Source organism: Ranitomeya imitator, chromosome 3, assembly GCF_032444005.1.
Source record: "Ranitomeya imitator isolate aRanImi1 chromosome 3, aRanImi1.pri, whole genome shotgun sequence".
Taxonomy (NCBI): Eukaryota; Metazoa; Chordata; class Amphibia; order Anura; family Dendrobatidae; genus Ranitomeya; species Ranitomeya imitator.
Genome location: NC_091284.1, coordinates 744,752,678 through 744,896,856, shown reverse-complemented (window position 1 = coordinate 744,896,856; position 144,179 = coordinate 744,752,678). Strand labels below are relative to the sequence as shown.

At 44.5% G+C, this 144,179-nt stretch overlaps 1 protein-coding gene across 1 annotated transcript; it reads right to left on the bottom strand.

Annotated features, from left to right (window-relative positions):
• Positions 1-56,440: 56,440 nt before the first annotated feature.
• Positions 56,441-136,944, bottom strand: FOXO1 (forkhead box O1). Its single transcript, XM_069758912.1, has 3 exons — positions 136,218-136,944; positions 66,537-67,858; positions 56,441-63,591 (listed from the first exon to the last, which is right to left on the bottom strand). The coding sequence occupies exons 1-2, from the start codon at positions 136,758-136,760 to the stop codon at positions 66,548-66,550; spliced, it is 1,854 nt and encodes a 617-aa protein (XP_069615013.1). The 5' UTR covers positions 136,761-136,944; the 3' UTR covers positions 56,441-63,591; positions 66,537-66,547.
• Positions 136,945-144,179: the final 7,235 nt, after the last annotated feature.

The window sequence follows — 144,179 nt, the reverse complement described above, 5'->3', positions numbered from 1 at the left end:
TGTACATTAATGATAAAAATGAACTTTTTTGAATTTACCAAATGGCTGCAATGAAACAAAGAGTGAAAAATTTAAAGGGGTCTCTATACTTTCCGTACCTACTGTATGTCATGTCTGAGCTTCTATGAAGGACTGCTTATAGCATAAATTGCTAAATTTCCAAAATACTACCTAACAATAAGCATTGAAGTGAATCGTACAAGTGACCAAGTCATCTAAAGAGACTAAATACCAATGTAAACTTTAATTTGAAAAGATTTTGAAAAGTAAATACCGTATTTCCCGGCATATAAGATGACTTTTGACCCCTAAAAATTGTCCCAAAAGTCGGGGGTCGTCTTATACGCCAGGTACGGCGTGTGCAGGGAGCGATCCCGCATGTCGGCGTGTGGTTCCCAGGGTCTGGAGGAGAGGAAACTCTCCTTCAGGCCCTGGGATCCATATTCATGTAAAAAATAAAGAATAAAAATAAAAAACATGGATATACTCACCCTCAGACGGCCCCTGGCTCACAGCGCTGCAAGTGTCTGCCTCTGTTCCTTAGGAATGCAGTGAGTGAAGGACCTTTGATGACGTCGCGGTCAGGTGACCGCTCATGTGACCGCGACGTCATTGAAAGTCCTTCACTCACTGCATTCCTAAGGAACAGAGGCAGACGCCAGCAGCGCTGTGAGCCAGGGGCCGTCCGAGGGTGAGTATATCCATGTTTTTTATTTTTATTCTTTATTTTTTACATGAATATGGATCCCAGGGCCTGAAGGAGAGTCTCCTCTCCTCCAGACCCTGGGAACCACACGCCGTATAAGATGACTGGGTGTATAAGATGACCCCCGTCTTATACGGCGGGTATATCCCAAATTCCATATTTTATATGGAAAAGTTGGGGGTCGTCTTATACGCCCAGTCGCCTTATACACCAGAAAATACGGTACATTTAAAAAAAATGTGAGTCACCCAACTTTTTCTATTTGGAGAATAAAAAAAGCAACCAAACTAAAAAAATGAAGCCTATTTGGTATCGCTGACTCCATAGTAGTTGGAAAATATAATATTATTTATCCCACAAAGAGAACTGTGTAAAAAGAAGTACTCCAACTGTGAACTGTATTTTGTAGTTGGGCTTATAGTGTAATAATTCACAGGTTTACATAATCTGGTATGGTGATCATCCCATGCCTTTCCAGGAATTCTGAACCTTCAGAAATTAATAATTTATTTCCTTCTGCTTGACTAATGCAAACTAAGCAAGGTTATTCATTGCTGACTCTCTTTCATGCAGTATTGCTAGAAGAGAGTGTAGATGAACAGACACAGGTGGAAGACCAAGGGAATAAAGGGTCAAATAATTTGTATAATGGGATATCTCCTTATGACAAGATACCATCTCTATGAAATTACATATATAATTATAATTTTACAAGAAAATTATGATTTATATATATAGCATCAAAGATGTTAGCACTTAAGGCTAAGTTCACACTTGTGTGTGGCTGGTCTGCATATGGCTGCGTAGTTCCTCCCTTAAGCTCCACCTACGCTCCACCTACTTCCGCATGCATCCTGCGTACCTATCTTTAACATTGGGTACGCAGGGACATGCGTTGTATGCGGATGCGTTCGCATGCTGCGTTTTGACGTGCCCGCCGACCACACGGGAACGCAACTTTTTGCCATACGCAGACCAGCCACATGCAAGCGTGAAACCAGCCTTAAATATAGGGAGTCAGTTTTGATTGCTGTCTCAACATGCCATATATACAGTTGTGTGAAAAAGTGTTTGCCCCCTTCCTGATTTCCTATTCTTTTGCATGTTTGTCACACTTAAATGTTTCAGATCCCCGAACAAATTTAAATATTAGACAAAAATAACACTAGTAAATATAAAATGTATTTTTTAACCCCTTAACGACCGCCAATATGCCTTCTCACGGCAGCAATTAAGGGTACTTAAACCACAGCACCGCGTTTTAACGGCGCTGTGGAAAAAGTGTATAGATCCCCCAGAGTCAGAACTTCTCCAGTGTCTCGGCTGCTGGGGGTAGTCAAGACCCCAGAGAACATGATTCAGGTCGGTTTTTACTGACCCCCGATGATGCGACTGCCACTATTAACGCTATAACGGCGACCGCAAAAAAAGGTCAGATTTTCCATTTAATTTCTTTCCTCTGATGTGATCTTACATCAGATGAGAGAGAAAAAGGGTTCCCCGATAGCCCCCCTGTAGCTCTGGAGTCCAGGAATCCCCTCGTGATGTCCCTCGGGCTGCCGGTGTTCTTTTCTGGGAGAAAATGGGGAAGCATGTGAGTCTCCCGCCAGGGCAGTGGGGTACCCGTTACCGAGTCCGGTGTTCACAGGGGGATGTCACGGTGGCGACCCGGCCCGTGGCCCTGGTTGCCCATGTAAAAAGGGGAAATTGAATAAAGTTTATGATCGTGACACCACCTGTGGTATTCGGTCAGTAGGGACCGATGCTAAGTCTTAGAGTTCCTTACCCTTACAACCTCGGTGTACTGGCTACCGATTGTCTGCGTTTGGCCAGGGAGACAGTCTGCTCGCTGCTGTCCTCCCCTGGTGTCCTCGCCTGTGCCTCTCTCTCCTACACGCTCACTGCAATATGTCCTGCTTTCGGTGCTGTCTCTGTCCAGGAGTGCAGTTATCCTTCCTCGCCTACCAGTGTGACATCACTCTCCCCGTGAAGAAAGCAATGCCACTGTGACGACCAGGACCCTGGGGCATCATACATACGCAGTGGGCCCGCCAAGATCTGCCGGCCGGCACCCGGCAACAATAGGAAAATTTTCCTATTGGTTCATTTTGATCACTGTGATAGATATTATCACAGTGATCAAAATTAAAAAAATAGTAAATAAAACCCCCTTTTGTCACCCCCTTAGATAGGGAAATATAATGAAATAAAAAAATTAAATTTATTTCCATTTTTTCATTAGGTTTAGAGTTGGGCTAAAGTGAGTTGGGCTAAAGTTAGGGTTAGGTTTAGGGCTAGGGTTAGGGCTAGGGTTAAGGTTATGGTTAGGATTGGGATTAGGGTTAGGGGTGTGTTAGGGTTAGGTTTGTGGTTAGGGTTATGGATAGGGTTGGGATTAGGGTTAGGGTTGTGTTGTGGTTAGGGTTGTGGTTAGGGTTGGGATTAGGGTTAGGGGTGTGTTGTGGTTAAGGTTGGCATTAAAGTTAGGGGTGTGTTGGGGTTAGGGTTGGAGTTAGAATTGGGGGGTTTCCACTGTTTAGGTACATTAGGGGTTCACCAAACGCGACATAGCGCCACCATTGATTCCAGCCAATTTTCAGTTCAAAAAGTCAAATGGTGCTCCCTCCCTTCTGAGCCCTGCAATGCACCCAAACAGTGGCTTTCCCCCACATATGGGGTATCGGCGTACTCAGGAGAAATTGCACAACAAATTTTGTGGTCCATTTTCTTCTGTGAAAATAAAAAAAAAAATTTAAATTGTTCCAAAGTAAATTTTTTGTGAAAAAATTAAAATGTTAATTTTTATCTTCCACATTGCTTTAGTTCTTGTGAAGCACCTGAAGGGTTAATACACTTCTTGAATGTGGATTTGTGCACCTTGAGAGTTTCAGTTTTTATAATGTTGTCACTTTTGGGTATTTTCTGTTATATTGACCCCCCCAAATTCACTTCAAATGTGAGGTGGTACCTAAAAAAATGGTTTTGTAAATTTTGTTGGAAAAATGAGAAATCGCAGAACCCTTGTAACGTCCTAACAAAAAAAAATTGTTTCCAAAGGTGTGCTGATGTAGGTTATACATGTGGGAAATGTTATTTATTAAGTATTTTTTGTGACACCACTTTCTGATTTAAGGGCATAAAAATTCAAAGTTTGAAAATTGCAAACATTTTCAACATTTTCGTCATATTTCCATTTTTTTCATACATAAACGCAAGTCATATCAAATAAATTTTACCACTATCATGATGTACAATATGTCCCGAAAAAACAGTCTCAGAATCACTGGGATTTGTTGAAAGCATTCCAGAGTTATAGCCACAAAATGACAGTGGTCAGAATTGTAAAAATTGGCTTAGTCATTAAGCAGCAAATTGGCTCTGTCACTAAGGGGTTAAATGAAGGTCTTTATTATTAAGGGAAAAAGAAATCCAAACCTCTGGGGTCATGTGTGAAAATGTGATTGCCCCCTAAACCTAATAGCTGGTTGGGTCATTCTTAGCAGCAACAACTGCATTTGCGATAATTGGCAATGAGTCTTTTAAATCGTTCTGGAGGAATTTTGGCCCATTCATCTTTGCAAAATTGTTGTACTTCAGCCACAATGGAGGGTTTCTGAGCATGACGGACCTTTTTAAAATAGGATTAAGGTCAGAACTTTGACTAGGCCATGCCAAAGTCTTAATTTTGCTTGTCTTAAGTACTGATAAGCAAATTTGTTCGGAAAACGATCGCCAAGTATAAATACGGCACAAATATGGCACATTCGGATTCGTGATCGGAAACACGAGCAAAATTTTATAAAATCGGGAAAAATCGGTAACATTCGGTAAAAAGTGCAGGAAAATATTTGTGTTGCCACAGAGTATTTTCAGCAATTTTGAAACAATAATGGTGGTGTATCATGAGCATTTGGCACTTTTGATGAGGGAAGGGGGTTTGCAGAGCTCAGAGGCATGGCGTTCTTGTAAACAGTAATTTTTTTTTCTTTTGCTAACTTTGTGTGCACATTACGGCTAGCCAATCAGGGTGCAGGAAACATCCACAATGTCCTGACACAGCGGTTTGTGTCATTGGCTGCTGAAATCACATGTCCCTCTCCATATAATAATCTTTATTTTTATATAGCGCTAACATATTCCGCAGCGCTTTACATACATTATTATCGCTGTCCCTGATGGGACTCACAATCTAAATTGCCTATCAGTATGTTTTTGGAATGTGTGAGAAAACAGGAGTGCCCAGAGGAAACCCACGCAAACACGGGGAGAACATACAAACTCCTTGCAGATGTTGTCCTTGGTGGGATTTGAACCCAGGACTCCACAGCTGCAAGGCTGCAGTGCAAACCACTGAGACATATAAAGAGCAGATATCTTGTTTTAGTGCAATTTTGACACTGTAGCTGAACAGAGAGGCTGCTCCTGAATGCTGGCAGTGTTAGAAACTATATTCTAGCTAGTCAGCTAGGCAGTTGTTTCTTACTTAGATAGTTTAGCTAGGTAGTGTCCTGTGTGGCTGTGAAATTGACTTTCCAGCATATTTTTTTCTGCCATTACTGAGGTCCACAGACAAAGACAGCAGTGCGCATGTCATACAAGTGTGTTCCATGCACGAGTATAGCGTTATAAATCTTATGTTTTCACTAGCTAAATGTGAAACGGCATGCGATATCCCACTTTGTCATTTAGTGCTGTGGTGACATAATTCTGTGATTTATTGGAGGTGAAATTCCACAGTGTGCATAGTTCATGCACATTAAAAAATATATATAATTTTTTTCTGTTGCTAAACATGATACAGGCCACCATATCCCACATTGTAATTTTGTGGCGATTAAATTGTTGTGTGAGCAGAGCTGTTGCACATAGTGTAGTGGAATATGTATATGTACAGATGTGTGAGCAGCAGTAAAATAGCATTTATCTTAGACTGCAGCTCTCACAAAGGTCATGACCTATGTTATCCTGAGCAGGCAGTCTCCTGGTCTCCAGTCATCCCAGGGGGATGTCCAGAACACACACAGAATTGGAAACACTTCACACCTCCTAGTGCCTTTGATGGGAAGACACCAAATTGCAGTCTGACACTGTATATTTACTCTGAGACAGAAAGATTACATGAAAAATAATGTATTCATTGGTAAAAATAGCCTAAATCCAGTCACACACCAAGGATTAGAATATTAACCTGAAAGGCTGGTCTAGAAATCTGACTTACAAGTTATCTCTATAAATTAGGCATTTACACATAGGAAGATGTTCACAGATAGAGGGGCAGCCAAGCTGATGTGAGCTTTTCCATATTTATCCCCCCCTCAGGGAGCAGAATGCCGGATTGCAAAGTTTAGCTATTTCTATAAGTTTTTTCCCTTTATTTTACTAACTGTTTTGCATACTTTTAGGTCACTTTTTATTTCCATTTTTATACTTTTTATTGCACTGTACCTTTTCTATTAAAGCTTAAAACTTTAATAAGTCTGAACCTTGTATGCTCTAAAGAATCCATAGCCTTATAGTGTGTGATCCTGATGATTGGCAGACAGTTGTAGTATTCCCGGGACTCATCGCCCCTGTGTTCGGTGAGTGGTGGCAGCGTATACTAGTGGGGTGCATGGTCTGTGTCAGGGGTGATTTATGCTCCCATTGCAGTATAGGACAGAGGGTGAATGCTGGACTGAGTGAGAGGAGATAGATTAACCCTTGCAGGCGCAACACAGAGTCACGTGCTGAGAAGCGAGTACGTGACAAATTTGTGGCAGATCGGTGGGATAGAATTATTTCTAATAGAGCATTAGCGCATGGTTTAAGCAATTATTCCCTGTACTAAAGAATTGGGATCCTTGCGAGGTGTGCATCAGTTCTACGAGGTTCAACTCAGTGCTTACTTTGACATAGTTGCAAACAGTTTCCCTTCCTCATTTTTCTTTTCTATCTTTTATTTGGCAAAGGCTGTTCATTGATATGGCAGCCCTGTAGAAGAAGCAGAGCAAAAAGGCTCTGATCGACCTCTGTGAGCAGAGAGGAATAGAGACGGCCGACAAATCCAAGGAACTGCTGATACGCGCCTTGGTCAAGCATGACATAGAGCAAAGTACTGAAGCATCTGGGCAAGAAGAGAGTTCGCCTCAGAGAGACCCAGCTATGCCAGCTCTTGCACCAGAGATACCTGATGGATGTGACAGTAATGCCAGTGCTGGAGAACCTATGGACTTCACTTTACAAATGGCTTTACAACAGCTGGGAATAAGTGATGCCAATCTGCGCCTGCAGCTTATTCTACAGTACTGAGAGGCTGCTGCTGCAGCAGAACGCCGGGAGGAAAGAGCTTTCAAGCTTCAGATGGTTCAAATAGAAAGGGGTAACCTGCAGGCAATACCATCTACCCCATGAGCAGTGGGTACAGTATCCAACCCCAGAGTTGAGAGGCAAAGCCCTGGAAGTTTTTGCTGGCCTCCCACCAGAGCTAGATGTGAACTTTAAGGCAGTAAAAGAGGCCCTGATCTGGAACTACAACTGTTAGGTGTCGAGTTCCCACCGCTGCAAAGGGGGAATCTTGAACCATGTCCGCTGCGGTCTCCCATTCTCCTCCAGCCGCAGTGGAGCCTGCTCAGCGGAGACGTCGGTCCCAGCATCTGGCTCAAGATGATACTGTGCGCTTGGTTACTGCTGCCTTTCCATGTCCTGCCTTTGTAGCCAGCACTGATCAGCAGTGAGCAGGCATTTCAGGAACTAAGTCCTCCTTTTCCCATACTGAGCATGCCCACGGGTTGACCTCCCATTGGAGGTAGGGGGTCACATGCTCAGGTCCTGTTGCGACTCCTATTGGACCATCAGAAAGGACCCGGAGCGCTACTCCTATAAAAGGTTCGCATGGCCGCTCAGCCATGCGCTAGTATAAACTGGCAAACGTTTGTGTGGATGTATGCTTGTCGATGGATGAAAGCTCCGAATCATTCCCATCCCTAGAGTTGTTGACTGATCGTGAATGGTGGAAGCTACCTAGCACCTGACAGTGCTTCCCGCACATCTAGCACACAATACTGCATCTGTTAGCAGTGCCGCCAGTGCGGCGCCATGCGCAATCAGTGCGCTTTCCTAGCCCTAGTTAGGGTGGTTAGTGGCGTCCGCCAGAGCGCCGCTGTACGCACTCTGTGCAGTAATCTTTAATCTGTCCTGACTACCGGTCAGTGTAGGGTGGGAACCCGCTTGATCTCAGCATCTGACTCAGGGCGTCCTCAGGCGTGGGCTCAAAAGCCACCGAGGGTCATAGCGAGATAAATCACCAGTGTGGTGGAGGTGAGTTTCAGGGATCCCACTAGTATCCATCTGCTGCACCCTGTGACTGCAACAGAGTTCGCATTAGTTCATGCCGGGTGACGGAACCCATATCTATTCTGGTGTAGTACCGCCATATAGTGCCGCCATTACCTAGCAGCAGGTTCCATCTGTGCACGGTGGACCCCAGGCTGCGAACGCACCTTATTACTATCTTTATATTTATTTGGTGCATTCTGCCAGCCCTAACAACAACCTAACCCCAGAAGTGTATCGGAGAAGGTTCCGGTACCTACAACGTGGATCAACTGACAACTATGCCAATTTTGTGAGTACCTTGAGGACCATGTTCCACCAATGGATCAGGGGATGTTCTGTTAACAGTTTTGAGGACTTAACGGATCTGATGGTCAAGGATCAAATCCTTCACATGTGCCCCATGGATGTACGATAAGTTGTGAGTGATCGAGAGCCACAAACTGTGGAGGCAAAGATTGCTGACTGTTATGTGGCTAACAGGATGCCTGACCTGCGCAAGCCATCAGGATTCAGCTGGAAGAGAGGTAAGCCAAACAGGGACCCTTCTCCCTCTGCTGGCCGATCACTAGTGCTGTCTAAGCCCACCTCCTTTGGGGTTTCGGGGACTAGACATTCTCTAGGCGATGTATGACGATGCTTCTCCTGCAACAAAGTGGGACACGTCAGCGCAGTTTGCCCTGATAGGGAGAAACGCCCAACTACAACCACAAAGCGTCTGGGCCCCCACCTTCTGTCTTCTTTGTGGCTAGCTCTGATACGAGGACTAATGAGAACTATCATGTCACTGTTGGCAATAAAGTCACCATTGGTCTCAGAGACACCAGGGTAGAGGTGACTCTGGTGCGCCCAGCAAAAGTAAACCTTGCCAATATCATACCAGGAATGACTATGTCTATAACTGGGATTGGAGTGGTCAGCCCTGCCATGCCCATGGCCCGTGTGTACCTGGATTGGGGAGGAGGGAAAGGGCTGAGAGAGGCGGGAGTATCTGAGGCTATTTCCACCAATTTGCTGCTAGGCACAGACTTGGGGAGGATGGTGTCCCACTTTGTCCCTCCTTTGCAAGTAAATGCTACAGAGAAGGTGGAAGCAAGTGACCCACCTGAAATCCTGTGCGAGCAGGGAAAATGTACCAATGCACAGGAATGTACGTGTGTGGCAGCTGTGACCCGGAGCCAAGCTGTGGCGCAGACAAAACCCCAGAGATTAGAGGATGAGTCTCAGATAGACCTGACTGAATCGGAGGACCATATTATGACCTGGGCACTTCCTCGCATGGCAGACCCCCCAAGATCCCTGATAACCGACACTGAAGAGTCAGCTTCAGAGCAGAGACAGGCATTCCCACTAGGCCAGGGCCTCTAGACTAACAGTCAGAGCTTCCAGGAGGCCCTGCTGACAAATGTCAGTCTGGAGAAGCTCAGATGTCTTGCAGACCAATCCCGTACTGCTTTTGACAAAGAGAATATTCTGGTACAAGGGCAGACTGTATAAAGAGATTCTCCCCACTTATACTATAGAACCTTGGGACTGTGAAAAGCAGCTGGTCGTTCCTTATCTATTCAGGGAGAAATTATTGAGAATTGCTCATGAAATTCCTCTGGCTGGAGACCTTGGAGTACAAAAGACTGACACATAACTTCTATTGGCCCAAGATGGGGACAGATATTGCCAATTACTCTCAATCCTGTGTAGTTTGTCAGAGACTTGGAAAGTCTGGGAATATACAGAAAGCACCCTTAATACCACTGCCAGTGATTGATGATCCTTTCCAACGAGTGGCTGTGGATATCGTAGGGCCACTGGCAATACTTAGTAGCTCTGGCAAAAAGTTCATCCTCACAGTGGTGGACTATGCTACACGATACCTGGAAGCTGTGGCACTGTCCTCCATCTGAGCAGACAAAGTGGCGGATGCTTTACTGACTGTTTTCTCGTGTGGGATTCCCCAGGGAAATGTTAAACGATCAGGTAACCCAATTCATGTCCAATCTGATGGAAAGCCTCTGCGAAGAGATACAAGTACAGCATTATGTGGCCAGTGCCTATTATCCCCAAACCAACGGACTCTGAGAGCGTTTTAACGGAACATTAAAACAAATACTCAAAATGCTGGTGGAGAGTGAAGGGAGAGACTGGAAGTGGTACCTCCCCATCAGTTTGCGTACAGAGAAGTACCCCAGGCATCTACAGGATTCTCCCCCTTTGAACTGGTTTATGGGAGGAGGGTCAGGGGGCCACTTGATTTGATTAAGGACTCTTGGGAGGGTGACCCAAGAACTACGGGAGTCTAAGTGGTCAAATATGTACTGCGACTCAGAGAAAGAATGCAAAAACTGAGCAACCTGGCCCATGAGAACATGACCCAGGCCCAAATCAACCAGAAAGTCTGGTATGAGCGTAATGCCAGACTGAGGGCCTAGGAGGAGGGGCAGAAGGTTTGGGTGTTGGTCCTTATGTTGCAGAATAAATTACAGGCTGCGTGGGAGGGACCATACACTGTACACAAGCGGCTAAATGATGTTAATTATGTGGTGACCCTAGATGAACATGCGAAGCATCAGAAAGTCTTCCATGTAAATATGTTGAAGGCTCATCATGACAGGGAGACCTGTGTCTTACCTGTCTGTAGCATGCCTGAAGAGGGGGAGGCTAATCTGTTACTAGATGTGGGGGCTGGGACTCAGTATATGGAGTCCCTGGAGTCAACAAAGTTTAACCCTGAGCTATCCCACAGTGAGAGGTCTGAGCTCATGGGGGTGCTCAGCGGTTTCACAGAAGTCTTCACAGGGAAGCCAGGGAGGTGTTGTGAATTCTGTGGCAGAACTCCCTCCTGTGGTCACAAGTGGTACTTCGGCTAATTCTCTCTATGAGCTTCCGTTGGTGGAGGAGAGTGGTACTGCGGCTTCTGAGTTTCCTTCCTCAGGTGATGTGGTGAAGTCGTTAGGTGCTGCTCTATTTAACTCCACCTAGTGCTTTGATCCTGGCCTCCAGTCAATGTTCTAGTATAGGACTTGCTTCCTCCTGGATCGTTCCTGTGGCCTGCTGTTCTGCATAGCTAAGTTCCGCTTTTGTTATTTTTGTTTGCTGTTTTTTTCTGTCCAGCTTGCTTGTTTGATTTTTCTTGCTTGCTGGAAGCTCTGGGACGCAGAGGGTGTACCTCCGTGCCGTTAGTCAGTACGGAGGGTCTTTTTGCCCCTTTGCGTGGTTATTTGTAGGGTTTTGTGTTGACCGCAAAGTTACCTTTCCTATCCTCGCTCTGTTCAGAAAGTCGGGCCTCACTTTGCTAAATCTATTTCATCTCTACGTTTGTCTTTTCATCTTATCTCACAGTCATTATATGTGGGGGGCTGCCTTTTCCTTTGGGGTATTTCTCTGAGGCAAGGTAGGCTTATTTTCTATCTTCAGGCTAGCTAGTTTCTCAGGCTGTGCCGAGTTGCATAGGGAGCGTTAGGCGCAATCCACGGCTGCTTCTAGTGTGGTTGGAGAGGATTAGGGATTGCGGTCAGCAGAGTTCCCACGTCTCAGAGCTCGTTCTATGTTTTTGGGTTATTGTCAGGTCACTGTATGTGCTCTGACTTCTATGTCCATTGTGGTGCTGAATTGCCTGATCATAACAGGGAGGACTCACTTAGCAACTCACCATGTGAACATTGGTTCTAATCCCCCAGTATGGCAGTTTGAATACCGGGTGTCAGCAGAGGTGAAGACACACATGAGGGAACAGGTAGAGGAGATGATAAACCATCAAGGTGAAGAGCACCCAATTCTAGGAGACTTCTACACAGAAAAGTGGTTTATGAAAAGGAATGTTTAGCATTTGTGTGGGCACTGCATAAACTGCACCCATACCTCAATGGGTGCAACTTTTCCGTGATAACAGATCATAATCCATTGAGTTGGCTCAACAAGGTAGTTGGGGAAAATGAGTAATTGCTTAGATGGAACCTGATATTACAGCAATATGATTTTAACATTCAACATAAGAAAGGAATCGATCATGGCAATGCCGATGGCCTATCTCGCCAAGGTGGGGCAGAACCAGATATGTGCTCGGGAACTGACCTGTAAGTCAACCCCCACGCATGTTTATAAGGAGGGAGGGGTAGTGGAATATGTATATGTACGGATGTGTGACCAGCAGTAAATTAACATCTGTCTTAGACTGCAGCTCTCACAAAGGTCATGACCTATGTTATCCTCAGCAGGCAGTCTCCTGGTCTCCAGTCACCCCAGGGGGGATGTCCAGAACACACACATAATTGGAACCACTTCACACTTCCTAGTGCCTTTGATGGGAAGACATCAAATTGCAGCCTGACACTGTATATTTACTCTGAGAAAGAAAGATTCCATGAATAGTGTTCAAATAAAAATAATGTATTCATTGGTAAAATAGCCAGGATCCAGTCACAAACCAAGGATTAGAATATTAACCCGAGAGTCTGGTCTAGAAATCTGACCCCCAAGTTAACTCTATAAGTTAGGCCTTTACACATAGGAAGGTGATCACAGATTGGGGGCAGTCAAGCTGATGTGAGCCATTCATTCCATATTCATCTCCCCCTCAGGGAGCAGCATGCCAGACTGCAAAGTTTCGATTTTTCTGTAAGTTTTCTCCCTTTATTTTTATAACTGTTTTGCATATTTGTATGTCACTTTTTTTTAAAATTTTTATGTCTATTAAAGCTTAAAAATTTAAGAAGTCCGAATCTTGTATGCTCTAAAGAATCCATAGCCTTAAAGTGTGTGATCCTGATGATTGGCAGTCAGTTGTAGTCGTATTCCTGGGACTCATCGCCCGTGTGTTTGGTGAGTGGTGGCAGCGTTTATGAGCGGGGTGCATGGTCTGTGTCAGGGGTGATGTATGCTCCCATTGCAGTATAGGACAGAGGCTGAATGCTGGACTGAGTGAGAGGAGATAGATTAACCCTTGCAGGCGCAACTCCAAGTCACATGCTGAGAAGAGGGTATGTGACACATTGTAAAACCCCCAAAATGTTGTTTTTTTACTAACATGATACAGCAAGCTAAATGTGAATTTGAAATTGCTTGGAGCATATCTTCTAGTTTATACAGGTGCCACCCACACTACAAAAAAAATGTTTTGTTACTAACGCCATACAGTAGGGGACATCTTACTTTGAAATTGTTTGTAGAATCTAGTCTGTTATAGAGACCTAATCCAAAGCCTCAAAACAATTCTTCTGTCACTAACATCATACAGTAGGGGACATCTCACTTTCAAATTGTTTATACACATTCTATGCCATGGTCATCAGAAGTGTACTCAAAAGCTTCACAGAGTCAGGAGGAGATCTGCACTGATGCCCCAAATTTTTAAGCATGGTTAACCCCTTCATAACCCAACCTATTTTGACCTTAATGACTTGGCCGTTTTTTGCAATTCTGACCAGTGTCCCTAGCGGTTCTGAGAATGTTTTTTCGTGACATATTGGGCTTCATGTTAGTGGTAAATTTAGGTCGATAATTTTTGTGTTTATTTGTGAAAAAAATGGAAATTTGGTGAAAATTTTGAAAATTTAGCAATTTTCAAATTTTGAAATTTTATTCTGTTAAACGAGAGAGTTATGTGACACAAAATAGTTAATACATAACATTATCCACATGTCTACTTTACATCAGCACAATTTTAAAAACAAAATTTTTTTTGTTAGGAAGTTATAAAGGTTAAAATTTGACCAGCGATTTCTCATTTTTACAACGAAATTTACAAAACGATTTTTTTTAGGGACCCGCTCACATTTGAAGTCAGTTTAAGGGGTCTATATGGCTGAAAATACCCAAAAGTGACACCATTCTAAAAACTCCACCCCTCAAGGTGCTCAAAACCACATTCAAGAAGTGTATTAATTCAGGTGCTTCACAGCAGCAGAAGCAACATGGAAGGAAAAAATGAACATTTAACTTTTTAGTCACAAAAATGATCTTTTAGCAACAATTTTTTTATTTTCCCAAGGGTAAAAGAAGAAACTGGAACCCAAAAGCTATTGTACAATTTGTCCTGAGTACGTTTATACCCCATATGTGGGGGGGAACCACTGTTTGAGCGCACAACAGGGCTCGGAAGGGAAGGAGCGCCATTTGACTTTTTCAATGAAAAATTGTCTCCAATCTTTAGCGGACACCATATCGCGTTTGGAGAGCCCCTGTGTGCTTAAGGATTGGAGCTCCCCCACAAGTGACCCCATTTTGGAAACTATACCCCACAAGGAGCTTATCTAGATGTATAGTGAGCACTTTGAACCCCCAGGTGCTTTACAAATTGATCCGTAAGAATGAAAAAGTACTTTTTCTCACAAAAAAATTCTTTTAACCTCAATTTTTTCATTTTCACATGGGCAACTGGATAAAATGGATCCTAAATTTGTTGGGCAATTTCTCCTGAGTACACCGATACCTCATATGTGGTCACAAACCACTGTTTGTGCACACGGCAAGGCTCGGAAGGGAAGGAGCGCCATTTGGCTTTTGAATGCAAAATTAGCTCCAATCGTTAGTGGACACCATGTCGCATTTGAAGAGCCCCTGTGTGCCTAAACAATGGAGATCCCCCACAAGTGACCCCATTTTAGAAACTAGACCCCCCAAGGAGCTTATCTAGATGCATAGTGAGCACTTTTAACAGGGCCGGCTCCAGGTTTTCATGGGCCCTGGGCGAAAGAGTCCTGGTGGGCCCCTTTAACACATACCACAATTCATAATGCACCGATACGGCAGAGAAATATAGGTATAGTACAATGCCAAAGATTTCACTTACTTCTTACATTACATGAGTGATATCTATTGTGCATTATACATTAGCTCAGAAACCGGACAGTATAGTCCTCTATACAGAATAATGAGCCCCATATATTGCTCCAAACAGAATAATGAGCCCATATATTGCCCCATACAGTATAATGGCCCCATATAGTGCTCCATACAGTATAATTGGCACCACATAGTCCTCTATACAGAATAATGAGCCCCATATATTGCTCCAAACAGAATAATGAGCCCAATATTATGCTCCATACAGAATAATGAGCCTCATATAATGCTCCATACAGTATAATGGGCACCACAGAGTGCTCCATACAGAATGAGCCGCATATATTGCTCAATACGGAATTGACCCCATATAATGCTCCATACAGTATAGTGAGCCACATATAATTCTCCATACAGTATATGATGGGCCCCATCTGTTATGATTAGGTAATTCAGAACCACAATGGACCTTGAAGTTCAGAGCACACAAAGTGACCTGACAATAACCAAAAGACATAGGACGAGCTCTGAGACGTGGGAACTCTGCTGACCGCAATCCCTAATCCTATCCAACCACACTAGAGGCAGCCGTGGATTGCGCCTAACGCTCCCTATGCAACTCGGCACAGCCTGAGAAACTAGCTAGGCCTAAGATAGAAAAATAAGCCTACCTTGCCTCAGAGAAATACCCCAAAGGAAAAGGCAGCCCCCCACATATAATGACTGTGAGTAGAGATGAAAATACAAACGCAGAGATGAAATAGATTTAGCAAAGTGAGGCCCAACTTACTGAACAGATCGAAGATAGGAAAGATAACTTTGCGGTCAACACAAAACCCTATAAACAACCACGCAGAGGGGGCAAAAAGACCCTCCGCACCGACTAACGGTACGGAGGTGCTCCCTCTGCGTCCCAGAGCTTCCAGCAAGCCAGAAAAACCAATTAAGCAAGCTGGACAGAAAAAATAGCAAACAAAAATAACACAAGCAAAACTTAGCTTATGCAGAGCAGACAGGCCACAGGAACGATCCAGGAGGAAGCAAGACCAATACTAGAACATTGACTGGAGGCCAGGAGCAAAGCACTAGGTGGAGTTAAATAGAGCAGCACCTAACGACTTCACCACATCACCTGAGGAAGGAAACTCAGAAGCCGCAGTACCACTCACCTCCACCAACGGAAGCTCATAGACAGAATCAGCCGAAGTACCACTTGTGACCACAGGAGGGAGCTCTGCCACAGAATTCACAACACCCATCTATTGCTCCATATATAATGGGCCTCATATAATGCTCCATACAGTATATGATTGGCCCCACACAGTATGCTAAGTCCCATATATTGCTCCATACAGACTGGGCCCCACATGATGCTCCATACAGAATGGGCCCCATATAATGCTCCTTACAGAATGGGCCCCATATGATGCTCCATACAGAATAGGCCCCATATAATGCTCCAAAAATAATTGTCCCAATAAGATGCTCCATGTATAATGGGCCCCATATAATGCTCCATATATAATTAGTCCCATGAGATGCTTCATATATTATTGGCCCCATATACTGCTCCATATTGAATTGGCCCCATAAGATGCTCCATATTAAATTGGCTCCATATTAAATTGGCCCCATATAATGCTCCCTGTAGAATTGGCTTCATACGATGCTCCCTATATTATTAGCCCCATAAGATATTCCATATAGAATTAGCCCCATATACTGATCAATATATGAGACCCTTCTGATGGTTCCCATATATTGCTCCAAATATTAAAAAAAATAAAAATGAAATACTCACCTTTCGTTGCTTGACGCTGCTCTGCTCTGGACTCCTCACCGTTGGCATCTTCCTGCTCTCTGTGCTGCGACTGCTCAGGCAGAGGGCGCGCACTGGTGACGTCATCGCGCCCTCTGACTTGAACGTCACAGTCAGTCAGAGGATGGAAGACGTTGCAGCGCTGGAACCGAGAGAGGTAAGTATCGCAAGTGTCGGAGTCTGGAGCAGGCGGGGGGTCCACTATAGAGCGCCAGTGTCCCCGACGGCAAGTGGGCCCCCTGCCTGCTCAGGGTCCCGGCACTTGCCCAGGTGCTGGCGCCGGCACTGACTTTTAACCCCCAGGTGCTTCACAAATTGATCCATAAGAATGAAAAAGTATTTTTTTTTCACAAAAAATTTATTTTAGCCTCAATTTGTTCATTTCCACATGGGCAACAGGATAAAATGGATCCTAAAATTTATTGGGCAATTTCTCCTGAGTACACCAATACCTCACATGTGGGGGTAAACCACTGTTTGGGCACACGGCAGGGCTCGGAAGGGAAGGAGCGCCATTTGACTTTTTCAATGAAAAATTAGCTCCAATCCTTAGCGGACACCATGTCGCATTTGGAGAGCCCCTGTGTGCCTAAACATTGGAGCTCCCCCACAAGTGACCCCATTTTTGAAACTAGACCTCCCATGGAACTAATCTAGATGTGTGGTGAGCACTTTAAATCCCCAAGTAACATGCAATTTTACCAACAATAGAGGTTAGACTTACTGGCCTATAATTTCCAGGTTCACTTTTAGAGCCCTTTTTGAATATTGGCACCACATTTGCTATGCGCCAGTCCTGCGGAACAGACCCTGTCGCTATAGAGTCACTAAAAATAAGAAATAATGGTTTATCTATTACATTACTTAGTTCTCTTAGTACTCGTGGGTGTATGCCATCCGGACCCGGAGATTTATCTATTTTAATCTTATTTAGCCGGTTTCGCACCTCTTCTTGGGTTAGATTGGTGACCCTTAATATAGGGTTTTCATTGTTTCTTGGGATTTCACCTAGCATTTCATTTTCCACCGTGAATACCGTGGAGAAGAAGGTGTTTAATATGTTAGCTTTTTCCTCGTCATCTACAACCATTCTTTCCTCACTATTTTTTAAGGGGCCTACATTTTCAGTTTTTATTCTTTTACTATTGATATAGTTGAAGAACAGTTTGGGATTAGTTTTACTCTCCTTAGCAATGTGCTTCTCTGTTTCCTTTTTGGCAGCTTTAATTAGTTTTTTAGATAAAGTATTTTTCTCCCTATAGTTTTTTAGAGCTTCAATGGTGCCATCCTGCTTTAGTAGTGCAAATGCTTTCTTTTTACTGTTAATTGCCTGTCTTACTTCTTTGTTTAGCCACATTGGGTTTTTCCTATTTCTAGTCCTTTTATTCCCACAAGGTATAAACCGCTTACACTGCCTATTTAGGATGTTCTTAAACATTTCCCATTTATTATCTGTATTCTCATTTCTGAGGATATTGTCCCAGTCTACCAGATTAAGGGCATCTCTAAGCTGTTCAAACTTTGCCTTCCTAAAGTTCAATGTTTTTGTGACTCCCTGACAAGTCCCCCTAGTGAAAGACAGGTGAAACTGCACAATATTGTGGTCGCTATTTCCTAAATGCCCAACCACCTGCAGATTTGTTATTCTGTCAGGTCTATTAGATAGTATTAGGTCTAAAAGTGCTGCTCCTCTGGTTGGATTCTGCACCAATTGTGAAAGATAATTTTTCTTGGTTATTAGCAGAAACCTGTTGCCTTTATGGGTTTCACAGGTTTCTGTTTCCCAGTTAATATCCGGGTAGTTAAAGTCCCCCATAACCAGGACCTCATTATGGGTTGCAGCTTCATCTATCTGCTTTAGAAGTAGACTTTCCATGCTTTCTGTTATATTTGGGCTTCACAGTGCTTCACAGAAGTTTAGAACGCAGAGCCGTGAAAATAAAAAATCATTTTTCTTTCCTCAAAAATTATTTTTTAGGAAGCAATTTTCTATTTTCACAAGAGTAACATGAGAAATTGGACACCAAAAGTTATTGTCCAGTTGGTCCTGTGTACGCTGATACCCCATATGTGGGGGGAACCACTGTTTGGGCACACGTCGGGACTCAGAAGGGAAGTAGTGGCCGATGATATTGCAGCATCGGCCATGGCTGGATTGTAATATTTCACCTCTTTTCATAGGTGAAATATTACAAATTGCTCTGATTGGCTGTTTCACTTTCAACAGCCAATCAGAGCGGTCGTAGCCACGAGAGGGCGAAGCCACAACCCCTGAGCTGAAGTACCACTCCCCCTGTCCCTGTAGGTCAGGTGAAATTGGAGTTAATATCAAACAGAAAACCTACCCCTAAAACCATAAATCTTTATTAATAATCCCAGATAATACAATCAATCATAGTAACATAGTAACATAGTTAGTAAGGCCGAAAAAAGACATTTGTCCATCCAGTTCAGCCTATATTCCATCATAATAAATACCCAGATCTACGTCCTTCTACAGAACCTAATAATTGTATGATACAATATTGTTCTGCTCCAGGAAGACATCCAGGCCTCTCTTGAACCCCTCGACTGAGTTCGCCATCACCACCTCCTCAGGCAAGCAATTCCAGATTCTCACTGCCCTAACAGTAAAGAATCCTCTTCTATGTTGGTGGAAAAACCTTCTCTCCTCCAGACGCAAAGAATGCCCCCTTGTGCCCGTCACCTTCCTTGGTATAAACAGATCCTCAGCGAGATATTTGTATTGTCCCCTTATATACTTATACATGGTTATTAGATCGCCCCTCAGTCGTCTTTTTTCTAGACTAAATAATCCTAATTTCGCTAATCTATCTGGGTATTGTAGTTCTCCCATCCCCTTTATTAATTTTGTTGCCCTCCTTTGTACTCTCTCTAGTTCCATTATATCCTTCCTGAGCACCGGTGCCCAAAACTGGACACAGTACTCCATGTGCGGTCTAACTAGGGATTTGTACAGAGGCAGTATAATGCTCTCATCATGTGTATCCAGACCTCTTTTAATGCACCCCATGATCCTGTTTGCCTTGGCAGCTGCTGCCTGGCACTGGCTGCTCCAGGTAAGTTTATCATTAACTAGGATCCCCAAGTCCTTCTCCCTGTCAGATTTACCCAGTGGTTTCCCGTTCAGTGTGTAATGGTGATATTGATTCCCTCTTCCCATGTGTATAACCTTACATTTATCATTGTTAAACCTCATCTGCCACCTTTCAGCCCAAGTTTCCAACTTATCCAGATCCATCTGTAGCAGAATACTATCTTCTCTTGTATTAACTGCTTTACATAGTTTTGTATCATCTGCAAATATCGATATTTTACTGTGTAAACCTTCTACCAGATCATTAATGAATATGTTGAAGAGAACAGGTCCCAATACTGACCCCTGCGGTACCCCACTGGTCACAGCGACCCAGTTAGAGACTATACCATTTATAACCACCCTCTGCTTTCTATCACTAAGCCAGTTACTAACCCATTTACACACATTTTCCCCCAGACCAAGCATTCTCATTTTGTGTACCAACCTCTTGTGCGGCACGGTATCAAACGCTTTGGAAAAATCGAGATATACCACGTCCAATGACTCACCGTGGTCCAGTCTATAGCTTACCTCTTCATAAAAACTGATTAGATTGGTTTGACAGGAGCGATTTCTCATAAACCCATGCTGATATGGAGTTAAACAGTTATTCTCATTGAGATAATCCAGAATAACATCCCTCAGAAACCCTTCAAATATTTTACCAACAATAGAGGTTAGACTTACTGGCCTATAATTTCCAGGTTCACTTTTAGAGCCCTTTTTGAATATTGGCACCACATTTGCTATGCGCCAGTCCTGCGGAACAGACCCTGTCGCTATAGAGTCACTAAAAATAAGAAATAATGGTTTATCTATTACATTACTTAGTTCTCTTAGTACTCGTGGGTGTATGCCATCCGGACCCGGAGATTTATCTATTTTAATCTTATTTAGCCGGTTTCGCACCTCTTCTTGGGTTAGATTGGTGACCCTTAATATAGGGTTTTCATTGTTTCTTGGGATTTCACCTAGCATTTCATTTTCCACCGTGAATACCGTGGAGAAGAAGGTGTTTAATATGTTAGCTTTTTCCTTGTCATCTACAACCATTCTTTCCTCACTATTTTTTAAGGGGCCTACATTTTCAGTTTTTATTCTTTTACTATTGATATAGTTGAAGAACAGTTTGGGATTAGTTTTACTCTCCTTAGCAATGTGCTTCTCTGTTTCCTTTTTGGCAGCTTTAATTAGTTTTTTAGATAAAGTATTTTTCTCCCTATAGTTTTTTAGAGCTTCAATGGTGCCATCCTGCTTTAGTAGTGCAAATGCTTTCTTTTTACTGTTAATTGCCTGTCTTACTTCTTTGTTTAGCCACATTGGGTTTTTCCTATTTCTAGTCCTTTTATTCCCACAAGGTATAAACCGCTTACACTGCCTATTTAGGATGTTCTTAAACATTTCCCATTTATTATCTGTATTCTCATTTCTGAGGATATTGTCCCAGTCTACCAGATTAAGGGCATCTCTAAGCTGTTCAAACTTTGCCTTCCTAAAGTTCAATGTTTTTGTGACTCCCTGACAAGTCCCCCTAGTGAAAGACAGGTGAAACTGCACAATCCTTAAACTAGATAAAAAATATCTTGATAGGGAATCATATACCAGGAATTAGGGATACAGCCTATATATAGAATCGTATATTAAAAAAAAAATGTAACCAAAAAATTGTGATGTCAAAAAAACACAAATGAAAAATAAAAAAATAATGAAAAAAACGGTGTGCAGGATATAATATGCCTTTCCTATCCCTAATAGGCCCTAGATTCTGATATCCTTCCTGTCAGCGGATGTTGGCACCCTAAATATGCGATGTGGCGCCCCCGCTCCACGACGGCTGCCCCTTAACTCCCTGGATGATCCCTGTATCTATAGCAGTCACAGACAAAATGTGCGTATTGGAGAGCATCTTGGCGACATACACAATAAGAGAGAAACACCGTTGGCGCGTCACGTGAATATGCATCATGAGGGTGACCTGGGGTCTATTACTTTTAGGACAATTGAAGTGGTGGAACTATCGGTTCATCAAGGAGACTGGGATAAAAAAAATCTTGCAGAGAGAAACAAGGTGGATCTTTTGGATGGACACTGTCCACCCTAAGGGGCTTAATGAGCAGTTGACGTTTTCAAGCTTCATCTAGCTATAATGGTGAGAGTATTCCCCATGCGAGGAAACAATATAGCCTGGTATATATATTTATATTTTGCTATCTATATAGGTTCCGGGGGGAGAGGTACCCCTGGATCACAACATCCTTAAAAGTAGTGGGAGATTAGTATATGTATTTATTGGCTATTAAGTCATAACATATCTTTATTGTTATTATTTTTGTTTTAAATATTCGGCACATGGTGCAGTTATGCTTCCACTACGTTATACATGATCTATAATCCCGCTCTACTCCCTATATTACTTGTACTTACAGAACATATATTATGCTAGCGATAGACACGCTGAAATAACAGCAAAAAAATAAATTGTTACATATTTAGGGATGTTTATATTTTAGGACCTAATATGGGAGTCTATCAAGTATAATATACTGCCTATATCATTTTGCTGTATCCAATGAGTGTGATGGCAGCATATAGGTTAGTTGTATTGAATGAGCGGGAATGAGAATACGCCTGCGCAGCAGAGAGGCGGGCATAATGCACATTGAGTATACCAGAGTTCCGGGAGCAGAATGATTGTTCTGCGGCTGCGCCGGTCAAAAAATATATGGTGGAGCGCATATGCGTTCCACGGAGCACATTTGACATCATCAATAAGCGCAGAGTCATTTCCGGACCAAGCACAGCACATGCATCATGGAGCCCGTATGGAAGGACGCTAAAGCTTGCTAATTAAGGTGGGTGGAGATTAAAATACCCCACTATATAAGGGAATGGATATAGGATCACGGTAGCACAGATTTTGGTAGACAGGACAATGATTCCTGCCTATAGCTCAACAACCTATTAAGGACAATTGATCTCTAAGTCCCCTGATGAACCCCCTAAGGAAAGATTACGGGGGAGAAACGCGTCGGGAGAGTGTGAGCTAATGTTTCGACATGGCCACTTTAAGGGATTGCCTGAGGAGTAATAAGGGAACGGATTTTATGAGCTATGGTTTCGTATCATGATTTGCACATTTAGCACTTTATAAAAAGAGGCATCAGTTATGCATGATATAAATAAGGGTATATTTCTCTGATGAAAAACTATGGAGTTGTTAATGTATGTTTAACTAATTTTTCTATGATACCCATAAGGGCAGCTTAGATTCAGCATAGCTCCCCTCTTTTTGCCTCTTGTGACTCTATAGTCTGACCACACATATGTAGGTGACTATGTGGAGAAAAGAATAGAGGTAGTTATAGTTAGACTGGCCTAGAAGCCATATAGCAGTGCTTATGTGTGTCTACTATGGCTATGGATCTAAATTGATCCATATTTTTTATGTTTTGTCTGTGACTGTTATAGATACAGAGATCATCCAGGGATTTAAGGGGCAGCCGTCGTGGAGCGGGGGCACCACATCGCATATTTAGGGTGCCAACCTCCGCTGACAGGAAGGATATCAGAATCTAGGGCCTATTAGGGATAGGAAAGGCATATTCTATCCTGCGCACACCCTTTTTTTCATTTTTTTCACTATTTTTGTATTTTTCATTTGTGTTTTTTTAACATCACAATTTTTTGGTTAAATTTTTTTTGGGATATACGATTCTATATATAGGCTGTATCCCTAATTCCTGGTATATGATTCCCTAGCGGGATGTTTTTTTATCTAGTTTGTGGATTGATGGTATTATCTGGGATTATTAATAAATATTTATGGTTTTAGGGGTAGGTTTTCTGTTTGGTATTACGGTTATATACTTTCCTGTAATAATTTGTTTGGACAGTTGTACTGTTGAAATTGGAGTTAACCCTTTCACCTGACCTGCAGGGACGTGATCATTCTGTGACACAGTATATGCGTCACAGGTCGGATTGGCACCGACTTTCATGATGCATATGCTGTGTCACAGGTCGGGAAGGGGTTAAAGGGCAGGACGAAGTAGGGTCCAAACAGCATCCTGACCCTCATCATCAGACAATAATCCCCCCGGGGGGTGATCCTGATGAGACTCAAGATATCTGGGGTTCACACAGACTGTACTGTGCTGTCAGGGCAGGAAGAGGATGAGGGCAACTCCAAAGGCGAAGAATGTGATAACACAGAGGATGATGATGAGGTGGTGATAGTTCCCAGTTGGCATGAACAAAGAGGCACACAGCTGAGTAAGTCAAGTGAGGAGGAAGAAGAGGAGGTTACGTTGCACCGAACGTCGCAGACACGTAGTGATGCAGCCACGACAAGCAATGCATCCTCAGCCACAACTGTGGCTGTGACCAGCAGTGTCAGCGGGTCTGCAGCTAGCAGGGGTGGCAAAGGTTGCCTAGCCTGGGCCTTTTCTGACACTGCAAAGGATGAGCCAACTCACATAATCTGCCAGCATTGCAAAAAAAACTGAGTAGAGGTAAAACGTGCAATAATTTGACTACTACATGCATGAGGCCGGCGTCACACTGGCGTTTAAAATGGCCGAGTGCAATGCGATAAAAAAATCGCATTGCACTCGGACCAATGATAACTTATGGGGCAGCTCCCAGCAGCCGACTTTTTGTCGGCCGTTTTCTTCGGTCCGAGACAATCGCAGCATGCTGCGATTGTCTCGGACCGAGGAAAACTCTCAGCTCACTCGAACCCATATAAGCCTATGGGTGCAAGTGAGACAGCGCACACCACTCGGATAACATCCGAGTGATGTGCGCTATAAGCGGACCCCAGCAATGGAGGAGATGGAGAAATTAATTTCTCCGCCTCCTCCGCAGCTGTGCTCCGATCCTCCCTGTGCGAGAGAATCGGAGCACAGACGCATGACACTTGGCTCCTGCTCTGCTGCGAGCAGGAGCCGAGTGTCATTAGCATATCGCATCCGATGCTCTTGGATCGGATGCAATACGCTAGTGTGACCCCGGCCTGAACCTTCACATGCGCATTCAACATGCTTTACTCTGGGAATCCCACTGCTCTAAAATGCGGACCAGCGGACCTCAACAACCATCAGCTGCCCCATCACTCGCATCTGCTGCTTCTTCCTCCTCCTCTGTTACTGTGCCAACTATTGAGATGCAGGTCTTTGAAAGCAGAACCTTGGGTTCTTTACCCGCTCCAGTCATGCTGACTGAGAGCCCACCGTCAGCTGTAACAGAAGCGGACATGCCTGCTGTTTTTGACCGATCTCAGAGAATGAGCACACCATAACTTTCTCAATCCACCATAACATCTCTGCCTGCACCTCTCTCATGGTCCAGCAGTTTGTTCGGTTCACCGTACTCCGCCCTCTATCAGCACTGCAGCCAGCCCATGGTAATATTTAAATTTGTTTGGTGATCTGAAACATTTAAATGTGACAAACATGCAAAAGATTAGGAAATTAGGAAGGGGCAAATACTTTTTCACACAACTGTAGATGTAATCAAAATGATTCAATCCCCATTGGAAATTAGGTTTAATACCAACATTTTTAAACGTTTTTCTGTTTGCAATAAACAAACAAAACAATTTAATTAGGTCAATGCATCAAGCTGCCAACCATCTAGAAATTTACGGACAGTCCGTAAGAACTCAATGCTTTTGTCTGCCATCTTTAGCGTCCGGCAGAAAAAAGCACCGTCCGTAATTTTTGCAATTTTCTCTGAAGTTTATACTGCGCTTGGCATGACAGATTTTACCAGATGACATTACTATATATTTATCAGAAGAAGAATGACAATGGAAGGAGACACAGTTATACTCACCAGCCAAGGGCGTAGTTATCTGTGTGTCTGTCTTTGTTTACTCATACAAAGTACCATACTGTATAAAAAGGTCCACTCTATATCCTGTATACAATATGTCTGTATACAGTGGCATGTAAAAAGTGTTGGCACCATGGTCAAAATTACTATTATTTTGATCAGTTAAGCAAGTTGAAGATAAAATGATCTCTGAAAGGCCTAGTTAAAGAATACACATTTCAATTGAGTTTTAGGGGAAAAAAGTATATATGTTTTCATCTTTTACATTTTAAAAATTACCAAAAAGAATATGGGTGATGTAAAAGTTTGGGCACCCTGCATAGTAACACGCAGTAGCACCCTCCTTTGAAAATATCACAGCTTGTTAACACTTTTTGCCGCCAGCCAAGAGATTTTCATCTATTCTTCCTTGGAAAATTCCCCAAAGCATGATTGATCCACTTCCATGTTGAAGGCTATGTGCACTTGTTGCGGATTTAGATGCAGATCCGCAGCATTTTTGGACACACGGAATTGCATCAAATCTGCAGTGTAGTTCACAAGCAATGTTAGTCAATGGGAAATTGAGATCTTTTGTGCACATGCTGCGGAAAAAAATGTGCAGATTTTCAGCGTTTTTTTTCCACAGCATGTCAATTATTTTTGCGTATCTGCAGCATTTCTACACCCATTGACTTCCATTGTGTCAGGCCAATCCACAACAAAACCGAAGATTTAAAAAAGATCTGCGGATTTGCTGCGGATGTGGGCGGATACTGTGTGTGTGGGTGGAGACTGTGTGTGTGCGAAGAAGATGTGCGTGTCTGTGTGTGAGTGTTTGTCTGTCTGCAGGGCTGTATGTGTGTGTGTGCGGGGCTGTGTGTGTAGGCAGGCATCGTCCAATGCGACTACTAGTCCCATCCGGCTGTGCCTGCTATAGTGACAGCTAGCCGGATAATGAGAAAATTGTAGTCCCATCATGTGGCTACTGTGTTCAAGTGTTAAAAAAATACACATACACACATATATGGTATGTGGCACCCCAGGAGTTCGGGTACCACAGTAGTGCTGTCTTCCTCACGGGGAAGATAGTGCTATGTCTGGAGACAAGTGAGATTTCCTTTGGTAGGTTTACACACATACAACACCTTCCACTTCCAGGCCAGAAGGGGGAGTTCCAAGCCCCGTTTTAGGGCAGCTTCTCTCAACAAAGATCCTGGTTTGGAGGCAGAGACAGCTCAGTTTGTAGCAGGAGTCTGTGTACAAGGACAGACAGGAGTGGAGTACAGAGGGAAGTGAAAGCTCCAGGAGGCCACGAGCAGGCCTCTGAAGAGTATCAGCGCAAGAATACGGGTACTGGGAGCCCGAGGCTTTTGTGGATTATAAAAGACAGAGCAGAACCGGAGGGTATTGTTCTACAAGGACTTTGCCTATAATTACCTGTGGTGCAGCAGCACCTAGGAGCCTGGAGTCACCGAGAACAGACCCCAGTTCACACAGCCCGAGCTGCCTGCCATACAGGTACCTGTCCTAGGACAGCAGAACGATTAAAGACCTTGTTGAGACACTTAGTGGCAGCAGAGACATAGAGACAGAAAGCACAGAGTTGTAGGCTCCCACCTGACTTACCCAGGCGAACTGGCTTGCCTCTGGACTGCCCGGACTTCTCTGCCTGCCCTGTGGTCTGGTGCCCTGGATTGTGGATGCTGAGGTCTTCAGTAAAGGTAAAGAGACTGCAATCTTGTGTCCTCATTCTTCTCTGCACCTCTCACTATATCACTATCCACACACGGGATCCCTGGGGATATACTTCACCTGTGGGAAGATATACCATCTAGCTGCCCTAACATCCTCCAGCAGACCCCCTAAAGCAGCATTGGTCATCCTGACCAAATACCACAGGTGGCGACACAAACATAAACTCTATCCCTTTAAAGACCTTTCCCTTTTACATGGGTGCCCTGGGCCACAGACCGGGTCGCAGCCACCGTGACATTCCCCTGTGAACAGCAGGACTTGGTACCGAGTAACCCCCTAGCCTAGCCTGACTCAGGTACATACATATAGATATAAAGTACATACAACATACAGTATATACTCACCATACAGCTAATCCCCGAAGCCCTCGATCATCTGTAAAAAAAATTAAAAATAATAACCAACAGTATACTCCCTGATCCGATGTAATCTATTTAATAACGAGTGTCCCACGACAATCTCCCATGGAGAGCTGTCACATCAGCAGATGCGACCGCACTCCAATGGCTCTGGTGATACAATGACGGAAGGTACCCTTCTGCACTGTATCCCTTCAAAATTGTGAGTGCAGAGTTCATACTGTCATTTGCGGCACCACTGCATGGGGAAATTCTCAAGCAGCAGTGCCGTAAAGTGAGAGGCCTTTAAACCCTCAGTGATAACACTACAGGAGCCATTGTCTCCTGTCACTTTGTCACTCGAGGCCTATAGGTGATATTGCCATGTGACACTGCATCGGATCAGGGAGTATTTGTGTTGTTTTTTTTTTCATGTTTTCCAGGAGATCGAGGGCATTGCATGGATTACCAGTATAATAAAGATGGCAAAACTGTGTGGTGTTTTATTTCATTAAAATACTTTATTCTGCATATGTGTGTTTATTTAACCCATTATCAACTATAGGATTAGTAATGGAAAGGCGTCTATTTGACGCCTCTCCATTACTAAGCCGGCTTGATGTCACCTTACAATTCAAAGGTGACATTAACCCACTATTACCCCATAAGCCACTGCTACAGGGCAGTGGGAAAAGAGAGGCTAAGTGCTGGAATTGCCGCATCTTACAGATGCCCCATTTCTGGGGTGGCTGTGAGCTGGTATTTGCAGCCGCGGGGGCCAATATCCATGGTCCCTTCCTAGGCTATGAATATCAGCCCGCAGCTGTCTGCATAGCCTTTTCTAGATAATAATTATAGAGGAACCCACATCGTTTTTTTGGGGGTCCCGCTATTTTATTAGCCAGTAAAGGCTAAATATACAGCTGCGGGCTTATATTCATAGCCTGGGAAGTCCCATGGGTATTAACCCCTTCCCAGGCTATAAACATGGGCCCTAATCATTGGCTTTCCCTCTCTGGGGCAGAAAATTGCTCGGGAGTCCACGCCATTTTTTTCCTTTTTTTTTTTACAAATTAAACAGATACTGTGTTTAAGGCCGGGGCCTGGGTCACACCTGTGAGAAACTTGCATGAGTCTCTCGCATCAATACCCGGCACTGTAGCCTTCAGCTGCATAGAAATACATGCAGTCGCACGCTCCAGTCCCGAGTGCCAGTGGCCTTGCTTGGTATTGATGCGATAGACTCATGCGAGTTTCTCACAAGTGTGACCCTGGCCTAACTCGTTATGCACCATTTTATTATGTTTATTACTAAACATCGGGTTTGGTTTTATCTATCTACGGTATCTATAGATAGATAGATCTATAGATAGATAGATCTATAGATCTATCTATTATCTATCTTTTTGTATTTAAACATTATTCTTCAATGGAGTATGTAAATGAAGAGGTTGGATATGAAATAACATCACAATTATTATTTTTTTTAATAATAGATCTTTATTTAGCTTTCAAAAACGCATACAAATCCGCATGAAAATCCGCCTCAAAAATGCATCAAATCCGCACAGATTTTTACCTGTGTTTTCTGCCAAGAGATGCAGAATCTGCGCAGAAAATTCCACAGGCAAATCTGCAACGTGTGCACAAACCCTAATGGCTGGTGAGATGTTCTTTTCCTGAAATTCTGTGCCCTTTTTTCTCCACACATACCGCTTTGGCCCTAATGATCAAAGGTATTTTAACCTCATCATTTCACGGGACTTGTTTCCAAAATGCATCAGGCTTCTCGATGTTCTTTTGCATACCTCTGATGCTGAATTTTATGGTAAAGGTGCAGGAGAGGTTTACTTCTGATGACTCTTTCACAAAGGGCATATGTAAGCAGATATCTCTGAACAGTAGACCAATGTACCACAACTCCAGAGTCTACAAAATCTTTCAGAAGCTCTCTTGCAGTCAAGTTGGGGGTTCTGATTTGCCTCTCTAGCAATCCTACAAGCAGCTCTCACTGAAATTTTGCTGTCTCGTATACTCTAGTGGCCAAAATTGTGAATACACTTGAAGTTTTTAATAATTTTTGAGGCTTCTGGAAGTTTCCTCCATAGAATATACTGCACCTCATAGTCCCCCATATAGTATGAAGCATTCCCCATAGTCCTCCATATAGTATAATGCTCTCCCCATAGTCATCCATATATTATAATGCACAGCCCATAGTCTTCCATACAGTATAATGCACTCCCCATAGTTCTCCATATAGTATAATACGCCTCATAAGTCCTCCTTAAAGTATAATGCATCTCAAGTCTTCCATATAGTATAATGCACCTCATTGTCCTCAATATAGTATTCTGCACTCCCCATAGTCCTCCATATAGTATAATGCACCCCAAAGTCCTCATATAATAACCGAACTTTCCTTTACTCCCTATATCCGATCACTCACTCACTCCTGTCACCTGTATCTTAAAAACATCTCCAGAATCCGACCTTTTCTCACCTTGGAAACTGCTAAGACTCTTACTGTCGCTCTCATTCATTCCCGTCTGGACTACTGCAACTCTCTTCTGATCGGTCTCCCTTTTTCCAAACTTTCTCCTCTCCAATCCATCTTAAATGCGGCAGCCAGGGTCATATTTCTGTCCAGCCGCTTCACTGATGCCTCCATCTTGTGCCAGTCATTACACTGGCTACCCATTCGCTGCAGGGTCCAGTATAAACTCATCTCTCTCACCCACAAAGCTCTCCACAGTTTTGCACCGCCTTATATCTCCTCTCTCATTTCAGTCTATCGCCCTACACATGCCCTCCGTTCTACAAATGACCTAAGACTAACATCCCCCATTATCCGAACCTCGCACCTCCGTCTTCAAGATTTTTCTCGTGCTGCGCCAGCTCTCTGGAATGCACTTCCCCAGACGATCAGACTGATACCTAGCCCCGACCTATTCAAGCGCGCTTTAAAAACCCATCTCTTCAAACAAGCCTACCAAATCAACTACTCTGTAAACTAACTTTGTCCTGTTCCCTCCTTCCAAATATTATCTGCATGTGAATCTGCACCCTACTATTCATCTGTCTCCACACCCTCCATGCACATGATAACTGCACTTGATGCTTGACTATTGCACTTAAACACACGGGCTGATGACCGGATCATGCAGCTTTATATGAAAATCCCTATTTATTATAATTGCCAGACCTGAAATAACACGCACTTTTCACCTATTGTGTCCCCCCATTTCCTTGTAGATTGTAAGCTTGCGAGCAGGGACCTCACCCCTAATGTCACTGTTTAAATTGTCTTAACTTGTACTGAATTTGTCTGTACATGCCCCCGCTTAATTGTAAAGTGCTGCGGAATTTGTTGGCGCTATATAAATAAAAATTATTATTATTATTATTATTATAATGCACCCCATAGTCCTCCATATTGTATAAGATACTCCCCATAGTCCTCCATACAGTATTATGACAATCACAATATACTCATTGATTAAAAAAAACAAATACTCACCTTTTCTTAGTGTTCCCCATATAGTAACATAATTGGGCCTGTGGCGCTGAGATGTCAGATGCCAAAAAACAACGATGGAGGAGGAAGCGCCAGCAGATGCTCCCTCTTTCATCATTTCTGTCAACTGTACCTGCATCCAACATGCTGATACAGTTAAATGTGCAATGACGAGCAGGGAGGGTCTGTTGATGGCGCTAGAACCGGATCCCTCCGACTCACGAGTCCCATAGCAGCTGCGTGGCCTGCCCCCATTGGTGGTATGCAACTTGGATAGATGTTAATAATATCTAAATAATGTATATAAGGAAACATTTTCTAAAGCTCTTTATTTCTTCAGTCTGGAGCCTGAGCCTTGTGCAGATATCTAAGCACATCCAGTCTCAGATGTTATTAATGGTCGTCTGAGGAAGGTTCTGCCGCTGAATGCACTTGCTCGCAGCTCCTGTCATTCCAGATGTGCTCGATTGGAGGCAAGTCCTTAGACTCTGCAAGCCATAGTAGCATGTTAGGCCGTTAAAGGGGTTGTCCATTCTACGGTACAGGCACCAGGAATGGGCAGGTGTGTGATTTACATACATGCGGTCACGTGCATAGCCTCACTCAATACAAGTAAATTGAGCAAGGATGGACAAGTCTAGTCAGAATGTGGCCGGAAATTTGTAAATTGCATACTGGTGGTCATATGACCACTTGCTCCCAGCATCGGAGAATCCTTACAGCACGTGCTATGAGGATTCAGAAGTCTGCAGTCACAAAGATTGACAGCAGACTTGCACTCCAAGCCTGGAAAACCTCTTTATGGCAGTTCACAGTCGGACAAGCAACATAAGGGCTTGCGGAGTCATGTGGCAAAATGGATCCTGGTACACTTTTGAGAAGTGGCAGCACCACTAATTTCACCATTGATCCATTCCAAAATGCAAGTAAAATTGTTTGATGTATGCAACATCCAGTCTCATATACACACCATTAGAAGTTCTTTGCCTAACATTGTGCTACAAGCCAGAAGTCCAGTTACAGGTGTCCATTGACCTCATGCCACTATCCTAAAGGCTGTCATGGTGCAGAGCAAGATGGCATTGGAGGCTAGAATAGAGGTCTTTTCTTTTCAGCGATGATTTCTAATTTTTTTCAAAATGCAATGATAGCCAGAAATTGGCCTGGAGACCATCGAGCCAACGCATGAAGAGACCTCCATGATGGATATCACATTACAGTAATCATACTCCTGGGATTATGGTGTTGGTGGAATAATGTTTGGTAGCCAGACCCCTCTAGTCTTCATACCAGGTCATTAACAGCTTAGCAATACTTTGATTTGATTTGGCCATAGAACCAGTGGTTTAGCCATTTATCCAAAGTGTCCAATTATTATAGCATTATTGAAGCGATCATTTAACATGGCACTGTCAGTCCGCACATTGCTCATGATACTGCAAGCAGTCTGCTTCACCTAAACATGCTACCATGGCATGCAGTGTCTCTGGACTTGTCTCCATGTAGAAGTCATTGGTTGGTGATTACGCAAAAGATACCAGCAGCACAAACGAACATTAATAACCTCAGTGATAGCAGCCGAAGCCGAAATTGCCGGGATTTCTGCACATAGCTCATGCTACAATCTTATACAATTGAAATGTTTCCATATTTTCCTCATTTGCAGATCAGTAATGTCTCTTTCCTGTGATTTACATAACTGAAGTTTTCAATTTTGGTGTTGCAATTTTAATATTGTGGAGCATAGTAAAGTTTATAAACGTATATATAATACACTAGCTATTGAACCCGTTCTACGCCCGGGTGGCGAGCATTTATATTGGTATATGGTCTCCATCCTGGTATGTGCTGCTCCCATCCTGCGTCCCCATCCTGTCATGTGCTGCTCCATCCTGCGTCCCCATCCTGCCATGTGCTGCACCCATCCTGCGCCCCCATCCTGTCATGTGCTGCACCCATCCTTCACCCCGTTCTGTCATGTGCTGCTCCCATCCTGCGCCACCATTCTTTAATTTGCTTCTCCCATCCATATGCCCCATACACTGCTCCATAAAGGTTTATGGCCCCCATAAGATGCTCCATAGTATATGCCCCTGTACACTGCTCCATAAAGGTTTATGGCCCCCATAAGATGCTCCATAGTATATGCCCCCGTACACTGCTCCATTATGGTTGATGGCCCCCATAAGATGCTCCATAGTGTATGTCCCCGTACACTGCTCCATTATGGTTTATGGCCCCCATAAGATGCTCCATAGTGTATGTCCCCGTACACTGCTCCATTATGGTTGATGGCCCCCATAAGATGCTCCATAGTATATGCCCCCGTACACTGCTCCATTATGGTTGATGGCCCCATAAGATGCTCCATAGTGTATGCCCCCGTACACTGCTCCATTATGGTTTATGGACCCCAGAAGATGCTCCATAGTGTATGCCCCCGTACACTGCTCCATTATGGTTTATGGCCCCCATAAGATGCTCCATAGTGTATGCCCCCGTACACTGCTCCATTATGGTTTATGGCCCTATAAGATGCTCCATAGTGTATGCCCCGTACACTGCTCCATTATGGTTGATGGCCCCCATAAGATGCTCCATAGTGTATGCCCCGGTACACTGCTCCATTATAGTTTATGGCCCCCATAAGATGCTCCATAGTATATGCCCCCGTACACTGCTCCATTATGGTTGATGGCCCCCATAAGATGCTCCATAGTGTATGCCCCGTACAGTGCTCCATAAAGGTTTATGGCCCCCATAAGATGCTCCATAGTGTATGCCCCCGTACACTGCTCCATTATGGTTTATGGCCCCATAAGATACTCCAGTGTGTATGCCCCCGTATGCTGCAGCGATATATAAAAAAAAAATACCATACTCACCTATGGTCGCTGGGCGCCGAGTGCTGGGGGACCTGAGCAGGCAGGGACACCGGCGCGCTGTGGGGGTCAGGTGCCAGTATCGCCGCTAGCTCAGGCCCCCCAGCACTTGCTATATTCACCTGTCCCCCGTTCCAGCGCTGCGTCTGCTCCGTGTTCCGGCTCCTCTGGCTGTGACTGTTCAGTCAGAGGGCGGCGCCGGCGCGCATTAAGCGCGTCATCGCATCCTCTGAACTGTGAACGTCACAGCAGAGGACTGGGACACGGAGCCACACGCAGCGCTGGAACGGGGGACAGGTGAATATAATACTCACCCTCCTGGCGCGTCCATGGTCCCTGACTCTCCGGTGGAGATCGCGGTGTGCGTTCAGTGTTTACGCATACCGCGATCTCCTGGGAGCGTCACTCTGTGGGGTCCAGACTGCGCCGGCGCTTGCGCTTGCGCAGTCTATAAAGGCTTCGGACAGAGTGACGCTCCCAGCATTATATTATAGATAGTGTGAACTCCACACCATAAATTATATACATAGACAGATGCTTCACACCATAAAATATATGCATAGCTCTACATTATATACCTCATATACTGTATACACAGCTTCATAAAATATACTATAATAAAGTGTGGACTATATTACTCTGATGCTGAGTCACTCACACGGCCAAGCCATGAGTCGGGATGGTCAAGGATTATGAGATCAAAAGCCAGGAGGGCAAGTCATAAACAGAGGGAAGAGAAAGAGGCCTAGTCAGGTAACAGTCCAAGGTCAAAGTACCAGGAAGATAGTGCATCAGAACAAAGGGGTTAAACAGATGGACAATCAGAATGAGGTCCAAGATCAGGCAAGGAACGATAATCAAAACATTAGGCACAGACAAAACCAACCACAGTTAACTGAAGCTACATCTGGCAAAGGTTTGGGACTAACAGAACAGTTAAGTTGCTGTGCAATCACCTGGAATAATGAAAACCTGAAGACAGCCAGCACCTCACAATCTCAGATTGCACAGACAAGCTGTAAAGCAAAACACTGACAGCTCATCATGCCCCTGCACCAGACTGGATACTGAGCTGTCAATCAAAGCACTGACAGCTTAAGCATTCCCTTGTACCAGATTGTACATCTGAGCCATCAGTACTGGAATCCCAGACACACTGAGGGGTAGAATAATGACATTACCCCCTCTTCTAGGTTGGCCACCAGACTCCCAAATTTTTGAAGGAAGGCCCTGACTAATCGCTCGGCCTTCACATCTCGAGCTGGGATACAGGATCTTTCCTCTGAACCGTATCCTAGCCAATAGATGAGGAATTTGGAAAGATTTTTGGACCAAAGAGAATCGACAATCCTCTGAACCACATACTTCAAGCCACCGTTGAGAGAAACCGGAGGAGGCGGGGCTGAGGGTGACACTGCCAAAAGGGACAAACGCCTTTCATAGGGATTTATGGAACACATTAGGGATGCGAAGTGATGAAGGAAGCTTTAATCTGACTGCCACCAAATTGACCACTTCAGGATCTCATATGAACCAATAAACATTAGGATCAACTTTGCCCACAGCATTTTAAGCTTAATATTCTTAGATCACAACCAAACCTTATTCCTAATCTTAAAAAAAAAAGACCTACCAACCGTCTTCTATCGACCTTCTGTTTTTGGCGAATCTGAGCATTCCCAATATTCTTTTGAACCTCCCTCCAGAGAGATGTCATCAAGTCTCTGCATTGCGACCTCCACCCCAGGACATTCAGAACTAATTCTAGAAAATTCACCAAAATGTGGATGAAAACCATAATTACAGAAAAATGGTGAGTTTCCAGAAGACTCCACTGTTCAAGGCAAACTCAGCGAAAGGTAGTAACAAAGAACAGTCCTCCTGTCGAGCTGCCACAAAGCACCTACAAAATTGCTCCAAAAGATTGATTTGTCCTCTTCGTCTGACTATTGGTTTCAGGGTGGTAAGCAAATGAAAATGACAAGTTAATCCTGAGTTTACCACAAAAATCTCTCCAGAATTTAGACAAATTGTACTCCCCTATCAGACACAATATTAAAGGGAACCTGTCACCCCGTTTTTTGAGATTGAGATATAAATACTGTTAAATAGGGCCTGTGCTGTGCGTTACTATGGTGTATGTAGTGTACCCTGATTCCCCATGTATGCCGAGAAATACATTACCAAAGTCGGCGTTTTCGCCTGTCAATCAGGCTGGTCTGGTCAGGTGGGCGTGTTCACAGCGTTCTTTTCTTCCCCAGGTTTCCGTTGGTGGCGTAGTGGTGTGCGCATGTCCAAGGTCCGGATTCCCTGTGCCCACGTGAAGACACAGCGCGCGATCTGCGCTGTCATTCCTTTCATCGGTGCGGGCGGCCATCTTCCTGGGGCCGCGCGTGCGCAGATGTAGTGCTCTGCTGCACGGGGCTTCAGGAAAATGGCCGCGGGATGCCGCGCGTGCGCAGAAGAGATCGCGGCGGCCATTTTCCCAAAGCCGAGTTTGCATCTCGGCTTTGGGAAAATGGCCGCCGCGATCTCTTCTGCGCACGCGCGGCATCCCGCGGCCATTTTCCTGAAGCCCCGTGCAGCAGAGCACTACATCTGCGCACGCGCGGCCCCAGGAAGATGGCCGCCCGCACCGATGAAAGGAATGACAGCGCAGATCGCGCGCTGTGTCTTCACGTGGGCACAGGGAATCCGGACCTTGGACATGCGCACACCACTACGCCACCAACGGAAACCTGGGGAAGAAAAGAACGCTGTGAACACGCCCACCTGACCAGACCAGCCTGATTGACAGGCGAAAACGGCGACTTTGGTAATGTATTTCTCGGCATACATGGGGAATCAGGGTACACTACATACACTATAGTAACGCACAGCGCAGGCCCTATTTAACAGTATTTATAGCTCAATCTCAAAAAACGGGGTGACAGGTTCCCTTTAAGGGGGATCCCAGGTAACCTTACCATATGAGAAATAAACAAACTGGAGAGTATCTCTGCATTAGATAATCCTGACAAAGGAACAAAATGAGCTTATTTGCCAAATCGGTGAACTACCACCCAGATAGCAGTTTTCCCCCCACAGGCAAATCAGTAATAAAATCCATGAACAAACGAGTCCATGGTCTTTCTGGAATTGGCAATGGAGCCAATTCCTCAGCCAGTTATGACAGACTTTAGAGCGTGCGGCAGACTTCACAAACAGATACAAAACCTATAACTTACAAACACAAAACTAATATCATTATGCATGGATGCTCACCAAAAAAAGTCTAGCAATGGCTTTCCATGTAGTAGTAACCCCAGGATAACCACTGAAGACGAAATCATGAAACTGCTGTAACAGAAGCAATCTTAGGTACACAAGCACAAATAATTTGGACTATGGAGTAACAGAAGGAGCCAACGATTGCACTTTAGGGATCACCTCTTCCAACTGCGAGGTTACCATAGAAACCAAAATATCCTGACGAATAATGGAGGATGGAGGTTCTGGAGGAGAAACTGAGTCGCGACTACGAGATAACGTGCCAGCTTTCCCTTCTTAGACCTTGGCCTCAATGTAAAATAAAAATTAAACTTAGAGAAAAACAAAAACTATGTGGCCTGTCTATAAGTTAGCCGTTCATCTGATTCAATGTAAAACATAGTAGTGTTGAAAATAATAGCAGTGTGTTCAAAAACATGAATTAATCACAAAATCTTTATACTAGTTTTATTTTCATGCATTGGGAACATTGTTCATGGTTTTCTAATTCAAAACCTGAAGAGAAAAGGTATATCATATTTTATCTACTTTACAGAAAACAACAAAAAATGAACATTGGGCCATTCTAAAAAAAAAATAGCACTGTATTTGTCTTTACTAGTGTTGAGCGATACCTTCCGATATCCAGAAGTATCGGTATCGGATAGGATCGGCCGATATCCAAAAAAGATCGGATATCGCCGATACCAATACCCGATACCAATGCAAGTCAATGGGACACAAATATCGGAATGTAAATAAGCCCTTTCTTTCCTTCTACATCCTGTTCCGGACGGGGAAAGAGTGTGGGCGGTGCGTGGGCAGACACTGTGCGTGTCTGTGTGGGCGGGGTCTGTGCGGGCCTGCCGGGGCTCTGTACGGGCCTGCCGGGGCTCTGTGCGGGCTGCCGGGGGTCTGTGCGGGCTGCCAGGGGTCTGTGCAGGCTTGACGGGGCTCTGTGCGGGCTGCCGGCGCTCTGTGCGGGCTGCCGGGGCTCTGTGCGGCGTGCCAGCGCGCTATGCAGGCTGCCGGGGCTCTGTGCGGGCTGCCCGGGCTCTGTGCGGCGTGACGGGGCTCTGTGCGGCGTGCCAGGGCTCTGTGCAGGCTGCCGGGGCTCTGTGCGGGCCTGCCGGGGCTCTGTGCGGGGCTGCCGGGGCTCTGTGCAGCTGCCGGGGCTCTGTGTGGGCCTGCCGGGGCTCTGTGCGGGCCTGCTGGGGCTCTGTGCAGGCCTGCCGGGGCTCTGTGCGGGGCTGCCGGGGCTCTGTGCGGGGCTGCCGGGGCTCTGTGTGGGCTTGCCGGGGCTCTGTGCGGGCTGCCGAAACTCTGTGCGGGCTGCCGGGGGTCTGTGTGGGCATCGTCCAATGGGACTACAAGTCCCATCGGACGATGCCTGCTACAGTGACAGTGATTGACACATTAGCCAATGATGTGACAGTAGTAGTCCCATCATCCGGCTAATGTGTTGAATGAAAAAAAAAAAAAACATACATACATACATACTGCATACAATACATACATACAGACATACAGTACATATAACAGAGTACATACTCACCATTACTTGTCACTTTGTTCACAAGAACACAATGATGGGAGGAAGGTATCCTTCCGCACTGTATTCCTCCGCCGCTGTAAAAAAAACAGTCCCTAGTCTCACTTTTGGCATTGCTGTGTGAGAAATTTTCCTATGCAGCAATTGCCATGAAGTGAGACTTTGAACTATTGTAACCTCTCAGTGATGCACTGCAGGAGCCATTGTCTCCTGTCATTGTGTCACTGAAGGTCCTATAGAGCAGTGACATCACCCGATGTCACTGTTCTATAGGGGAGATCGTCATGGGACACTTGTTATTGATTGGACTACGGCGGACAGGTAGTATTCGGTTTATTATTTTACGTTTTTTGCAGGTGCTGAAGTATGGTAAGTATGGTTAAATGAAGAATATTAAAATACTTATGTGTATGTGTTTTATTAACCCTTTATTACTTTTGGATTAATAATGGATAGGAGTCTTATTGACGCCTCTCCGTTATTAACCCGGCTTAATGTCACCTTACAATAGCAAGGTGACATTAACCCCTTATTACCCCATATCCAATGCTACACGGGAGTGGGAAGAGAGGGGCTAAGTGCCGGAATTGGTGCATCTTACAGATGCGCCATTTATGGGGCAGCTGCGGACTTGTATTTGAAGCCAGGGGGGCAATATCCATGGCCCCTCACTAGGCTATGAATATCAGCCTGCAGCTGTCTGCGTAGCCTTTCTGGCTATAAAATATAGGGGGACCTGTTATGACCTGGTGGTAAGGACAATAATGGACCTGGTGGTTAAGAGCACACGGAATGACCTGATAGTTACTAATAATATAGGACGAGCTCTGAGACGTGGGAACTCTGCTGACCGCAATCCCTAATCCTATCACACACACTAGAAATAGCCGGGGATTGCTCCTAACGCTCCCTATGCAACTTGACACAGCCTAAGAAACTAGCTAGCCCTAGAGATAGAAAAATAAAGCCTACCTTGCCTCAGAGAAATTCCCCAAAGGAAAAGGCAGCCCCCCACATATAATGACTGTGAGTAAAGATGAAAATTACAAACACAGAGATGAAATAGATTTAGCAAAGTGAGGCCCGACTTACTGAACAGACAGAGGATAGGAAAGGTAACTTTGCGGTCAGCACAAAAAACTACAAAAAGACCACGCAGAGGGCGCAAAAAAGACCCTCCGCACCGACTCACGGTGCGGAGGCGCTCCCTCTGCGTCCCAGAGCTTCCAGCAAGCAAGACAAAAATCAAAATAGCCAGCTGGACAGAAAAATAGCAAACCAGAGAAAAACAAGCAGGAACTTAGCTGCTGCTGGGAAGACAGGTCACAAGAACGATCCAGGAGAGAACTAGACCAATACTGGAACATTGACAGGTGGCATGGAGCAATGATCTAAGTGGAGTTAAATAGAGCAGCCAGCTAACGAATTAACCTCGTCACCTGTGGAAGGAAACTCAGAAGCCGCAGCTCCACTCACAACCACCAGAGGAAGCCCATGGACAGAACCAGCCGAAGTACCATTCATGACCACAGGAGGGAGCTTGACAACAGAATTCACAACAGTACCCCCCCCCCCTTGAGGAGGGGTCACCGAACCTTCACCAGAGCCCCCCGGCTGACCAGGACAAGCCAAATGAAAGGCACGAACCAGATTGGCAGCATGGACATCGGAGGCAAAGACCCAGGAATTATCTTCCTGACCATAACCCTTCCACTTGACCAGGTACTGGAGTTTCCGTCTCGAAATACGAGAATCCAAAATCTTCTCCACCACATACTCCTACTCCCCCTCAACCAACACCGGGGCAGGAGGATCAACGGATGGAACCACAGGCGCCACGTATCTCCGCAACAATGACCTATGGAATACATTATGGATGGCAAAAGAAACTGGAAGGGTCAAACGAAACGACACAGGATTGAGAACCTCAGAAATCTTATACGGACCAATGAAACGAGGCTTAAACTTAGGAGAGGAAACCTTCATAGGAACATAACGAGACGACAACCAAACCAAATCCACAACACGAAGTTGGGGACCCACACAGCGCCGGCGGTTAGCGAAAAGTTGAGCCTTCTCCTGGGACAATGTCAAATTGTCCACCACATGAGTCCAAATCTGCTGCAACCTATCCACCACAGTATCTACACCAGGACAGTCCGAAGACTCAACCTGCCCTGAAGAGAAACGAGGATGGAAACCAGAATTGCAGAAAAACGGCGAAACCAAAGTAGCCGAGCTGGCCCGATTATTAAGGGCGAACTCAGCCAAAGGCAAAAAGGACACCCAATCATCCTGATCAGCAGAAACAAAGCATCTCAGATATGTTTCCAAAGTCTGATTAGTTCGTTCGGTTTGGCCATTTGTCTGAGGATGGAAAGCTGAGGAAAAAGACAAATCAATGCCCATCCTAGCACAAAAGGCTCGCCAAAACCTCGAAACAAACTGGGAACCTCTGTCCGAAACGATGTTCTCCGGAATGCCATGTAAACGAACCACATGCTGGAAAAACAATGGCACCAAATCAGAGGAGGAAGGCAATTTAGACAAGGGTACCAAATGGACCATCTTAGAGAAGCGATCACAAACCACCCAAATGACCAACATCTTTTGAGAGACAGGGAGATCCGAAATAAAATCCATAGAGATATGCGTCCAGGGCCTCTTCGGGAACGGCAAGGGCAAAAGCAACCCACTGGCACGAGAACAGCAGGGCTTAGCCCGAGCACAAGTCCCACAGGACAGCACAAAAGAACGCACATCCCGCGACAAAGACGGCCACCAAAAGGATCTAGCCACCAAATCTCTGGTACCAAAGATTCCAGGATGACCAGCCAACACCGAACAATGAACCTCAGAGATAACTCTACTAGTCCATTTATCAGGGACAAACACTTTCTCCGCTGGGCAATGGTCAGGTCTATCCGCCTGAAATTTTTGCAGCACCCGCCGCAAATCAGGGGAGATGGCAGACAAAATTACCCCCTCTTTGAGAATACCCGTCGGCTCAGGAACACCCGGAGAGTCGGGCACAAAACTCCTTGACAGGGCATCAGCCTTCACATTCTTAGAGCCTGGAAGGTACGAAACCACAAAATCAAAATGGGAGAAAAATAGCGACAAACGAGTCTGTCTAGGATTCAACCGTTTGGCAGACTCGAGATAAGTAAAATTTTTGTGATCCGTCAAGACCACCACGCGATGCTTGGCTCCTTCAAGCCAATGACGCCACTCCTCGAATGCCCACTTCATGGCCAACAACTCTCGATTGCCAACATCATAATTGCGCTCAGCAGGCGAAAACTTTCTAGAAAAGAAGGCAAATGGTTTCATCACCGAGCCATCAGAACTTCTTTGCGACAAAACAGCCCCTGCTCCAATCTCAGAAGCATCAACCTCGACCTGAAACGGAAGCGAAACATCTGGCTGGCACAACACAGGGGCAGAAGAAAAATGACGCTTCAACTCCTGAAAAGCTTCCACAGCCGCAGAAGACCAATTGACCACATCAGCACCCTTCTTGGTCAAATCAGTCAATGGTTTAGCAACACTAGAAAAATTACTGATGAAGCGACGATAAAAATGAGCAAAGCCCAGGAACTTTTGCAGACTCTTCACAGATGTCGGCTGAGTCCAATCATAAATGGCCTGGACTTTAACAGGGTCCATCTCGATAGTAGAAGGGGAAAAAATGAAACCCAAAAATGAAATCTTCTGAACTCCAAAGAGACACTTTGACCCCTTCACAAACAAAGAATTCGCACGAAGGACCTGGAACACCATTCTAACCTGCTTCACGTGAGACTCCCAATAATCCGAGAAGACCAAAATATCATCCAAATATACAATCAGGAATTTATCCAGGTACTCTCGGAAGATGTCATGCATAAAGGACTGAAATACTGATAGAGCATTGGAAAGCCCGAATGGCATAACCAGGTACTCAAAATGGCCCTCGGGCGTATTAAATGCTGTTTTCCATTCATCGCCCTGTTTAATACGCACAAGATTATACGCACCACGAAGATCTATCTTGGTGAACCAACTAGCCCCCTTAATCCGAGCAAATAAATCCAACAGCAGCGGCAAAGGGTACTGAAATTTGACTGTGATCTTATTAAGAAGGCGGTAATCAATACAAGGTCTCAAAGAACCATCCTTCTTGGCCACAAAAAAGAACCCTGCTCCCAATGGTGACGACGACGGGCGAATATGACCCTTCTCCAAGGATTCCTTTACAAAACTCCGCATAGCGGTGTGCTCTGGCACAGATAAATTGAACAGTCGGCCCTTAGAAAACTTACTACCAGGAATCAAATTGATAGCACAATCGCAATCCCTATGAGGAGGTAGGGCACTGGACTTGGGCTCATCAAATACATCCCGGTAATCCGACAAAAACTCCGGGACTTCAGAAGGGGTGGATGACGAAATAGGCAAAAATGGAACATCACCATGTACCCCCTGACAACCCCAGCTGGACACAGACATAGATTTCCAATCCAATACTGGATTATGGACCTGCAGCCATGGCAACCCCAAAACGACCACATCATGCAGATTATGCAACACCAAAAAGCGAATATCCTCCTGATGTGCAGTAGCCATGCACATGGTCAATTGGGTCCAGTACTGAGGCTTATTCTTGGCCAAAGGCGTAGCATCAATTCCTCTCAATGGAATAGGATACTGCAAGGGCTCCAAGAAAAAACCACAGCGCCTAGCAAACTCCAAGTCCATCAAATTCAGGGCAGCGCCTGAATCCACAAATGCCATAACAGAATAGGATGACAAAGAGCAAATCAGAGTAATGGACAAAAGAAATTTCGACTGTACTGTACCAATGGTAGCAGACCTAGCGAAACGCTTAGTGCGCTTAGGACAATCGGAAATAGCATGAGTGGAATCACCACAGTAAAAACACAGCCCATTCCGACGTCTGTGTTCTTGCCGTTCAGCTCTGGTCAAAGTCCTATCACATTGCTTAGGCTCAGGTCTATGCTCAGATAATACCGCCAAATGGTGCACAACTTTACGCTCACGCAAGCGTCGATCGATCTGAATGGCCAAAGACATAGACTCATTCAGACCAGCATGCATGGGAAATCCCACCATGACATCCTTAAGGGCTTCAGAGAGACCCTTTCTGAAAATTGCTGCCAGGGCACATTCATTCCACTGAGTGAATACAGACCACTTCCTAAACTTCTGACAATATACTTCTACCTCATCCTGACCCTGACACAGAGCCAGCAAGATTTTCTCTGCCTGATCCACTGAATTAGGTTCATCATAAAGCAATCCGTGCGCCAGAAAAAACGCATCAACATCACGCAATGCCGGATCTCCTGGCACAAGGGAAAATGCCCAGTCTTGAGGGTCGCCACGTAACAAAGAAATAATGATTTTCACTTGTTGAACAGGGTCACCTGAGGAGCGAGGTTTCAAAGCAAGAAACAATTTACAATTATTTTTGAAATTCAGAAACTTAGATCTATCCCCAAAAAACAAATCAGGAATTGGAATCCTAGGCTCTAACATCGGATTCTGAACCACAAAATCTTGAATGTTTTGTACCCTTGCAGTGAGATTATCCATACAAGAGAACAGACCTTGAATGTCCATATCTACACCTGTATCCTGAACCACCCAGAGGTAAAGGGGAAAAGAGAGACAAAACACACTGCAAAGAAAAAAAAATGGTCTCAGAACTTCTCTTATCCCTCTATTTAGATGCATTAATACTTCTGGCCACCTGTACTGTTATGACCTGGTGGTAAGGACAATAATGGACCTGGTGGTTAAGAGCACACGGAATGACCTGATAGTTACTAATAATATAGGACGAGCTCTGAGACGTGGGAACTCTGCTGACCGCAATCCCTAATCCTATCACACACACTAGAAATAGCCGGGGATTGCTCCTAACGCTCCCTATGCAACTCGACACAGCCTAAGAAACTAGCTAGCCCTAGAGATAGAAAAATAAAGCCTACCTTGCCTCAGAGAAATTCCCCAAAGGAAAAGGCAGCCCCCCACATATAATGACTGTGAGTAAAGATGAAAATTACAAACACAGAGATGAAATAGATTTAGCAAAGTGAGGCCCGACTTACTGAACAGACAGAGGATAGGAAAGGTAAATTTGCGGTCAGCACAAAAACCTACAAAAAAACCACGCAGAGGGCGCAAAAAAGACCCTCCGCACCGACTCACGGTGCGGAGGCACTCCCTCTGCGTCCCAGAGCTTCCAGCAAGCAAGACAAAAATCAAAATAGCCAGCTGGACAGAAAAATAGCAAACCAGAGAAAAACAAGCAGGAACTTAGCTGCTGCTGGGAAGACAGGTCACAAGAACGATCCAGGAGAGAACTAGACCAATACTGGAACATTGACAGGTGGCATGGAGCAATGATCTAAGTGGAGTTAAATAGAGCAGCCAGCTAACGAATTAACCTCGTCACCTGTGGAAGGAAACTCAGAAGCCGCAGCTCCACTCACAACCACCAGAGGAAGCCCATGGACAGAACCAGCCAAAGTACCATTCATGACCACAGGAGGGAGCTTGACAACAGAATTCACAACAGGGACCCCACGTCATTTTTTGGGGGGTCCCCCTACTTTAGTAGCCATTAAAGGCTACGCAGACAGCTGCGGGCTGATATTCATAGCAGGGTACAAATATTGGCCCCCGGTCGTCGGCTTTCCCCCTCTGGTGCTGAAAATTGCGCGGGAGGCCACGTTTTTTTTTTTAAATTCAACGCTCATTAAGGCCTCTTTCACACTACCGTCGGTACGGGTCTGTCGCTATGCGTCGGGCCGACGTACCGACGCACGTTGTGAAATTTGTGTGCGACGTGGGCAGCGGATGCAGTTTGTCAACGCATCCGCTGCCCATTCTGAAGTCCGGGGGAGGGGGCGGAGTTTCATCAGTGCAAGCACGGTAGAAAATGGAGGTCACAACAGACAAAAAACATTCACTTGAACATTTTTTCGTGCCAACGGTCCGCCAAAACACGACGGATCCGTTGCACGATGGACGCGACGTGTGGCCGCCCATCGCGATCTATCGCTAATACAAGTCTATGGGTAAAAAACACATCCTGCAAGCACATTTGCAGGATCCGTTTTTTCCACCGGATCGGTTTTTAGCGCCGGATCGATGTATTAGCGCCGGATTACGCCTGATGACCACATGTTTCATCCGTTTTTTGCCAGATCCGTCAAAAAAGCTGTTTCCGCCGGATGGAAAACACATACAGAGGAACGGTTTTTCTGTCCGGCGAAAAAACGCACAGTGTCGGATCCGGCAAAAAACGGATGAAACTGAGATGTGAAATGATGAATCCGGCCTCCAAATCCTTTTTCTCATGCATGTTTCCATTCAAATCATGCATATTTTCCATTTATTTATTTCCAAAAACTGTATCAAAACCGCGCAAAAAACCGCATCAAAAACTGCACCAAAAGCTGCATCAAAACTGCACCAAAAACTGCATAAAAAACGGCATCAAAAACCACATCAAAACGGCACCAAATACTGCACCAAAAACTGCATCAAAACCTGCATCAAAAACTGGTGCACAAATTTCATAACGTGCATCGGTACCTCGGCCCGACGCATAGCGATGGATCCGTACTGACGCAAGTGTGAAAGAGGCCTTAATGAGCGTTGAATTAAAAAAAAAAACTGAAAAAAAACGGTGTGGGCTTCCGCGCAATTTTCTGCACCAGAGGGGGAAAGCCGATGGCCGGGGGCCAATATTTGTAGCCTGCTATGAATATCAGCCTGCAGCTGTCTGCGTAGCCGTTACTGGCTATTAAAATAGGGGGACCCCCCCAAAAAATGACGTGGGGTCCCCCTATATTTTATAGCCAGAAAGGCTATGCAGACAGCTGCGGGCTGATATTTATAGCCTAGAGAGGGGCCATAGATATTGCCCCCCCAGGCTACAAGTACCAGCACCCAGCCGCCCCAGAAATGGCGCAATTTCGGCACTTAGCCCCTCTCGTCCCACTCCTCTGTAGCGTTGGGATATGGGGTAATAAGGGGTTAATGTCACCTTGCTATTGTAAGGTGACATTAAGCCGGGTTAATAACGGAGAGGCGTCAATAAGACTCCTATCCATTATTAATCCAAAAGTAATAAAGGGTTAATAAAACACACACACATTAGGAAAAAAGTATTTTAATATTCTTCATTTAACCATACTTACCATACTTCAGCGCCTGCAAAAAACGTAAAATAATAAACTGTATACTACCTGTCCGCCGAAGTCCAATTAATAACGAGTGTCCCACAATGATCTCACCTATAGAACAGTGACATCGGGTGATGTCACTGCTCTATAGGACCCTCAGTGACACACTGACAGGAGACAATGGCTCCTGCAGTGCATCACTGAGGTTACAATAGTTCAAAGTCTCACTTTATGGCAATTGCTGCGTGGGAAAATTTCTCACACAGCAATGCCAAAAATGAGGGAATATTTTTTTTTACAGCGGCGGAGGAATACAGTGCGGAAGGATACCTTCCTCCCATTGTTGTGTTCCTAGAGCCCCTGGAGCGCGGTCGCATCAGCTGATGCTGCCGTTTTCCACGGGAGATCGTCGTGGGACACTCGTGGTTTTCTGCGGACAGGGAGTATATTGGTTGTTTGTTATTTTCATATTTTTTTACAGATGATACTGGCTTCGGGAACAAAGTGACAAGTAATGGTGAGCATGAACTCTGTTTAATGTACTGTATGTCTGTATGCATGTAATGTATGAATGTATGTATGTAGTATGTATGTACTATGAATGTAGTATGTATGTAGTATGCATGTATGTTGTACCTATGTAGTACGTATGTAGTATGTATGTATGTAGTATGTATGTAGTATGTATGCTGTATGTATGTATGTAGTATGTAATAAGTATGTATGTTGTATGTATGTATGTATGTATGTTGTATGCATGTAGTATGTATGTTGTATATATGTATGTAGTATGTAATAAGTATGTATGCTGTATGCATGTATTTATTTAGTATGTATGTAGTATGTATGTTGTATGTATGTATGTATTTTTTTACATTCAACACATTAGCCGGATGATGGGACTACTACTGTCCCATTATTGGCTAATGTGTCAATCACTGTCACTGTTGCAGGCTTCGTCCAATGGGACTTGTATTCCCATTGGACGACGCCTGCACACATGCACAGAGCCCCGGCAGCCCGCACAGAGCCCCGGCAAGCAGCACAGAGCCCCGGCATGACGCACAGAGCCCCAGCAGCCCGCACAGACCCCCGGCAGGCACGCACAGAGCCCCGGCAGGCACGCACAGAGCCCCGGCAGGCACGCAGAGCCCCGGCAGGCACGCACAGAGCCCCGGCAGGCACGCACAGAGCCACGGTACGCACACACAGTGCCCCGGCAGGCATGCAGAGCCCCGGCAGGCACGCACAGAGCCCCGGCAGGCATGCACAGAGCCCCGGCAGGCGCACACACACGCAGTCTCCGCCCACACTCCATTATAGTGCATCATTGCACTATGGAAACTTCCAATTCCGGTATCCGATATCGCAAAAATATTGGAACTCAGTATCGGAATTCCGATACAGCGAATATCGTTCAATACCCAATATTTGCAGTATCGGAATGCTCAACACTAGTCTTTACAAACTCACAATATGTACTATTGTTTTGACAATTTAGCATTCCTGTGAATCACTAGCCTAACATTTAGTTGTATACTCATAGTTCTTTAGAACTACTTCACATTTATGTTGCATTGAGTCAATCACCTTCTGCCCCCGGTCACCTGTTATTGCAGCCCAGGATGCTTGGACTACATCCCGCAATTGTTTGGCATTTGTTGCCTTTGCCTCAGAAATGACATTTTTAATGTCACCCCACAAGTGTTCTATCGGATTAAGGTCCAGGGATTGGGCTGGCCACTCCATAACCTCAATTTTGGAGTGGAACTAAGCTTTTTCTTGTTTACTAGTGTGTTTAGGGTCGACTCGGTGTCTTGTTGAAACACCCATTTCAAGGGCATATCCTTTTCAGCATAAGGCAACATGACCTCTTCAAGTATTTTAATAAATGCAAACTGGTCCGTGATCCCTGGTATGCAGTAAATAGGTCCAGCACCATAGTAAGAGATACATGCCCACATCATGATGCTTGCACCACCATACTTCACTGTCTTCAGAGTGTACTGTGGCTTGAATGCAGAGTTTTGGGTCGACTGATGAACTCTCTGCGGCCCTTTGACTCAAAAAGCAATTTTACTTTCATCAGTCCACAAAAAGTTTCTCCATTTCTCTTTAGGCCAGTTTAGGCAAATTGTATCCACTTCAGTACGTCTTTATTTATTTTTTTTAACAGTGCGACTTTGCAGGGACTTCTTGCTAAGAGATTAGCGTCACACAGGAGTTTTCTAACTGTCATAGTACTCACAGGTAACTTGAGTGTCTCTGATCATCCTGGAGCTGATCATAGGCTGAGCCTTTGCCATTCTGGCTATTCCTCCTTCCGTTCCAATGGTAGTCTTTTAATCTGCTTAGCCATACTGGATTACTATTATTTTGAACACTACTGTAGATTAATGTGATCAATGACTACAATAACTGGATGAATCGCCCCTTCCAAAATATGCCTCAACTCCTCAAAGGCCAATTTAACTGTAAGTAACTGACGAAATACATCATTTCTGTCCACAGATGAGAATTTTTTTTTTCTTTATTTTTGTGCCCCTGCAATAAAGCTGCCCTTACTACGACCTCAGAAGCATCCACCTCCACGATGAAAGGTTTTTGTAGATCGAGTTGGACTAGAATGGGAGCAGAAATGAAATACTCAAATTTTGGAAGCCCTGATAGCACCTGGTGGTGACCAAACCTTGAAATTTTCTCCCTTTAGTGATTTGAGAAAAACCCTTGATAAATTTCCTATGAGGCCGGGATCACACATACATGAGATACGGCCGAGTCGCGCAAGTGAAAACCCAGCTCTGGCGCCGGCACTCCAGAGCGGAGCGTGCAGCTCCATGTATTGCTGTACGGCTGCACGCTCTGCTCTGGAGTGCCGGCGCCAGAGCTGGGTTTTCACCTGCAAGACTCAGCCGTTTCTTGCATATGTGTGATCCCGGCCTAATAGTTGGCGAATTCTAGAAAATATTGCAATGCTGTAAGATCTCAAGGTTGAAGCCAATCAATTATGGCCTGCACCTTCCCAGGGTCCATCTTAAACCCTTCTGCTGACAAGATAAACCCCAAGAATGACATTTCCTGAACAGAAAAAATACATTTCTCCTATTTAGCAAACACAGAGTTCTCCCTCAACCACACAGACATGTTCCTGGTGAGAGTCCAAATCGAGTAAGAAAATTAGATCATCATCTAGGTAAATCACAACATATCTTCCCATTGAAAATATTCAGAAAATTTTGAAAAACAGCAGATGCATTGGATAACCCAAATGGCATGGCAAGATTTTTAAACAAACTCCCAGGCATTACAACTCCCTTTTCAAAATTGACTCTTGTGCCGTGGATCTAACTGAGTGACAATCCAGTAGTCAGCACTATTTATAACCCTAACAATACAGGTATCATGTTGAAGATTTTGCAGCAAGAAGACTCCTGTGTCGGGAGCTTTCATGAAGTCCAAGTACTTGATGTGTTGGTAGCGGGGTAACACTGAAGGTTGCTTCTTCCATCCCCTCCCACCAACCACAGAAAACAAATAGGGTACATTATCCTATTTATCTCCTGACTGTTGTGTGCCTATCACCTCTTCCTCCCCCTCCATTTCTTCTTCGGCTCCTGCACCTTCAGTTTGTCTGGTATCACGAGACCCTCTTAAATGCTGTAATCCACTCTCCCATGGCACCCGCCTGTGCGACAACTGTCCGGAAATTAGAGATGTTGTGTCCCTTCCTTCAATGGAAGTTAGCACACAGCGATTGTGCTTTCTGCAGCAATTCCTTTAGGCTGGGATAGTGGCAGAGAAATTGCTGTTCCACCATGTTGAGGACATGAGCAATGCAAGGCAGATGTGTGAGATTGTCCTAGCGTAAGACGACCACCACCAGGTTTGTGCCGTTATCACACATGGCCTTCCCTGGCTCCAGGTTCAGTTGAGACAGCTATTGCTCTAACGCTGTCTGGATAGCTATCCACAACTCTTGAGCTGTTTGACTGCGATCTCCAAGGCATATTAATTTAAACACTGCCTGATTGAGGTGAGCCCTGGCTATGCAATTCAGAAGTTGGTGGGGATTCTCTCTGCACTGTTGCAACTTGTGTCTTATTAAGGGAGAGGTTGAGGGCACAAGTGGAGGCCCTAGAGGAGGTGGAGGAGCCAGAAGTAGTGGAGGAAGTGATAGAGGTTTGCCCCATAAGCCTTGGGGATTCCAAGACTTGTGGAGATGCACCTTCCGACCTGCCCCTACAGCCACCAGAGTGACCCAGTGCCTTGTCAGTGAGATGCAACGCCCCTTTCCAGGTTTGCTTGTCCAGGTGTTCATGGTGAAAGCACCCTGGCAGACATAGATGTTTTCAGGGAATATTTGATGTGGTCAGCGACATGCTGGTGTAGTGAAAGCACAGCTTTTTTTTATGGCCAGGGACATGTGACTTGGGCAACCAATCACAGAAGACCTTGTGTCATGAAGATGTGGATGGCTCCTGCACCCTGATTGGTTGCCAGAATCAACAAAGTTAAAGGGAACCTGTCACCCCCAAAATCGAAGGTGAGCTAAGCCCACCAGCATCAGGGGCTTGTCTGCAACATTCTGTAATGCTGTAGATAAACCCCTGATGGATCCTGAAAGATGAGAAAAAGAGGTTAGATTATACTCAACCAGGGGCGGTCCCGGTCCAGTCCGATGGGCTTCACAGTCCGGGGCCTCCCATCTTCTTACGCTGACGTCCTCTTGTATTCACGCAGCTCCGGCGCAGGCGTATTTTGTCTGACCTGTTGAGGGCAGAACAAAGTACTGCAGTGCGAAGGTCAGAAGCCCAGCACCTGCGCACTGCTCTGCCCTCAACACAGCAAAGTACGCCTGCATCGGAGCGTGAATACAAGAGGGAAAAGGACATTATCGTAACAAGATGGGAGGCCCCGGACCGCGACGCCCATTGGACTAGAACCGGACCGGAACCGCCCCTGGGTGAGTATAATCTAACCTTTTTTTCTCATCTTTCAGGATACATCGGGGCTTAGCTCATCTTCGATTTTTTTTTTTTTTTTGGGGGGGGGGGGGAACAGGTTCCTTTTAAGGTCAATATGACTTGAGTGTGTAAAAATTTAGCAATTTTCAAACTTTTCATTTTTGTGCACTTAAACCAGAGTTATATCACACAAAAGTTGTGCAATTTCTACTTAGCACGCCAATACCCCATATGTAGGTGAAATGTACTGTTTGGGCACACGATAGAGCTTCGAAGGGAAGAAGCACCGTTTGACCTTTTGAGTGCAAAATTGTCTGGAATAAAGCACAGATGCCAAGTCTTTTGGAGAGCCCCTGATGTGCCCTAAACCCCCCAAAGTGATGCCATTTTGGAAACTAAGACCCCCCAAGGAATTTATCTAGATGTGTGGTGAGCACCTTAAACCCCCAAGCGCTTCACAGAAATTCATAATGTTGAGCTGTGAAAGTTAAAAAAAAAAAACAAAAAAATCCCTTTCCACAAAAAAATGTTAATTTAGCCCCAATTGTTGAAGCCAAGTGTTTTTATTTTCACAACAGTAACAGAGAAAATGGACCCCAAAATTTGTTGTGCAATTTCTCCGGCGTAAGCAGATACCCCATATGTAGGAGAAAACTACTATTTGAGCGCATGTATACCATAACAATCCTTATTACAGGATCAAGAAGTGCCATCGCACATAATTACAAAATAGCAATTTCTTTATTTCAATATAAAATAGAACAAACATAACATTAAAATAGGTGCATCAAACCAAACAAAACCAGAGGCTAGGAAGGCAAAGTGGAATATAGTTGACTTAAATATATGTACAAATCATAGAATTTATGGGGACATATGCATTATAATTCTACCACCTGACATAATGCAATCTTGTAGGAAGGAAAACACACAAGCAAATTTATAGCAGGTGCTGAGGTTATAATTAACATAAAGCAAGCAGACACCTCTCATCCGTCAGATACTGCCTGTTTCCTTCTACCACTAACAGGATATAAAGTGCATCCCCACACATATACAAAAACGGGTGATTATGCATGCATGTATGTATGTAAAGCAGCGCTTTACAATCTCTCGTGGCTTTTTTTCACTCACATGCCTACATCATAACGCCGCTGCATGTGCAATTTTCTGGATTTTCAGGACATACATGCATAATCACCCGTTTTTGTATGTGTGGGGATGCCTCCTATTTTAGCCCCTTTTGGCCATATGTTGATTTCAACATCTAAGCTCCTCCTATACTTCTACTCCTTACACATGTATTGGTTCCCCGTTGATAAAACTCCTCCCGATCAATCTGATTGGATGTGGGATCACATAAAAATCACATGACGCCTGCTCATGGACACACCCCCAGGAAGAAGCGACAGCGAAACGTGCGTAGGGGTCCGGAGGCTCGGTTAGTCATTTGGCAGTGGAATTGAGTGCGGGACTTCATGCCAGGTAATATGAGGAGGATCTGATTACATGCACTTTATATCCTGTTAGTGGTAGAAGGAAACAGGCAGTATCTGACGGATGAGGGGTGTCTGCTTGCTTTAGGTTAATTATAACCTCAGCACCTGCTATAAATTTGCTTGTGTGTTTTCCTTCCTACAAGATTGCATTATGTCAGGTGGTAGAATTATAATGCATATGTCCCCATAAATTCTATGATTTGTACATATATTTAAGTCAACTATATTCCACTTTGCCTTCCTAGCCTCTGGTTTTGTTTGGTTTGAGGCACCTATTTAATGTTATGTTGTTCTATTTTATATTGAAATAAAGAAATTGTTATTTTGTAATTATGTGTGATGGCACTTCTTGATCCTGTAATAAGGATTGTTATGGTATACTAGTATGACGAAGTGTGGCCCATTCCCCTTTGAGGTCTAGGGTCAGGGTAGTATGATTACTATGTTTGAGCACATGGCAGGGCTCGGAAGGGAGTGATATTTTGGAATGCAAATTTTAATGGAATGGTCTGAAGGTGTCATCACGTTTGGAGTCTCTGTTGTGCCTAAACAGTAGCAACCCCCACAAGTGACCCCACATTGGAATTGATCTAGAGTTTTTCTGGTATGTGAATTTTATAATGTGGTGGTATACGTAAATTGGGTAAAGTGCATCAGGTTGGCATATGTGAGTTGTGTACGTCAGAAATGAATTTAGTGGTCCATGGATGTGTGGTAGTTTGAAGCACTCTTTTATACACAGGTTTGTTGTGGCAGGTGTTGCATTGATAAGTGGTGTCCTTGCATATCCCCCTTCTGTAACACACTCGGCACATCTTTTGCGACCTTTATTTTGAGGGACGTATCCGGGGATATTCCAACTTGTTAAATAACAAAAGATGCAGCACTCACCAGATTCTTGCTGAAGATAGTGTCCTTTATTCGCTTAAAGCGATGTGAGACATTATGCGGAGAGGCGGCAGGAAAGAGGATTGGGTGCGGGGGAGAGGAGAAGGACGGGTCAGTATCCGGGGATATGTTGGACTAGAATGATACCTGCACCTTCAGTTCCGAAAATACTAGGGCCCGCACCTTTACAACTGCCAAATAGTAGGGCTGTAATCACTACCTCCTGGAACTGAAGGTACAATGTAACATTCTAGCCTGCACATTGTGATAGCATGAAAGTGTTGTATATTGCCATGTGTACGATGTGCACAGTCAGCTTCTTCTACACCTTAGCTTTTCTCATGGCACTGTATGAGTGGAGTACTTGATCAGAAAGATCAACTCCCCCGATGTACTTGTCATACCCCAGTACACATTGTGGATCTGTGTAGAGGTACCTCGAACATCGGTGGGGGTGCGGCCATTATCACGCATGGTGGCCAATAAAAAAAGGACATCCCTCTAATAGCAGCATACAGTCACTACATTGTGCTCTGCTCTCACCATTTCTGTTCAGCTAACCACTTAGCGTCTCAGGGAGGCCTTTTTCATCGAATCCCAAACTTTCCTACCCACTCCCAGGATTGGAGGGGGTATATCCAGGGACTCATCCACGCAGATTTCCCTTTGGGGGAACATACACCTTAGCAACCTTGTTACTGAAGTGCTGAATAACTGGCCAAACTTTAAAAAGTCAGCAAAAGTTGGAGTCGTCTTGTGGAGGACATTGTGCATCATGGTTGTATTGCAAAAAATTTGTGGATGGCCATGCAAAACAATGGGAGTGTTATACAAAAACATCAGCACTCTAATATTGCTAAAGTTTTTCCTTCTTCATTAACTTCATGCGAAGAATAAGGCCCCAAAATGTCTTCACTTCTTCTGAGTCTACAGCGGTCCAGTTAGAAAATTAAGTAGTGAGGTTTTGGAGCAAAAATTGCTGGGCCTACAAAATTTGTCTCTGCTATCATGAGGTTTACAAGATCCTCAGAAAAAGATTTGGAAAAAAATCTATTTCTGGGAGATAGTTGATATTAAATTGAATTCCTGATTGCAGCACAAAATTAGGAACCTGTGGCTCATATTTGGTGGAGGAGGCCCACACACAGTCCCGAGTACATTACCTATCCAGGGGAGTCTGCATAGCGGTTCGGTATCACTTGAGGAAGAGAATGAAAGAAGAATAAGGAATGGGGAAGGGGGGAGGAAGGAAGATGGCATCCTCTTCCCCTCTCAGTGTTGGAGGCAAGGAATATGTCTCTTATGCTAAATACCACAATTTGGTCAAATAAAACAAAACTTGCTAAATGGACTTCAGTGTAAAAAACAAAACAAAAAAAAACAAAAAAAAAAACTGACACTAACCCGGACTACATTGAGTAAAAAAAAAAAAAAAAAAACTGTAGTAGTTGCCAAATACTAGTCTTAACTGTCCCTAATCTAATCTACAATTTATTAAATCTTTTTTTTACCCACACAAAAAAAAAGGAATGGCCAGAGGAAAAAAAAAAAAAAAAAAAGGCCTGGAAAACAGCAGGCACAAGAGCCGATCAGAGATTTGTGTCAGTGCTTGGCTGCTGCAGGATGCACGAAAAAAAAGAAAAATTGTGCGATCAAGGTCAGCGCTCAGGGGCCGAAGGGCTGTGGAGAGAGGGATTGAGGTGGATTTGGAAAAAGCTAGGGATCAGGAACGTCGTCTTTCAGGAATCACAAGGATGCCAGCAGCAGAGATGGCACAAGCTTAAAGCCTGTGGCACCACAAGGACCAGCACAACTGAATGACAGCATGACCACCATTCACACGTCTAAAACCAGAATGAGGAAGTGCAGGACAGTCATACTGAGATCAGATGGCCTCTGTGCAATTGAAATCATCGTCCCATCAAACCAAATCAGAGTTGGGCCTGATGACGCTGCTAGGCTCCAGCCATCCAAGGTCAGGTAAGTACTTAACCAACCATGATATAAAGGGTACGTCCAAGGGTTAATATAGGAGAAAAAAAAAAACACAGCAAACCAAGGCCAGTCATTTGTAGCATTATTTATATACATTTATGGCTTCATACAACAGATTGTTCTTGTGTCTGTAAATACATCAGGCACTTGTCTGCAGAGTTTGAATCATGAAATAAAAAAACACATTAAAAAGGCTGCAATAAAACAAAAGAAAGCAGATTTTACATGCCACCATTACACATATTGCTGATTAAAGCGACTTCATGTTGAATGGATGATGTTTGAAAAACCAGGAAAACAAATGCCAGAATAGTTTTGCTTGCATGAACCACTGTGTAGCCTCTAAGGAATATACAACTTAACATGAACATAAAATCAGTCATAAATTAAAAAGGGACTTAAACAATTTCATAGTTTAAAATATGAATACAATATCAGTTAATGCACTGATCATTTCTTTTCCAGTGGTTTAACAAGTGCAAATATAGGATTTTACATTGGTCGGATTGAGAATTTCCATACAATAAACAAAAAAAACCAAACAAAAACTTTTAAAAAGCTAAAATAAAAAAAAAGTTTACAAATACAACACATGGGTTTAACTGGAGTTGAGCACAATTTTCCACCAACATTCAGCAAGGTCTAGAGAGCTGAAGATCTACGGTGCTGATCAAGACGGGCATTGAAGGGTTCATCTTGTTATGTATAGAAACAAATGAGTCAATAATGAACTTTGTAATAACATTTTTACTATGGAAGGTTGGAGAGTCAAAATTAGATTTTTTTTTTTACCTCATTGGGATGGCTACTTACTGACGACTTACAGAGAATAAAAGCAGCTTATTTATGAATACACTTCTGATTTTCATTTTCATGATTCACTAGCACAAAAACAAATTACTCTTTACATTTAAAAAAAAAATGTGATTAAAATGATATTGGCTCCTTAATACACTTGGCACAACTGAGAGCATACAAGACACATCTCCATATGGCGGTTTTAAAATGTATGCCAAAACTGACACCGGCAGTCCATTATCAATAGTTTGTTGTACATCATGCAAAATAATTAAAAAAAATTTATATATATATATATATATATATATATATATATATATATATATATATATATATATAATTTTTTTTTTTTTGAATGTTACAAAAATTGTTTGTTTTTCATAAAATAGTTATCGTTTTGACAACCACCACAAAAGACCCAACAAACAGCACCATAGATCTAATTTGTAAAGACCTGTACATACGGTATATTCCGATAATTGGCTGTGCTCAACCCTAGTCATTAAGATTTTTCTGGATTTTAATTAGGCTTTAAAAAAATTTTTTTTTTAAAGTTCTAAAACAGATAAATCCTTGAAGACAAAGATCACTGATCTCATATAATCCAAGCATCATCGCTGAAGCCCACACAAGCTGGTGCAAATTATTATCGGCTTGCTTGCGTCCAGTTACAAACTACTGGCGAAAAAGCAACAAATGTCTGCAACGAGCAGGAGGAACTTCAGGCATGATCGCTAATTGGCCGCATAATAAGTTAACATAGGTAACAAGCTTGCGTTAAAGCAAGGTCTTTAGCTTACTGAAACATCAAGAACTGCACCGATATAATGCCTAACTAAACATTATACATCGCACTAATAAAACAAAACGGTTTTCACTGACAAAAAGCTGCATAGAATCAGTACGATCCAAAAGTTTGGGCACAAGTTGGGGTTCTTTTTTATGCTGGAGGAAGTGTTGCTTTAATTTAGATACAGAAATTAAAAAAAAAAAAAAAAGTATACAAGTTTAGTGTTTTTTTTTTTAATGAGCACCTGTTGAAATCCTCAAAAAAAAAAAAAAAAAAAAAAAAAAAAAAATATAAATATATATATATATATATAGGAAATATTACCCTGAAAAGTTATTGTATATAGAAAATCTAAGGGTCTCCTAACAGGCACACTATATACATTTATATTTAATGTGCATAATTATATTCCAGTTATTAAGAGGATGTTTTTTTATTTAGCAGGAGACTATTTTATCAAATCATACAGGAAAACAAAAACTAAATGGAATGAAAGTCAAGCTATTCTAAATCTTCGCTCCCCCCCCCCGAAACCCTATTCATCTGTTTAGCTCATTCTAACCCACAACAAATATAATCTGCCACTATATGTAAAGGTTTTTGAGGAACTCCAATAAAAGATATGCTATTTTTCAGAGTTGGGCCTCATTCAGACGTCGTTTTTTATGATGTACAAGAAAAAGATAGTTCCATCAGATTTCAGGTTTTCTCCACCTTCTATCAGTGAAAAAATGACAGTACATGGCTTTCAAACGCGGTCAGATTTTTTTCACGGCCCCAGACGTGCATTGCCGATTTTGATCCCACACTCAAACACTGAACATGTCTTTGCCACTTTGCAGAGATCACTTGATCCGAAGAAATTAAAAAAAAAAAACTGACGTGAATGGCCCCATAGAGTGTCATACCTATGAGTGCTATCTGAAGACAAAAAAAAGAAGACCCCCCTCGTACGAGAAAAAACGATATGTGAATGAGCCATAACGGTCACTCTAATCCATTGGGTTCATCTCGTGAATGGAACAGAAATGCAACACAGGACAAGAGTGCAGTTCCTGGGAAAGTGGGGTAAAGACTGTTCATGTTTTTCACAGATGTCTACAACGACTTATCAAAGCTAAACCGGTTTGTTAGGGCGCTGTCAGATGCCATATAAATCAGACAGTGATCAGAATGCAGTGCACAGTGGCTCTCAACTCAAGCGTGGCAGCTTCATGTATTTCTATGTGGTTGACACACGCAGGCCAGGAGAGCCGCCGGCCAGTCCGCGTTCTAATCTGTCCGATTAATATGGCCGCCTGATTGCGCCTTTAGTACACGCAATAAATTACCTGAAAGTGTTTAGCTTGCAAAAAAGAAGACTGAGAGGAGACTTAATAGCGGTCTACAAATATCTCAAGGGCTGTCACATTGTAGAAGGATCATCTTTATTCTCATTTGCACAAGGAAAGACTAGAAGCAATGGGATGAAACAGAATAGGAGGAGACACAGATTAGGCTGGTTTCACATTTGCGTTTTTTCCGGCTGCATTTTAGCGCAAAAAAACCACATGCGTTTTTTTTCTATACTTAACATTAAAAACGCATGCTTTTTTTTGCATGCGTTTTGACGACGCACGAGTCGTTTCTATGCTTGCATTTTGTTGCAGAAATGCAACATGTAGTAATTTCTAGCAGCGTTTATTTGCAGCAAAAAAAACGTATTGCTGTCCATGCGTTTCAATAGAAAAACACAAGAATACACACTGATAAGCCACCCCCAACCCTAACGGGATCCTAACCCTAACTATAACCCTAACCCTAGGGATCCTAACCCTAACCCTAGGGATCCTAGTGTTAGGGTTAGGATCCCTAGGGTTAGGGTTCCTAGTGTTAGGGTTAGGATCCCTAGGGTTAGGGTTCCTAGTGTTAGGGTTAGGATCCCTAGGGTTAGGGTTCCTAGGGTTAGGGTTAGGATCCCTAGGGTTAGGGTTCCTAGGGTTAGGATCCCTAGGATTACTAGGGATCCTAACCCTAACACTAAGGGATCCTAACCCTAAGGGTTAGGATCCCTAGGGTTAGGGTTAGGATCCCTAGGGTTACTAGGGATCCTAACCGTAACCCTAACCCTAGCTATTTCTGTTTATAGTGGGTTTTCTAGTTGATTTTGATGATTGACAGCTGTCACACACTTCTCATCATGCATTTCAAAAACGCAAACGCAGGAAAAAACGCATGTAAACGCGTCAAAACGCCGCGTTTGTTTTAACACATGCAAAAACGCATGCGTCTAAAAAATGCAGCGTTTGCACGCATTTACATGCTTTTTTTCACCCCCTGCGTTTGCGTTTAAAACGCTGCGTTTTGAAACGCAAATGTGAAACCAGCCTTAGATATTACAAAAAACTTTTTGACAGGGAGGGTGATCAATGAGTAGAACAGGCTGCCACGAGAGGTGGTGAGTTCTCCTTCCATGGACGTCTTCAAACAGGGGCTGGACAGACATCTATCTGGGATGATTTCGTGAATCCTGCATTGAGAGGGGGTTGGACAAGATGACCCAGGAGGTCCCTTCTAACTCTACCATTCAAGGATTCTTGGGGACTAGAAGAGTGATCCCTCTCAGCTCCACCAACTGGCTGATGGTCCGGGTGTGTTCAAAGCCATCTTCCAAGCCACTGATCAACAATTATTCCAAATTATGTAGAAGCTACGGGTGTGCCGAGTGGTCCGTAGAAGGGGTCAGTGTGCTATCATCTATCATTATCAAGCTATCTTAAAAACAATTTAGATGCAGGAGGAAAAAAAACTAACAGAATGCTTTGACAGGGTGATGGGTAAATGTTCCCAAACTAAGCAAATGAGATGTCAGGAAATAAATACACACAATGGTAGCAGATAACTGTCATCCTCAGATCTGATTACTAACCATGGGGATGTCACTAAAGAATAATGTTGTGTATTTATGACAATGGGACCTCCACAAATTAAAGCAACAATGTTCTTCAGTGTCGGCAAGTAAAATCAAACTCAACGTATGCAAAGTTACATGTTCTTTGGCCAGGATCATACATGCTGCAGGAGAACATCTCCAGGAGGGCTATGAGCGGCCAGTCCAGGAATATGGTAATCCATTAGAACAGAAGCTTTGTGGACAGAGGGGGCTGTACATGTAAATGCAAAGAAGTCATGAATCTCTCCCAAACAAGTGATACCAATAATTATACATTTCTTTCAGGCAAAATGAAGAAATATCTTATATACAACTTTCTCCATTTTTCCTATCATGAAAATCTTAAACATGGAGGTTGAAAGGGGGGGAAGCACCCAAATCCTGTAGGTACAAAAGCTGGTACAAAGTACGGTACACAATGAAATACTGAAAGCTCCTGTGCGATGTGGGGGAATGCTGGCACAATTCAAACATACATAATTATCAACAATCATTTATCTAAAAACAGGAAAATAAAAAATGAGAAAACAATTATACATATTAAAACAGTTTTTGTACAAGATCTAACATAACCCATTGTCTCTTTAGCCGACGGCTCGTCGGTTGAACCCTTGAATTGGATCAACAGTAAAGCTGTTCCATGATGTGCTCATATTTAGGCAGCGAGCTTGTACCACTCAGGCACGACTGACGAAACAAAAAATACAAGCATCTGGAATTGGAGTCCGGAATATTGAGGCTAAAATTGGCATTTAAGGTTAAATACACATTAAAAAAATGTGTAAAGTTTAAATTTATCTAAAAACAAAAAAATTAAGCTACTTTACAAATAGAAGACTGTCAAACCTTGACAACAGCTCCCATGCAGGCTTATGTGTCTCCATGGTAACAGACAACAAAACAATCCCTGTGTAGTCAGATTCTGAAGTTACTCTCCCTTCCACCTGTCCCAGATTTCTAACTCAACTTCCAAATTTATATTAGCAAGAATGTGAAGATGGAAGGAGGAAGAGAGTATAAATACACAATTAGGCTAGGTTCAGATTGTTTATAGGCAGTCTGTTAACGCCGCCATTAAGCCCTATGCCAGATGCATCGTTAGAGCACGCCCAAAATGGGCGATGTGCCGTCATTGAGTGACGGACCCTGGGACGCGGGCTGCAGCGTTTCTGAGTCCGTCACCACTAGCGTAGATAGAGCATCTGCTAGCTCTATCTGCGCTATTGTGATCACATTTCGGCACTTGCGTTAACGCAGCCCGTCTAACGCATGTGTTGAACAGGCTGCATGAACGCAATGTGAACCTAGCCTAACACTTTTGTTTGGTTTGTTGACTAAAAAAACAAAGGGGGGGAGGGGCGGGGGGAACAAAAAACAAACAAAAAAACGCATAACCTATGGCAATGGTACATGTAAATAACAGAGGGTACTTAGTTAACCAAGCGCTAACCAAGCCCCCATTCTATTTACATGTAATATTACCATTTGTTGATTTACTTGCTGTAAGGTACGTCACATTTGCTTTTTTTTTCCCCCCCTTGAGTTTGGTCTATGAAATGGCCACAGTGTGGATGTGCTATTACACTTTACACGTCGACCACATTTTAGGCCAGCTTAGGCTTTTGATTTTACGGTTTGGTTTTGTTGTCTGTTACTACAGAGACACAAAACGGTCTAAAAATATGGATCAATTTGATTTGCAGAGTTAATTCATTTTTTTTGTTGCATTGAATACATTAAAAAACGGTGTGCATACCTTTTAAGAAATATTTAAAGAAAGCCATAATCAGAAAAAACCCAATCAAATCAAGTTTGACCTTTTTTTTTTTTACCCCCCCCTTCCCCCCATATCAATCTGAATTAAAAATAAAAAAAAGTGGCAATCTTGTACTTTTAACTTGTTACAAAACATTTACCTGTACCATTTCAGATACGGTCACCATTATACATACCGGACTCCAACTGGAGAGATACTGGTATTTTGAGTTGGATACATTAGAGCTCTACCTCAAGCAGATAACGGGCAGACTAATAAAAACTCTCTGCAATGGTTAACACATTCCAGTTATTTTTATATATTTTAAGTCAACATTTTTTTTTTAAGAATTTGTAGGGCAGATAAGTTATGTTTTGTTTTTCTTTTTCTTTTTAACAAAATTCTAGCACCAACCCTGGACTATGTATATGTTGGTCCAATAACAGGGAGGATCCCCATTAGCCTGGAATGTAAATAAATTAGACCGCAGCCACTGAACATACGTTTGGCAGTTACCGACGAGACATAGCGTTGAAAAATAAAAATGCTGGCAATAGCTCTTCCTGCTTCTCGTTAGGTCATTTAGTGCACAAGGGGCTTATGTAGGTTCCAGTCTTGAAAACGATTTCCACGAGATGCCCCATTGCGGAGCAGATCTCGCATCCACAGCAAACGCCTAGAGCAAAGAAGCGAATACACAACACACCATAAAGTCTTATTTCTGTACTGCGCACACACGAGCCCCAGCAGGCTTCTGCTTTCCCCCAGTAGATCCTTTTTTTCTAGTCAGTTTGGCACTTCATAGTGAGAGGTCCAGGAGCAGCACAGAACTGGCAAACACTGGGACAGCTCTGGATTTCTTCAGGCTTAAAAAAGAAAAAAAAAAATCGGCCAGAGAAGAGCATCTTTGGAGGGTTCTTCCACTGTCCTTGATGGCGATGCTGCCTACAATACAAAGAATAAGGGGTTAGAAGGCCAACAAGGTCTAAACTGCTTGTGTGAAGGTAAACGGCGCCAAATTAATAGAAAAGCCTCCGTGTTATAGGGACTGTACAGATATACAAGACGAGGCTGCAGTTTTAAGCAGAAACAGTGATTCTTGTCCATGGACAGTCTTTGGTACAAGGACGAGCAGCAAAACCAGACAACCCTTACCCATTTCACACATCAGTTTTTTGCCATCAGTCACAATCTGTCGAATTTAGAAAATTAAAAAAAAAAAAAAAAACAGATCCGGCAACTAATGCTGCTGGATCCGTTTTTTTTCCTCAGACTTGTATTAGCGACGGACGGCCTCACGTTTCATGTGTCATTCGAACAGATCCATCGAAAATTGCTTGTCCGGCGGGTTGGAGACAACGGACAAAGTAACCTTTTTTTGTGTACATCGAAAAACGGACAGCGATGGATCATCGTCATTTGCTAGAATGGAAGCCTATGGCGCCGGATCCGTCAAATGACGGAATCCGGCGACAGATTCCGTTTTTTTCTTTAACGGAGCATGCTCTGATCCAGTAAGCCAGATCCGTCCAAAAAAACGGATCCATCACATCAGTTTTTCACAATCTACGACGGATTCGTGGAGCCAACGGATTGTGAATGACAGCAAAAAAATGATGTGTGAAAGGGGCATGAGGCTATGTGCACACGTTGCGGATTTTGCTGCGGATCCGCCGCAGTTTTCCATGCGTTTACAGTGCCATGTAAACCTATGGAAAACAATCCGCAGTGCACATGCTGCGTAAAAAAAACGCGCGGAAACGCTGCGTTGTTTATTCCGCAGCATGTCAATTCTTTGTGCGGATTTCACTCCGGTTTACACCTGCTCCATAATAGGAATCCACAGGTGTAAAACCGCAGGTGGAATCCGCACAAAAACTGCAGGAAATCCGCAAGTAATCCGCAGTGCTTTTTACCTGCAGATTTATCAAAACAGCTGAAGAAAAATCCGCAAAATTAGTGTGCTCATAGCCTAAAACTGCACCAAGCAGCCCAGTAAGGGTACATTTTATTTTACTGAAGCAGTGAGGAAAAAAAAAAAGTCGCTTTAGTTGCCATTTTCCAAGACCCGTAAAATTCTCATTTTTTGGTATCTGGGGCTGGGTGAGGGCTTATTTTTTGTGCCCTGAGCTGACATTTTTACTGAAACAATTTGGGTGTAGATTCAATGTTTTGATTGCCTTTTATTGAAATGTTGTAGCAATCAAAAGAAAAAAAAACAAAAACTGAATTCTTGCATTTTTCTTCTTGTTGCTACGTTTAGATCAGGCATTTCTGAATGCAGAAATACTAAACGGATCTTTTTTTTGTTTTTAATGGTGCAAAAGTGGGGCGATTTAAACTTTTTTTCAATCTTTTTTATATTCTATTTAATAGTCCCATAGGCCGGCGTTCACAGGTGGATCGTGATGACAGGCACGGGGGGAGTGTAGCAGTCATGACAACACAGCCGCCCCACGATCACCCGACTGGCGTGCATATCGGTGGGCTAGATCACCCGCGGAACTTAGATTAAATCAGCCATCAAGTGGGGAGAAAACATGCGGGCTCAGCGTGTGAGCCCGCATCAAAGGCAACAAGTCCGATGATGTAAATATACATTATCAGTTGCGAAGGAGTTAATAGTTTTATACAAGCCGATCGCACACAGAGGACGAGGGTCAATATAATCTTTTTCACATATCCTATTGAAGAATGATCATGCGCTCATGAGAACGATGATTTTTATCTACGTTTGTCTGGTGATAAGACGAGGATTGTGGAAAGCTCACTCCTGATAAATCTGCCCGCGTAGAAGCACCGTTAGAATTGTGAAGACCGCTATACAATATACATGGTGAATACAATGAAGACATATTTAAGATCACTTAACTGTATTATGAAATTGTATAACAAGTCAAAAGATTATCAGTTTTTAATAAATAGTTAATTGGTAAAATAAAAATGTGATTAAGAGTGCAGACACCGGCTATATGTAAAAAAAAAAAACTACTGATTCTGGGTGATCAATCATAAGGCAATTTCCAGAGCAAGGTGATACACACCAGCCTGATGGTAATTTATCAGCAGAAGGGTGAATAATGGAGGCTTTGCCCTTGGGAATTGGCTGCATGAATGGTCTCAGTTAGAATTAGTTGAAGAAACATTCATTCAGTAGAAATAGGAAGATAAAATATTGACTTAAATTTGGGAAAACAATGAAATTAAAAAATCCTTTTGATAAGAAACAAAAAATAAATAACAGGCCAACAAAAAAGGGGTTTTGCCCATTTGTTCGCTATGGCTACACTACACTGACTGGCCACAACTCCCTCAATAGCCAATTGGTTGACTGGCTTTATTTAAAAAATAAGTTGTTTTCATGGTCAAACCCCTTTAACAGGAATCTGTCAGCAGGTTTTTGCTATTTAATCTGAGCAGTAGCATCATATAGACCAACAGTTCCTGATTCCAGGAATGTGTCACTTATTAGGCTCTGGGTTGAAGTTTCAATACAATCAGTTTACCAGCAGGAGATTATCATTACAGGACTAGGTTCGCGTGCAGGCCAGTTAGGGGTGGGGTTACACAGAATGACCTATCACTGATTGCAGCTTGCTGACCGTACTGAATACCTAGAAAGCTGCCAATAAGGGGTGTGGGGGCGGGGTTACACAGAGCTCAGCATTCAGAGAACTGCTACATCTACAAAAGACACAGGGATTATAGCAAAACTGGAATCTGTGTTTGTCCATACGCCATGCTGCTCTAGGATTACACAGTGAAACCTGCTGAAAGACTCCCTTTAATAGCAACTCTACCAGATTTAACAAACTACTAGAATTTTGTGTTTTGTAGACCATTTCATAATCCACAAATTGTATACTGCTATACACAAGTCAGACACTTACATTCTCTGCCTCTATCCCGATACCCAGTTGTGTGTGGTGGTTGTGACATTGTGAGGAAAGCTTTGGTTTGATAACAGACTATCAAAGTTAAAATCTGCTTCTCCATCTTCCATGAGGTCATTCCGAATAATGGACTCCATGTCACAGTCCAAGCGCTCAACGAACATGTCATCCAAGTCACTAGGCAGCATCTCCTGGTGGATGGAGACTATGCCGACTCTGCCATAGCCATTACAGCTACTTGTAGGATAAGAACCCATGCCGGACATCTGAAGGGGCTGAGTCATAGGCACTTGTAATGAAGTTTTCACTGTTGACAGGCGGCTAATGCCAGCAGTGTGAGTCATGGTGCTCCCACTATGGGGCAAGGCACGACCATTCATGGAGGTCTGCTGAGTATGTTGCTGATGTGTATGGGGAATGGTGTTCATTTTGCTGTGGGGTGGCTGGGTGCCATATGCAGACATTCCAGAATTAGATGCCATCAGCACATTCTGACTCAGAATCCTACCGTTGGCTTGAGAAACCACAGGCTCCGAGACCAACAAATCATTATGTGGTGGGGAATCTGTGGTAAGCAGTTCCTTTAGAAGTCCCGCAGGAACATTGTATGGTCCCACGGCTCTGTAGGCAGGTTTACCTTCTTGAACACTTTGCATGGTCATCTGTGACATGGCGGTCATGCCAGCTTGACCATATCCATACTTTCTGAATTCTGGATCAGGAGATCCCATATTGGTGTCCGGGGATGTAAATAAATAGCCAGACTGCTGCTGCATCATGGATGCGGGTGAGGACTGTGTGGAAACAGTCAATGAGGTGTTTGGAGATAACAGATTCAGATTATCTAGAAGGTTCTCCATGTTTTCAGGGTTTCCAATCTCTGACAGACTTGGCAAAGTAGACGCCAATTTGGCAGAAGACGGAGGATACACTAGACTGTGTACATCAGCATCTCCAAGATCTTCCTCCTCTGGCATGATCGAACTTGCATTGGAACTGGTCCTTGGACGAAAAGTGTTCCACGCTTCAAAGTCATCATTGCTGTGTGAACTGGGGCTTCCAGGCCACTTTGGGAACTGTGACCCAGGACTGTCACCACTGCATTCTTGACCTGACTGTAGAGAGGCTTTTTTCTTTGCAGCCCTTCCTCTGCTTTTCGTGAACTTGCTGTTGTTATCCATAGAGGCAGCTCGTCTTCTTGGGGATTTCCCATTCTTTCCACCTTCTGGATTTAGGATCCACCATGAACTTTTACCAGTCCCTTCGTTCTGTACTCGTACAAATTTGCTGTGAAGAGACAAATTGTGCCGAATTGAATTCTGAAAGACATAAAACATGGAAATAATCAATACATATTGTAGAAAACCACAAAATAACATTGCTCGGATTATCCGCCACGCACGAGAACAGATACAAACACGGATGAGCTCCAAGATCATTCGATAAGACTATTCCACCTTCCAGTTCAAAATAAGCAACAAACTATTAAATGGAGTTCCCCCAAGTAAAACAAAAATCCTTATACTCATGCAGTGGTGCCATTCCAGCAATAATCAGCGTTCCGTCACTTGAGTGCTGCAGCCAATCAGCAGCTGCTATTAGGCTGCAGCAGTCACACCTCCACTGCCGTTCCAAGGGAAGAATGGGCCCCAGCAGCCCATTAATGGGCACAGAATTGCTGCAGCGCTCATGTAACATGTCAAGGAAGCACTGGCTCACTTGGGGTCAACACCACTGGAAAGGCACTGCTGCGTGAGGGTCAGAAAGCTATTTTTACCAAGGGGACTACATCTAAAGTACCACTCCAGTGATTTTTTTTTAATTTTATTTTCTATCTTTGATAGGGATCACGTGAGCAAGTGTGATGAAGGTAGTAACATCCTGTCGCCATCTTTCCCCAGTTTCAGGTCAGTTCTAACACTATGTGACTGCATTTGTGACCTGCTGAATCACACAGTGGTTGCCATGTGTTGAAGGAATTGAGGGTAAACTGATTAAATTTGCTGATGACACAAAGCTAGGAGGGATAGCTAATACTACAGAAGAGAGAGGATTCAAAAAGATATAAATAAACTGGAGCAGTGGGCAGCAACTAACAGAATGGTTTTTAACAGGGAAAAATGCAAAGTACTACATCTGGGCAATAAAAATGAAAAAACGCATATACAGAATGGGAGGAATAGGGCTAAGCAACAGCACATGTGAAAAAGACTTGGGTATACTAATGGATCACAGACTGAACACGAGTCAACAGTGTGATGCAGCAGCAAAAAAGGCAAATGCTATTCTGGGATGTATTAATAGAAGTATACAGTCTAGATCACACAGTTATTATTGCCCTCTACTCCTCTTTGGTCAGACCTCATTTGGAATACTGTGTCCAATTTTGGGCACCACATTTTAAAAGGGAATCTGTCACCCCAAAAATCTTATATGAGAAGGCCACCGGCATCAGGGGCTTATCTACAGCATTCTGGAATGCTGTAGATAAGCCCTGGATGTAACTTGAAAGGAAAGAAAAACAGGTTATATTATACTCACCTGGAGCGGTCCTGCTGCGGTCCGGGTCCGATGGGCGTCGCGGTCTGGGTATGGCGCCTCCTATCTTCATATGATGACTTCCTCTTCTTTTCTTCCTGCCGCGGCTCCGGTGCAGGTTTACTTTGTCTGCCCTCTCTGACCTTTCCCGGCGCCTGAGCACTGCAGAACTTCGCTCTGCCCTCAACAGGGCAGGCAAAGTACACCTGCGCCGGAGCCGTGGCAGAAAGACAAGAAGAGGACTTCATCGTATAAAGATGGGAGGCGCCGACACGGACGGCCCCTGGGTGAGTATAATATAACCTGTTTTTCTTACCTTTCAGGTTACATCGGAGGCTTATCTACAGCATTATAAAATGCTGTAGATAAGCCCCTGATGCCAGTGGCCTTATCTCATACGATTTTTTGGGGTGACAGATGCCCTTTAATAAAAGAAACTGGAGCAAGATCAGAAAAGAGCGAACAGAATGGAGACGGGTCTGCAAACCATGTCCTATGAGGAACATTTACAGGATTTGGGAATGTTTAGCTTGCAAAAAAGAAGACAGAGAAATCTTAATAGCGGTCTACAAATATCTCAAGGGCTGTCACATTGTGCAAATGAGAATAAAGATGATCCTTCTACAAAGGAAAGACTAGAAGCAATGGGATGAAACTGAATAGGAGACAATAGATATTAGAAAAAACTTTGACAGTGAGGGTGATCAATGAGTGGAACAGGCGGCCACAAGAGGTGGAGAGTTCTCCTTCAATGGAAGTCTTCAGAGGCTGGACAGACATCTGTCTGGCATGATTTAGTGAATCCTGCTTTGAGCAGGGGGTTGGACCAGATGACACAGGAGGTCACTTCCAACTCTACCATTCTAGGATTCTATGTGGCACAGAGGTAACTTTTTGAATTTTCTCAATGCAAAATTGGAGACTTGCTTTGAGAACCAGGCTAAAACGAGTCTTGCTCTGAATCTCATAGACGTACAATGAGAGAGTAATCACCAGTCCACATACAGATCCAGAAAGTTATAAATGCCGTCAAATGGCAGCAGTGTCAGTGGAGTGGAAAGAAGACTGCTAAAATACATGCTAACTAGCAAAAAGGCAAAGTACTGCTCCAGTCATTTTTTTTCTATTTAAATAAAGAGTTTTTCTAGTAGTTAAACTCTTTCAAATTTTCACGGTACAGCTAAAAATAAAACTTAGTAGAAGCTTATGTAAAGCAAGAGTTTACATGCAAGGGACGCAGATTTGTCCATGGTGAAAACCGTATCAAACCTCCAGTGTGAAAGCAGGTTCTTAAATTTTCATTGTAGCCGCCCTGATTAGATTGCTGGAATAAGTCAACCCCTTTAAGGAGGGAGGAGGAAAGCTACTGACATTTGAAGGTACAATAGTAGTTTATAGATCACTTCAAGAGTCCATGAACTGAAAAATTACTGCCACAGTCAACATCAAACACTTTTTTCTCCCTTAAAAAAGGGTTAACTCTTTATTAGGGCACAGTCAGAGCTGTATTACTCGCGTGAGGATAGCATTGCAATCCTCGGACTGGCCAGCAGCGCTCATCACCTGAGCGTGACCGCTTGTATTTCTATGCAGCGGTCATGCTTCGGTCAGGAGAGCTGCCGGCCAGTCCGAGGTTTGCGATGTCACAGTCCAGGTTATACGGCTGTCTGACTGCACCATTAGACCGAGCACCAGACACCATGTGCAGCCAGGTTATAATACTACTTCATCCAGTGAAGTGCTCTTCGCTTTTTTTGGTAACTACTCATCAAGTGTCCTAAAAACAGAATTACTACAGCAAGGACATCTGGGGCCACACGTTCACAATTCAGCCAAAAAATAAAAATATTTTGGAGGAGGGAAAAGCTGAATTTCCTAACAGGAAAGAGTCTGCTTGGCTCATTATACAAATTCCTGTTTTTACAGAAAGGCGGCAGGTTATTACAAATATCCAATGTTTTGCTTAATTGGAGTATACATACACCAGATACCATACCAAAATATTCTACATCAAGCTGGGCACTAAACCTAGAACCACTACTGTACATTCAAAGGGGACATCGGCAGCAAGATAAGAGCTTTGGAATCTCAGCAAGAACAAGTCTTATGGAGCTCCCACAGGATGCCAATGCTACTGAGCCATTAGTGTTAAAGATTTATTGATGTGGCGATCAAAGCTTTTTTCAGAAAGAGTGCGACCCATATTGATGGGCCGTGACGGATGTTCTAGCTCAGCCCCAATAAAACGAGGCCAGACCAAAGCCCGAGGCCAGGCCATCCAGACTTTCATTTCATACAACTTTTGAGTTTGGAAAAGTGCCTCCTTGCCAGGGTGCTCCTGAATGACTGTTAGTTGCACTACTGGTCTGAACTGGGTGCTCTCCAATGCTACGAGAAAAGGTATCGTCATCTCTGCAGCATCAGATCCAGTTATCCCGCCAGCTTCAGAGCAGCCCCTACAAAGTCTACAGCAAAACAGATCGCGAGCGCTGCACTTCTTGCCTAGGAGAACGAGCGGTAAACAGAATTAAGAATCCTTCTATTCTTGAGAAAAGAGAACACTTACTAAGAGGCAAAATTGCAAAGTTGTCAGATTTTACAAGCACTTTGCAATTTTACCCATTTATGATGTTGCCAACAAAGCCTTTGTTAAAAGAGTTATCTCCACTACTTGGACCCCTTGTTAATACCCACGTTTCTCCCACTGTAAAAAAAAAAAAAAAAAAAAACCCCCCCCCCCCCCCCCCCCCCCCCCACACACACACACACACACACACACACACACACACACACACACACACCTACCTCTTCTCACCTCTGGCGCCAGCCTCAATCCAGCAGTGTCACCACTGGCTCTCCCAGGACTTGCGTGACATTATTATGTCACACGATCCCTGTGGTCAACCAGTGCTGGCTTGACTCCACTTTGGGAAAATCCAGAGGAGAGGAGAGATGCTACTGCTCACACTTCCTCCAGATGTCCGCAGGGCGTGTTACGTCACAAGATCCAAGGGACAGCCAGCGCAGACACCACTGAAACAGCACAGGAGGTGTTATTTTACCAATGGGGGAAGCACAGGTATTGAGGAGGAATTAACCAAGTAGTGGACGAGCCCTTGAATGCTGGATGGACCCACAAGCAGCAAAGCATTTGATATGTATGGGAGAGATAAATTTTCTCCTCTGGCAAATGTTGACATGTCCGATCCCTTTAACTAGCTACAAAACAAAGCTAAGCCAAAAAGGAACCGGTTATCAGATTCATGGGCAGCATGAATTAGACATTGGCTGCACGATTGTAGCCAGGTATGTTTTACCATGAAACACTGCAGAGTTTGAGAAAACTAAGCCTAGTGTTAAACACAATTTAAAAAGCCATCCGGAGACTGTGCAGGATGAACTGGTCTGAGACAAGTCCTTTGGTGGTCTTCACCCTGCCATGGTCCCTTTGACTGACAGGTCTATGCATTCACCCTGTTGGAACTAGAGAGGGGAGAAAGAACCCAACCCGGGACCTGTCTCAAACTAGCCATCCAGCCTGCTTTAACTGATGCCCGTTGTCCGAGGCAACACAAATCTGGAGGACAGGTTTCTTTTAAAAAATAAGCTATATAGATATAAAACATTCATATTAAATGCCTGCCCTGTGGGAGTGTGTCAGACAATTTCTATAGAAGTACATGGGTGGCTTCAGAGTCACGGGATGCTCGGCCTCTATACAAAACACACTTTGTTGACCAATGTGGTTTCAGCTGATTTCCATAGAGTGCAGAGAATTTCACTAGCAAATACGGCCCACCCTAAAGACACGATGAAAACTAAACAAGTTGAACGCTCAGAAATGATCAGTATGAGGGGTCAGACATGCAATGATCGGCTACTGGAAAAAGGGCGTCTGGGGCACAGTGGCATTTCTTGCTCAGTGCTTCGCTGGTCCTGGCAGAATTAGGCTCAGGAATGTGCAATGAATAGAGCCTTCAGCTTGGGAAGCTAAATCCAGCAGCCTTGGCAATTAACTCTTTATTACTACACAACACCGATGTAGCAGAGCTGATGAGAATTTCATTTTAACGATAGTATTGAAGATAAAAGCACCATATTTAGCTGCAGTCCCATGTTAAACTACAAACTACCATGGTATAAGAAAGACTGATAACGGCTGACAAAGACACCATAAATGTCAGTTTCCTATGGAGATCAGGGAGGTGTAGCGGCTTCATTGTGATGCTGGACAGATCGTAGAACATTACATGCAATGTTTCTCTGTCGGGCTATGGCTGTTGGGCAGGTGTACAACATTTCCATCATTTGCGCCTGGAATATATTAATGTGCCTGACTTGCTGATTTTGTAAGTTTGCCCACTGACAAAGACATGAACAGTCTATAATTTTAAGGGTAGGTTAATTTTAACATTGACAGATAGAATATCAAAAATAAAATCCAGAAAATCACACTGTATACATTATATCAATTTATTTGCATTTTGCAGTTAGAAGTAAGTATTTGATCCCGTATCAATTATTTAGAGTTCTGGCTCCTACACACCAGTTAAACGCTCCTAATTAACTCATTACCTGCATTATAGACAGCTGTCTTACATAGTCACCTTTATAAAAGACTCCTGTCTGCAGACTCAGACTCTAACCTCTACAACATGGGCAAGACCAAAGAGCTTTCTAAGGATGTCAGGGGCAGAATCACAGACCTGTACAAAGCTGGAATGGGCTACAAAACCATAAGTGAGAAGGAGACTGTTGGGGCAATAGTAAGAACACGGAAGAAATACAAAATGACTGTCAATCGACATCGATCTGGGGCCCCATGCAAAATCTCACCTCGTGGGGTATCCTTGATCATGAGGAAGGTGAGAGATCAGCCTAAAACTACACGGGTGACCTTGTTAATGATCTCAAGGTAGCGTCTGACTGCTGTGCTTGCCAACAAGGGTTTTGCCACCAAGTATTAAGTCTTGCTTGCCAGATGGATCAAATACTTATTTCTCACTGCAAAATGCAAATACATTTTCGGGATTTTATTTTTGATATTCTATCTATCTCTCGATGTTAAAATTAACCTACCCTTAAAATTATAGATTGTCAGTATGCAAAAGGGATCTAATAATGATTTAGTTCACTGTAAGAACAGTCCTAAAGAGGTGCTCCAGTCTATAGAAAGCGATGGTTAAATTATGGATTGTACCGCTGGGATCCCCACCAAATTTCAATGGCCACCATTTAGTATTTACTGAACTTTTCACATCTTTTGCAAACACAATGAAGCTCGGTAGATAATAGTTTCACATAAATTCTAAGGTGTGCGTATATTTTTACCTATGTACATACATGAACGACCTTGGCCAAGCTCAAAGTTCAGCTCTTGCGCACAGACTACCTGTGCAGGCCACGGATTCACCTTTACTACACTTTACACAGTGAGGCTTCTCCCACCCACTAACTTTCTGCACTGTACATTCTCTACCCTAGTAACCATGAAATCAGTAGTAAACAAGGTGAGGATCTGCGAGGGAAGAGGGCACAGACTGGATACAAGCGAGGAAGACCTTGAGGATCAGCATTTCGCTTTTGTTATAGTGGAATTTGCAAGCTGACACGAAATCAAAACATCTCAAAGTAGCATCAAGATAGGAATTTGGGATCCTTCCCGCAGGTTAGAAATCTAGGCGGAGAGCCTGAGCGCAGAATGGATTTGTGCCTGACAGCAGTGAGGGTCGGCAGGAAATCCCTTTGTCACAGGAAGCTGTAAAGGTCTTAAAGACAGCGGACATCAGCAAAGAATAGATCAAGAGGCAAAACAACCAGCACCATATAGATTACAGTCCAGGCCATCAGCACAACACTGCCTGCTCGCCTTGTTTTCTTCCCCTTGGCCATTTCTCTACATCCTTTCCATAGTTTGTGATGGAGTCTACTGATTATACATGTAGCATGAGGCAGAGACTCATTGTACCAAAATCTGAAGGGTCTGTCTCTATAGGGGCTCTCCTGGGATACTCAAAATAAAGAGTAATCAGGGGCAGAGGCAGCGGTCACTGACATGGTGTCATCAGTTTCAGGAGCTGTGCTGGTTCCGGTTCTACTGAGCATGCGTCTGTTTTCAATTCCGACGGATGCGCAGTAGATTCGATTCTGTTCTTCTCATTGCACAGTGACAATGCGCTCTCTCGCCGACTCTGATCAGAACTGACGAGACTGCAACAGAGCGCACTGTCATTGCACAGTGTGAGCAGAGACAACACCATGGATGCAAGTGACTGCCTATTTCGACCCTCCCCTGTTCTCTTATTGACATTTCTGGCTTCATAATTCAAAGGGTGGAGATGGATGGAAAACAAGCAAGTGAGAGGGTGCAATTAAATATTTGACCACGCCAAGGGTACACCGAGTCCCTGCACTTGGTTTCAACAATCATCCTGCACTGACAGTCCATTTAACGCAAAGATTTCAATGAGATCTGTGTGACAATATGGTGGTGCTACAGGAGAGAAGAGAATGGAGCGCTTGCTGACGGGTCTCTTCTGATTACAGCTGATCATTTGGGATTCCAGCAGTAGGGCAGCTTGTGGTCAGCTCAAACAAAAAACTACATATGTAATATAAAAACAGTACTAACAGCACAACAAAAAACAGCACAGATACCCAAGTAATTTATACTGTAGATGATGATGACTGTAAAGCGCTGTGGAATTAATGGTGCTTTATAAGTGTACGCTAAATAAATGTTCTATAGCCATTGATCATCGTGCACAATGTTTATTTGCTTCACGTAATATGTGAAAATAAGGGCAAAATACGGTCTAGTCGAGACGAGCATTGTAAAATAAAATGCAGGCATGGGTCACCACTGTCATTAGGTTTATACTACGGCATCCTACGGCTTTAGTATATGGGCTTATGATAAACACAAAGTGACAAACCTCGGTCGCCACCACTTCATGGGAGTGTCTAGAGACTCTGATAATTAATGAGTCCAATTAGTTATAATTAGGGAAGCAGTATTTATATCATAATGAATATGCCAATATGTGTGTAAAAATAAAATTAGCATACCTATAGCTTTTCTTTCACACCTAAAGTTCATACTTCTCAATTCTTACATTTCTACAGAATCACAGCTGGATACATATTTTATATAGCAGAGCCCTAAACTGTAAGACAAATGTTTGTTAAAAAATTTTTTTTTAAAAATTCTAGATCTCAAACTGCAGGCACAGGTAACATTAAGTTCCACAATATCCGAAGGCCACTGTTCACTATACACAGAGGACTGATGGTATCAGATAGGAGAATTTGCTTGTTGGGGGCCTCGTATTGATCCGTAGGTAAAATACGCACTATAATGACCATTTTAGAAAATACTGTGTTTCCTGTGGCAGATGTTACATTAAAAACAAACTTTTTCAGCACTTGGATTAGCATGCAGTAGTTCTGGTGTTTTACCATGGGGGAGGGGAGGTAACACACTGAACATACTGAAGCATATCTGTAAAAGGCTATGCCCACTTATGCCGCTATCTTTTTAAAAGTGTCAATGCATCAATTTAAAAAGTAAATAAAAAATAAAAAAAACGGAGAAGCTCTACAAGTAGTCTTCATTAAAAGAAATTTGTCAGACTTTCACTATGAAATTGGAGAGCAGCATGATGTAGGGGCTGAGACCATGACACCAGTGATGTGTCACTTACTTGGCTTAGTTTAGTGACAGCAAGCGACACGCCACTAGAATCAGGGTCTATGCCTCTATATTATGATGATCTTCGATGAGGTAGCAAAAACTACTATGACCAAGATGAGTCTCCACAGCAAGTGACCACAATAAGCCAAGTGTAGTCACATCCTGTATTCATGATCTCTTCCTAACCATCCAACGATGGCTTCATGATCTGGCTACACAGTTTATAGTCATTTATTTTCTGAATCACTTCATTTATTTATTTATTTTTTTATAGGAAACATTGGGATTATAAAGGCTATGAATCTTTACAACTAAATGTTAGGGAATGCATATACCATGATTGTCTGCCAAAAACTTCACAGCAGCGACAGTTTAAGACAGAGGTCCCCAACTCCAGTCCTCAAGGCCCACCAACAGGTCATGTTTTCAGGATTTCCTTTGCATTGCACAGGTGATGCAATTATTACCTGGGCAAGACTAAGGAAATCCTGAAAACATGACCTGTTGGTGGGCCTTGAGGACTGGAGTTGGGGACCCCTGGTTTAAGACACTCAGATAAGTCATTCATCCTTAGGTCACTCATGTATGACCAAACAAATGACAAAAATACATCTGCAGGTGGAGACAACCGACCGTTGTAAACAGGAACAAAAACTTCTGACTGGTGAGGAAGAGACATCCGTCACATTCGTCAATAAAACAGAAAAACCTTCATCTGGGTCAATATTGTGCAGGAGAGTTTGCTTTCGCTTTACGTTGGTGAAACGCTCCGACACAAAAAACAGATTACAAAATTGTCCCAGCGCAGAGTTCAGAGGAGATCGATAATGCAAACAGGGTCATTTCCCTCACTTCAAAAACGGGAGGGTGGTAGGTGTTTGGGGGACAAGGCCAAATGTCAGACAGATAAATACACTGGAAAGAACTGGGATGTGCAGAACAGTACAAAACACGCAAAAAAACAGAAAAAAAACCAGACACCTATAAATCACAGATGTGTGGACCATAAGTACATAATACAACAGCAAAAAATGCAGCGAGGCTCAGAGCCACAGTCAATGCATTTGTCCAATGCGGATCAATGGCAGTAAGACACTGACGCCCCGATTCATCTTAAGGGTAAGTTCACACGGGGCGTTTTTGCTGCTTTTTTTCCTGCAGCAAAACCTGATCTTCTTGCCAGGGAAGAAGCTGCGTTTAAAAACGCAGGTTTAGGTGCATTTTTTTGTTGCATATTTGGGGTGTTTATTTTTCTCTTTTTGTCCAAGCTAATGTCCTTGGATTTTCAGCAGGAAAAATGCAGCAAATAATGATACCTGCGTTTTTCTCAACACCCATTCAAGTCAATGGGTGAAAAAACACAGCAAAAACTCTGAAAGAAGTGACATGCTCTTTGTCCAAAAAAGGCAGCAAAGCACAAAATACTGACCAAACAAAAAACCAATGTGTGTGCAGGAGATTTCTGAAATCTCATAGGTTTTGCTGGTACTGTAAAAAGCAGCTGAAAATTAGCATAAAAGAGCAGCAAACATGCCCTGCGTGAACTTACCCTTACCTGTAAAAATGGTTGATAGTGACTGGTTTACCTTTATTTGATTTTGTTTTGCGTTGTTTTATTTATTTATTTCATTTTTTTTTTTTGGGGGGGGGGAGGGAGGGTTCGTACAATTACAATTCATCATTTGCGACATTTCATGAAACGTTGCAAAAATTTGTACAATTGCTCTCAGACATCCAACTAGCAGGACAAAATCTGCAATGTTATCTTTAGGCAGTTGAAAACTAATGTGGGATCTTAGAAAAAAGTGATATTGCTGGAAAAAGGCAAAAAAAAAAAAAAAAAAAAAAAAAAAAGTACATAATTCATAAACCCACATGTGCCATTTTGAAGAATTTGAAAGAGAAAACTGCCACAAACATTGAAAAAAATAAATAAAAAAGTGTCAAACAGACAAAACATGCAAGTGTTAAATCAAGGCCTACACAGAATAGAACTGTGTATAAAGAGGGCTGGGTACCCCACATCAAACTATTGCGGTACACCCAGTACTTTGTAAGACCGCCAAGATTCTTAAGTAAAGCATCAAGTCTTGTAGGAATGAACACGTTGGCGACATATTGCAACATGTCTATTTTTCCCCATTCTTAAAAGAATGACGTCTTTACTGGTTGGATGCTGGATGAAGAAATGAGTAAAAGAGAAACTAAATCAAATCAATATTTGGTGTGCCCACCCTCTGCTTTCAAAGAAGCATCATCCATTCTTTTGGCTACATTTAGTGATTTTGTAGGACTAGGTCATCCGCTTCAGGCAGCCAAAGCTTCCATATTAGGGGAAGGCTACTCTGAAGTTGCTGTTCTTTTTCTAAAGTTTTGTAACCCTGAAATGTTGGGTTGGTTTTTTACTTGCGTCAATTTTTTAATTGTATGCATCAATAGTGAATTACGGTAATCGGTCAGTTTTGCGGTTCTCCTAACCAGTTTTAACTTTCAGAACATGTAAATAGTAAATCGTTTTTACATTTCTTAGCATGCATTCATTCTTTTTGGCGCTTCCTCACTGGTGGTTCCGGACAGAATCTGGCTGATAACACGCCATGTGCATATACCCTTAACTTTGTCTAAACTTTCAAATTATGACATGACTGGATAACTCTCCGATGTATAGGGTCTCATGACATTTATTGGGGGCATGCGGATTGTCATTGCTACAGGGGATAAGCCATCATCAGCGCTGACTCGCTAAACACATGCAGACTCCACCAATCTCCCTGTGTATGGAAAGCCATGAGTGTTCCCAACAGGTATCTAAAAGTGTGTTAGGGTACCGTCACACAGTGGCATTTTGATCGCTACGACGGCACGATCCGTGACGCTCCAGCATCGTAACAATATCGCTCCAGCGTCGTAGACTGCTGTCACACTTTGCAATGTACGACACTGGAGCGATAATTTCATGACGTATGTGCGATGTAGAAGCCGTTGGTTACTATGCGCACATCGTATACAATATCGTGCACACCTTTGTTACACCATGCGATCATGCCGCCACAGCGGGACACTAGACGGCGAAAGAAAGTTTCAAACGATCTGCTACGACGTACGATTCTCAGCGGGGTCCCTGATCGCAGGAGCGTGTCAGACACTGCGAGATCGCTGGAACGTCACGGATATATCGCTCGAACGTCACGAATCGTGCCGTCGTAGCGATCAAAATGCCACTGTGTGACGGTACCCTAAGTCCTATGTAAAGACCATATACATCAATCACTTCAGCACCACATCAGAGGCCACGATGGAAAACCCAAGGAAAACCTTTTCTTATGGTAATTCACACGCGAAGGTCATTTATATCTTTTTCTACAGCTGAATACATAGCACTCATTTATGTTACACACCCAAGTCTACGGATCCCCCCAAGATTTCTGCAGAGCAGGCCAACTGTCTGACGTGAACTATCCTTGATGGTAGATTTTGGAGAAAAGATGGATCAGACATGGTGGATTTCAGGAAGGAATTTTTTTCCCCCACATTAAAAACTAAAACAAAATACAAACACAAATCTAATATGTATCAATATGAATTCACCAGTGATTTATCTAAGGGGGGGGGGGGAAATATCAGAGATCGAGTAGGGAAGAATGTGTCAAGGCTACGTAGATCCTATACTAGAGTGAGTACAAGGGAGGGCAACAAAATTAATAAAGGGGATGCGAGAACTACAATCCCCAGAAGGATTAGGAAAATTTGGATTATTTAGTCTAGAAAAAAAAAAAAAAAAGACGACTGAGGGGCGATCTAATAACCATGTATAAGTATATAAGGGGACAATACAAATATCTCTCCGAGGATCTGTTTATACCAAGGAAGGTGACGGGCACAAGGGGGCATTCTTTGCGTCTGGAGGAGAGAAGGTTTTTCCACCAACATAGAAGAGGATTCTTTACTGTTAGGGCAGTGAGAATCTGGAATTGCTTGCCTGAGGAGGTGGTGATGGCGAACTCAGTCGAGGGGTTCAAGAGAGGCCTGGATGTCTTCCTGGAGCGTAACAATAACGTATCTTCCAGTTATTAGGTTCTTTAGAAGGACATAGATCTGGGGATTTATTCTGACGGAATATAGGCTGACCAAATGTCTATTGATATATACACACCGTACATGTATACATACATTTTTATTTTTTATTTTTTCAAGTCACCCACCATTCGCCAAATTCAAAATAAGAATATCAAAATCACCACTGAAATAAAAAAAAAAAGAACCTAGACATGTTTGGTGTCTATGAAATCGTACTGACCTGGAGAATCACAATGGCAGGTTAGTTTTAGCAATTGGTAAACATGGTAAAAAAATAAATAAATAAATAAATAAAAACAGTTGCGGAATTGCACTTTTTTGCAATTTCACCGCACTTGGAATTCTTTTTCCCCGTTTTCGAGTACATGGTATGGTTAAACCAATGGTGTCGTTCACAAGTACAACTTGTCCCGCCAAAAAAAATGCCCTCTCATGGCCATATTGATGAAGGGGGAAGAAAAAAAAAAAAAAAAAAAGTGTATGGCTCAGAGGAAAGGGGAGTGAAAAACAAGACGCAAAAATGAAAAAGGGCTGCAGCACGAAGGGGTTAAAGCTCCCCTTTAGCACTATGAAAGAGCCAATAATTGCACATGGCGGGTGGGGAATCTATAATCTAGCCTGAACAGGCGGAGAGCGATGTATATTCAGCTGAGGAATGCCCGGTTTTCTCTCATTCGCTTCCTGTTAGCGTTACCATCAGAACCAGACTTTGAAGTTTCATTCCTCACAACCTTTGTCCTAGTGGTACAAGAATGTGGCCTGATAATGGCTTTATGACTTGAAAACAAAGAATAAGTCCTTTAATAAGCAGTTTTGTCAAATATTGGGCAATACAATTGTGCAGGTCAAAGATTTTGCCAGTGTAACCATTTCATGCTCATAGCGATACACCTTTTTCAGGACCGCTCAGATACGATATTACAGATATTCTGCATTTACACCGCTCACTGACAGTCGTTTCCATGTACGCGCTTTTCAATGCATTTTACGTTATTTAGATGCTAACAAATCTTGTGCCATGGAAGTAGATGGCCTTTGGACCAATTCTTACATGTGCCAGGATAGTGGGATTCTGTAACTACAGATTTAATGAGCAAGCTTCTGCATAGATGACCCCTTAGTCTACTACCAGGTAGTGTATAGATCAGGGCTGTGGGGTCGGTAAGCCAAACCTCTGACTCCTCAATTTCCCAGACTCAGACCCCCCCCAGCACTGGTCACTACTGAGCATGTGCATAAAGTGCAGAACAGATTCATCTCCACAGCACTGGTCACTACTGAGCATGTACATAAAGTGCAGCACAGATTCATCTCCACAGCACTGGTCACTACTGAGCATGTACATAAAGTGCAGCACAGATTCATCTCCACAGCACTGGTCACTACTGAGCATGTACATAAAGTGCAGCACAGATTCATCTCCACAGCACTGGTCACTACTGAGCATGTACATAAAGTGCAGCACAGATTCATCTCCACAGCACTGGTCACTACTGAGCATGTACATAAAGTGCAGAACAGATTCATCTCCACAGCACTGGTCACTACTGAGCATGTACATAAAGTGCAGCACAGATTCATCTCCACAGCACTGGTCACTACTGAGCATGTACATAAAGTGCAGCACAGATTCACCTCCACTAACTGTCGAGATCCTGAGATCAGGAACAAAACAGACATTTATAGGACATTTCATAACTTTCCTAAATTCTCATGAAAAAATGTACAGCACATCCTGCATTGTACTACTGTTATTATACTGTATATTGTTGGAGTCTTGTCCATTTTATACCAACTCCACAGCCCTGGTATAAATATGAAGGTAGTCCCCGTGCTGATCTACTTCAACACCATAAAAATTACAAAGGTTCTTAAAGAAACACATCAAAGTTTTTATCCTCTTACTATATTGCAGTCATTACGTTATACAGCACTGTGTACTTACAATTGCTCATTGTGCCTTTCTACCCCGATAATTCTTCTTTCCCATTAGGTATAAGGCATTACATAATTAAAAACGGACTAGCTGAATCCTTCGAAGCTCTATGTAGAAACAAGAGGTGAGTTGTGCTGAGAAAAACTGAGTTACTGCAAAAGACGCTCTTGTGTTGGGGGGTGGAGAGGAACAGATGGGTCAGGGGAGGTAGAGGGGAATGAGTCATACAGGGACAAGAGACTTCCTGTTTCTACACAGAACAGAATTAGCTGGATAGAAAGGTAAAATGAACAATTGTAAGTACATAGTTATATTTATTATGATGACTGCAAAATATCAAGAGGATAAAAAACTGATGCAAGCTAAAGTGCTTGATAAAGCTTCTGAGAGGGGCCATTTAGAGGTAGCAAAATGGGTTGGTGCTTTAAGTACATGGACTCTAGTGGGGATACTGGACAATTCCTTGGCCAAGGGGATTATTTGTTTTGCTTTCAAATCAAGTGCATAACGCGAGGAGTGTGGGCCAGGGGAATAGCCTAAAGTATGAGGGCTCCTAACAATAATAGGCTCCAGTTGCTTCCAAAACTCCTGCACCCACTCTATTCTCGTGCCTCTGGAAGGGGTAGATTCAAACTGGATTAAGGGAGTAGTAGAATATCGTCCGTGGCAATCAGACGTACGGTGTTTGTTTTTTTATCTCCAATTAAAGAGACATACTCATGGGGTTGCCACTTGCAGCTACTACTCATTCCTTGTGCACTGGTTTTTATAGGCCTTTCTCATCTATTGTTGACTCCAGTTAGAGGAAAAAGAAAATAAAACAAAAAAACAAAAAGGCAGACATTTTCTACTCAAGTCACTTGAATCCAAGTAGTTTCTGTGAAGAAATATCTGCCACTATCCAATGACTAAAAAGGTGCTGGACACTTGACTTTAGTGGATGAAAGTGAACCCCATAATCCACAACCATAGCTCATTGACTTAAAGGGGTTTCCCCACACACGGTTACTGAAGTTAATAAAGGCTAGCCAACATTAAAGGGAAGGGGAGGGGGGGGAGGATGCCTTAGCTGACAGACATTCATTGTCTGGAATGAAGTGGTCAATTTTTTTTTTTTTTAATCCCCAAGCTGAACATCAAAAAAAAAAAAAAAAAAAAAGTTTGTAGAACAAAATGATCTTTCGTTCTGGTTGATATTTCATTGAAAGAATATTCTCGGATATGTTCATTTGTCGCCAAGAGTCACTGAGCGTGTACAAAATGAAAAAAACAAAAAAAAAAACACGCATGACAAGTTTTGGTGTATCAAGTGTTCAATGCAATCATTAGGGTATGTGCACACGTTCAGGTTTTTTCCTGCTTTTTTTCGCATGTTTTCACCATAAAAGCGCATTACAAACTGCAGACATATGCATCCTATCATTTAGAATGCATTCTGCAATTTCTGTGCACATGATGCGTTTTTTCCGCAAAAAAAAACACGCATTGCAGTAAAAAAAAAAAAAGCAGCATGTTCATTAATTTTGCGGATTTTCTGCGTTTTTACCACTATTTCATGCATTTGGAAAAAAACAAAAGAAAAAACGCATCAAAAACGTGCAAAAAACGCATCAAAACCGCGATTAAAAAAAAAAAAAAAACGCATGCGGATTTCTGGCAGAAATGTCTGTTTTTTGTCAGGAAAGTTCTGCTAGAAAATCCTGACGTGTGCACATACCCTTAAACTACCGTACTTTTATGGACCACTAACCAAAACTGCCAAGGTCACACTATGGATATATGTTCACAAGTTGCATTTTTGCGGCTCCCCCCCGCAGGCAAAACCTGCTTTTGGCAGTAAATAAGCAGCTTAGAAAAAACAGGTTTTGTTGAGTTTTTCCAAAAATGCAACTTATGAACATAGCAAAGGCCACATTAAAATGTTCAGTATTTGTAAGCCAAAACCAGGAATGGGTGGTAACGTGTTTCTATTAGGCCATGTTCACACAGTGCGTTTTTTACCGCGGAAACGCAGCGGTTTTGCCGCTGCGGTTCCGCGGCTGTTTTCCAGTACACTGTACCCTATGGAAAACAGGACCCACTGTGCACATGGTCCTGAATTGAAAAAAAAAAAACCGCACTGATTAGCTGCGGTAAAAAAGAAGTACCATGTCACTTCTTTTTGTAAAACAGCAGCGGTTCTGCACCCATAGACCTCCATTGTGAGGTGAAAGCCGCAGTAAAACCCGCAGATGAAAAAAAATATCTGCGAGTTTTACTGCGGTTTGTGGTGCAGAACCGCTGCAGTGTGGCTGCCCCCCCGTGCCCCAATCCCACCCCCCCATGCTCCGATGCCACCCCCCCATGCTCCGACGCCCCCCCCGTGCCCCCATCTCCCCCCCTTATACTTACCCGGTCCCGTTGTCCGTCCGGCCGTCTTCTCCCTGGGCGCCGCCATCTTGCAAAATGGCTGGCGCATGCGCAGTGCGCCCGCCGAATCTGCCGGCCGGCAGATTCGTTACAAAGTGCATTTTGATCACTGAGATATAACCTATCTCAGTGATCAAAATAAAAAAAATAGTAAATGATCCCCCCCCCCTTTGTCACCCCCATAGGTAGGGACAATAAAAAAATAAAGAATTTTTTTTTTTTTTTTCCACTAAGGTTAGAATAGGGTTAGGGGTAGGGTTAGGGTTAGGGTATTTTCAGCCATTTTAACCCTAAAAAAAATCCTAGAAAACACACAGACTCTGGCTAGAAAACTGCATCAAAAAACGCATCAAAAAAGGACCTGCGTTCTCTGCCAAGAGCTGCAGTTTTTTAAAAAACAGTCCTGAAAAAAAAAGGATGGAAATCAGGAACGTGTGAACATACCCTTATACTTTCCATCTGATCGTTTCACTCGTGATTTTGGCTACAAATACTGATGTAAAATACTGACAGTGTGAATGTGGCCTAAGGCTCAGGGAACACATGTCGTGTGACGCTCCCGTAGAGCTCCAGCCTCAACTTTACTTTCAGCTGTCATGGATTTACTTTTTTTTTTAACTTTTTTTTATTCAATGATGCTTTAGCTTATAAAAAGAACATGGTTACAATTGATGAATATGATGAAGACAAGCAAGCAGTCCAGGGATGAAAAGAAGGAAGCGGAAAGAAGTGATGGGCTCTGAAAAGGCAGGATAATATTTAGATAACAGAAAGGTCATCAGAGCAGTCACTCCTATAGTTTTACCACACTGCCAGCCCTTTTTCCACAAGGAAACTATACCTTCTAGGAGTAGACATCTATAGCCAGAACTCCCTTCCAGAACCAAACAGTTATTTTTCCACAGGAGAAATCAATAAAAACCTTTGGAGACAAATGCAATTAACAAAAAAAACTCAACTTTTGCACCAAAAATAAATCTAATATAAAGTTTTTCTAAACTCAGCCATGTACAAATTAAAATCCACATGATGCCGAATTGATCACATATTACTGTTGAGTGCTGGTACCTACTATAGCAAAATGGGTAAAATCTGTTCACACACAGTTCTGGGCCAATCTGCTTCCCATACAGAGCATAAACCAAGAGCACTGTCAGAAGAGGGGCAATTTTCTGTACAATATGTAGATTTGGTTCTCAAAACATCCCCCAATAGCAGGAAACAAGAGAGCACCACAGAATGCTCCATACATTGTGTATTTTTTTTTTTGTTTCTTTGCACCAAATAAAAAAGGCCTTAGGCTACGTTCACATTTGCGTTGTTGTGTGCTGCGTCGGCGACGCAACGCACGCAAAAATGCACGCAAAACGCTGCGTTTTGTGACGCATGTGTTCATTTTTATAGCGCAAAAAAAATGCAACAAGCAGCGTCCTCTGCGCCCCAACGCTTGCGCCCAAAAAACGCATGCGTCACAAAACGCAACACAACGCATGTCCATGCGCCCCCCATGTTAAATATAGGGGCGCATGGGTCGCCGCGGTTGCGCCCGACGCACCGCAAATGTGAACGTAGCCTTACAAAGTTCAGACTGCCACTGTGGTTTCTGTTCAAACTGAGCCACAGTGGCACTGGTACTCGACACCCCACAAGGGTATGTGCTCAGTAGAGATGGGCGAACCCCAACAGTAAAGTTTGGCGTCTGTACCGAACAGACTTCATCACGAGGTCCGTGGTACTGTAAGAATTTTTCTCACGGTGTTAGTGGGGATCTCACAGAGGTTACGGCAGTTCAGCCTGACTGGGAACGCAGCCTCAGTGACTGGAGGTAACCTCGATGACGTCACCGAGACTGCACTAGAAGCAGCTCATTCACCAGTGGTTCTCAGCCTGAACGGTCCCATCTTGGCACCATCTAGGTTGAAAACTTGTTTTCCCCAGACATGGATTACAGCGTAGGACAGAACAACGGATAGGCGAGGGATATTTTTATTTTTGGTTTATTACAGGAGAACGAGGACTTCGGTGGAATAGGCATTTGTTGAGTATAAAGGCGTTTGTTAATTTTAAATAAAAATGGAAAAGTGTGTTTTCTTTTATTTTTAATAAAAGACTTTATTCTGGCTGTCTTTATTTACAATACAACTATAGGATTAGTAATGGATAGGTGTCTTATAGACGCCTCTCCATTACTAAGCCGTGGGCTTGATGTCACCTGACAATACAAAGGTGACATCAACCCCAGAAATATGAACTCCAAAAATACAGGTGAAGCCAAGCCGGGTTTTTTTCTTTTTTTTTTTTATTTATTTACAGTGCAGGTGCCGGCTAATGAATACATCCATAAGCCGCTCCAGCCCTCACTGTTACTAGCGGCAGCAGGTGTCGGAAGATGGGAGCTGTAGTCCCATCCGCTGACACCAGTGACTGGAGGTAAACTGTATACCTCCGATCGCAGCTCCGTTCTCACGCGGTCTTTGACAGCGTGGACACGGCGGCTCTGACTGGAGAGGGATGATTTCACCACCAATCAGAAGCGGTGTTTGAAGCACTGTCATGCACATGACAGCGTGGCAAACACTGGATGTTTGGGCCCCCCATTCAAGTGAATGGGGTTCGGGTACTATTCTAGTACTCAAACTTTAAACTTTTTGCTTTTTAACTGCGCTGACAATTTAGTGTATGGCGCCCTTCAGCGTCGGAATTTCTCTGTGGTCTCAGGTACCAGGGAAATGGGGAGGTAGCGGAGACCCCAGAAAACATGATTCTGGTCAGTTTTTACTGACCCCAGTGTTGCAATCGCCGTTATTAACGAAATAACGGTGACCACAAAAAAAAAAGCCCGATTTCCCATTTAATTTCTCTCTCCTCTGATGTGATCGCACATCAGAGGAGAGAGAAATGGGGTCTCCCGATCAACCCTCGATACCTCTGGTGTCCCTGCATCCCAATGAAATCCCCCTTGCCAGCGGCTTTTTCAGGGGAAAAAAAAAAAAAATGGTGGATGCTTGTGCAGTGCGCCTGCAGAGATATGCCGGCCAGTAACCGGCAAAAAAGGAAATTTTTCCTATTGGTTCATTTTAATCACTGTGATAGGGTCTATCACAGTGATCAAAATAAAATAAAAAATAGTAAGTCAAGCCCCCCATTATCACTCCCTTAGGTAAAAATAATAAAATTTAAAAAAAAAAAAAAAAAGTATTTATTTCCATTTTTCCATTAGAGTTAGGGGTGTGTAGGGGTTAGGGTTGTGGTTTGGATTATGGGTCTGGTTTTGGTTGGAGTTAAAATTGAAGGGTTTCTACTGTTTAGGTCATCAGGGGATCTCCAAACGCAACATGGCCCCACTATCGATTCCAGCCAATTTTGCATTCAATAAGTCAAATGGTGCTCCCTCCCTTTTGAGCCCTGCAATTCACCCAAACAGTGGCTTAACCCCAAATAAGGGGTATTGGCGTACTCAGGAGAAAATGCACAAATTTTGTGGTCCATGAAAATTTAAAAAAAAAAAAAAAAACTGTTCCAAAGTAAATTTTTTGTGAAAAAAGTAAAAATGGTCATTTGTTCCTGAAGGGTTGATAAACTTCTTGAATGTGGTTTTATGCACCTTGAGGGGTGCAGTTTTCAGAATGGTGTCCCTTTTGGGTATTTTCTGTTATATTGACCCGACCCATCAAACTCACTTCAAATGTAAGGTCATGTATATCTATCTTTTATCCCTTATTATGTCTCACAAAAAAAAAAAATAATAATAATTATATTATATATTTCCAAAATTGTCATGACGTAAAGTTGACATGTGTGAAATGTTTTTCGTGTACTAGGGTACAAAAATTAAAAGTTTAAAAATTGCAAAATTTGAAAAATTTTTGAGAAATTTATTTTCTTTTTTTTCTTCTTTTTTTTTTTTGAACCCTTTCATGACCCAGCCTATTTTGACCTTAATGACCTGGCCGTTTTTTGCAATTCTGACCAGTGTCCCTTTATGAGGTAATAACTCAGGAACGCTTCAACGAATCCTAGCGGTTCTGAGACATATTTTTTCGTGACATATTGGGCTTCATGTTAGTGGTAAATTTAGGTCAATAAATTCTGCGTTTATTTGGGAAAAAAAATGGAAATTTGGCTAAAATTTAGAAAATTTTGCAATTTTCAAATTTTGAATTTTTATTCTGTTAAACGAGAGATATGTGACACAAAATAGTTAACATTACCCACATGTCTACTTTACATCAGCACAATTTTAAAAGGTTAAAAGTTGACCAGCGATTTCTCATTTTTACAGCAAAATTTACAAAACCATTTTTTTTTTTAGGGACCACCTCACATTTGAAGTCAGTTTGAGGGGTCTATATGGCTGAAAATACCCAAAAGTGACACCATTCTAAAAACTGCACCCCTCAAGGTGCTCAAAGCCACATTCAAGAAGTTTATTAACCCTTCAGGTGCTTCACAGCAGCAGAAGCAACATGGAAGGAAAAAATGAACATTTAACTATTTAGTAACAAAAATGATTGTTTTAGCAACATTTTTTTTATTTTCCCAAGGGTAAAAAGATAAAGTGGACCCCAAAAGTTATTGTACAATTTCTCCTGAGTACGCCAATACCCCATATGTTGGGGGGGGGGGGGGTTGGGGGAACTACTGTTTGGGCGCACGACAGGGCTCGGAAGGGCAGGAGCGCCATTGACTTTTTCAATGAAAAATTGGCTCCAATCTTTAGCGGACACCATGTCGCGTTTGGAAAGCCCTTGTGTGCCTAAACATTGGAGCTCCCCCACAAGTGACCCCATTTTGGAAACTAGACCCCCCAAGGAACTTATCTAGATGCATAGTGAGAACTTTGAACCCCCAGGTGCTTCACAAATTGCTCCGCAAAAATGAAAAAGTACTTTTTTTTTTTTTTTCTTTCTTCACAAAAAATTTCTTTTAGCCTCAATCTGTTCATTTCCACATGGACAACAGGATAACATGGATCCTAAAATTAGTTGGCCAATTTCTCCTGAGTACACTGATACCTCATATGTGGTCACAAACCACTGTTTGTGCACACGGCAAGGCTCGGAAGGGAAGGAGCGCCATTTGACTTTTGAATGAAAAATTAGCTCCAATCGTTAGCGGACACCATGTCGCGTTTGAAGAGCCCCTGTATGCCTAAACATTTGAGCTCCCCCACATGTGACCCCATTTTGGAAACTAGACCTCCCATGGAACTAACCTAGATGTGCGATGACCACTTTAAACCAAGTGCTTCACAGAAGTTTAGAATGCAGAGCCATGAAAATAAAAAATCATTTTTCTTTCCTCAAAATTTTTTTAACCCGCAATTTTTTTATTTCCACAAGAGTAACAGGAGAAATTGGACCCCAAAAGTTGTTGTCCAGTTTGTCCTGAGTACGCTGATGCCCCATATGTGGGGGGAACCACTGTTTGGGCACACGTCGGGGCTCAGAAGTGAAGTAGTGACGTTTTGGAATGCAGACTTTGAAAAATCCGCAGGTAAAAGGCACTGCGTTTTACCTGCGGATTTACCATGGATTTCCAGTGTTTTTTGTGCAGATTTGACCTGCGGATTCCTCTTGAGGAACAGGTGTAAAACGCTGCGGAATCCGCACAAAGAATTGACATGCTGCGGAAAATACAACACAGCGTTTCTGCGCGGTATTTTCCGCACCATGGGCACAGCGGATTTGGTTTTCCATAGGTTTACATGGAACTGTAAAGCCGATGGAAAACTGCTACGAATCCGCAGCGGCCAATCCGCTGCGGATCCGCAGCCAAATCCGCACCGTGTGAACATAGCCTAATTCTAAGGGTATGTGCTCACGATGCGGAAAACGCTGCGGATCCACAGCGTTTCCGCCGCTGCGGGTTCGCAGCAGGTTCCCATGAGTTTACAAAAAACGCTGCGGAAAAAACTGCGCGGAAACGCAGCGGTTTACATTCCGCACATTTCACTTCTGCGGATTCTGCAGCGGTTTTACAACTGCTCCAATAGAAAACCTCAGTAAATCCGTGATAAATCCGCAGCGGTTTTGCACTGCGGATTTATAAAAACGGCTGCGGAAAAATCCGCAGAGGACCAGAATACGTGTGCACATTCCCTAACCCTAGTTCTAACTGTAGTGGGGAAAAAAATATATATATATATATTTTCTTTATTTTATTATTGTTCCTACCTATGGGGGTGATAAAGGGGGGGGGGGGGGGGGGTTCATTTACTTTTTTATTTTATTTTGATCACTGTGATAAAACCTATCACAGTGATCAAAATGTACATGGAACGAATCTTCCGGCCGGCCGATTCGGCGGGCGCACTGCGCATGCGCCCGCCATTTTGGAAGATGGCGGCGCCCATGAAGAAGACGGACGAATACCGGGAGCCTCGGCAAGTATGAGGGGGAAGGGGGGGGGGGGGGGGCATCTGAGCACGGGGGTGGTGGTATAGGAGCACGGGGGGAGCGGACAGCAGGAAGGGGGAGCAAACAGGGCGACGGAGGTGAGCGGACCACAGAGCGGTGGCGGTGGGCACATCAGTGTTTCCAGCCATGGCCGATGATATTGCAGCATCGGCCATGGCTGGATTGTAGTATTTCACCAGTTTTCATAGGTGAAATATTACAAATCGCTCTGATTGGCTGTTGAAAGTGAAACTGCCAATCAGAGCGATCGTATCCACAGGGCTAAAGTACCACTCCCCCTGTCCCTGCAGATCGGGTGAAATTGGAGTTAACCCTTTCACCCGATCTGCAGGGATGCGATCTTTCCATGACGCCACATAGGCGTCACAGGTCAGATTGGCACCGACTTTCATGACGCCTACGTGGCGTCAAAGGTCGGGAAGGGGTTAATAAGTAAACAAGTTATATTGGAGGTATTTTACCGCTAAGGCTACTTTCACACATCATGTTTTCTGTCTCAGGTAGAATCCGGCCAATGGTGTAAAAAAAGAATCCGTTGCAACAGATCCATTTTTCTGCCGGATCCGTTTTTATTTTTAACAGTGAGTTTAAGAAAGAGAGAGAGAAAGAGAGAGAAAGAGAGCGAGAAAGAGAAAGAGAAAGAGAGAGAGAGAGAGAGAAAGAAAAAGAAAAAGAAAGAAAGAAAAAGAAAGAAAAAGAAAGAAAGAAAGAAAGAAAGAAAGAAAGAAAAAGAAAGAAAGAAAAAGAAAGAAAGAAAGAAAAAGAAAGAAAGAAAAAGAAAGAAAAAGAAAGAAAGAAAGAAAAAGAAAGAAAGAAAAAGAAAGAAAGAAAGAAAATCCGTTTTTTTTTTTTTTTCAAAACTTGCCGGATTGTGCCTGAAACAAAAAACCTGATGTGTGAAAGTAGCCCAACATGACGTACAGTAGATCTCGAAAAAAAGTCTCAGAATCTGTAGGGTACATTGAAGCGTTCCAGAGCTATAACCTCAAAGTGACACTGGTCAGAATTGTGAAAATTCGCTTGGTCATTAAGTACCAAATTGGCTCTGCCATTATGGGGTTAAATCTTCATGTCCATTCTTGCAGCAAATCTCACACAAAGTAATTAGTGGGGAAAAATCTGCAACAAAAAACGCATGCAAAAAAAAAAAAAAAAATTAGACTTACCGGTAATTCGGTTTCTAGGAACCTTCCACGACAGCAGTATCGGAGGATGTCTCCCCACCCTAATAGGGGACAGGAAATCAGAGAGGTTAAATACCCCTCCCCTTCCTGCAACCACCAGTGTTTTTTCTGGCCACAGTAGCATGAATAGTTACCACTTAAGTGCAGGAATCATCCAATAAGAATATAAGATAGGGAGGGAAATTAGTGCTGTCGTGGAAGGTTCCTAGAAACCGAATTACCGGTAAGTCTAATTCTATTTTCTCCAGTCACCTTCCACGACAGCAGTATTGGAGTGATACCAAAGCTAATTTCTTTAGGGAGGGACAACAGCCTGCAGAACACGTCTGCCAAACGATAGGTCCCTATTGAAATTTAGCCTGTAATGCCTGGTGAATGTATGGATTGACGACCAGGTGGCAGCTCTGCATGTCTGCTCAGACGATGCGTTCCCTCTCTCTGCCCAGGATGTAGAGACTGAATGGGTGGAGCGAGCCTTCAAGCGATGCCGGGGGTGCAATTTCCCTGGGTTGAGTATGCAAGACAGATGGCCTGCTTGATCCAGTTAGCGATTGTACTTTTAGCCGCTTTCTTGCCTCTATTCCGTCCTGACCACTGAACAAAAAGGTTTTGGTCTATTCTCCAACCCTCCGACAGGAAAAACACTGGTGGTTGCAGGAAGGGGGAGGGTATTTAACCTCTCTGATTTCCTGTCCCCTATTAGGGCAGGGAGACATCCTCCGATACTGCTGTCGTGGAAGGTGACTGGAGAAAATGCCACAAAAACAATTGTATTTTACACTGCATTTTCCTGCAGAAATTTGTGCAGCTAATATATAACGTGCTCACATACACAGATTTCCCATATAAGAAGGAAGGCCTGTCCTGAATTGCCCTAATGTACTGTACTTTGATCAGGCTTAGATGAGATTAACACCTTGTAAAAAAAAAAAAAACGAAAGTAATTAATTATCGCCCTTTCTGGATCCAATCTTGACAAATCGTGAAGCAATCCTCGCAACATCTTATTTTAATGATATTTACCGTATCTAGCTAATGTGTCACAAAGCCTCACAAGTGGACAGCCATAAAAGTCCATTGTTCATGGCTAAACCACGTCACACGCCATAAACCGGCAAAAGCAGAGACTCCCAATGACTGGCCAGGGCTCATGTGCTGCTAACAGAAGCCGGGATGTTAACCGTTGTCAACCTTCAGTTTCAGATTAGCTCAGCTAAATGTTTTAATCCCAGAGACCTGGAGGGGAATAACAGACCTGCTTTACTCATGGTCAGAGGTCAGGAATTTGTAACCAGGAGGATTCAAACAAACAACAGTCCCCAGTGCATGCGTTACGTAGGTCAGCGCAGCGCTCTTAGCCAACTATGTCACGAAAACCTACCTGCCAATGACCCTTGGCACAGCAGCTATGGACAGAGCACCGCTCCCAAGGCCATTTACAAGTACAAAAGCAACAAAACAACAACATAAATGAAATTGGTTACATTCCACTCAATCTGACGCTATTGAAAAAGGAGAAAAATATTTACCCTAGACATTTGGATACAAGTTCAATAAAAACCATACACACTGGCATAGCAGAAGATTTTTATGAATTTGCACACAATAAAACAAGCGGATATGTGCAGAAACTTGGAAGAGAAGACCGGTACCGGAGATGTCGGTGTCCATGTGTGTAATACTTGTGGCAATTGTGTGGCAACCGTTTGCCACATCAGTACCACACATTCCAGCGTCTGGGAAGCAGCGATACAGTTCGCACTGTTCCAGCTTTGGGTGCTGAACACGGCTTTCATCATTCTCCCCTGTTCTGCCGGCAATCAGCACGAGCAGGGAAGAATGAGGAGTTATATTCAACTGATAACAGACAGTAGGCGGCGGCTGATGTGACTTTAAGGCTATGTGCCCACGTTGCGTTTTTGCGTGATTTTACGCAGTGGAAACACAAACTCTTACAAACAGCATCCCATTAATTTCTAATGCATTCCACAATTGATGTGCCCATGCTGCGTTTTTTTTTCCACGGTGGAAACGCATAGTGGTAAAAAAAAAAAAAAAAATGCAGCATGTTCATTATTATTGCGGAATCGCGGCAATTACGCACTCATAGACCTGTATTAAAAAACGCTTGGAAGACGCGTCTAAATCTGCATGCCTTTTTCCTGCCAAGGGTATGCAGAATTGAAGCAGGAAATTCTGCTTCTATTCTGCAACGTGGGCACATAACCTAACTCCCAACAGCCTAGACCTGCTGCCATTACTATCAGCGGGAAAAAGTTCCGGCTGATGGCAGTATTCATCACCCTCTGACTTGGCTATAAATAAAAAAAAAACACACAAACGTGGGTTCCCCTGTATTTTCTATAACTAGCCAGGCAAAAAACTCACAGCTGGGGCTGCAAACCTCAGCTGTCAGCAAGGCTGGTTACCAAGAATAGAGGTGTCCCCATACTGTTTTCTAATTTCAATTAAATTAAAAAAAATAAATAAAATGGTGTGGCGGCCGCCCCCATTTTTGACAACCAGCCAAGCTAAAGCTGACAGCTGGAGTCTGGTATTCTCAGGCTGGTACGGGACCCCACGCCATGTTTTTTTTATTATTTAAATAATTAGAGGAAAAAAGCAGCATGGGGACCTCTATTCTTGATAACTTGCTTGCTGAAGCCAACAGCTGAGGGTTACAACCCCCAGCTGTGCGTTTTGCCTGGCTGATTGTAGAAAATACAGGGGAACCCACACCTGATTTTTTATTTATTTATTGATAGTGCAGGCGGCGGGTGAAGAATACTTCCATCAGCCACTGCCTGCTCTCACTGAAATTAATGGCAGCAGGTGTAGCCTGACAGGAGTAAGGCTATGTGCACACGTTGCGGATTAGGCTTAGGAATTTCTGGTGCGGATTTTGCCTCTCCTGGCAGAAAACGCACCTGCGGTTCCGCAGCGTTTTTTGTGCGTTTTTGCTGCGGTTTTCTTGCGGATTTGCTGCGGTTTTTACCCCTGCGGTTTTCTATAATGGAATGGGTACAAAAACGATGCAGATTCACAAAAAAAGAAGTGACATGCTACTTCTTTTAAACCGCAGCAGATTTTCCGCAAAAAGTGTGCACAGCGTTTCTGCACCTCAAAAAACGCTGCGAATCTGCAACGTGTGCACATACCCTAATAGTCCCATCATCTGCCGCCCGCTCTCATTGTTCTCAGTTGAATATAAGGCTACTTTCAACACATTGCGTCATTTGGCATCCGTGGCAATGCGTCGTTTGGGGGGAAAAAACGGATCCTGCAAATGTGCCCGCAGGATGCGTTTTTTGCCCATAGACTTGTATTGCCGACGGATCACGACGTATGGGCATACATCGCGTCCATCGCGCACTGGATGTGTCGTGTTTTGGCGGATCGTTGGCAAGAAAAAAAAAAAACGCTCAAGGGAATGTTTTTTGTATGTCGCGTCCGCCATTTCCTACCGCGCATGCACGGCCGAAACTCCGCCCCGGACTTTAGAATGGGCAGCGGATGCGTTGAAAAACTGCATCCGCTGCCCACGTCGTGCCAAATTTTCACAACGTACATTGGTATGTCGCGCCGACACTTGGCGACGGACCCGTACCGTCGCAAGTGTGAAAGAAGCCTAACTCATCATTCTCTCCTCCTTGTGCTGTTTGCTGGCAGAGAAGGGGAGAATGATGAGAGACGTCTTCAGCACCCTCTGTAACACTGCTTCTCAGGTGCCGGTACGTGTCACATGGATGACATCCTTGTGTGCTGCTGGTAAAAAATGGACATGTCAGCGTCACACAGTCCGTGGAAACACACTGACATGTGCACAGAACCATTCACTTGAATGCGGCTACATGTGTAAGTGTCTCCGGATCATGTGAAAACTGTCAGCACACGTACAGGAGACAGACGTGTGTGAGAGGCCCAGGGCAGAGCCCCAACTGTAACCAGCAGAACACACATTATACATCATCCAATAGGGACTCTAGGGTTGTATAGACTCCTGCAAATAAGTGTGGTAGGCTGGGGCTAGTAGGGTAAGCGTTTATTTTCTATAATGTACAGCAAGAACAGTGTCAGACAAGAGGGCAGATTGATTCCAAAGTCTCAGATTTTAGACTCTGGTCTGGCTCATTCAATAGCTACGTTGGCACAGTGTCCGAACACCATTTTTCAGTTCTCATCATTTGCTATGGTGATAAGAATACTGCCATACATACAGAATTACTACGGATTTCACACTAAGTAATTGTGCAACAAGTCTCTATTCAGGATATTGGCATTCTGGGGCAGATGTGGCAGTATGTGCACACGATGCCTTTTAGCCACCGGTGTACCCACCAAGGTTTGCAATCCTAGGATGCTTCAGGAAAATGCGGCGGCGTTTCTCAAAGCAGCCTTTTGTCCGCTTCGTGGGTTTTTTTGTTGTTGCTGGGATGTATGAAATCGTGAGCAGCTTCATTGGTCTTAGGAATGGCTAGATCACTTTTACCATTTGGCCTCTTTAGAAATGTGGAGCTGTTAAAAGCATCTCAACAGACTGAATGTATGCACAGCAAGTCGTTCTTACATTGCAGTGTATATGTTCTCTCTTTCCAACATGTATTGCTTGCCAAGCTGTGTGCACATACCCTTCTCAGACTAAGCTTGTGAGCAGGGCCCACACTCCTCTTCAGCTTTGTTGAATTGTGTGTTAACTCTAATGTCCGATATGGTCTGTACCATGTGCCCTCTGATTTGTAAAGTGCTGCGGAATATGTTGGCACAACAGAAATAAACTCTTATTTCCAGAATGTATTTTTGTAGTGCACTGCCTGTAAATGCTTTAACTGACATCAAAACATACATTTCTGGGAGTGTTGGTAACCCAGGTTCCAGAAATTGTCCAGGAATTAATTGGCAGGTCCTAGAAGCATATAAGCTTATTTAAATTGAAATATGTCAGCAGGTTTTTGTTACGTAATCCGATAGCAGCATGATGTAGGAGCAGAGACCCTGGGAAGTGTATTGTAGAATATACAGTATACAATTATTTGTAAGGAGATTACCTCTGCTGGACTAGGTGTCACCCTACCAGGCAGTCCCACTACTGACTGGTAGCTTCCCAACAACGCGCAGTACACACAAAGCTGCCAATCAGTGGTCTGGACGGGTTACACACAAAGCTGCCAATCAGTGTGTGGACGGGTTACACACAGGAAGCTGCCAATCTGTGGTCTGGACGGGTTATACACAGGAAGCTGCCAATCAGTGGTGTGGGCGGGTTATACACAGGAAGCTGCCAATCAGTGGTGTGGGCGGGTTATACACAGGAAGCTGCCAATCAGTGGTGTGGACGGGTTACACACAGGAAGCTGCCAATCAGTGGTGTGGGCGGGTTATACACAGGAAGCTGCCAATCAGTGGTGTGGGCGGGTTATACACAGGAAGCTGCCAATCAGTGGCGTGGGCGGGTTATACACAGGAAGCTGCCAATCAGTGGTGTGGGCGGGTTATACACAGGAAGCTGCCAATCAGTGGTGTGGGCGGGTTATACACAGGAAGCTGCCAATCAGTGGTGTGGGCGGGTTATACACAGGAAGCTGCCAATCAGTGGTGTGGGCGGGTTATACAGAGATCAGCATTCTGAGCACTGCTACACTTACAGCAGAGAAAACAAGAATTCTATCAGAACTGCACGGCTTGTACATAGTTGGGCCTTTTCCTTCGTAACATATGAATGCACGAACTGGACGATAAAGAAACAAGACAGAAGAAGAATCAACGTCTTTGAAATGTGGTGATGGATAAGGATGTTATCAAGACCAAGGATGGAAAGAAGAACAAAAATAAATTTTGGAACAAATCAAACCAGACATGTCACTCGAAGCAAGGACTACCAAGTCTACCTTGGACACATCATACGAAGAGAGCAATCACTGGAGAAGGACATCATGGTTGGAAGAATAGAAGGAACAAGGTGAAAAGGAAGACCAGCAACAGGATGGGTGATACTATTAGGATAATGGTGGAGAAGACCCTGGTGGACTTATCTAGGCTTGCACAAGATCAATCTTCCTACAGATCGATCATCCAACAATGCGCCATGGCTCAAGATTGAGCCGAGTGTAGTTTAAAAAAAAAAAAAAAAAAAAAGAAAAAAACTGCACCAAAGCCCAAACAGTGCAAGATTGTGAGTTGTCCGCCTCCCCCCCCCCTCGAGGTTTAACCCCTTAGTGACCGAGCCAAATTTTTGAAATCTGACCAGTGTCACTTTATGTGGTAATAACTCTGCAACGCTTCAACAAATCCCAGTGATTTTGAGATTGTTTTTTCGTGACACATTATACTTTATGATAATGGTAAATTTTGTTCAACATTTTTTGTGTTTATTTATAAAAAATATCAAAAATTTTAGAAAAATGTTAAAAAATTAGCAATTTTCTAAATTTGAATGATTATCCCGTTAATCCAGATAGTCATACAACAGCAAACCATTAATAAGTAACATTTCCCACATGTCTGCTTTACATCAGCACCATTTGTAAAATGTTATTTTATTTTGTTAGCATTTTAGGAGGTTTAAAAATGTAGCAACAATTTTTCATTTTTTCAAAGAAATTTACAAAATTTATTTTTTTAGGGACTTATCCATGTTTGAAGTGACTTTAGGGGTCCCATATATTGGGAAACCCACAAACGTGATACCATTTTAAAAACAGCACCCCTAAACATATTGAAAACTGCGGTCAGGTAGTTTATTAACCCTTCAGGTGCTTTACAGGAATTAATGCAAAGTGGTATGACAGAAATGAAAATGTGTATTTTTACCACCTAAATGTTGCTAACTTCTAAACAGATTACTACAGCCGTCAGACTCTAAGGCCACTATTTGGTCATGAATTGCCATGGCAAACATCAGGACAACAAAATCATGATCTGAGGGCACCAATTGTGACAAAGCAGAAGCCCCCACACACTGTTAACCATTTATAATGATGTAGTCACTATTGACAGCAGCATCTAAGGGGTTAAACAGATTTAGATGGTGCAAATACTGATCGTGGCAGGTACAGCAAGTTGTCAGCTATAGTGTACAACTGACAGATGCTGGATTGTCATCTGTATGGGGAGGCTATTCTCTTATATCTCAGGTCAGTTAAAAGACGTATTGGCGGTCATTAAGGGGTTAAAGTAAGTTGCATATATAATTTTCACGTTGCACTTTACAGCATCACTACAGGTCTCCATAGGATGATGTCACCATTACATAAACAGCATTTCCCATACTGAGCATGGCAGCTTCTTATACTACACTCATCTTGTCATGATCCCCAGTCATTCCTCATTAAGGCAAGTTTCACATTTGCGTTAAAAAACGCAGCGTTTTTAACGCAAACGCATGTGGTGCAAAAAACGAATGTAAACACGTTCAAACGCTGCGTTTTTAAGACGCATGTGTTTTTGCATGTGGTAAAAAAAAAGCGGTGTTTTGACGTGTTTACATGTGTTTTTTCCTGCGTTTGCGTTTTTGAAACGCATGATGAGAAGTGTGTGACAGATGCCAATCATCAAAATCGACTAGAAAACCCACTATAAACAGAAATAGCTAGGGTTAGGATCCCTAGGGTTAGGATCCCTAGTAACCCTAGGGATCCTAACCCTTACCCTAGGGATCCTAACCCTAGGGATCCTAACCCTTAGGGTTAGGGTTAGGATCCCTAGGGTTAGGGTTGGGGGGTGGCTTAACAGTGTGTATTCTTGTGTTTTTCTATTGAAACGCATGCGTTTAAAAACGCATGCAAACGCATGTGCTTAAAAACGCATGCGTTTACATAGACAGCAATACGTTTTTTGCGGCAAAAAAAGCATGCTTTTTTTGTGGCAAAAAAACGCCGCTAGTAATTACTACAGGCTGCATTTCCGCAACAAAACGCAAGCATAGAAACGACGCATGCGTCGGCAAAGCGCATGCAAAAAAAAACGCCGCTAGAAATTACTACAGGCTGCATTTACGCAACAAAAAGCAAGCATAGAAACGACGCATGCATCGGCAAAACGCATGCAAAAAAACGCATGCGTTTTTAATGTTAAGTATAGAAAAAAAACGCATGCGGTTTTTTTGGCGCTAAAACGCAGCGGCAAAAAACGCAAATGTGAAACCAGCCTAAGTAATGGTAGGTCAATATCCACACCCAGATTATGTGAAACCCTAATAACATGGCACCTCAGCAGGGTCCTAGAAAGCATCACAGCTATGTACAGCGATTGTAAGTGATAGATGCCAAGCAATACATTCCTGTATCTACATCAAACGCCTAATTGTCAGCGTGTTAAACATGTAACTAGAATCATTTACGACGTGAATAGGTAGTCTGGCGAACACTATAATAAGCAGGTAATCCTCAGACCTGGCGTCCATAGTGTCTGCCCCAACCTGTTCCTTGTGATTAAGTCCCAAAACATCCCAGTGTCAGCAAGTTCAAGTCGAGTCAGGGCTGTAATAATAAATGGGTTAGTTTTCGTGGTTGCGGAGGAAACACATCGTGACTTATTGTGGATCGGTATCAAGGCTGTTTTTACAGGAAAATATAAAAATAACCAAATCATTCTATTGCAGTTCTTTTATTTTGTTCATTGACAAAGACCCCAGTGAAACCAACTTTCATAAAGAAGTGTTTTCTCCGTTAAAAAAATAAAAATACAATGTGCAGCTCACGAAAAACAGTAAAAAAGGCATAAACAGCTTGGAGGAAATTGGAGTGAGAGAAAAAGCATACAAGGGTGCCAAAAAGAAATGTACGGTAATTGATCTGTAGCAAGACAAACAACTGCTGCCTGTTTTTATAGCTGACCCTTTGTTATGATCTGGATATTTTGGCTTTTCTTTATATAATTATATTTATGGTGTCTGGGCAGCCTACATGGACCGATCAGTTAGTTTATGCAGTCAATACCCGGTTTCAAGAGATTGCCATGTTATTTTGCATATTAAATTTTAAAGCTCTCATGAGACAATTTACAAGATACCCAATAAGTGAGGGGGGGACCCGCACGTTCCGGAGTGAGGACAGGTGCCCCCCAAAAAATCTTCAGTTAGGTCCGCAGCTCATCGTTTACAGCGATGCTTTACGCCACTAAATGCCCATGTCATTATTCACTTGGTTGAATACCCCAAAAATCCCATTTGAAAACTGGACCTCTTGACATTAGGCAAAAATGAAGAGGCTTCCGAGTCTAGGACTATTCTGTAGCAAGAGCTTCAGGGTAAATTTTATTCAGAAAATTATGCAAAATTGACTCGGAGAGGACTAGAACACTAGCGCCACCTATTGGAAGTAGCAATCCTACAAGAGATTTGCCTACCACGTGGATCCCAGTCAGACACCTCGCACTTTGTCAGTGTCTGAAAACAGATTCTGGTTTTGGCTTTTATCCAAAGTCATATGGCAAGGCTTGTTAGCGGGTCGATATTGGAAGTAGCAGTGCTAAAAGGTCAATGAATGGCACTAGAGTTCTACTTCCCTTACTCTCTGAAAAGACATTTTGCATATTGAAATTTCTCAGAGGAGCACTGCATGATCGGGGGAAAAAAAAAAAAAGGCACCTCACCTTGGCATGTCAGGTTTGACATGTCACTCTCCGAAAGGAGAAACTTTACCCCTTGGATCCTTGTTCAGAAAATAAAAAACCTAATTCTAAACCATACGCCTAAAGTTTTATAGGTGAACGATAAGGGAACAATTTTAGCACCTTTTCACCTACATCCAAACCTGGACTAGATAACAATGGATAAATAATACCAGGGCTGTGGAGTCAGAGTCCATTCTGGTGGAGTCGGAGTCATGGAAATGGAGTCGTCGGAGGTTTGGCTTACCGACTCCACAGCCCTGAATAAAACCCCATCATCCTTACAGCAGACTATAGAAATACATACAGAGGAAATATTCAGCCAACACCAGATCTTCTATATCCTTCTTTCGCCAACACGATGAGATCAAATGCAGCAATTATAATTGGATAATAACTATACCGATGAGCAATTACTGTCTGCTAAGTGGGGATGTAAAGCTTCTTATAATTGCAAAGTTATTTCTTTTACAGCAGGCTACACAGAACAGAGCTGAGCCGAACAATTAATTTCACACATTAGTATTTCATGATCCTAATAAACCCAGTCCGATTCTCTGACTTTAAAGCTTGGATTTCTATAGTCAGCCATTTTTTGTACCTGCCATCAGGTTGGTGGGGCATTGTTCATCAAGGTCTAGATGGGGGTGGGAAGGTGATCAAATTGTTCCTTTATGCCGAATCTTTCTATAAGGTTTTAAAGGGGTTGTCTGGTCCAAATAAATAAGGCTGCAGTCACTGAGTGACTGCGTGCCATGGGGATTCGCCGGATTCAGAGTCGGGAGGGTATGTATGAGTCATACATACTCCCGGCCAGTGAGCTCAGCCTCGCTCTCCCATTAACTTGTATGGAGCGAGGCCACTCCCTGGAGTCAGCCACACCCAATAGTAGGCTGCATCACTAGGTGGGGCGTGGCCTCGCTCCATACAGGTATATGGGGAGGCCACGCCCTCTGTCTTGGAGTATGTGCAGCGCATACATACCCTCCGGTCCTGGGGTACATTCCGCAGCATATTGGTCATTTCACAGAAAAAACAACTTTCATGATGGGAGGGGGGGGCACACATCATAATTTGCAAAAATAAAGAAATGCGTTTGTTCTATAGTATAGATTGCAAAATTGGGAACCTTCAGACCACGTGGTTCTACTGTATATTGTTTCAGGCCATTTCAGTGGGAATATTGTGGTCTCCCACCACTCAATTTGGAGCATAGTAAACAGAAACTTGGGTGTTAAAAAGAATTTAACCCCCTTTCACGACCTTGCAATTTCCCACCCCTTCGTCCCAAAAGTATAACTTATTTTTCCATCAATATAGACTGATAGCTTGATTTTTGCAGGACAAATTGGACTTTTGAATTAAACCATTAATTTTACCATATGGTGTTCTGGAAAATGGGGACATTTTTTATTTTTTTTTCCCTCAATTTACCATGCTTGGTGTTCAAAGAAGTCTCACAATGGCAGGCACGGGGGTCTTCTGCAGACCTACGACTGTTCTGACAACCCATTGGAGCCTCCCCGGTAAAGTCACAGGGGCACCGATGGGCAGGACTTGTGATGTACAGGGAAGGTGGCGGGCTCAGGTTTGGAACCCGCATCAAAGGCAGGGACACAACCTTTGACATACCTCTGTCAAAGATCGTGAAGGGGTTAAAAGAAACGCCATTTGACTGCAGATACAGCTGTAGCAGCTACATTCAAAAGGAAGTATTTATCCTCAGCTCCTGTCAGATAGGAGAGGTGTGAGCTGCAAATATCAATGGACACTGTCAGGCGTGCTGGAAGCCCAGTCTGCACTGACGAGGAGCAATACCCAGAAACAGTCTGCAAATTGACATTCTGGTTTGGCATTAATCCCAAGTGATATTGCAAGGCTCGTTATAGGGTCAACAGTGACCTTTAGGATCGCTGCTTCCAACAAGTGGCGCTACACAGTTCTAGTCCTTACTCTTCCTCTCTAAAGAAGCAATTTGCATATTGGTTAGGAGAGAATCTACTTACGAAGAATAGTCTAATACTAAGAAACTTCAGACAAGATCCAAATTTTTTTTCCCCCTTTTGTTTCTATCTGTAGCAATTTGGCAGATTTGGGTACAGCTCGCCAGGCTCATGTACTACAGATATTAACCTTCCAATAAGCATAGCAGGGTTTCTTTATTGACCATTTCCCCAGACAACGTTAAAGTGTTAATGCGCCTCTTAGGCTTCTTTCACACTAGCGTCGGAATCTCCCCGTCGCAATGCTAGCGTTTGCTGCATTGCACAATGGGTGCAGCGGATGCATTTTTCCGGCGCATCCGCTGCCCCATTGTAAGGTGCGGGGAGGTGGGGGCGGAGTTCCGGCAGCGCATGCGCGGTCGGAAAAAGCGGTCCGTCAGGAGAAAAAAATGTTACATGTAGCGTTTTTTGCTTCCGACGGTCCGCCAAAGCACGACGCATCCGTCTTGCGACGGATGCGAAGTGTGGCAATCCGTCGCAAATGCATCGTTAATAGAAGTCTATGGGGAAAAAAACGCATCCTGCAAGCACTTTTTTTTTCTGCAAAATGACGCATTGTGATGGATTTAAAAAAACGCTAGTGTGAAAGTACCCTTAGATACAGGCGCTTCTCACAAAATGAGAATATCATCAAAAAGCTAATTTATTTCAGTTCAATACAAATAGTGAAACTCGTATAATAGAGACATTACAAAGTGATCTATTTTAAGCGATTCACTCCTTGTGAATCTCCAAATTTTTGAATGGCGTTTTCTTAATCTTTTCAAGGCTGCGGTTGTCTCGGTTGCTTGTGCACTTTTTCCTAGAAGCAGGCACAGCACAATCTGCTCTGCTACATAGCAGCGATCTGCTGTTCGCTGCTATGCAGCAGAAAATCAGGTGTGCTGTGAGCACCGACCACAGGGTGGCGCTCACAGCTACCGGCGATCAGTAACCATAGAGGTCTCAAGGACCTCTATGGTTACAATGTACAAGCATCGCCGATCTCCGATCATGTGACTGGGGTCGGCGATGCCATCATTTCCGGCCGCCGGGCCGGATGCGGTAGTTAAATGCCGCTGTCTGCGTTTGACAGCGGCATTTAACTAGTTAATAGGCTCGGGCAGATCGCAATTCTGCCCGCTCCTATTACGGGCACATGTCAGCTGTTCAAAACAGCTGACATGTCCCGGCTTTGATGCGGGCTCACCGCCGGAGCCCGCATCAAAGCGGGGCTTCTGACCTCGGACGTACTATCCCGTCCGAGGTCAGAAAGGGGTTAATATAAGCTCTGGGGGCAGATTTCGGTCTATAGATCTTAACAGCTCATTTACATATTAAGAAAAACATGGACTTCTCTGGCATAAGACATTGGATCACATACCAAGGTATCATGGTATTTCACTTGAATGCCCATATAGATGGATTAGGAGGGTTGAGCCTACTGATAGATTCCCTTTAAGTCGCAGACATATTGAAGGAAATCTAGAGACATACAAGACAATGTAAACATTTATGGAGGCTTAAAAAGGGTTCTCCAGTTTGGATAATTCCTATTGTTAAAGTGCCCCTTGACAATAAGATTATCATAAAGTCTCCTGGAGGGAGTACGAGGAATTGGCAGTAATCTGTGTAGAATCCTGGCAGTAAAGGTCCAATTTCCCTTGTAGTGCCACCAAAGGGCTAATGAGGTATTACAGATCTCGTTTAGATCAATGGTTTATATGAGCAAAGCAATTATCTAATCATTCTCCTTTAATAAATGAAGAAAGGGAAACATGCTTCCTTATCCATCCCATTTATTTCAGAAGTGTACACGTACATCTCTAACAGGCTCTCTGAGTTAAAGGGTCTTTAGATCATGGACCCCATAACAATCAACCAACTTTTCATGGTACACCAGTCAGATAAAGCATGTGGTGTGAAACCCGCTTAAGCTTTGTATGCCGTTATACTCGGCTACATTTCCCTTTAAAGTTGAACAGTTTCCCCCGAGGGATAGAATAAACTGCCGCGTTATTCTGAATGATCTCAAATCTGAGGCTTTTTAGATGAACTATTCCGAGCATCACTAATGTTGCATAATTTTCAATATTCTGTGTCTGTCTGAGGACACAGCCTGAGGACACTTCTACATTCTCATTCCTGCACACTGGATCCATGGCTAACTCTGCTGCTACCCACATGCTCAGTGGATATTGCTCAAATTATCGAAAATACATCAGATATTGATAAACTACAAAATCCAGCAGACCTTCCCCATCAATAGCCTTGAAGGACAACGAAGGGGGCAGAGTCTATACTAGATGTAAAGCGCCTTAAAAAAAAGGAATAATAATATTATTATTATTATTATTATTATTATTAATAATAATAATATTATATACACATACATATACACACACACTTCACCTTAATGGATAACAGTTTATAATGGAAATGTGTTGTACAGTCCATTGCCAGAAGTGTGGTGGCATTAAATCAAGTTAACGAGGACAAAAGTCAAACTCAGAAGAATTACAACACATATACGACAATAAAAAAGGCTTATTAAAATATTATATGGCAACCACTTGGATGTGCAATACCAAACAACTTGGTAACAATGGAGGATTGGGGAACATTTACACTGGGATTAGCCTCGGAACTCTCTTTTCCCAACCTTGCAGTCTAAAACAAGTTGCCAATCCCCCGTGGAGAGAATGTAGGTTTTCAATAACTTTTTGAGCAAAAAAAAAAAAAATATGAAGCACTTTTTATTCACAATGGGTTTTTTTTACATTCAATTCTATAAATGGAATTTGTCACTAGGTTTTTGCTACCCCATCTCAGTGCAGCATGATGGGAGGGTCAGAGACTGATTCCAGTGGTGTCCCAATTAGGCTACGTTCACACTAGCGTTCTGCTAGTGTGCGTCGCCTTAGCGTCGGGCGATGCAGCGGCGACGCACGCGTCATGCGCCCCTATGTTTAACATGGGGGACGCATGCGTTTTTGTGTGTTGCGTTTTGCAACACTTGCGTCTTTTTTGCCGCTAGCGTCGGACCAAGAAAACGCAACAAGTTGCATTTTTCTTGCGTCCGATTTTCGGCAAAAAACGACGCACGCGTCGCAAAACGCAGCGTTTTTGCGTGCGTTTTGCCGCGTTTGTGTGCGTCGTGTCGCCGACGCAGCGGCGCGCAACGCTAGTCTGAACGTAGCCTAACTTTGTGATTTTATCAATATTGCAGCAACCAGCAGTTCTCAGCTGCAGATCTAGCAGTTCTCTGAATGTGGAGCCCTGTATAACACCGCCCACACCACCGATTGGCCACTTTCTGCCTATGCAGTGTACGCAGCTTAAAATCCGTGGCGGGTCGGTGTTATTCAGAGGTCATGAATATGGAGGACTGAGTGGGAAGGTTTACCAGTAGTGACAAAACCGGTTTTTACGTACCGGTAATAGGATTTTACAGAGTCCACGACAGCACCCACAACGAGAGAGGGGATCCGCCCACCTTCCGGACAGGAACCTACAGGTTAAAAAGGGGCGGTCCCCCTCGCCCTCCAGTTTGTGTTCCAGAGTACAAGGGATACCGCCAATGAATCAGTACATGACAATATCATATTAAACACTACTAAATACCACCACCTCTATAGAGTGAACTCTACAGCACACCTTCCAACAGAGTGCAGGAATAAGAACTAAATACGGGGGGGAATGTATGGGTGCTGTCGTGGACTCTGTAAAATCCTATTACCGGTACGTAAAAACCGGTTTTCCCATCGCCACGACAGCACTCACAACGAGAGACTTTCAAAGACTATTTAACCCCTTCCCGACCTTTGACGCCACGTAGGCGTCATGAAAGTCGGTGCCAATCCGACCCATGACGCCTATGCGGCGTCATGGAAAGATCGCGTCCCTGCAGATCGGGTGAAAGGGTTAACTCCCATTTCACCCGATCTGCAGGGACAGGGGGAGTGGTAGTTTAGCCCAGGGGGGGTGGCTTCACCCCCTCGTGGCTACGATCGCTCTGATTGGCTGTTGAAAGTGAAACTGCCAATCAGAGCGATTTGTAATATTTCACCCATTATAACGGGTGAAATATTACAATCCAGCCATGGCCGATGCTGAAATATCATCGGCCATGGCTGGAAATACTAGTGTGCCCCCACCCCACCCCTCCGATCGCCCCCCCACCCCCCCGATCTGGCCGGTACACTGCTCCGGCTCCCCTCCGTCCTGTGCTCCGCTCCCCCCCGTGCTCGTGTCCGCTCCCCCCGTGCTCCAATCACCCCCCGTGCTCCAATCACCCCCCCTGCACTCCGATCCACCCCCCCCCGTGCTCCGTTCCACCCCCCCGTGCTCCGTTCCAGCCCCCCCGTGCTCCGTTCCACGCCCCCCGCGCTCCGTTCCACCCCTCCCGCGCTCCGATTCCCCCCCCCGTGCTCCGATCCCCCCCCCCGTGGTCCCCCCCCACCCTATCATACTTACCGATCCAGCCGTGGTCCCGTCCGTCTTCTCCCGGGCGCCGCCATCTTCCAAAATGGCGGGCGCATGTGCAGTGCGCCCGCCGAATCTGCCGGCCGGCAGATTCGTTCCAAAGTGCATTTTGATCACTGAGATATAATCTATCTCAGTGATCAAAATAAAAAAAATAATAAATGACCCCCCCCCTTTGTCACCCCCATAGGTAGGGACAATAAAAAAATAAAGAAATTTTTTTTTTTCCACTAATGTTAGAATAGGGTTAGGGTTAGGGGTAGGGTTAGGGTTAGGGGTAGGGTTAGGGGTAGGGTTAGGGGTAGGGTTAGGGGTAGGGTTAGGGGTAGGGGTAGGGTTAGGGTTAGGGTTAGGGGTAGGGTTAGGGTTAGGGCTAGGGTTAGGGGTAGGGTTAGGGGTAGGGTTAGGGGTAGGGTTAGGGTTAGGGGTAGGGTTAGGGTTAGGAATGTGCACACGTATTCTGGTCCTCTGCGGATTTTTCCGCTGCGGATTTGATAAATCCGCAGTGCTAAACCGCTGCGGATTTATGGCGGATTTACCGCGTTTTTTTCTGCGCATTTCACTGCGGTTTTACAATTGCGATTTTCTATTGGAGCAGTTGTAAAACCGCTGCGGAATCCGCACAAAGAAGTGACATGCTGCGGAATGTAAACCGCTGCGTTTCCGTGCAGTTTTTCCGCAGCATGTGTACAGCGATTTTTGTTTCCCATAGGTTTACATTGAACTGTACACTCATGGGAAACTGCTGCGGATCCGCAGCGTTTTCCGCAGCGTGTGCACATACCTTTAGAATTAGGCTATGTGCACACGGTGCGGATTTGGCTGCGGATTCGCAGCAGTGTTCCATCAGGTTTACAGTACCATGTAAACATATGAAAAATCAAATCCGCTGTGCCCATGGTGCGGAAAATACCGCGCGGGAACGCTGCGTTGTATTTTCCGCAGCATGTGAATTCTTTGTGCGGATTCCGCAGCGTTTTACACCTGTTCCTCAATTGGAATCCGCAGGTGAAATCCGCACAAAAAACACTGGAAATCCGCGGAAAATCCGCAGGTAAAACACAGTGCCTTTTACCCGCAGATTTTTCAAAAATGGTGCGGAAATATCTCACACGAATCCGCAACGTGGGCACATAGCCTTAGGGTTAGGGTTGGAATTAGTGTTGTGGTTAGGGGTGTGTTGGGGTTAGGGTTGTGATTAGGATTATGGCTACAGTTGGGATTAGGGTTAGGGGTGTGTTGGGGTTAGTGTTGGAGTTAGAATTGAGGGGTTACCACTGTTTAGGCACATCAGGGGTCTCCAAACGCAACATGGCGCCACCATTGATTCCAGCCAATCTCGTATTCAAAAAGTCAAATGGTGCTCCCTCACTTCCGAGCCCTGACGTGTGCCCAAACAGTGGTTTACCCCCACATATGGGGTACCAGCATACTCAGGACAAACTGCGCAACAATTACTGGGGTCCAATTTCTCCTGTTACCCTTGTGAATCTAAAAAAATGCTTGCTAAAACATAATTTTTGAGGAAAGAAAAATGATTTTTTATTTTCACGGCTCTGTGTTGTAAACGTCTGTGAAGCACTTGGGGGTTCAAAGTGCTCACCACATATCTAGATAAGTTCCTTGGGGGGTCTAGTTTCTAAAATGGGGTCACTTGTGGGGGGTTTCTACTGTTTAGGCACACCAGGGGCTCTGCAAACGCAACGTGACACCCGCAGACCATTCCATCAAAGTCTGCATTTCAAAAGTCACTACTTCCCTTCTGAGCCCCGACGTGTGCCCAAACAGTGGTTTACCCCCACATATGGGGTATCAGCGTACTCAGGAGAAACTGGACAACAACTTTTGGGGTCCAATTTCTCCTGTAACCCTTGGGAAAATAAAAAATTCTGGGCTAAATAATTATTTTTGAGGAAAGAAAACGTATTTATTATTTTCACGGCTCTGCATTATAAACTTCTATGAAGCACTTGGGGGTTCAAAGTGCTCACCACACATCTAGATAAGTTCCTTTCAGGGTCTAGTTTCCAAAATGGGGTCACTTGTGGGGGGTTTCTACTGTTTAGGCACATCAGGGGCTCTGCAAACGCAACGTGACGCCCGCAGAGCATTCCATCAAAGTCTGCATTTCAAAACGTCACTACTTCAATTCCAAGCCCCGGCATGTGCCCAAACAGTAGTTTACCCCCACATATGGGGTATCACCGTACTCAGGAGAAACTGGACAACAAATATTGGGGTCAAATTTCTCCTGTTACCCTTGGGAAAATTAAAAAACTCTGGGCTAAATAATTATTTTTGAGGAAAGAAAACGTATTTATTATTTTCACGGCTCTGCATTATAAACTTCTATGAAGCACTTGGGGGTTCAAAGTGCTCACCACACATCTAGATAAGTTCCTTTGGGGGTCTAGTTTCCAAAATGGGGTCACTTGTGGGGGGTTTCTACTGTTAAGCCACATCAGGGGCTCTGCAAACGCAACGTGACGCCCACAGAGCATTCCATCAAAGTCTGCATTTCAAAACGTCACTACTTCACTTCCGAGCCCCGGCATGTGCCCAAACAGTGATTTACCCCCACATATGGGGTATCAGCGTACTCAGGAGAAACTGGACAACAACTTTTGGGGTCAAATTTCTCCTGTTACCCTTGGGAAAATAAAAAATTGCAGGCTAAAAGATCATTTTTGAGAAAATAATTTTTTTTTTTTTTTTCATGGCTCTGCGTTATAAACTTCTGTGAAGCACTTGGGGGTTCAAAGTCCTCACCACACATCTAGATTAGTTCCTTTGGGGGTCTAGTTTCTAAAATGGTGTCATTTCTGGGGGATCTCCAATGTTTAGGCACACAGGGGCTCTCCAAACGTGACATGGTGTCCGCTAATGATTGGAGCTAATTTTCCATTTAAAAAGCCAAATGGCGTGCCATCCCTTCCGAGCCCTGCCGTGCGCCCAAACAGTGGTTTACCCCCACATATGGGGTATCAGCGTACTCAGGACAAACTGGACAACAATATTTGGGGTCCAATTTCTCCTATTATCCTTGGCAAAATAGGAAATTCCAGGCTAAAAAATCATTTTTGAGGAAAGAAAAATTATTTTTTATTTTCATGGCTCTGCGTTATAAACTTCTGTGAAGCACCTGGGGGTTTAAAGTGCTCAATATGCATCTAGATAAGTTCCTTGGGGGGTCTAGTTTCCAAAATGGGGTCACTTGTGCGGGAGCTCCAATGTTTAGGCACACAGGGGCTCTCCAAACGCGACATGGTGTCCGCTAACAATTGGAGCTAATTTTCCATTCAAAAAGTCAAATGGCGCGCCTTCTCTTCCGAGCCCTGCCGAGTGCCCAAACAGTGGTTTACCCCCACATATGAGGTATCGGCGTACTCAGGAGAAATTGCCCAACAAATTTTATGATCCATTTTATCCTACTGCCCATGTGAAAATGAAAAAATTGAGGCGAAAAGAATTTTTTTGTGAAAAAAAAGTACTTTTTCATTTTTACAGATCAATTTGTGAAGCACCTGAGGGTTTAAAGTGCTCACTAGGCATCTAAATTAGTTCCTTGGGGGGTCTAGTTTCCAAAATGGGGTCACTTGTGGGGGAGCGCCAATGTTTAGGCACACAGGAGCTATCCAAACGCGACATGGTGTCCGCTAACGATGGAAATAATTTTTCATTCAAAAAGTCAAATGGCGCTCCTTCCCTTCCGAGCCTTACCATGTGCCCAAACAGTGGTTTACCTCCACATGTGAGGTATTGGTGTACTCAGGAGAAATTGCCCAACACATTTTAGGATCCATTTTATCCTGTTGCCCATGTGAAAATGAAAAAATTGAGGCTAAAAGAATTTTTTTGTGAAAAAAAAGTACTTTTTCATTTTTACGGATCAATTTGTGAAGCACCTGGGGGTTCAAAGTGCTCACTATGCATCTAGATAAGTTCCTTGGGGCGTCTAGTTTCCAAAATGGGGTCACTTGTGGGGGAGCTCCAATTTTTAGGCACACGGGGGCTCTCCAAACGTGACATGGTGTCCGCTAAAGAGTGGAGCCAATTTTTGATTCAAAAAGTCAAATGGCGCTCCTTCCCTTCCAAGCCCTGCCGTGCGCCAAAACAGTGGTTTACCCCCACATATGAGGTATCAGCGTACTCAGGACAAATTGGACAACAACTTTCGTGGTTCAGTTTCTCCTTTTACCATTGGGAAAATAAAAAAATTGTTGCTAAAAGATAATTTTTGTGACTAAAAAGTTAAATGTTCATTTTTTCCTTCCATGTTGCTTCTGCTGCTGTGAAGCACCTGAAGGGTTAATAAACTTCTTGAATGTGGTTTTGAGTACCTTGAGGGGTGCAGTTTTTAGAATGGTGTCACTTTTGGGTATTTTCAGCCATATAGACCCCTCAAACTGACTTCAAATGTGAGGTGGTCCCTAAAAAAAATGGTTTTGTAAATTTCGTTGTAAAAATGACAAATCGCTGGTCGAATTTTAACCCTTATAACTTCCTAACAAAAAAAAATTTTGTTTCCAAAATTGTGCTGATGTAAAGTAAACATGTGGGAAATGTTATTTATTAACTATTTTGTGTCACATATCTCTCTGGTTTAACAGAATAAAAATTCAAAATGTGAAAATTGCGAAATTTTCAAAATTTTCGCCAAATTTCCGTGTTTATCACAAATAAATGCAGAATTTATTGACCTAAATTTACCACTAACATGAAGCCCAATATGTCACGAAAAAACAATCTCAGAACCGCTAGGATCCGTTGAAGCGTTCCTGAGTTATTACCTCATAAAGGGACACTGGTCAGAATTGCAAAAAACGGCAAGGTCTTTAAGGTCAAAATAGGCTGGGTCTTGAAGGGGTTAACTGGGAGGGACCACAGCACTAAGTACTGAACGGCCAAACTGTAAGCTGGAATTAGCAGATAGATCAAGGCGATAGTGCTTATAAAAGGTGGAAGGTGATGACCAAGTTGCCGCCTTACATATCATTTCAATGGGGACATCTGCCTTCTCCGCCCAGGATGATGCCATGGCCCGAGTGGAGTGCGCCCTGATGCCTTCTGGTGGTGTTACTCCCCTGGCAGAATAGGCAAGACATATCGCTTCTCTAATCCATCTAGCGATAGAGTTCTTCGTGACACCAGAACCCTTTTTCCGATTCTGGAAAGAAACAAACAGAGCCCTACTCTGTCTCCAGCTTTGTGTCCTATCCAGGTATTCTAATATCGCCCTCTTTACATCTAGGGTATGATATTTTTTCTCCTCTTCTGAACCTGGATTTTCATAGAAAGATGGTAAATAAATCTCCTGACTTCTATGAAATTTAGATGCTACTTTTGGTAAATATGCAGGATCAGGCTTTAAGACAATCTTATCCTGGAGAATTATTAGATAGGGAGGATCTACTGATAACGCATGTATATCACTGACCCTCCTGGCAGATGTTAATGCTAAGAGTAGAGCTGTTTTTAAGGTTAAATTTTTTATTGAAATAGAGTCTAATGGCTCGAACGGAGGTTCAGTCAACGCCTCAAGTACCAAATTTAAATCCCAAGGGGGTATTCTTACAATATGGATTGGGTTCGAACGCTGACATGCCTTAATAAATCTAGCAACCCATCTATTACCAGCTATATCACTGTTATATAGAGCTCCCAAGGCTGAAACATGAACTCTTAGAGTGTTGACCACTAAGCCCAATTCCCAACCTTTCTGAAGGAATTCTAAAATAGCTGAAATCGGAGCCTTATCTCCTAATGGTTGCTGATGAAACAAAAGGAATTTTTTCCAAATTTTCGAGTAGATCTTTGTAGTGACCTCCTTCCTACTTTTCAATAAAGTAGCTATTAAAGCGTTAGAGAACCCCCTCTCCCTCAGAAGCTCCCTCTCAAATTCCAAGCCGTTAAGTGAAGAGTCTCCAAATTTGGATGATGAAAAGGGCCCTGAGAGAGGAGTTCCGGAACCACTGGCAACACCCAGGGATCGGTCACAGACATTGTCATGAGGAGAGAGAACCAAGGCCTCCTGGGCCAGAAGGGGGCAATTAGGATCACTCTGGCTCTTTCCTCCCGGATCTTCCTGAGAACTATCGGAATCAGACACATTGGGGGAAAGGCATATGCCAGCTGGAAGTCCCAACGGACACGAAGGGAATCCACTATAAATGGTTGGTCTGTTATGTGTAAGGATGCGAACTTCCTGACCTTCCTGTTCTTCCTCGTAGCAAACAGATCTATTGTCGGCAACCCCCACAGATTGACTATCTGATCGAATATCTGTTGGTCTAGGGACCACTCTCCCTGACGAAGGGAATGGCGACTGAGGTAGTCCGCCTCTATATTGAGTTCCCCTCTTATATGTACTGCCGACAGGGATTGTAAGTGTTTCTCGGCCAGGGACAATATCTGTGCTGTAGTGGTCATCAGGGATCGAGACCTTGTCCCCCCCTGATGATTGATGTAGGCTACCACAGTCATATTGTCTGTTTGTATCTGTACATGCGTATTCCTCAGGGATGGTAGTAAGGAAAGAAGAGCCTGATAGAGAGCTTACTGCAGTCTTAGATTCGAGGAATTCTGGGACTCCTGACTCGACCATCGCCCTTGGGTTAGAATGTCTCCCATATGGGCTCCCCAACCGAACGGGCTGGCATCTGTTGTAACTATATTGTTCGGAGTGATGGTCCAGAGAACTCCTTTTGACAAATGTGCTGGATTGAGCCGCCATCTCAGATCGTGAAGAGTGGCGGGAGATAATCTGAACTTTCTGCTCAGAGCACCGTGAAGATCTTTTTCTGCTCGAAGAACTTCGTACTGAAGTATTCGGGTATGAGCCTGAGCCCATCTTACTGCCGATATACACGCAGTCAAAGATCCTAGTAGAGACATTGCGTCTCTTAAACTTAAGTTTGGAGCTTTTCTTACGGCCGTGATCCTTTGAACGATCTTCCGCTTCTTCTCTTCTGGTAGGAAGGATGACTGATCTTCTGAGTCTAGAAGAACTCCTAGGAACATTTGACGTCTTGTGGGTTCCAATTTTGACTTTTCCCAGTTGATTATCCATCCGAGATCCTGTAGGGATGATATTATGGCATTTACCCTAGACGTACACTGGTCAATTGAATTTCCTACTATCAAAAAATCGTCTAGATAGGGCACCACAAGGGTTTCTCTTTCCCTAATATGGGCCATTACTTCAGAGACAACCTTAGTAAAAACTCTAGGTGCCATGGACAGGCCAAAGGGCATTGCCAAAAATTGAAAATGTTTAATCTGATGGTTTACCCATACTGCCATCCTGAGGAATTGCTGGTGATTTCTGTGAACTGGAAGATGGTAGTACGCATCTTTTAGATCCAAGACCGACATGTAGCACCTAGGAAACAAAAGCTTAGTTGTTGACTTAATGGATTCCATCTTAAAAGCGTGGTACTGAAGATATCTATTCAATTTACGTAAATTTATGATAGTCCTAAAGGACCCATCAGGTTTAGAGATTAAAAATAGCGGATAATAAAAGCCTGTCTTCTCCTGATGTTTTGGTACTTCTTCAATAACTCGCTTTGTAAGCAATTGTTGAATCTCTAATTCTAAGGCCTGTTGTTGGGCCGGAGTGTCCAGTGATGTTATCACAAAATGATCTGGGGGAGTTCTCAAAAATTCTAATTTTAATCCGGACTCAACCACCCCCATTATCCAGGCACTAGAAGTAATCTTTTTCCATCTATCTGAGAAGAACTTTAGTCTTCCCCCTACTGGTAGATCTGTTCTATCTGTAGTTACGTCTACGTCTTGAGAAAGATGAAGGGTTCTTATAGTATCCACCTTTCTTATGATCTGATGTTTCCGAATCGCGATTATATCCCTGCTGGTCTGGCTGGAATCTCCTGAAGGGCATGCGTCTTCGGAAGGCGTTCCTAAAAGTGGGATTAAACGTTTTAGGAAATCCCTTCTTCCTATCTTCTGCCTTTGCAAGGATGTCATCCAGCACCGGGCCGAATAGGTACTCACCCCTACATGGAATGGAGCAAAGTTTGGCCTTAGCCTGGGCATCCCTCTTCCATGTCTTTAGCCATAGAGCCCGTCTGGCTGCATTCGAAAGACCTGCCGATCTTGCAGCCAATTTCAGAGAATCAATTGAGGCGTCTGCTAGATAAGCTGCTCCTTCTCTGACCTGAGACAGGGAATTCAGCAACTTATCCCTGGGTACCTTCGCTTTAAGCTGCTCCTCCAGCTGAGTCACCCAGACCATGATTGATCTGGCCGTACAGGTGCCTGCAATAGCCGGCTTAAAGGCTCCAGATGACTCCCATAGTTTTTTTAAGGAGCATGTCAGCCTTTCTATCTGAAGGATCCTTGAGGAGCCCTACATCTTCTAACGGAAGTGAGGCTGTTTTTGAAGTAGAGGCTACTGCCGCATCTATTTTAGGAACCTTCATCCACTGTGACAAAGTGTCATCTTCAAAGGGGTACCTTCTTTTTGCAGCTGAAGGTAAAAACCCTTTATCCAGCATGTCCCACTCCCGTTTGACCAGATCTTTAACAGAATCCACCACTGGGAAAGCTTTCCGACTTCTCTGGCTCAGCCCTGCGAACATGATCTCCTGGGTTGTTTTTGGTTCTTTACTCTCTGCAACCCCCATAGTTGCACGGACTGCCTTAATTAAGGTTTCCATACCCTCCATGGAAAAGCAAGGTCTTCCCTCCTCATCTGAAGAGGATGCCGAAGAACTTTCCGAACACTCGCCTTCTTGTACTGAAGGGCTGGAATCGGACACCAACTCCACACTGCTTTTTTCATGCCGTCTGGTCTTAAGGGATGATTTTATTTCTTCCCTAATTACTTCCCTCAGATCCGATACCCGGAGAGGGGCCTCTTCTTCTAACATACGACATATGCATAATTGGCATAACTTTTTAACATAGGTGTCAGGTAGAGGCTCTGTGCATACAGCACACTGCTTATGCTTGGATTTGGAGACCTTTTTCCCCTATAATAAAGCATAGTGAAGAAAACGGCTGTATCAGGCAATGGTTTACATATTACACTCACCACTGCTGAAAAAATGTAGAGTACCGGTTTTTGAGGGGGTGAGGCGCGACGTGACGCTGGTTTGCCAGGATCCTGCTGCCCACGTTCGCCGCTATGAGACCTGTGCTCTCCTGCCTGTCGGTGTTCAGCGTCTCCTGCTGAAGACATATTGCCGCACACACATCTCATCTGAGCGCTGCTCCTTTTCAAAAGTCCCGCGCTCCTCCTCCCGGTCTCCTCCGGAAGTCGATCGATCACTTCCGGGTCATAAGCGCCGACCTGCTCCCGCAGCGTCGCGCGCGTGTGGACGACCCAGGGCGGCGTGCCTTCCCCTGGGAACGCCACTTCGGCATTCAGCCGCTCCTTGCCAGACGAGGGGGGAAGCTGGACACAGGACTTCCCCCGACGCTGCTTCCGGGCCCCCGACTCTGCCGTTCTCACCTGGACACCGCACAGAGGCTTGGCGGACCCGGGTAGGTGAAACGATCCTGTAGGCTCCCGCGGTCCGGACAGGAACCCAAACTGGAGGGCGAGGGGGACCGCCCCTTTTTAACCTGTAGGTTCCTGTCCGGAAGGTGGGCGGATCCCCTCTCTCGTTGTGGGTGCTGTCGTGGCGATAGGAAAAAAAAAAAAATCACAATTTTATCAGGAGATTATGAAAACTACGACAAGCAGTCCAGTAAGCGACATATCACTGGAAGTAGGGTTTCTGTCTCTACATTATGCTGCTCTCAGATTGGTAGAAACGTAGTGATGGGTTCCCCCCCCTTGGATGTTTTTTTTTTTTGTTTTTTTGTTTTTTACTTTTTCCTCAATTAAGATCAAAATGTGTTAGCAACAAAAACACACCTAAAATGTGCATAATGTTCAGTAGTGTTTTCGGCACACAATACACTATTTCCATACAGGGAAAAAAAAAAAAACTTCAGGAGACGACATGTGAAGATAACCTTAGGCTAGGGCAAATCCAATAGAAGAGACAGCCACAAGTGTGAACATTTTAGAAGAGATTCACAATAGATTCATGGTCTCAGGAGCTGACGACAGAAACTCTCCGCACGATGACGCATGTCTTATACAACAGCTGGGAAGGCAAACACGGTTATATGACAGAATCTCTCATCGATTGCTGTCAGAGCCAGTCAGGCGCGTTAATCTGCAAACTGCTGGGATTACAAAAGGAACAACTCATACACTGACGGCCAGCACCGAAACAGGAATACCAAGGAGGATGAGACACAAGCGAGGCTGCGCACACGGAGGCTGGGAGGCCGGCACAAACAGCGAGCTGTCTAGTAGACCCTGCTCCTCACTGAGGTTTTGGTTTCCTGATCTGGTTTTGAAGCTTTTTTTTTTTATTGGACAGCTCCAAAAAACATCCATGAACTGTGTGCACATATACTAAGGGTTAATAGTTAAGAGGGTTTTCCAGCTGTTAAATGGGCAGAAAGGTTTATAACTGATTCTTACAAGTAATACGGAATCATCTGCTCAAATCTCCATCATAAAATGTATCAAACATGATCCATCATGTAAATCATTAATGTTATAGTAAAACGGTTCTGCACGGCAATCTTCAGACAAGAAACCCATACTAATGACTAGACCTAATTATGTGATGGGGGTACAATCAGTGTGTAACTTAGGCTTCTTTCACACTTCCGTCGGTAAGGGGCTGTCGCAAAGCGTCGGCGCGATGTACCGACGGACATTGTGAAAATTCGGCACAACGTGGGCAGCCCATTGTAAAGTCCCGAGGTCGGAGTTCCGGCCACGCTTGCGCGGTAGGAAATGCAGGATCCGACGTACGAAATTTTTTTTCCCCTTGAACGTTTTCGATACGACGCATCCAGTGTACGACGTATGGCCATACGTCAGCAATACAAGTATATGGGCAAAAAACGCATCATGCGGGCAAGTTTGCAGGATGCGTTTTTTGCACAGTGACGCATTGCGACGGAGGCCAAACGACGCAAGTGTGAAAGAGGCATTATCCATATATGTGACACCCCCCCTAAAGAAACAAAAAAAAAGAAACCCTTTTTTTTTTTTAATTAAAGTTGACACTATAATTACAACGGATCTGTAACATTTACCAAGTCTTAGACCGCCACAATCTCAGAGACATGTGTATATCTACACACGAATGTTGGAGGCATGGGATACTTACCTAGTAAATTTTTACACTTCACTTATAAAAAGTGATGGGCTCAAGTTTAAAAACGTATCCCATATCCATGGTATAGGAGATAACTTCAGGTCACTGAGGTTCGACTACTATGACCCCCCACCGATCCCAAGAATGGAGGTCGATCATGTGCACGGCCTCTCCATTCACTCTAAAGGGTACCGTCACACTATACGATTTACCTACGATCACGACCAGCGATATGACCTGGCCGTGATCGTAGGTAAATCGTAGTGTGGTCGCTGGGGAGCTGTCACACAGACAGCTCTCCAGCGACCAACGATGCCGAGGTCCCTGGGTAACCAGGGTAAACATCGGGTAACTAAGCGCAGGACCGCGCTTAGTTACCCGATGTTTACCCTGGTTACAAGCGTTAAACTAAAAAAAAACAAACAGCACATACTTACATTCTGGTGTCCGTCAGGTCCCTTGCAGTCTGGTTCCCACACTCAGCTCAGTGACTGCCGGCCGTAAAGTGAAAGTGAAAGCACAGCCGCTGTGCTCTGCTTTCACTTTACGGCCGGCAGTCACAGTGCGGGAAGCAGAGACTGCAAGGGACCTGACGGACACCAGATGTAAGTATGTGCTGTTTGTTTTTTTTTAGTTTAACGCTTGTAACCAGGGTAAACATCGGGTAACTAAGCGCGGTCCTGCGCTTAGTTACCCGATGTTTACCCTGGTTACAAGCGAACGCATCGCATCGCTAGATCGGTGTCACACACACCGATCTAGCGATGACAGCGGGAGATCCAGCGATGAAAGAAAGTTCTAAACGATCTGCTACGACGTGCGATTCTCAGCAGGATCCCTGATCGCTGCTGCGTGTCAGACACAGCGATATCGTAACGATATCGCTGGAACGTCACGAATCGTACCGTCGTAGCGATCGAAATGTTATAGTGTGACGGTACCCTTAGGCCGGGGTCACACTTGTGAGTGCCATGCGAGAAACTCATGTGAGTCTTTCGCCTCAATACCCGGCACTGCCGCCAGCACTTGGGACCAGAGCATGCGGCTGCATAGAAATACATAGAGCCACATGTTCCGGCGTCAGTGCAGGGTATTGATGCGAAAGACTCACATGAGTTTCTCTAATGGCACTCGCAAGTGTGACCCCGGCCTAAGAGGAAGGCTGTAAATCAGCCAAGCGGTAGTGTGCATGATCAACCTCCGCTCTGTTCAGCCATGTCCTCGGGATCTGAGGGGCACAGCAGTCAGACCAACGGCAATCAGTCATCCCCTACACCTTGGATAGGGAATAACGTTTAAATATAATAGCACCCCTTTAACTCATTGACATACAATGGATTTTGCAGCATTACCCATTCGAGTAGACGGGATCTTACCGCAGAAAGCTGAGGCCGCATTCCCAAGTGTTAATTCGACTTCTTTCCCCCAGATATCTACACAAAAAATACTCAATTCTAATCTGTTCTGATTATTGTTTTTTTAATACTCCTTTGGTGCAGATTTTAAACAGCTTTTTAATTCATTTTTTCAGTGCAAAAAATGCTGGGATTCTGCTCTTCAGGTACACAATTGCATATTTTACCAGGTCCACATTAATCTAATATTGATGATGCAATCCAAGGATAGGAAATCCATTTTAAAAGGATAACCTCAGTAATTTTTGTAGTCAATAACCCTATCAGCGGGGAAAAAAAAAAAAAAAAAACAACAGTAGACATTCTCAGATGCAAGAGACTTTACAACTTGCACAGCAGTTACACCAAACCCACAGGTCACCCCACACATCCATACTCCAGACTCATCAGGTTGAACAACAGTATCAAACCCCAACCCCTCGTGTGAGTAACCTATGCAAATATCACAGGGACATTTTATCTGAGTTTTGGGGAATTAGTCATAGTACAAGTGAGGCTCAGATTATTCACATCTGCCACACTTGTGGGTTTCTGTCAGTCTGCTCCACCCCGGCTATTTCCTCTGCTGAAACTAGCTTTGTCCTGTGCACTCATTTTTTTTTTAGAGATTTCACATTTTACTTGTAACCTACATTATGTGAATTACAATATGAGAAAACATTTACTGAATTAAAAAAAAAAAAAAAAAATTATTTTATATATATTTAGTGTGTGTGTGTGTGTGTGTGTGTGTGTGTGTGTGTGTGTGTATATGTGTATATATATGTATATATATATATATATATATATATATATATATATATATATATATATATATATATATATATATATATATATATATATATATATATATATATATATAATTAAATTTTTTTTTTTTTTTTCTCTCATCTACAATGCAGCCTAACTTCACACATTGTGGTCTGAACAAGGCCTTTATCCTAATGTTTCAGGGCCATAAAAACAAATGCCAGGAATGACCTAAAGGTATGGCAGCCCACAGGGTATAGGAGTTAATGCAGAGTCTGATGATAGACCGGTGGCATCGTACAGGATCCATGCCAAGGGCTTTGCCTTGTACACAGAGAACTCCGTTTTAGATTTTTTTTTTCCTAACCAGTCCTGTGACCAGCACCAAGCACGATCCCTAAAACCAAGACCCAAGAGTCCTGAATGTAGAGTATGAGAAACGTCCTCATCATACAGAATATTTACACCGCTGACCATACGCTCTCAATGGAACTCCAAGGATATCCCAAACATGCAGCCAGGCACATACCTATTTCTACACTCACGCGCTAATTATTTTCCATTTAGTACCTCATTACTTTTACAACGTATTTGTCGTCAGGAGCATTTGTAACCATTGTTATAAAACGGCAGCGTAAGCCTCAGCCTTCATTTATAGACGAGGCTTTAAGATGCAAATCTTCGTGTCATTACAAGTAGGGAAGGCTGACAAGGTGCGCTAATTATTCACAATTCTGCCAGCTCAGAAAAATTTAATTGCTCTACTAAATACTGTTGAGAAAAAAAAAAAGGAAGACACAATCTGCCTTTGTTTCTTGGATGGCGTGTGAAGTGTAATCCCTGCAGGAATGTAGGAGAACCTTCTGAATTGAGGACTGGACCTTTGGGTGAACTTTGAACATGAAGCGTTCCTTGTAGGAAGGGGCACGAAGTACGATAGATATTCCACTGTACATTTTCTATTAAACAGGACTGCTTGGCCCTTACCATTGCTGGTAAAATCCACAGTATACTCATTGACAAGTGAGCCACACTGAAGGTACAGGGCATAACCTGCAAATCATTGACGTGTCACCTAACTCCCAGAGATACTTCCTGAAGATCACAGGTCACCACACCAACATCTGCAAGTATTACAAGTTACAGATGATGGGATGTCATACACAGTGGAAGGTGATGGGCGGCTGAAGATCAGCATAGACGCTAACGACTAGGATTTATAGAGGATTACTCACACATTTGCATTGTGTCACACCAGGTCCTGCACCACAGATGGTCCAGATAGGAAGTGAGAAAAATACTCCTACACCTGTCTAATCAGAAAGTAGTCATAATCTAAATTTCTTCTGAAACCCATTACACTGTGTGCAGAATTATTAGTCAAGTTGTATTTTGATCACATGATACTTTTTATACATGTTGTCCTACTCCAAGCTGTTCAGGCTTGAGAGCCAACTACCAATTAAGTAAATCAGGTGATGTGCATCTCTGTAATGAGGAGCTGTGTTGTCTAATGACATCAAAACTCTATATAAGGTGTGCGTAATTATTAGGCAACTTCTTTTCCTTTGGCAAAATGGGTCAGAAGAGAGATTTGATGGGCTCTGAAAAGTCCAAAATTGTGAGATGTCTTGCAGAGGGATGCAACAGTCTGGAAATTGCCAAACTTTTGAAGCGTGATCACAGATCAAGCATTTCATGGCAAATAGCCAACATGGTCGCAAGAAGCGTGTTGGGCAAAAAAGGCGTAAAATAACTGCCCATGAATTGAGGAAAATCAAGTGTGAAGCTGCCAAGATGCCATTTGCCATATTTCAGAGCTGCAACGTTATCGAAGCAACAAAAAGAAGAAGGTGTGCGATACTCAAGGACATGGCCAAGGTAAGGAAGGCTGAAAAACTACCACCTTTGAACAAGAAACAAAATATAACGTCAAGACTGGGTCAAGAAATATCTTAAGATTGACTTTTCAAAGGTTTTATGGACTGATGAAATGAGAGTGACTCTTGATGGGCCAGATGGATGGGCCAGAGGCTGGATCAGTAAAGGGCAGAGAGCTCCACTCCGACTCAGACGCCAGCAAGGTGGAGGGGGTACTGGTATGGGCTGGTATCATAAAAGATGAACTTGTGGGACCTTTTAGGGTTGAGGATGGAGTGAAGCTACCTACTGCCAGTTTCTGGAAGACAACTTCTTCAAGCAGTGGTACAGGAAGAAGTCGGTATCGTTCAAGAAAAACAAGATTTTCATGCAGGACAATGCTCCATCACATGCCTCCAACTACTCCACAGCGCGGCTGGCCAGTAAAAGGTCTCAAATAAGAAAACATAATGACATAGCCCCCCTTGTTCACCTGATCTGAACCCCATAGAGAACCTGTGGTCCTTCATAAAATGTGAGATCTACAGGGAGGGAAAACAGTCCACCTCTCGGAACAGTGTCTGGGGGGCTGTGGTGGCTGCTGCACGCAATGTTCATCGTAAACAGATCAAGCAACTGACAGAATCTATGGATGGAAGGCTGCTGAGTGTCATCATAAAGAAAGGTGGCTATATTGGTCACTAATTTTTTTGGGGGGGGGTTGTTTTTGCATGTTAGAAACGTTTATTTCTAAATTTTGTGCAGTTATATTGGTTTACCTGGTGAAAATAAACAAGTGAGATGGGAATATATTTGGTTTTTATTAAGTTGCCTAATAATTCTGCACAGTAATGGTTACCTGCACAAACAGATATCCTCCTAAGATAGCCAAATCTAAAAAAAAAAAAACCACTCCAACTTCCAAAAATATTAAGCTTTGATATTTATGAGTCTTTTGGATTGATTGAGAACATAGTTGTTAATCAATAATAAAAATACCGTATATACTCGAGTATAAGCTGAGATTTTCAGCCCAAATTTTTGGGCTGAAAGTGCCCCTCTCGGCTTATACTCGAGTCAAGGTGGGTGGCAGGGTCGGCGGGTGAGGGGGTGAGGGCGCTGAGGTATACTTACCTAGTCCCAGCGATCCTCGCGCTGTCCCTGCCGTCCCACGGGCTTCTGTGCTGCAGTGTCTTCCCCTCTTCAGCAGTCACGTGGGACCGCTCATTAAAAAAAATGAATAGGCGGCTCCACCTCCCATAGGGGCGGAGCCGCCTATTCATTCCTCTAATCAGCGGTGCCGGTGACCGCTGATAGAGAAAGAAGCTGCGGCACCGAAGACCAGGCAGAGGGACAGCGCGAGGATCGCCAGGACTAGGTAAGTATAGCATATTCACCTGTTCGCGTTCCAGCCGCCGGGCGTCGCTCCATCTTCCCGGCCGGCGCCTCCATCTTCCTGGCGTCTGCGCTCTGACTGTTCAGGTCAGAGGGCGCGATGACGCATATAGTGTGCGCGGCGCCCTCTGCCTGATCAGTCAGAGCAGAGACGCCGGGAAGATGGAGGCGCCGGAACGAGACGCTGGAAGCTGCAATCAAGGGAAGTGAGTATGTGTTTTTTTTTTTTATTGCAGCGGCGGCAGAGATTTATGTGGAGCATCTATGGGGCACAATGAACGGTGCAGAGCACCGTATATGGGCACAGCTCTGGGGCACAATGAACGGTGCAGAGCACCGTATATGGGCACAGCTCTGGGGCACAATGAACGGTGCAGAGCACCGTATATGGGCACAGCTCTGGGGCACAATGAACGGTGCAGAGCACCGTATATGGGCACAATGAACGGTGTAGAGCACTGTATATGGGGCACAATGAACGGTGCAGAGCACTATATGGCACAGCTATGGGACAAAATGAACGGTGCAGAGCACAGTATGGGGCACAGATATGGGGCAAAATGAACGGTGCAGAGCACTATATGGCACAGCTATGGGGAAATAATGATCTATTTTTATTTTTGAAATTCACCGGTAAATGCTGCATTTCCACCCTAGGCTTATACTTGAGTCAATAAGTTTTCCCAGTTTTTTGTGGCAAAATTAGGGGGGTCGGCTTATACTCGGGTCGGCTTATACTTGAGTATATACGGTAATCCTCTAAAATACAATATGCCTAATAATTCTGCACACAGTGTAGTAGACGGTGACAGTCAAATTTGAAGGGGAAGTCCAGGTTCAATAGAATATAAAATTAGGACTGCCGAGCATCGTTTTGCTAATATTTTTCTTAATTGTAGCACTGGGAACCTTCCATAATTTCTGCTTTTTCCATATTATATCAACAACCCAAATAAACCATTCTCAAAACAAAACGTGAATACATCCCTTATGTAACAAAACAAAACAAAAAAAAATCTCTGCAGCAGTTGCAAACTCTTCAGAAAGCAAAAGGAGCCGTTTCCATTAAGAAAGTACCGAGTGTCCGAGATTTCAGTTGAGGAGTCAATTCCATTTTAGTGCAAATATATTTTTTACAAACTTCTACAGAGACACAATATAACTAATACAAATCGTGAGAATGTAAATAAATGTTTGAGACACAAAGTGAACACACGTTAGTAAAGGATGCTGTATAACTGCAGCATTATAGACAGTCCTAGTGGAGCATTACACATCAGGCCACGGTACAGCCTGTACCGAGAGCAGCAATGTGACACCACGGGGCAGAGCCTCTCCTGTTTATATCGGGGTCTCCTCCAACCTGTGGCTCTACAGCGGTTGTGAAATTACGACTCCCATCAGGTCCAGAGAGAGGGATAGTTTGGAGCCGCTAGTCTAAGTGTTACAAAAGGGAACAGTTCTAAGAAAAGACTATCAATAATTGGGCTCCCCGAGGGACAGGATAAATAACAGGCCAATGAATACCTGTGTAACATTCAGCAAAAAGCAAAGTCAACTCTGAGGGAGACATCACTTCTCTCTGCAGAGTCTCAAAGCATTACTGGGTTGATAATTAATTGGAGTTCATGTGTAATCATCACTGGCTTTCTCAGAAAAGAGTAACCTGACAATAAGCTCTTCCTCAGGATACAGTCCTGCGGAAATGGACAGAGGAGAGAATGTGTCACTACACAATGTAGAAGTGTGGGGAATCAGAAAGTGGAGCTTCTATGGGTGCAGCTCACATACAGACCATGGTAAATACTAATGAAAACACGTGCCATGCATACAACCCAAGGGGCAACCACAAGAGAGAGCGTGCCATACATACACAACCCAAGGGGCAACCACAAGAGAGAGCATGCCATACATACAACCCAAGGGGCAACCATAGCAGAGAGCGTGCCATACATACAACCCAAGGTGCAACCATACAAGAGAGAGCGTGCCATACATACAACCCAAGGGGCAACCATAGCAGAGAGTGTGCCATACATACAACCCAAGGTGCAACCATACAAGAGCGTGCTATACATACAACCCAAGGTGCAACCATACAAGAGCGTGCTATACATACAACCCAAGGGGCAACCATACAAGAGCGTGTGCCATACATACAACCCAAGGGGCAACCACAAGAGAGAGCGTGCCATACATACACAACCCAAGGGGCAACCACAAGAGAGAGCATGCCATACATACAACCCAAGGGGCAACCATAGCAGAGAGCGTGCCATACATACAACCCAAGGTGCAACCATACAAGAGAGAGCGTGCCATACATACAACCCAAGGGGCAACCATAGCAGAGAGTGTGCCATACATACAACCCAAGGTGCAACCATACAAGAGCGTGCTATACATACAACCCAAGGTGCAACCATACAAGAGCGTGCTATACATACAACCCAAGGGGCAACCACAAGAGAGAGTGTGCAATACATACACAACCCAAGGAGCAACCATAGAAGAGAGAGCGTGCCATACATACAACCCAAGGGGCAACCATAGCAGAGAGTGTGCCATACATACAACCCAAGGTGCAACCATACAAGAGCGTGCCATACATACAACCCAAGGGGCAACCATACAAGAGAGCGTGCCATACATACAACCCAAGGGGCAACCATAGCAGAGACCGTGCCGCACATATAACAACCATAACCACAACATAACTAACCATAATGGAAAGAGCACCGCATATACAACCCACTAGAAGCACAATGATGCAGAGTGCGTGCTATACATACAACTCACTAAGAAGTACCATCATCGCAATGTGTGCACCATAATCACAACCCACAATAAGTACTTATCATAGCAGAGGTCATATGCCACATACACAACCCACCATTAGTACTAGCCATAGAAAATGAGGGATACATACGTCCCACTAGAAGTCCCACCACAGCAGAGCGAGCACACATACAACCCACCATAAGTACAATTAAGGGTACGTTCACATTTGCGGTTTGCGCCGCAGCGTCGCCGCCGCAACAAAACGCATGCGTCGTGCGGCCCTATCTTTAACATTGGCGCCGCATGGGGCCGCATGTGCATGCGTTGTGTTGCGTTTTACGCCGCATGCGGCGTTAGGGCGCACCTGTCTGGGCACGGCAAACGCAACATGTTGCATTTGTCGACCCTATCTTTAATATTGGCGCCGCATGTGCATGCGTTTTGCTGCGTTTTTGTTTGCGTTGCGGCGACGACGCTGCGGCGCACAACGCAAATGTGAACTTAGACTAAGAGCAGAGGCAGCCAAACATACAACCCACAAGCAGTAATGTCACAGCAGAAGTCATGGTGCTTATATAGGAAGCGAGCCACACATACAGCCCACAAGAAGTAATGTCCAGAGAGCACATGATGCACATATAGATTACAGCAGAGAAAGACCCTCATACAACCCTTCATACCTTCCCTCTGTGCCAGCATTTCTGAACTCCAGTGCTCAAGTACCCCCACAAATCATTAGCTTAAGCAGGGTTATGGAGTCTGCCGATTTTGGTGGAGTCGGAGTTTGTAAAAAAAAAAAAAAAAAAAAAAAAAAAAAAAATCGACCTGTAAGCGCTTCAAGTTTTATTCAGAATAATTTGGGAAAGTAATGAAATGTCTGTTCTGTTCCTGATCTAAAGATCTGGGCTTTTAGTGGAGATGAGTCTGTGCTGCACTTTATGTACATGCTCAGTAGTGACCAGTGCTGTGGGGTCGGAGTCAGGGTAATTGAGGAGTCTGAGGTTTAGCTTACAGACTAAACAGCAATGATTTTAAGGTTAGCCAGTCCAGATCATAACTATGGAGATTTCTGAGAACTCGACAATTCTTACATCACCTATGTGATACTAAGGATATCCTGAAAACATGACCAGTTACCTGTGGGGGAACTCAAGGAGTGGAGTTCAGAAACACTGATCTACAGAAGTCACAGCACATCACATACATGTACTCTGAATGCACAGGATACACGCCAGCCACCACAAGCCGTCTATAGTCACATCACATACATGTACTCTGAATGCCCAGGATACACGCCAGCCACCACAAGCAGTCTATAGTCACATCACATACATGTACTCTGAATGCCCAGGATACACGCCAGCCACCACAAGCCGTCTATAGTCACAGCACATACATATACTCTGAATGCCCAGGATACACGCCAGCCACCACAAGCAGTCTATAGTCACAGCACATACATATACTCTGAATGCACAGGATACACGCCAGCCACCACAAGCCGTCTATAGTCACATCACATACATGTACTCTGAATGCCCAGGATACACGCCAGGCACCACAAGCCGTCTATAGTCACAGCACATCACATACATGTACTCTGAATGCACAGGATACACGCCAGCCACCACAAGCAGTCTATAGTCACAGCACATACATGTACTCTGAATGCCCAGGATACACGCCAGGCACCACAAGCCATCTATAGTCACATCACATACATGTACTCTGAATGCACATGATACACGCCAGGCACCACAAGCCGTCTATAGTCACAGCACATCACATACATGTACTCTGAATGCACAGGATACACGCCAGCCACCACAAGCCATCTATAGTCACATCACATACATGTACTCTGAATGCACAGGATACACGCCAGCCACCACAAGCCGTCTATAGTCACAGCACATACATGTACTCTGAATGCCCAGGATACACGCCAGGCACCACAAGCCGTCTATAGTCACAGCACATCACATACATGTACTCTGAATGCACAGGATACACGCCAGCCACCACAAGCAGTCTATAGTCACAGCACATACATGTACTCTGAATGCACAGGATACACGCCAGCCACCACAAGCCGTCTATAGTCACAGCACATACATGTACTCTGAATGCCCAGGATACACGCCAGGCACCACAAGCCGTCTATAGTCACAGCACATCACATACATGTACTCTGAATGCCCAGGATACACGCCAGCCACCACAAGCCATCTATAGTCACATCACATACATGTACTCTGAATGCACAGGATACACGCCAGCCACCACAAGCCATCTATAGTCACATCACATACATGTACTCTGAATGCACAGGATACACGCCAGCCACCACAAGCCGTCTATAGTCACAGCACATACATGTACTCTGAATGCACATGATACACGCCAGGCACCACAAGCCGTCTATAGTCACAGCACATCACATACATGTACTCTGAATGCACAGGATACACGCCAGCCACCACAAGCCATCTATAGTCACATCACATACATGTACTCTGAATGCACAGGATACACGCCAGCCACCACAAGCCGTCTATAGTCACAGCACATACATGTACTCTGAATGCCCAGGATACACGCCAGGCACCACAAGCCGTCTATAGTCACAGCACATCACATACATGTACTCTGAATGCACAGGATACACGCCAGCCACCACAAGCAGTCTATAGTCACAGCACATACATGTACTCTGAATGCACAGGATACACGCCAGCCACCACAAGCCGTCTATAGTCACAGCACATACATGTACTCTGAATGCACAGGATACACGCCAGCCACCACAAGCCGTCTATAGTCACAGCACATACATGTACTCTGAATGCACAGGATACACGCCAGGCACCACAAGCCGTCTATAGTCACAGCACATACATGTACTCTGAATGCACAGGATACACGCCAGCCACCACAAGCCGTCTATAGTCACATCACATACATGTACTCTGTGAATGCCCAGGATACACGCCAGCCACAAGCTGTCTATAGTCTGACTGCGGCGTGCAGAGACTCCTCGGAGCCCTATTATAGTAAATTCAGGCTCATCATGGGGATAGCTCCTGTAATCAGCCCTGAGCCTCGGAGTCGGGTAATAGCTGCACAGTCGCAGACGTGGTCCCCAGGGCCCCATCCAATGCAGACAATCCCCTCGGCTCAGCTCATCCCATTGTCAGGCGGTGCGGGTACTACCAGGAGTTGGGTTACCTGATGGCGCTGACACCTGGCAGCAGGTTATCACCAGGGAACATCACACAGTAATCTGACACTCAAGTGCTGTTTATACATCAGGTATTGTGTCAAGTGTCAGCGCTGCAGGCAATCAATGGTCTCCAGCAGCCGCTACATTAAGGAGCCCTGATTTATCATCTAAGATGAGGACAGTTCCTCCATAACTTTACACTGGGCTGAAATTCTGCGATCAATGATCAACCTGAGAATTTCTGTACTTGTGACCCCACATGACTGTACAGAAGTAAATGGCAAGTGACAAACCGCACATGGTACAGAGATCACCGCCGCAGTGTCACCGCACATGGTACAGAGATCGCCGCCGCACAGTGTGACCGCCGCACAGTGTGACCGCACATGGTACAGAGATCACCGCCGCAGTGTCACTGCACATGGTACAGAGATCGCCGCCGCACAGTGTGACCGCCGCACAGTGTGACCGCACATGGTACAGAGATCACCGCCGCAGTGTCACCGCACATGGTACAGAGATCGCCGCCGCACAGTGTGACCGCACATGGTACAGAGATCACCGCCGCACAGTGTGACCGCACATGGTACAGAGATCACCGCCGCACTGTGTCACTGCCGCACATTGTGACCGCACATGGTACAGAGATCACCGCCGCAGTGTCACCGCACATGGTACAGAGATCACCGCCGCACAGTGTGACCGCCGCACAGTGTGACCGCACATGGTACAGAGATCACCGCCGCACAGTGTGACCGCCGCACAGTGTGACCGCACATGGTACAGAGATCACCGCCGCACTGTGTCACCGCCGCACACTGTGACCGCACATGGTACAGAGATCACCGCTGCACAGTGTGACCGCCGCACAGTGTGACCGCACATGGTACAGAGATCACCGCCGCACAGTGTGACCGCCGCACAGTGTGACCGCACATGGTACAGAGATCACCGCCGCACAGTGTGACCGCACATGGTACAGAGATCACCGCCGCGCAGTGTCACCACATGTGGTACAGAGATCACCGCTGCACACTGTCACCACCGCACAGTGTGACCGCACGTGGTACAGAGATCACCGCCGCACACTGTCGCCGCCGCAGTGTGACCGCACACGGTACAGAGATCACCGCCGCACAGTGTCACCGCACACAGATCACCGCCGCACAGTGTCACCGCACACAGATCACCGCCGCACAGTGTCACCGCACACAGATCACCGCCGCACAGTGTCACCGCACACAGATCACCGCCGCACAGTGTCACCGCACACAGATCACCGCCGCACAGTGTCACCGCACACAGATCACCGCCGCACAGTGTCACCACACACGGCACACAGATCACCGCCGCACACAGATCACCGCCGCACAGTGCCACCACACACAGATCACCGCCGCACAGTGTCACCGTACACGGTACACAGATCACCTCCGCACAGTGTCACCGTACACAGATCACCTCCGCACAGTGTCACCGCACACAGTACACAGATCACCGCCGCACAGTGTCACCACACATGGTACAGAGATCACTGCTGCACAGTGTCACCGCACATGGTACAGAGATCCCCGCCGCACAGTCACCGCCGCTGCAGATCTCAGCCTGCAATCTGGTTACATTACAACTATCGGTCACAGATTGCAGTGATGGAGACAGTACATGAGCCCATTACAACTATCGGTCACAGATTGCAGTGATGGAGACAGTAGATGAGCCCATTACAACTATCGGTCACAGGTTGCAGTGATGGAGACAGTACATGAGCCCATTACAACTATCGGTCACAGGTTGCAGTGATGGAGACAGTAGATGAGCCCATTACAACTATCGGTCACAGGTTGCAGTGATGGAGACAGTAGATGAGCCCATTACAACTATCGGTCACAGGTTGCAGTGATGGAGACAGTAGATGAGCCCATTACAACTATCGGTCACAGGTTGCAGTGATGGAGACAGTAGATGAGCCCATTACAACTATCGGTCACAGGTTGCAGTGATGGAGACAGTAGATGAGCCCATTACAACTATCGGTCACAGGTTGCAGTGATGGAGACAGTAGATGAGCCCATTACAACTATCGGTCCCAGATTGCAGTGATGGAGACAGTAGATGAGCCCATTACAACTATCGGTCACAGGTTGCAGTGATGGAGACAGTAGATGAGCCCATTCCAACTATCGGTCACAGGTTGCAGTGATGGAGACAGTAGATGAGCCCATTACAACTATCGGTCACAGGTTGCAGTGATGGAGACAGTAGATGAGCCCATTCCAACTATCGGTCACAGGTTGCAGTGATGGAGACAGTAGATGAGCCCATTACAACTATCGGTCACAGGTTGCAGTGATGGAGACAGTAGATGAGCCCATTCCAACTATCGGTCACAGGTTGCAGTGATGGAGACAGTAGATGAGCCCATTACAACTATCGGTCACAGGTTGCAGTGATGGAGACAGTAGATGAGCCCATTACAACTATCGGTCACAGGTTGCAGTGATGGAGACAGTAGATGAGCCCATTACAACTATCGGTCACAGGTTGCAGTGATGGAGACAGTAGATGAGCCCATTACAACTATCGGTCACAGGTTGCAGTGATGGAGACAGTAGATGAGCCCATTACAACTATCGGTCACAGGTTGCAGTGATGGAGACAGTAGATGAGCCCATTCCAACTATCGGTCACAGGTTGCAGTGATGGAGACAGTACATGAGCCCATTACAACTATCGGTCACAGGTTGCAGTGATGGAGACAGGAGATGAGCCCATTACAACTATCGGTCACAGGTTGCAGTGATGGAGACAGTACATGAGCCCATTCCAACTATCGGTCACAGGTTGCAGTGATGGAGACAGTACATGAGCCCATTACAACTATCGGTCACAGGTTGCAGTGATGGAGACAGTAGATGAGCCCATTCCAACTATCGGTCACAGGTTGCAGTGATGGAGACAGTACATGAGCCCATTACAACTATCGGTCACAGGTTGCAGTGATGGAGACAGTAGATGAGCCCATTCCAACTATCGGTCACAGGTTGCAGTGATGGAGACAGTAGATGAGCCCATTATAACTATCGGTCACAGGTTGCAGTGATGGAGACAGTAGATGAGCCCATTACAACTATCGGTCACAGGTTGCAGTGATGGAGACAGTAGATGAGCCCATTACAACTATCGGTCACAGGTTGCAGTGATGGAGACAGTAGATGAGCCCATTACAACTATCGGTCACAGGTTGCAGTGATGGAGACAGTAGATGAGCCCATTACAACTATCGGTCACAGGTTGCAGTGATGGAGACAGTAGATGAGCCCATTACAACTATCGGTCACAGGTTGCAGTGATGGAGACAGTAGATGAGCCCATTACAACTATCGGTCACAGGTTGCAGTGATGGAGACAGTAGATGAGCCCATTACAACTATCGGTCACAGGTTGCAGTGATGGAGACAGTAGATGAGCCCATTCCAACTATCGGTCACAGGTTGCAGTGATGGAGACAGTACATGAGCCCATTACAACTATCGGTCACAGGTTGCAGTGATGGAGACAGGAGATGAGCCCATTACAACTATCGGTCACAGGTTGCAGTGATGGAGACAGTACATGAGCCCATTCCAACTATCGGTCACAGGTTGCAGTGATGGAGACAGTACATGAGCCCATTACAACTATCGGTCACAGGTTGCAGTGATGGAGACAGTAGATGAGCCCATTCCAACTATCGGTCACAGGTTGCAGTGATGGAGACAGTACATGAGCCCATTACAACTATCGGTCACAGGTTGCAGTGATGGAGACAGTAGATGAGCCCATTCCAACTATCGGTCACAGGTTGCAGTGATGGAGACAGTAGATGAGCCCATTACAACTATCGGTCACAGGTTGCAGTGATGGAGACAGTAGATGAGCCCATTCCAACTATCGGTCACAGGTTGCAGTGATGGAGACAGTAGATGAGCCCATTACAACTATCGGTCACAGATTACAGTGATGGAGACAGTAGATGAGCCCATTACAACTATCGGTCACAGGTTGCAGTGATGGAGACAGTAGATGAGCCCATTACAACGATCGGTCACAGATTGCAGTGATGGAGACAGTAGATGAGCCCATTACAACTATCGGTCACAGGTTGCAGTGATGGAGACAGTACATGAGCCCATTACAACGATCGGTCACAGATTGCAGTGATGGAGACAGTAGATGAGCCCATTACAACTATCGGTCACAGATTGCAGTGATGGAGACAGTAGATGAGCCCATTACAACTATCGGTCACAGGTTGCAGTGATGGAGACAGTAGATGAGCCCATTACAACTATCGGTCACAGGTTGCAGTGATGGAGACAGTAGATGAGCCCATTCCAACTATCGGTCACAGGTTGCAGTGATGGAGACAGTAGATGAGCCCATTACAACTATCGGTCACAGGTTGCAGTGATGGAGACAGTAGATGAGCCCATTACAACTATCGGTCACAGGTTGCAGTGATGGAGACAGTAGATGAGCCCATTACAACTATCGGTCACAGGTTGCAGTGATGGAGACAGTAGATGAGCCCATTACAACGATCGGTCACAGGTTGCAGTGATGGAGACAGTACATGAGCCCATTACAACGATCGGTCACAGGTTGCAGTGATGGAGACAGTAGATGAGCCCATTACAACTATCGGTCACAGGTTGCAGTGATGGAGACAGGAGATGAGCCGGGTGACTCACCTTCCAGCCGGCCGAGCTGTTGCTGTCCCCCTTGTCCTTGAAGTAGGGCACGCTCTTCACCATCCAGTCGTAGATCTGGGACAGGGTGAGCCTCTTCTCCGGGGCGCTCTCTATGGCCTGGCTGATCAGGTCGGCGTATGACAGGTTGCCCCAGGCGTTGCGGCGGGAGGAGCTGCTCTTGCGGGGCTGCTGGGCTCCCAGGGGGGACGGGGAGGACGCCGGGGACAGGGCCGGCACGCTGGGGGGCGCATGCAGGGCTCCGGGCTGGGGGTGCTGCTGCTGCTGCGGGTGGGGGTGCTGCTGCAGCTGCAGGAAGTCCCCGCAGACCCCCGGCTCGTAGTCCTCGCTCTCCTCCAGCAGGCTCATGAAGTCCACATTGCCGGCGGCGGGCTCGGGCTGCAGGGAGGGCGCCGGGGACGAGGTGGCGGAATTGTTGGGGTTGAACTCAGGACGGGGCAGGGGCCAAGTGCAAGACCTGGGCCGGGATAAAGGCTCGAAGTCCGGGTCTATCTCCACCACCGGGGGCGCAGCGGCTTCAGCCATGACTCCCGGGACTACGCACTAACTTTGCCGCAAAAGTTTCAGTCACTTCATGAGGCAGCGCTCCGCGGGGAAAGAAGTCTGCGTCACCCGCTCGCTGCGTCACTCCACAGAGCCTGTGCGTCACCACGCCGCACACACCGCGCCCGCACTCTGCTCCTCACTCCTCGGCAGCCGCCTGTTGAATGTGTGACCTGCCCCCCGGCAACAGGCTGCAGTTACTGGAAGCCACCGTCACGAGCCGGACCTGCCCACTTCTACAAAGAAGGAAAGGGGGAGGGGGCGGAGTCTCTCTGACAGAACATAGTCCAATCCCGGCGTCCCATCGCTGTCTCCTCCCCCTCTCCACCCTCCTAACTTTTCCGTGTTCTCCTGCGTTCACCTAGTAATGCCGCGAGTAGGCGGAGATTGGGCTGCGATGTCACTAGCTTAACCCCGTCTGTGCCTTTCTTTGCTTGATAATGGCCGTCTGTGATTGGTTAGGTTAGCTCACAGCCGGCGTCAGAGGGGTTAAGAGCCAGTGCCGGCCGATCCCGTGTTATTGTTATGTTTCTGTGTGGAGAGGTGTGCGGTTTGTTTATGTTCCTTGTGCGCAACGTGTCTGCCGCGCTCGCCACAAACAGCCGGAGCGAGCCAAAGAGCAGAGAGGGGAATGACCGGAGCAGATAACGCGGCCGTGCTGTGCACTCCGAGCACGCGTGTTCCCCGTGATAATAACAGCATTGTGCAGCTCATGAAGCACCCGTGTCGGCACGAGGAGTGAACACTGAGGAGCGACCTTACGCTGCCGTCACACGGTCAGTATTTGGTCAGTGTTTTACATCAGTATTTGTAGCCAAAACCAGGAGTGGGTGATAAATGCAGAAGTGGTGCATATGTTTCTATTATACTTTTCCTCTATTTCTTTCACTCCTGGTTTTGGCTACAAATACTGATGAAAAATACTGACCAAATACTGCTAGTGTGACGGCAGCCTTACAGTGACTTGGCCACAGCGTGCACATATACCACCACATAGTGACCGATAATCCCTTCTCACCACATATTATCACCATATAGTGACTGGATAATCTGCCCACACCACATAGTTACTGGATAATCCACCCACACCACATTACCACCACATAGTGACCGGATAATACCCCCACAACACGTTATCACTATAGAGTGACCTGATATTCCCCCCACACCACATATTACCACCATATAGTGACCGATAATCCCTTCTCACCACATATTATCACCATATAGTGACTGGATAATCTGCCCACACCACATAGTTACTGGATAATCCACCCACACCACATTACCACCACATAGTGACCGGATAATACCCCCACAACACGTTATCACTATAGAGTGACCTGATATTCCCCCCACACCACATATTACCACCATATAGTGACCGATAATCCCTTCTCACCACATATTATCACCATATAGTGACTGGATAATCTGCCCACACCACATAGTTACTGGATAATCCACCCACACCACATTACCACCACATAGTGACCGGATAATACCCCCACAACACGTTATCACTATAGAGTGACCTGATATTCCCCCCACACCACATATTACCACCATATAGTGACCGATAATCCCTTCTCACCACATATTATCACCATATAGTGACTGGATAATCTGCCCACACCACATAGTTACTGGATAATCCACCCACACCACATTACCACCACATAGTGACCGGATAATACCCCCACAACACGTTATCACTATAGAGTGACCTGATATTCCCCCCACACCACATATTACCACCATATAGTGACCGGATATTCCCCCCACACCACATATTACCACTATATAGTGACCCGATATTCCCCCCACACCACATATTACCACCATATAGTGACCCGATATTCCCCCCACACCACATATTACCACCATATAGTGACCTGATAATCCCCCCACACCAGAGGCGCAGCTAGGGTTTTGGTCTGGGGGGGGGGGGGGGGCGAAGCTTCTGAGTGCGCCCCTAACCAGGTAACTTGGATTACAACTCGGTGACGTGCCCTAATAGGCTACGTTCACATTGGCGTTCCGCCAATGTGCGTCGCTGTTGCGCCGGCGACGCAGCGGCGACGCAGCGGCGACGCGCCCCTATGTTTAACATAGGGGACGCGTGCGTCGTTTTGGTGGCGTTTTTCGCCACGTGCGTCGTTTCCGACGCTAGCGTCGGACGCAAGGAAACGCTACATGTAGCATTTTCTGTGCGTCCGATTTTCGTCGGAAAACGACGCACGCGTCGCAAAACGCGCGCGTTTTTGCGCGCGTTTGCGTGCGTTTTAGCGTGCGTCGCGCGTTGCGTCGCCGACGCACGGCGGCGCAACGCTAATGTGAACGTAGCCATAGTGGAGGAGATGACCGCGCTGTTACTGAAGATAATCTATATATAAAGACCAATATGGATATTACCGCCATCTGGTCGGTGGTAGATACCAGTCCTACAGAACATATATATAACAGATCACAGCACAGTTACAGATAATGTCTTACCGCTGACGTCCTTTCTGATGGAATCATTAATTTTTCCCGTCTTTTCCATCTGGCCCAGACCGACATGACGACTTCTTCCAGCAACGACTCACCTGCAGAGAATACAACAAAGACATATTTAACTTCTCATAATCCAGCCCCATCACCATCTATTCCCAACCTGCACAAACTCCTCATCCTGCTGATACCCCAATACTGAGCCGCTGCTGCCGTATGTGTCCCTATTACTGCACCTGATACCCCAATACTGAGCCACTGCTGCCGTATGTGTCCCTATTACTGCCCCTGATAACCCAATACTGAGCCGCTGCTGCCGTATGTGTTCCTATTACTGCACCTGATACCCCAATACTGAGCCACTGCTGCCGTATATGTCCTATTACTGCACCTGATACCCCAATACTGAGCCACTGCTGCCGTATGTGTCCCTATTACTGCCCCTGATACCCCAATACTGAGCCGCTGCTGCCATATGTGTCCCTATTACTGCCCCTGATACCCCAATACTGAGCCACTGCTGCCGTATGTGTCCCTATTACTGCCCCTGATACCCCAATACTGAGCTGCTGCTGCCGTATGTGTCCCTATTACTGCCCCTGATACCCCAATACAGGGCCGCTGCTGCCGTATGTGTCCCTATTACTGCCCCTGATACCCCAATACTGAGCCACTACTGCTGTATGTGTCCCTATTACTGCACCTGATACCCCAATACTGAGCCACTGCTGCCATATGTGTACCTATTATTGCTCCTGATACCCCAATCCTGAGCCGCTGCTGCCGTATGTGTCCCTATTACTGCCCCTGATACCCCAATACTGATCCGCTGCTGACGTATGTGTCCCTATTATTGCTCCTGATACCCCAATACTGAGCTGCTGCTGCCATATATGTCCCTATTACTGCACCTGATACCCCAATACTGAGCCGCTACTGCTGTATGTGTCCCTATTACTGCACCTGATACCCCAATACTGAGCCGCTGCTGCTGTATGTGTCCCTATTATTGCTCCTGATACCCCAATACTGAGCCGCTGCTGCCGTATATGTCCCTATTACTGCCCCTGATACCCCAATACTGAGCTGCTGCCGTATGTGTCCCTATTACTGCTCCTGATACCCCAATACTGAGCCACTGCTGCCATATGTGTCCCTATTACTGCACCTGATACCCCAATACTGAGCTGCTGCCGTATGTGTCCCTATTACTGCCCCTGCTGTGTGGTTCTCTGTGCCCTCTAAATTCTAAAGCACCCGTCTATAATATAGTAATTCCGGGTGCAAGTGCCCTAGAAAACAGTGCCCATATTTTGCCCCTAGAAAGTAATAATGCCCTCTGAGCCCCTTTGATAGCTACAGTAACATGAGTTCCCCTATAACAATAAGTGCCCACTTTACATTTAATAAAGTCCCGAGTCTCCCCCTGAACAGCTCCCCTATACACAGTATACTGACCCCTTAGTAGCCCCCAAACTGTTTAATAGCTCCAACAATGCATAATGACCCCCACACTGTAATCTCCATACTGTATGATGGCCCCCTAGATAGCCTCCATATACAGTAGCATAATGCACCAAATAGTCCACAATATAGTATAATTCACTCCCCATAGGCAGACTCTATAGCATACTGCAGCCCCCATAGGCAGACACTGTAATAAGGCAGCACCCCATAGTCAGACCCTATAATAAGGCGGCAGAGCCTGTAATAAGGCAGCACCCCCATAGTCAGACCCTGTAATAAGGCAGCACCCCTATAGGCAGACCCTTTAGTAAGGCACCACCCCTATAGGCAGACCCTATAATAAGGCAGCACCCCCATAGTCAGACCCTGTAATGAGGCAGGACCCCCATAGTCAGACCCTGTAATATGGCAGCAACCCCATAGTTAGACCCTGTAATAAGGCAGCACCCCCATAGTCAGACCCTGTAAAAAGGCAGCCCCTGTAATAAGACAGCACCCCCATAGTCAGACCCTGTAATAAGGCAGCACCCCCATAGTCAGACCCTGTAATGAGGCAGCCCCCATAGTCGGACCCTGTAATAAGGCAGCCCCTGTAATAAGGCAGCACCCCATAGTCAGACCCTGTAATAAGGCAGTACCCCATAGTCAGACCCTGTAATGAGGCAGCCCCCATAGTCGGACCCTGTAATAAGGCAGCCTTCATAGTCAGACCCTGTAATAAGGCAGCACCCCTATAGTCAGACCCTGTAATGAGGCAGCACCCCTATAGGCGGACCCTGTAATAAGGCAGCACCCCCATAGTCAGACCCTGCAATAAGGCAGAACCCCATAGACAGACCCTGTAATGAGGCAGCACCCCTATAGGCGGACCCTGTAATAAGGCAGCACCCCCATAGTCAGACCCTGCAATAAGGCAGAACCCCATAGACAGACCCTGTAATGAGGCAGCACGCCTATGGTCAGACCCACACACCACATACAGTATTATCACTATATAGTGACCGGATATTCCCCCCACACCACATATTACCACCATATAGTGACCGGATATTCCCCCCACACCACATATTACCACCATATAGTGACCTGATATTCCCCCTCCACACTGTTATGAACTGGTGATTCAGAAACACAATGGACCTGGTGGTTAAGAGCACACAAAGTGACCTGATAGTTACTAATAACATAGGACGAGCTCTGAGACGTGGGAACTCTGCTGACCGCAATCCCTAATCCTATCACACCACACTAGAGATAGCCGTGGAGCGCTCCTGACCAGACCTAGGCGCCTCAGGCACAGCCTGAGAAACTAGCTAGCCCTGAAGATAGAAAAATAAGCCTACCTTGCCTCAGAGAAATTCCCCAAAGGAAAAGGCAGCCCCCCACATATAATGACTGTGAGTAAAGATGAAAAATATAAACACAGAGATGAAATAGGTTTTAGCAAAGTGAGGCCCGACTTACTGAATAGACCGAGGATAGTAAAGATAGCTTTGCGGTCAGCACAAAAACCTACAAACAACCACGCAGAGGGCGCAAAAAGACCCTCCGTACCGACTAACGGCACGGAGGTGCTCCCTCTGCGTCCCAGAGCTTCCAGCAAGCAAGAAAAACCAAAATAGCAAGCTGGACAGAAAAAATAGCAAACAAAAGTAACACAAGCAGAACTTAGCTTATTTAGGGCAGACAGGCCACAAGACGATCCAGGAGAGAGCAAGACCAATACTGGAACATTGACTGGAGGCCAGGAACAAAGAACTAGGTGGAGTTAAATAGAGCAGCACCTAACGACTTAACCTCGTCACCTGAGGAAGGAAACTCAGAAGCCGCAGCCCCACTCACATCCACCAGAGGAAGCTCATAGACAGAACCAGCCGAAGTACCACTCATGACCACAGGAGGGAGCTTGACCACAGAATTCACAACAGTACCCCCCCCTTGAGGAGGGGTCACCGAACCCTCACCAGAGCCCCCAGACCGACAAGGATGAGCCAAATGAAAGGCACGAATCAGATCGGCACCATGAAGATCAGAGGCAAAGACCCAGGAATTATCTTCCTGACCATAACCCTTCCACTTAACCAGGTACTGGAGTTTCCGTCTCGAAAAACGAGAATCCAAAATCTTCTCCACTATATACTCCAACTCCCCCTCAACCAAAACCGGGGCAGGAGGATCAACGGATGGAACCACAGGTGCCACGTATCTCCGCAGCAATGACCTATGGAATACATTATGGATGGAAAAAGAAGCTGGAAGGGTCAAACGAAAAGACACTGGATTAAGAACCTCAGAAATCCTATACGGACCAATGAAACGAGGCTTAAACTTAGGAGAGGAAACTTTCATAGAAATATAACGAGACGACAACCAAACCAAATCCCAAACACGAAGTCGGGGACCCACACAGCGCCTGCGGTTAGCGAAACTTTGAGCCTTCTCCTGGGACAATGTCAAATTGTCCACTACATGAGTCCAAATCTGCTGCAACCTATCCACCACAGTATCCACACCAGGACAGTCCGAAGACTCAACCTGCCCTGAAGAGAAATGAGGATGGAAACCAGAATTGCAGAAAAACGGCGAAACCAAAGTAGCCGAGCTGGCCCGATTATTAAGGGCGAACTCAGCCAAAGGCAAAAAGGACACCCAATCATCCTGATTAGCAGAAACAAAACATCTCAGATATGTTTCCAAGGTCTGATTGGTTCGTTCAGTTTGGCCATTTGTCTGAGAATGGAAAGCCAAGGAAAAAGACAAATCAATGCCCATCCTAGCACAAAAGGCTCGCCAAAACCTCGAAACAAACTGGGAACCTCTGTCAGAAACAATGTTCTCCGGAATGCCATGTAAACGAACCACATGCTGGAAAAACAATGGCACCAAATCAGAGGAGGAAGGCAATTTAGACAAGGGTACCAAATGGACCATCTTAGAGAAGCGATCACAAACCACCCAAATGACCGACATCTTTTGAGAAACGGGGAGATCCGAAATAAAATCCATAGAGATATGTGTCCAGGGCCTCTTCGGGACTGGCAAGGGCAAAAGCAACCCACTGGCACGCGAACAGCAGGGCTTAGCCCGAGCACAAATCCCACAGGACTGCACAAACGAACGCACATCCCGCGACAGAGACGGCCACCAAAAGGATCTAGCCACCAAATCTCTGGTACCAAAGATTCCAGGATGACCAGCCAACACCGAACAATGAACCTCAGAGATAACTCCACTCGTCCATTTATCAGGGACAAACAGTTTCTCCGCTGGGCAACGGTCAGGTCTATTAGCCTGAAATTTTTGCAGCACCCGCCGCAAATCAGGGGAGATGGCAGACAAAAATACCCCCTCTTTGAGAATACCCGCCGGCTCAGGCAAACCCGGAGAGTCGGGCACAAAACTCCTAGACAGGGCATCCGCCTTCACATTCTTAGAGCCCGG

Bases quoted from the DNA above. Each gene is read 5' to 3' on its own strand.
- FOXO1 (XM_069758912.1), bottom strand. From the start codon at position 136,760: ATGGCTGAAGCCGCTGCGCCCCCGGTGGTGGAGATAGACCCGGACTTC. The intron at 67,859-136,217 runs GTGAGTCACCCG...TATGTCTTTCAG, and splicing joins ACAGCTCGGCCGGCTGGAAG to AATTCAATTCGGCACAATTT.